This window comes from Ammospiza nelsoni, chromosome 3, assembly GCF_027579445.1.
Source record: "Ammospiza nelsoni isolate bAmmNel1 chromosome 3, bAmmNel1.pri, whole genome shotgun sequence".
NCBI lineage: Eukaryota > Metazoa > Chordata > Aves > Passeriformes > Passerellidae > Ammospiza > Ammospiza nelsoni.
The window spans coordinates 7908084-8044143 of record NC_080635.1 but is presented as its reverse complement, the minus strand read 5'-3'; the positions used below and the strand labels follow the sequence as shown (position 1 = coordinate 8044143).

Here is a 136060-nt window from a genome sequence, read left to right as displayed (position 1 = left end):
TGTCTATATATATAGTCATATATATATGCACATATATATATCTCACAGATTCAATTAGTTTGACAAAGACCTCTGAGATCATCGAGCCCAACCTTTGTCTAAACACTATTGTGTCAGCTAGACCCAGGCAGGTCCAATCTTTCCTTAAACACTTGCAGGGACAGTGATTCCCCTGTCTAATCACCCCTTCTGTGAAGAAACTTCCTGAAGCCCAACATGAGCCTCCCCTGGCGTGGCTCAAGACCCTAAAGGGGTCAGCCCTCAGCTGGCTACAATCTCTTGGGTTATATATGGAAACCACTTGGTTATATATGCACATATGCATATACATACACACATATATACATATATGTACATATATGCATATATATACAGCCCTCTGTATGTATATTTATATATATGTATATTTTTAATATATATGTATATTTATATATTTTTAAATTAATTTATATTTTTATATATATAACTCCCCATTATACACAGAGAGAATTTTTATATACAGTGTTATATATATAAATAAAATATATTTATATTTATATTTATATAAGTTGTATATTTTATATATTTATATCTATAAATATATAAATATGTAAAATATTTATATATTTATATAAATATTTTATTTATATATGAATATTTTTATTTATATATAAATTATTTATTTATATAGAAATAAAATATATAATTTTATGTTATATATATAACATAGAGAGCATACATATTATAATATATATTATATATTATATATTATATAATATATAATTTTTATATAATGTTATGTATATATGTACATAATGTTATATATATTTAATATAGAGAATATATATTATATAAATATATATATATATTATATGTACCTCTATCTATAGATGGGGAAGACAGCTGTATATTTCTATTTATCTCTGTATATATATATCTGTCATTTACATCTATATGTATCTATATGTTTCTGCATATATCATGGAATTACTAGGATTGGAAGGGACCTCTGAAGAACACCCAGTTCAAGGCTCACAGATTAACAACCTGACCTGGGAAAAGGAGGAGAGCAGGAAAGGGGAAGTGAGAGACAGAAAAACCCCATTCTTACAGTCCAGAGGTGTGCAGGAATGAACCAGGGTCAGAGAAACACAGCCAGGATGGAAGAAATTTAGAGGATGATTGACGGGTGGAGGTGGTCAGAGAGGAGGGGGTGGAAGGCTATCAAACACTGAATGACAGCTGAAAACCAGGACAAAGAGATGCCATGGGGCTGGAGAAAGGAGAGGATGAAGAAAGAAGGCATAACAGTGATGTCCCCAGTCCCCAGAAGTGCACACATCAACTGAGAGATGAGATCACATTTTAATAGAAAAGTCAAGTTCAAGGAGTGATTTCATAGCAAACCAGAAACTATTATATGTCCAATTTTCTCAAGAAACAGGAGGAATGAGAACAAGAAGCTGCAAGGAGTTAAAGTCTAACTGGTGCAGCAGCTTAGAAGAAGGAGGAAGAAATATAGGTCCGTACAGGAAAGACAGAGAAAGGAACAAAAAGTGAGAGAGGGAGAGAGTAGAGCACATTGCTGGAGATCCAGGAGCTTTCAACAGCCAGACAGGACCTCTGACCTGCAAGTCAGAGATTAAAAACTCTTATGAAGTTTTGGAGATGGAAAACAAAGTAATGAATTTGTAATGTGGATTTTTCCTGAGGTTTTCAGTGATATGAAAGGACAAACACAGGGTAAAGATGCAAGGTGGGAGACAGCTTGTGTTGCTGGGATAAACTCCAAGGGAAAGAGAGGCAAGTCAGGAGTTTTGGCAGCAGTGTGAGGGTATTGTGTACCAGAGATGACAGGAGGAAGGGATCAGCTCTGCCATGTCAGAGAGGTGTTACAGTGGGAGAGAAAGAACAGGGGTGTTGGGAAATCACAGTAGTAGCAATATTTGCTTCAAAATCAGCCAAGGACTGAGTCACCCTAGAGAGCTGACACACTGCAGCAGCCAAACATCCAGGCAGGGGAACCCCCACCAATGCACTGGGCAAACTGATTAAAACCTATTGAAAACTTCATAGAGGACTCTGGGAGATGTGCAGTAAGCTGACAAGGAATAGCAAAAACACATTAGAAAAATATAAAAATAAGTTTAAAAATGTATAAGAAAAAGATAGATGAATGTATAAAGCATGCATGTACATCAAGAAAAAGATGTACAACTGTAAAAAAGATGTACACACATGCTTAATAGATAAAAGTATAAAAGCAATGGTAAAAGCTACACATGGCTTCTAGGAAAGCCAACCAAAATGTAGCTTAAGCTCTAGAGCATCTAGTAACTCCTCTCAAACAGTTGTGCTTTCCCTATATCTGCCTAGCAAAGCTAATGAAGAAATACACCTTGTTCAGTAAATACATGTCCAGGTGCTGTGTTCTGAGACATCCAGCCATCAAGGGCACATGAGCTTCTCCCCACTCAGAGAAAACACTTTTCCACTTGCACAGTGAGTGTCCATTGGAGCTGGACCAGCTAAGGCACACACAACACACCTGGCATGGAGCACTAAAATATCCCCAGGCTTTCCATCTTCCTAAAATTTTCCGTGGTTTGCTACTTCAGAAAGTTCTTTCCTTCACCAGGCCAGGACATGAAGGCTGTGTGTAGTCCATGGAGAGTAAAACCCAACCTGGTTTGGTGCAGCAGTGTGGATGAAGCCTTGTCCATGGGATGTAGCCAGCAATGAGTGCTCCTCTTTCTCCTGCCCCTGGGCTCAACAATGACATTGCTTGAAGCTCTCACTGGTTCAATCTTCTCCACAAAATTATTACACACCATCTGCCATTTCAGTCAGGCCAAGTGAGTTTTACAAGAGGAGGACTCAAAGGAAGGCTGCTTTCCCAGGGTTAAGCTGTTTCCTGTGGTTAAGCTGCTCAGTGGATGTTCTAAGGATTGAGGCTGTAGGAAAGTCACTCTATTCTCAGCCTGGCTTCTACAAAACTTGTCAGAAAGGATTATTTTTGAGCCTTCTAGACATAGATCAGTCTCAGTTCAGGAGAAAATGCTCTGGAATGAGTGTTTTCTCTAAAGACAAGGGCTTCAGCAATCTCTTCCCACGGATCAGAAATGAGTGGTAGTGGATGAAAGTGAAAAAACCACAATCATTTATTGACAAATTGCCCACACAGCATGGGGGGGGAAAAAAGAATAAATGCTGAATAATGAATTGTCAGAACTTTACTCCACATCACAGCAAAAGGAAACCTAAACTGTCAGGGAAGAGAAAAATAAAGGCTGGCCACATGGCAGGGAAGAACAAAATGGCAGCGCCTTCTGTCACAGGGAAGGAAAAAAAGTTCATGCAGCGGCTCAGGAAAAACACAGATGGGAACCTGGTGAATCTCTGATGTTGGTCTCCTCTTCACAGCAGGTGAAGCTGCTGGATTTAGGGTCCTTTCTTGGGCTGGGTCAGCTTTTCTGGGGCCAGGCTGGGCCGAGCAGCTTCTTGGGTCTCCATTGGTCCATGGCCAACACTTCTTCCATCGATTCTGATCTCAAACCAAAACCAAACCAAACAGTTTAAGGAAAAAAAAAAAAACAGGGAAAAGGAAAAAAAATCTTCTTGCCTGAGCTAACAAAAAACCCAAGCTAGCTAAGCAACAAAGTACTGCTGGTCCCAACTGCACCCAGCACACTCAGGTGTGAGGCTTTCGTAAAATCCCCACCAGAGCCCCAAGGCTCAATGTCCATCCCCAGAGCCACCTCAAAGCTACCAAAACCATTTCTGGGCATGGAGCAGATGATTAGTGAATAGAGAACCATCATAAAATCAGTAGACAGCCCCCCCAAAAAAATAACATAAAGGTATGTAAATATACATACCCCACACAAAGGGCCTCAACCTCCTTTCCTTAAAAACTTGGTGAAAAATACAGCTGTCAGTTTCTAAATACTAAATGTTTTACACTCTGAAACACCTGGCAGAATTACAAACCCAAATCCTAACCAAACTCAAGACACATGCATTCCGAAATACTCCTCTGCTCCTTTGGTATGTCTTTAATAAACCTGTGATTCAGATAAAATTAATAAAGCATTTCAACTGGTTTTCCTTGCATTGTCACAAAAAAGTCTCTGCTACCCCTCACTAGGAGCTGAGAGAGCAAGTCCCACCTGCAGCAGAAATTATCTCCAGACTCAAAGGTGGGATCTGTAGAGCTGCTGTGGATCTCCAGCCTGATGACAAGAAGACAAGTGCTGCACTGGGCTGACTTCTGACCACCACCTCCTGCCTTTCCTTCTCACTCTTATCTGGGCCCTTGCAATGCACCTGCACGTTCAGAAACACCTTCAGGCACTCATCATCCTTTCCTGGGACTGCAAAACAGGTCCCAGGCACACAAGATGGATGAAAGGCTGGACCTCACTAATAATGGGTGATGCTGAGTCTTCCATTCAGGCCCTTCTGATGCACACTCCCCTTGACAATGACCACCAGCCTTTCCTTGCATCCATATGCAAATACCTGGAAGGACAGGAATTAATGACTTGCCATATGGTTACCTCCTACCTGCTATAATACTCCTGTCCTATCACAGTTTGAAATATGTTTCTAAGGAGGAGACATGGTGCAGGACCTTTGTCTGAGCTTGCTGAGATACCTTTCCAGGTGGCAGAGCAGGGAGGGGACAGAAGGATGGGCATCTCCCCACCAGTGGGACTCACCATTGGGCTGGAGCTTGTCATCAGCCCCACACCAGTTTGTAGATAAGCAAATTAGCATTTGGTAATTTGATGCAGAAAGATCAATGCTCACTGCTAGAATGATTAAGAGAGTCCTCCATGGAAGGTATTACCTTGTCATGGATCAGTTCATCAGGAAAGTTATTCATCTCTCCAGTCCTGGGAGTCCTTTGGAGAAAACACTTGCTCAGCGTCGTCCTCCAACTCTGCTGCTGCAGGGCTTTTTACACCTGAGGTGCCATGAAGACTCAGATGTCATTTCTGCTGTCTCTGCTGAAACAGATTGTAAACCCTTTTATCTCAGCCAGAAGAATCCTCCTTCTTCTTGTGTGGTGTTTGTGAGGTCCCCAGGACAAGGTGAGAGATGAGAATTTGACTCCATGTTCTCAGAAAGCTGAATATTATATTATATTATATTATATTATATTATATTATATTATATTATATTATATTATATTATATTATATTATATTATATTATATTATTAAACTATAGAGAAAGGATACATCAGAAGGCTTTACAAGAATGAATACTAAAAACCCGTGGCTGACTAAGCCCGACACAGCCTGACGGTGATTGGTCATTAATTAAAAACAATTCACATGGAACCAGTCAAACATTCACCTGTTGGTAAACAATGTCCAATTCCAAAGCAGCAAACACAGAAACAGCAATCAGATAATTATTGTTTTCACTCCTCTCTGAGGCTTCTCAGCTTTCCAGGAGAAAATCCTGGGCAAAGAGGATTTTTCAGAAAATGTCACGGTGCCATTCTTGGACTGTTCTGATTTTCCAATCTGTCAAAATTATGAGGAACAAACAGTATTGCTGATTTCCAGCAGCACACATACACAGTCCCTCTAGTCCATGCACACAGTCTGCTTTCCTGAGTTCATTCTCAAGCCAGATTTCAGCCTGTATCTGTACCCACTTTGCACAAATCCCTTTTGTAGGTTTTTGAACTCACACTTGTATTCCAGTAGAGGAGCTTGCCACAGATAACTTCTCAAGGAGATGAGTGGCCCTCTGCCAGTCCTAGTGAGGGCAGGGCTTCACTACAGCTTCCCAACTGAAGGCCCAAATGGAGCCATCTGATGGATGAAAAATAAAGGTTATCCTGGTATTACAAACTTAACAAAGTACTGTGCAAATTCACATTAAACAGGTAGAAATATCTCATTTCCCGGAGCTCTCAGCACTCAATTTCAAGTAAATAAGCATCAAGCCATCAGCTTGACATTCTCATTGGTAGCTGCATATTTTTAATGAACTGCCACTAGCGCTGGGATTTGGTATTTCCCACTTTGATGTTTCTTGCCCTTGTCTTTTTCTTTTTAATGAAATGTCATGGACATCATGCCAATCCACCTGCCAGGATGGTGCCAGAGGATGTGGGTAGGAGTGAGGACTTTGGGGCAGCCCAGGAAGGTCACTTGGAGCTGGCACTGCCAGCACCATCCTTGGGAGTATATAATAACTCAAATAACCTTTGAGTTGGATCAGGGTAATCAACCCAGCAAAGACTCAAGTCACTGAGTGTGCAATCATAATTTCTAAGCTGTGTTAGGCTTGATCCAGAACTGAACCAAAACAGCTTCAGCCAAAGCTTAGTTAGAACTGAACTGCACAGTCACCAGCCTGCCTCTGCTGCTTTGATCTCCTGATAATTGCTTTGTTCATTCTCCTACAAACTAATTTTCTTTTTCCTGTGCTTTCCTCTTCTGTTCAGTTTCAAAGCATTTTAAACATACTTCATGGGGAAATAAGCAAATAAAGGTATATATAACAGGGAACGAAATGTACTGCTCACATTTGGATATATATTCTGGAGGAGACAACTTACTCCTCTGACACACAACTGTCACCTTGAACTCCAGCTGTGGAAACACAGCCACTACATTTTTATTTCAAAATATTCACAGGAGATGGCCTTGCACAACAGAAGTTTGCCTTACACAGAAACTTTTCTCATTACAAAGAGCACTCTCTGAGTTTTGCAGAGTATGCTCTAACATTTTAAATGTGTTTCTGGCTTCTTAGAAGTGAGGTTGTTTTTTGTCCCCTCTCCTGCTTCACTTTAACATAAGGAGCCTGATAAGGGAAAGCATGATACAGAGAAGTGGAAATGAAGAATAAGTGGCTGTATCTGGCATTTAATTTCTGCACAGTTGGAAAGAGAAATGAGATTGTCTATTGTTCAACTCATTCATTTTCCCATCCAAGAACATCCAATCACCCAAGAACACAGCAGTATGTTGTTTCAATATTAAATATAATAGGGAGATGTTCTGATAATTTTTTTCTTATCAAGTTCTTATTATTTACAATTCATGGACAGTGTCACTCTCTGAGCTCTCTCTTTTGCTCTTTTCTGGTGCATCATTCAATTAACACCAAGGCAATCTGTTGTGCCCAAAAGAAAACATGACAAGGCCTGATAAGCAAGCTGCAGAAAGATCAAATAATGTTTAATGAATTACTGCAGTGCCATGTTCAGAGATGTTCTCCTGGCAGCACCCTGGATTTACACAATACATTAACATGTCACTACCAGGGATCAAGAACAGCTGTATTTTTTGAAGCTGTGTCAGGGACAAGCTCTTGGATTTCCAGTGCAGTTTTATCCATGAGGCCAAGGAAATGCCTTGTGCACAAACAGCACTGCCATTGACTCCTGGCTTTTTAAAACACAGGCAATGCATTCCCCCTTACTCCTCACTCAAGCACCCTTTGTATCACTTTTACTGTTGTTAAAGACAGAGAAAGTTGGAGGCTGCAAAGTCTCTTCCAGAAAAATCACTCACAGATTTTCCAGCCAGACATGAGACTGAGTACCTACATTGCCATCTTGAAGGCCCCAACAAGTCACAGTGCTGGAGGACCAGAGAATTTAGCACTGAGAGCCGTTTCTTCATTCTCCATCTGGAAAAGCAAAACAGATAATGCTCATGGTGACGTCCCCAACAAGAGATAAAGGCTGTGAAGGGCACCTGTCAGGCATGGTAAACCCAGGAACTCAGCTATGTTTGCTGTCAGGGTATCTAGATTTCAGGCAGGGAAATGTTCTTCAGTCCTCATAGACCTTGGAAGACATCAGGCTGCATGAGTGGCATAAACAGAAGCTTTCCTGGAGGCCAAAGAAGGTTTGGTTGATGGCACATGAGAAAAGAATAATAATTAACCTTTCTTCTGTATTTCCAATGTTGTGTCTTTCCCTTCTCATGGCAGAAATTTCTTTTTCCTTTGCCAGAGAGGTTCAGGGTAGGAATTTGTGAGTTATATTCACTGTGGGTTTAGTGGACCCAATAATGAATGTTTGAGGCTGGACACTGGAAATTCATGGGCACAAAATTATCTCTGCATGTATTTTACACCCAATTTGTTCCCTGGTATTTTTTTCCTCTTTTCATTTTTTATTCCTTTTTTTCCAATGGAAATGAAGGCAAGTGACATAAGCAAGCTTAGAATAAAATAAGAAGAAACTTAGGAAAATACAAATTCATGCAAAGCTGAAAGTATAACACTGGAAAGCACTGAGAAATATTAAACTGACAATTTGATCAATTTGATCAATATCCACAGGGAAAAACAGACAAATAACATTCTTGGAATAAAGTTCCCTGGATAAAGCAAATTTGGAGATAAATGAAGAGGTTATTCTGAGTGAGCATAGAGCACATTTATGTCCTAATACACTACTATATGAAATCTTGTTGTATTTAATGCTAACATTAGGTTCAGCAGAAAAACAGAGTGGAGTATGGGTCAGCTGCCTTGATGAGATAAGGCTTTATCTGTAATCCCTAGGAAGAAGGATGGTGGAAGACTGAGCTGCTCAATATGGTAATAGCCATAAGAAAACTATTTGAGGAGGTACTTGAAAGGCAGTCCACACATCTTCAAAAAATCTACAGATTCCTCTTGGCTGAAATGGGAGATTTAGGCAGTCTGGAAAGCCATTTTCCTGACACTGAAAATGAGCATAACTATCTTTCTATTTAAGGTAGCAAGCCAAGCCTAGCACCCAGCATGCCAGCCCAGGAGCTGGGAATTTCAGGGGGAAAAAGACACATGGAGATAAGAGACAGCAGAGGGTAAGAGATTGCTGTTGGGGATGGGGAGGGCAGGGGGCTCCTGATGGAGAGGGGAGCCCATGGGGAGCATGGGATGAAAGAGGAAAACTGACTGATGGACACAGGCTCTGTTTCTGCATGGGGTGGGCAAGGGAAGATTCAATGATGTTCCTATTGAGGGAACATCATAAAAACCTCACTGCTTCTATCCATCCTTGCTGTTCCTACCTGTTCCCTGGAGCTCTATTGAACTGACTCCACTTTTGTTGTCAAAAGATAAAATAAGCTTCATCACTGGCTTCAAAGGCCAGCTTTGCCTGAATAAGGACTCTCAGGATTTTGCCTCCTTTGAAAGGCAGCTGAGTGGGTAGAGTTTGTGTGCTCTCCAAAATTGCTATCAGTTTGCTTCAGCTCCTTTTCTACAGGTACCAAGGCAATGAAACCCCTTCCCAGACCTGGCCCTTGGAAACTTAGGTCACAGATGTCTCTTCATTCAGTGATGCAAAACATACTGTTCATGAGCTGGAAAGGGATGTTCAGGCAAAATCATTGAAGAGCCCACCCCGAAAAACCCCCCAGATTTGGGGACTGATGTATACATAGGGTTTGGGAGAAATTTAGCAAGAAACTAAACAACATCAGAAAGATTTTTTTTCTTTCAAGTTTACCAATGTTACCTAGTCCTGGTTCCTTTCAGAAGTAACCCTCACTGTCACTGTAATATTTTATGAAAAATCCTTTTGCTAGGATATCTTCTCCTGAGAAGATGAGAAGCCTCAGCTTCTCCATGTTCTGCTTCTCTGGAATTTAGCTTGCAGATTGTTTATCTAAACATGTGAATTGTTTTTAATTAATGGCCTAATCACAGCCAGCTGTGTCAGATTGAGTCTGCCACGAGTTTTTATTATTCATTCTTGTCTAGCCTTCTGATGTCTCTTTTCTCTTTCTTTAGTATAGTTTTAATATATAATTTCCTTTTAATATAATATCACAAAATAATAAATCAACCTTCTGAGAACTTAGAATCAACTTCTCATCTCTCACCTCGTCCTGGGGACCCTCACAACACCACAACACCTCACTAATAAGACAATATTCATTTATTACTTAGTAATCTCTAAACCTGCAACATGAGACAAGGTTTAGTGGTAGACTTGGAAGTGCTGGGTTAACAGTTGGACTCGATCCTAAAGGGCTTCTCCAACCTAAACTATTTAATGAATCTTTGATTTCTTTTTTAATAACATCTGCAAAAGGCATTACACAATGGTCCCTCAAATTTACATTCAAACCAAGCCAAGTGAAGCATTTTAATAAAACTACATCTTGTCAATCTCACTTCATTGCATTTCCTCAATGACATAAAATTAGATTAGGATCACACAAACCAGAAAAAGAAAAACAGGTTTTATATGTCAGTAACTTCATAGAGAAGAAGTATTTAACATGACCAAAAAGAATGCATGTCCCAAACTAATGGACATAGTATTATTTTAGTGCTCCTCCTTAAAAATAAAATCATGGCATGGAGATTAAATCATACCCCACTGGAAAAGAAAGAAGAGTGAAGAAGACCTGAAGCAGCTTTTAATTTCAAGTGTCCAGTTTCCTGCTTAGTGATGTTTCACTGACAGATCAAACACTGCTGGTCAGAGGCAGCACAGTGCAACCCTGCACATCCTCCTGCCTGAAGCAAGAGGGAGAATCAGCTGGTTTCAAACCAGAGATGAAATCATTTTGTTGGAGAGGCACCAGTTGCCTTTCAACTGCTGAATTACTGATCCAGAAATAAAAAAAAAAAAAAAAAAAAAAATTGCAAAATCATGCCTGCTATGTGGGGAATTACATTAAAAAGTCTCTGCTCTTCACTACAGTTCAAAATATTCCAAGGATACAAATGTAGTTTTGCTCAATATTTCAATTGATATAGTTTCCTATATTTGCTATTAAGTGTAACAACTATGACAGTTATTTCAATATCACTTTCTTATTGGCAAAAGTTGTGTGTATAAACACATAAAACACTAACACAGTGCTGCACTGATAGCTGACTGCATAAAAAACCCAATAGCATTTATGTGGGCTGTGAGAAGCACCATTGCTGCTATGACAATAATGGCATATTCACAAAATTTACATGGGATGTTGTTGTACACATACTTTAAGATGATGAGTATCACCAGAGAGAAACTATGGTTCCCCTCCTTGCCATGGAATAAGAATAGTAATATTATTGTTGGCAATAACAATTAATATTGCTAATAAAATGTCTGGAGTATCCACTCAGTTGTGGTGTTTGTGAGGTCCCCAGGATGAGGTGAAAGATGAGGAATCCGACTCCCTGTTCTCAGAAGGTTGATTTATTATTTTATGATATATATTATATTAAAGAATGCTATACCAAAACTATACTAAAGAAAGAGAAAGGTTACAGACAGAAGGTTACAAAGTATGATGATAAAAACTCATGACTGCTTCCAGAGTCCTGACACAGCTGGACTGTGACTGGTCATTAAGTAAAAACAATTCACAAGAACCCAATCAAACAAGCACCTGTTGGTAAACAATCTCCAGAACACATTCCAAAGCAGCCAAATACAGGAGAAGGGGATCACATAATTATTATTTACATTTTTCTCTGAGGCTTCTCAGCTTCCCAGGAGAAGAAATCCTGGCAAAGGGATTTTTCAGAAAATATCACGGTGACACTCGGTCAAGCCAGAAAGCCCATGGTGGCAGAGTAGCTCCTTCTGTGCAGAAAATCTACAGCCTGAATAGAGAAGATAGGTAACAGAACACAGGAGGAAAGAAGGGAGAGGAGATGCACAGAGTCACACAAGGAGTCAGTGGGAACAGGGGTTTTATGAACCATGAGCTTACAGCCCAACACCTGGATCACACAGACTTCAGGGAAAGAGCATGGCCAGAACTCAGTGTCTGTGATTTTGGAAAACCAGAGAACAGCTCCCAGCATCCCTCACCTAATCCTTCTGCTGCTTCAAAAGGAGCAAAAAGCCAACAATGGAATGTTCTGCTTGCATTTTATCTCATGTATCTGCCTGATATGGCATGTCACAGAGAAGGAAGCTCTGACTCCAAACAAAACTCAACCTGCTCATGTATGAAATCCAGTCTAGTAAACCAATGATGCCCTGAAATTTAAGTAGGTGCAATTTTAAGGTACATTTCCCATTCAAAGGCTGAAATGAAACACCTCATAACAGTGTTTAGTCAGAAAACATGCTGCTAATCCCACATGGAAAAGCAGCATTAATCAGTTTCTACATGCTGAAAACAAAGAAGCAGCAGAGAATATCTTGCAGGCTAAACACAGATCACAGTTTTCAGCCAGAATGTTTAGAATTTATCCCTAATCCTCCTGTCAACCAACAGAGTCCCCAAAGACATTGCTTTGAGGTAGTTTGCTTAGTAACTTCACCACAGACATTTTCCAGGTGCCCCACCACCACCAAGCCTCCATAAAGTCAGCATTCATCCACCAGGGAAAGGCATCTTGCACCTTCAGTGCAGGTGGCACTTGCCCTGGAGAGAAGCAGAGATCCATGACATCTCTCTTTTTGTTGTTCTGCTTTGTCCTCCTGCAGAAGAGCTCCTCCAAGGAATGAGCTCTGCCTCTTTAAGCTCCCCATTTTCGTGTCCCATCAGGAAAGGTGTATTGGGGCTGACCAAGGGGAAGTTCACAGCCCTCACACGTAGCCACATTTCTCTTCACAGAGAAAACAAGGCACAATTCTTCCCAAGAATATTTCTGAGTTTCACGTTCTCTGAACCTCAAGAGAAAGGAAAAATAATTCTTGTCTCATTTGCTGTGCCTGTGTTGTGCAAAAGTAAAATACAATATAAAAATTGTTTACCCAAAGTGATGGTGTTTTGTTTCCTTGGCCTATCAGGGCCAAGTGTGTGTGTGTCAGGACTATCAGCTGACAGTCACAAAATTCTGTGTAGTTGTGTGCAAAGTACTTAACAAATTCAATTTAAATGTAATATAATGTAGTATAAAATAATATAGTGATTAATAGATAATATTAATTACTATAATTAATATTATATATTACTTACTATTACTATTAATTACTACTAATTAATATATAATATTAATATATATATTTATAATAATTTAATAATTATGTAATTAATTAACCTTCTGATGGAGTCAGATGCATTATTATTTACCCCTCATCATGAGCAAAAATATCCACTGTACTCACAGTGCTGTGCCTTGCCCTGGTAGCTGGCAGAGCATTGATAACAGAGCAGAGTTTTGGCTGCTGCTGAGCAGCCCCATCCCCCTGGCATTCCTTCCCCCACCAAAGGGGATGGGAGTGGGCAAGATCCTGGGAAGGGACACCACCAGGCCAGCTGGCCCAACTTAGCCAAAGGGATATTCCATACTGTATGGTGTCAGCTCAGGTATAAAAGCTAAGGGAGAGAGGCAGAAGGGGGGGCATTTGTGAATTTTCAGGGTTTGCCTTCCAGAGGAACCATTATGTGTGCCGAAGCCCTGCTTCCCAGGAAGTGTCCAACCATCCCTGCTGACTGGGTGTAGAGACTGACTATTTTTTTCTCTTTGGCCCATGCACACACAGATCTCTGCTTATCTCTTTCTTTTACTGTAATAAAACTGCCTTATCTCACCCTGCTGCTTGTTCTCCATCTTATTCTGAAAGAGATACAGTATTGTACTTACTGGGAATGTCCTCACAAAGGCAGGAATGATGCATCTGACTCCATGTTCTCAGAAGGCTGATTTATCACTTTATGATACTATATTATATTAAAGAATACTATGCTAAAGTATGCTAAAGAATACAGAAAGGACACTTACAGAAGGCTAAAAAGATAATAATGAAAACTCCTGACTCTCTCCAGAGTCCTGACACAGCTTGGCCCCAATTGGCCAATGAGCCAAAACAATTAACATAAAACCAATGAAACAATCACCTGTGGGTAAACAATCTCCAAACACATTCCAAAGGAGCAAAACACAGGAGAAACAAATGAGATAAGAATTGTTTTCCTTTTCTCTGAGGCTTCTCAGCTTCCCAGGAGAAAAATCCTGGGCGAAGGGATTTTTCAGAGAATGTGGATGCCACAATAGAGCAGCTGAGTGGGCACCTGGCACCCAGCCAGGGTCAACCTGCTGCAGAAGGTCAAGCAAGCAGCACATTTACCAGGGCTCTTCCTTCAGAAGCTGGGTAATTCCTCCCACAAGATTGATTTTGTTTCTCTCAAAAGACATTTACCAGAAGTTAGTGCACTTTTTTCCCTTTGGAGATGATTGCTATCAGCAGTGGAGGAGCTCCTCAAGATTGCTAAAAGGAAATGCCATCTCACACTATCTAATTTCCAAAACAGCCTCTTGTGCATGCAAGCCCAGAGCAGTGCTCAGGAGTTCTGCAGCACTTTCTGTCATGCACATTATTACAAATTTAAATATTTCCCAAGAAGTGCTGTTTGAATAACTAAGAACAAGATCCATGTTTGCTGCTTTCAGGAGGAGGATTGCAATTAAAGACACATAAATGACAGCCCAAATATCAGAAAAACAGAGCCTTTTCCAGGGTGACAGGAGCTGGCAATGGCAAGGAGACATGCAGCTGATGTCAGTGTGCATGTTCTTATCCCCACTGCTGTTTCAGCTGAGCTGCACTTCCCACTAAGCATTTAAAAATTGCATATCGGGTCATTCTAGAAGAACCAAGTATACACAAGATTGTTTTTCTTGAAGATTAAGGAACAGAAGGGGTGAAAGCAGGTCTGTATTTACAGGATACTCAGCCCCCTGACTTGCAAGAAGTCTCCTGCGTGAGAGCCCAGCAGAACTCCAGTGTAATGAAATGTTTCATGGGGCTTTTCCATGCTTTGGAAATTTCAGCCAAATTACAAGTGATAAGTCAAAGTGAAAATTACCCATTGCTTAAAAAAAAAAAAAAAAACACACACAAAAAAAAAAAAAAACCAAAAAAAAAAACCCAACAAACTTTGATTTCCCTGAGGTCTTTGCTATAATTCACTGCATTCCTAATATACACATTTGAACAAATTATTCTGAAGGAGTGCTAAAAATCAAGGAAGCAGAATCATAAGACTTTTCAAGGTTCCATTACCCTTACTAGGGATTAATCTCTTGAAAGTCAGCAGGACAGCATAAAGTACCCTGTATGGAACAAACCATTAAAAATTCTATTATTTTATGAATGCATAATCAAACTTATGTCTTTGCCCCTGAGCAAACACTAGAAGATTCTGCACACAATAAAAAAAAATAAATAAAAAGTCCTCAAATTCACATAAAATCCTGACCACTGCATCCCCACCCTTGGGAATTATCAAAGGTGTCTTAATTCTGCTCCCAGGCAAGATTATCTAGAAAAGCCTCAACTTAATTTCTTTGCCTCTTGCAGTGAAAATATGAGCATCCCTTGGCTTAATAATTAATGACAACACTTGATGGACCCTGATCCTTGCAGATGCAAGTCACCTTAGCTGTTAGAAAACAAAGAGCACAAATATTTTATGCATGGGCACAATATACCACAAAGCCACATTCTACAGGGTAGAGGAGGGCTTTCAGAGACCTGAGATGATGCTGTGGTTGGCTTGAGCTCTTCTAGTATTCCACATTTCTATAAATCCATTAGCCAAACAACACTCAGAAAAAAATAACAGGCTGTCCAACATTCATGTTTGCAAATGATAGAGATCTCATGTCTGCAAAGCATGGGATTGATGCCACTGCCCTGTGTCCCTGTCATCAAACTGGCATCCCTACACTTTCACTGTTGTTTCCTGGCAACAAGGCATGGAGGTTCTTTTAGGAATGTAACAATCTGTATTCACCCTGCAGACAGACCTTTGTGAAGGGCCCTGCCAGAATGAATGAATGGATTAGTGCTCCTACAACATCAGACTTCAACACAAAATCTTTTCTTTTCCCTGCATGAGGAAAGTATAATTTATGTGATTATTTTATCTAAAAATGACTTCTATATTTTTTTCTGTGTAGGTTTTTTTGGGGCCATACCATGTGGGTGTCTCATCCCTGAAGTGTTCAAGGTCAGGCTGGATGAGCCTTTGGGCACCCTGTTCTAGTGAAAGGTGCCCCTGCCCATGGTAGGGAGGTTGGAACAAGATGACATTTAGGGCCCCTTCCAACACAAACCATTCTATAATTCAATGAGATTTTAATGATGAATTTCAGTTTTCATGTTTGGAAAGAGGCTGAGGACAACCCTTTCCTCTGGGAGAGGCTTGGACCAGGTGGCCACCCAGTGTGCCCACCACAACTATTTGATTCTAGTGATTTGTCCCAGCACTTCAAATCCATTTTCCAAGCTTGATTAGCAGCAGCATGATTTATTTTATGTAGAATGTGATACACAAGCACCATCTAGAGGATATAAAGGAGATGGGGATGGCTGTAGTTGACCACAGCAACAGCTGACTGCTGTATTATAGGAGGGAAAAGTTTTAAGGTTCCCCATGACTCAAATACTGCTGCTGAAGTGGCCTTAACCCCTAGGGTTAATAGTTATAACAATTATTCTGACTTTTGTTGCCTCTGGGATTTGCATATTTTTGCCTGGCTCTTCTTGCTTTCCTTTCCCTCTCCCAATTTCTTGATCATAGCAAGAGGGTGAGGGGAAATAAAGAAGAACCAATTAAACCAGAAAAATGCTTCACGTGAATTTCAAAGAAGAGACTGAAAATCCCATGCAGTCAGGACTGTTCTGTATATGGGGAAATCTTTAGAAGAAGATAACTGCCAATTACCCAGCAATTTCAGATACATTTCTGATATACTGAATCACAGAGAAATGAGAGGACTCTCCTGTGCTGCATTACTTGGCTGATGAGAATTAAATCTGCTCCCCTGTACTGTAGATCCTGCAGCATGAAAACAGATCAGTTTCATCCTGAGAGATTTTCTTCTCATATTCTAGATGTGTGAGTTCCTAGCCACCCTGTTACTGTGAAAATGGAGTGACTATCAATGGGAAGACCATTGGGAGCTATAAAAGTTCCTCAATGCTTGTCTCTAAGATTATTGTTTTAGAGGTTGCAATATTTCATCTGAGTGTTTGGGGAGGGAAGGGTTGCTACAAGCTGCAGCCTGGCAGTTCCCCTGTTGGGAAACACAACTAAAATGAGCTCTGATCCTGCTTGGTTGTTTTATAAAAGCCATGGAATTGCTGCTGTCTGAGGAGGAGGAGGATGATAGCAGCAGCAGCTGAAACCACTCACTTGCAAAATGTGAGTTGGTGACTTCTTTGGAGAGCTGCAGGTGTGCAGGGAGATTGAGAAGAAATCAAATTTCTTTTTCCTTCTGAAATTGCCTGGTTTTAGGGAGACAGGAGTGGGTAACTATTGGTGGAACTGCTTTCATTTAAGAGCATCACACTGGTCTCACAGTCAAATGGAAATCACCTTTTTCTTTAAAGAAAATGGGCATATTGTGTCAGTATGTAGAAAATGAAGGAATTGGCCGGTGTAGTGCTCAAAAGAACTTGCTTCCCTCATACTGTGAACTTCCATCCACATCTGCTGCTGGGCTGGAGGTGGCAGCAGTTGACTCACCAGGCTGCAGAGGGCTTTGTGGGCAGGGGCTGCTCAGAGGCTGCTGGGACAGCCAACTTCCCAGATAACAAGAGAAATTCTGTATTACCCCAATATATCCTTGTCCTGTCACCAAACCACATGGGACAGCAAGGTCCCTACACATTTGGGACCAGTCTAACAAGCCTGGCTGGCAAACCTTCCCTGCGTTGCCCAGGTACCTCTCCCCCTGCTTAACTGAATCCTTGCTGGCTCAGTTTCTTTCTGGCTTTGTTCCCTTCTGTTCCTCTGATTTTCTGTTTGGCTCAGTCTCAGCCCTCATTGCACCACAGAGACTGAGAAAGCTCTGGTGGCTCTGGCTGAGCAGAGCAGCCACACAAGCGTCCTGCACTTGGTCCTGATGTCCAGCAGAGGCTCTCAGCTGCCAGCAGATTCCAAAGGGGTCTGTGAGGATCAGCTATGGGGCACACAAGAGAGAGCTAGGAAAATAAAGTAATTATATAACAAATTTCCAACCCAGCTCAAACTTCTGCATCTGCTGGGTAATAGCTGGAGCAGAGGAGTTCACAAACCAAAACTGAGTGAAAACCGTTGCTTTGAACTGACTCTGGTTTCCTTTAACCCTGACTCCTGTAAAACCAGAGAAGTCTGACCTGTGGCAGCTGTACAGACTGGAGCCACTGCGTGGAGCCAAACAAACACTCTGAGCAGCTTTACAGCTCCCAGATCCCTCCTGTTAGGATGGAACACAGCCAGATCCAAACTCCCAGGTGGTGAGGTGCTGCTGTCTCCTGGTCCAAGAGATGGCCTTGCCTTTGGGATAACCCAGCAGTGCTTAACAAATCTAAACAGCTGAGCAAAACCCTCCTCCAATGCCACTCTGTGTCCTGCTCGAGCTTCAGCACAGCTATGCTGGAGACCTGGGCTAAAAACACACCCTCAGCTGAGTGCTGAGTAACGCAGCTGGATCTGCTTCCAGCTCTCCATTGTGCTGCTAAAAACACAATTATTCCCTTCATAAAGAGAGCTTTTCTGACCTGTGGGGGAGAGGAGGCACCTTCACAGCACAGCAAAGTTGGGCTGTGCCTCTCCAGGTTTGGATAACCAGGTGGTATCAGGACTGTTTTCTTGCTTGGCCATGATCTACACAGGTGCTTACTGCTCAGACCATTCATGTCTAACTTCCAAAATATTTTGGGAGCCCCCTCTGGTACACTGGGATGGGCAATGCTTAGTTCGTTTTCCTGTTTAATGGCAATGGCTTCCCATGAACTTTGCAAGCAGGACCTGTGCTGAGCCTAGGAAGAGGAGCAATAAATGATGAAAGTGCAAAACTAGCAAGCAAACAGGCAGTGGTACAAAAGGCTTTGGAGCACCATGTACCAGCAATGAAGGAAAACTTCCCACCACACCTCAGCAAACGGTACTGCCAGTAATTTTAGGTTCTTGAAGCATTTTTCAAGCAGTAATGTTCATTTTAGTCAGCTAGGATGACTCCAAACCACTGTTTCAAACATCCAGGACTTAGAAAACAATGTGCAAAAAGAGGTGCCTGCCCTTCCAGGGCAGCTGGACAGCCACTGTGGGAGCAGCACCAAGGGCTCCCAGCCTCTGCGTGCTGCCCAGGGAACACTGCCTGGCTCCAGCACGCCCTGACTCACACTGAAAATATGAAACAAATGGTTTGAATTCTCCCTCGGAGAGATGCTGCTCTACACGGGTGCCAGCAGCAGCATTTCAGCCGTTCTTGGCAGCAGCTCTCTGCCAAAAATGAGACACTCCCTCCCTCCACACCGTGTGTGTGCGTGTGTCTGTGTGTCTGTGACTGTGTGTGTGTCTGTGTGTGTTTTGGGGAGGATGGGGCGAATCTCGCTGTTTGTGGGTTTGTGGGAGTGCAGGTGGCTCCTGTGTGCTGTGGTGATCACCAGCAAATCGAGTTGTGAGTGCTTGGGATGTTCAAAGTTGTGACAAGGTGACAACGGGATGTACCATTGCGGGATTTGAGCCATATTAGGGTTTTCCTTCCTTTGAGTTTTTGTTTGTTTGTTTTTGTTTTGGGGTTTTTTAGGTTGTTTTTTGTTTTGTTTGGGTTTTTTGGGGGCGGAGGTTGTTTTGGGGTTTTTTGTTTGTCTGGGTTTTTTGGGTTTGGGTTTTTTTGGGGTTTTTGCTTGTTTGGTCGTGGTGGTGGTTTGCGGGGGGATTTTTGTTGTTTTTTGGTTTCTTTGTTTTTTTTTCTTTTTTTTCCTAAACTTAGAGAATTGATATGCATAGCTCTGGTTTTCACATGGAAAATACCAACCTTTTCGAATTGCTGCCTACATGCGGAACCAGGTGAGGCAGGGACAGCAGAGGTGCGAAGCTGCTGAGGCGCTCAGTGAGGCAGAGATGCTCCTGCACGGGGCAGCAGCTGGACAGAGACCGAGATGGGAAATTTCTCCGCCGGCGCGGAGCGACGGGAGGCACGGCGGGGGTGCGGCGTGGCACGGGCGGGGAGGGAGGGCTGGCAGGCGGGGCCGGGCCGAGCCGAGCCGGGCTGAGCCGTGCCGGGGCGGGGCGGGGCGGCGGCAGCGATGGCGGGGATGGCGGAGGCGCTGGCCAAGGAGCGGGCGGTGGCGCTGGGCGCCGGGCAGCACGACCGGGCTGTGCCCTACCTGGGGCAGCGCTTCGGGACCCTGCGGCAGCAGTGCCTGCAGGAGGGGCGGCTCTTCCAGGACCCCTCCTTCCCCGCCGGCCCCAGCGCTCTCGGCTACCGGGAGCTGGGGCCCCGCTCGCACAAGACACAGGGCGTCGTCTGGCGCAGACCCACGGTAGGGCGGCGGGGAAGGGGGGGATGCTCGGTAGCATCGTTCCACAGCATCCCCCGGCTTCCTGCTTCCCCCAACCCCTAAATTTGGGTGGGTTGAGCCGTGCGGGGCGGCGGTCGGGGCGCGGTGTGAGCTCTCCCCGCGGTGCGCTCGCTCCGTGCGGCTGCGGATGCTCCGGGCACCGCAGGGTCCCCCTTGCTCCGGGGACAGGCTGGCAGCGTGGCTTGCTCTGCCTGGAAAACAAACGAGTCACAAAAATCGTTTTGCTCTCCGTGCAGAACTCCCTGTGATGGACAGATGGCTTTGGGTAGCGCTTGGGGCTCTTCCTGCCGATAACTCTTTCCTTCAGCAGAGCCAGAGTTGACCACCGTGCGGTTTATTCCCTTCCAGCCATGGGAGCCATGGGGTCAGGTGGACTCCGGGGTGTCCCCAGGCATTTCTGAAAGACCTCAGTGTGGTCAGTGGTGGGGAGGTAATGGCAGATCAGTGTCTGCACTGTGCATGTGAAAATGCAGCACACACGTCCTGTGAAGTGAGCTGGCTGCACCCGAGCTTTGGTCACCAGTGTGGTTCTCACTGCGCTTGCTGTGTCTGGAGCCCGCGCCCATTCCTGCGCTGCTCCATCTCTGTGGTGCTCACTGCTGTGGTCAATGGTTTGGTTAATCTGCTGCAAGTGTGGTCTCGTTCCCTGCCTCACCTGCAGCCAGGTGTAATGCCTGTGCCCAGGTGTAATGCCGGGCTTGTTTTGTTGCCAGGAGCTGTGTGCCAGCCCCCAGTTCATAGCAGGAGGAGCCACTCGCACGGACATCTGCCAAGGGGCCTTAGGTAAGTTGGGGCACAGAGCTGAGTTTTCTGTGCAGGTGCTGCCCCAGGGCACCAGATATCTCCTTTTGCATCTTCCCACCTCCATTCATTTCAAATCAGACCTTTCTCACCTTTCCTTGGCATTTGCTGTGTGTGGTTAGTGAGCACAGCCTCTCTGCATGCACCAAGCAGGGGTGGCACACGCTGCTTTCCTGATGGCTTTTCTGATCATGGCCAGCTCCTTTCATGTTCTCATCCATATCCATGTGCCTGAGAGCAGCCTGGCTCATTTCTGCCTTAAACAGCCAGCTGTGTGCATAGCAGGACTTCCCTTTCCCTCTGCTGGGCAGGAGGAATCTCCTGAAACCTGGGGAGATGCTGTAGAGAGAAAAGAAGTTGTATGGGGGATTCCCAGCTCTTGAGGAAGACAAAACGGGGGTGTTTCAGGAGGGATGGGCCAGCCTGGGAGCCCTCTGCTCTTGCCAAGGCTTCTGCTGAGTTTGTGCAATGGCAGCCCCTTGGTGGGGCTCTCCAGGGAAACTCTGGGAGCTGCAGGGAAGTGCCCAGGGACAGTGGGGAGCAAATGGCTTGGCCTGGCTGTGAGGGCACAGCTGTCCCAGTGTGGAAGCATCTCTCCTGCCTTGCCTGACAGGAGGGGTTTTAGCTGGAGGATGTCTGCAGAGGTATGAGGAGAAGAATTAAAGTGAAGTGAAGGCAGCAGTAGGCTCCTACTCCATAGCTCTAGTGAGAGGAGTTTGGGTTAGACAGTGATGTGGTTGAGGGAAAGCTCTCCTGTAGGAAACATTACTAATATGAGCCGTGCTGTGCTGCTGCACTTGGCAAAGGAACCCCATTCTCTTTGTTTGCTTTCAAATATTCACCACACAGCCACTTCTTAGTTTCTGCTCCCACTGCTGCTATTTGTGGGTTCATATCCAAAAATGGAACAGGCAGAGAAGCTTATATTTTGTGCTTATAGTTTCATTCAGAAAAATATGGTTTTTATGTTAGTGCTTTGGCAACCAGATGCAATTTGTATGAAAAATCCATGACAGTAAAAATATTTAGAATATGAACTTGGTTCTGCTCATGCCCCAATGTCATTGTAGTTGTGGGTTTGGCTCTGCTGTGCCTTGAGGTGTTGCCATGTCACCAGCTTCCTTCCTTCCTGCGCTCTCTCCACCTTATACCATGTCTCCCACTGTGACTGCTTTGGCATGAAGCATGTCCCAGTGCTTAAACACACGTGCCAGACATCTGTTATCTCTTTTTATTATGAAACTTTCTGGGAAGAAGTTCTTCAAATTGAAATTAAAGTTTACTTAATGCCATTTCAACATCTGGCATTTCTGTAGAGATCTTAGTGGAGTCTCTTAGTTGCTTTCTGCCTTCTGCTTTTCCAGCTTTTCTCTGCAGATGCTGTGGCACCAAGGGCATGGGAATGAAAGATCTGAAGCTTCATTTTCAAGTTGTGAAACTGCTGTTGCTAATACCAAGCTCTGTTTTTAAATTGATGAAAGCATTTGCTGCCCTAGTGCTCTTTGGAGCAGTCAGATGTTCTCATGGGGTTTATGGTATCACCAGAGGATATGAAGTGACTCACAGCTGGTATTTTTGTTCTCCTGACTGAATCTGAATCAGAGCTTGTCAGTGCTCTTGTTTGTATCTCCTTCATTGTCACTAAGTACTGCAATGACTCTCCTGCCTTTCTTCTCATGAATCTGGGCAGGATTTTGGTCTTGTGTGACAATTGCTGATTAAAAGTTAGATGCTTTTGATCTTAACTCTGTGTAGCCACTGAGTTCCTAAGAGTCTGGATAGAATCTCTGCTCTTTCACACAATGGGGCTGGTAGATCTACTGTACAAATGTTTTCTTTTTTTCTTTTTCTTTTTTTCTTTTTCTTTTTTTCTTTTTCTTTTTTTTCTTTTTCTTTTTTTCTTTTTCTTTTTTTCTTTTTCTTTTTTCTTTTTCTTTTTTTCTTTTTCTTTTTTTCTTTTTCTTTTTTTCTTTTTCTTTTTTCTTTTTCTTTTTTTCTTTTTTTCTTTTTCTTTTCTTTTTTTCTTTTTTTCCACTGCCTTATCTGACACCAGCATTTGTTTTGAGAAATTTGCTTAAGCTTACATTTACTTGAGCTTTGTATTTACTTTGAATGTTCTTGTCCCATCACATTTCAGGATGTTCTAGAGAAGATTGCACTGGAAGATGCCAGGTGCTTTTGGAAACCTGTACTTTTTATTATCCTGCTTCTTTTCTATGGGAAGCTTTTGTAGTCTCATTTATCCCCCAAAAGGCTCGATCAAAAAGCAACAGACCTGTGCCCATGGGGAGTTCCAGTGCTGTTGCTGAGCCCTTCAGAACTTCTGGGAGTGCTGCAGGGACAGATGGGGCACCCAGAGCACATCTGCATGGCAGCTTCTTGGCAGGGAATGTGTCACAAACAGCTCAGCTAATGATCAGGGTTTCTTTCAGCTCAGGAGTCTTTGGCCAGGTGCATAAATCTGTTTAATTGCTTTGGACCTGGACTATAAGAAGCTGTGATCCGTGTTAGGCATAGCTGATCATCAGTGCAGAAAAGGTTCTCCAGACACCAAAGTTCTGCTGCCCCTTGGGATTTGGATTATCCTTTATTCTGGCCTTGTGAGTTTTTTATTTTGTTTTGGTGTGTTGCTGTTGGGTTTTGTTGCTGTTTTGGGGTTCTTTTCCTTAGGAAACCTTTTGAAGGAGAGGATTTGGAATTGGTTTTGCAGTATCAGACCTGCAAAGTCAGAGATGGTGTTTGGCTCCAGATGGCAGCACGTGGGATGTGGTGACTCATTACAGCTGAGGGGAGGCTCCAAAGCCAGGGAAGCCTGGTTCACCCCTAGCCACCTTTTTTTGGAGTGAATGTCACCATAGTATCACAACACTGGGGTGTAAACAGCACAGGATCTCCCAGCTGCTGTTTGCATGCAGGTGTCTCCTCCTCACGTAACAAAGGTGTGAAAAAATAACAAATTGAAGAGGTTGAATTTCCAAAATCAGACCCTTGGTTTTCTCATGCTGACAGCCACTCCACTGCCAGTGGGTTGCCACAGCCTCGTGTTTGTAACCAGAAAACATTCTGGAGTGCTGTGGTATTAATTTAATTAATAATTAAATTATTAATAATTATTTTATTAGCTATTACAATTAAATTAAAATTAAATATTTTAATTATTTAATACCACAATTAATATTAATTAATTAATATAAATACATTCTGTAGCTGTTAATCTAAGACTGCTTTAAAATAAAGATGAATCTGTGGTTGGCAGAAGGAACATTTTCCCTTTTACCCCATACTCTTACATGAGCTGTGCAGTGACCAGAGGAGCTGCCTTTTGCTTACAGCCCTTCAGGCATTTGATGGGTGTGTTTTGTTTGCCTTTTTTTTTCCCAGAATGGTTAATTTTAAGCCCTTAGGGATATTTATGCTTGCCTTGCAATTGCTTTTTTTTTTTTCTTCTTAATGTTCTTCTTAGAGCTGGAGATTAGGTAAATGCAGAGATGGGTATATGGAAATTACAAGTAAAACACTGAAAGCAGGAAAAAGTAAGGATGACAGGACAAAAAATAGCACTTCTTGTTGATGTGTTATAGATAAACTCACAGCCTGAGAATATTCCCTTTTCTGATAATCTTGTCCTGCCTACTGTTCATTTACAGACATTATTTATGATGAATGTAGCCTTGCTAACACTCCTTTCAGGCTCTAAGCAAGATTTCTGTCAGCCTCTCCTTGGACTTTCCTTCCCTATCAAAGGAAAATCCTTCCCTATCAAAGGAAAACCTTGCAGAAGCCCCAGTTCTGGAAGTTCAGGCTATTTGGTAAATACCCTGCTCAAGCTTGCCTGGTGGTAGAATCACAAGATCTGTTCTCACCCAGAGTTGGAATTATCAGGTGTGCATTTAGTGATGGCTGTTCACAAGGCAGAGATGAAATCCTGGCTGTTGGGCACTTTTAAGTGTGGAAACCAAAGGTTGTCTTCCACACATGCTGCAGCTGCCTTTAAACCTCAGGACCTTGCCCAGAGTTGTCAGAGTAAAGATTTGTGTCTGATTCCAAATTCTTGCTAGAAACCAGTATAAAGTTCAACAGAGATTTCTACACCAGGCTGTAATTTCAGTCTGCCTTGATGAGACAGCTGGAAAGCCAAGGAAGATCTTTATAAATTCTGCTTGTGGGCGTGGAGGTGCTCTGGAGGGTGTTTCCCCTGGAATTTCCTTGCTCCTTACCTCCAGGGGAAGCATGACTCAAGGATGTGTTACAGCACGGGAGTGTGTGTTCACCATCTGGAGGCCTGATCATCTTCTTGAGCCAGCCCTCCTGAGCTGCTGTGGCCATTGGAGTTGTGCATTTGCTCTCCCTGTGCTGCTCCCTGCCTGCCCTGGGTGTGGAATGGAAATACTAATATTTATTGGGAAGAATGGTGTGACAGCTGCCCTCTGAGCCAGACTCTTTCCTCCTGGCCCTGTCATTCCCAGCACACACCTTTGCAGTGGGCAGTGCTGCCTCTGGATGCAGCTGCCAGGGAGGTCTCAGCTCCTTGAAGGAGGCTGTGAGAGGAGTCCCCACTTTGCAGGGCCAGCTGGATGTCCTGTGACAGAGCAGGGAGGGGAATTTCATCACTGCTTCACGGTGTGTCACAGGAGAATAGCAAGGTGACTTTCCTGTTGGAAAACTTCTCTGACAGGCTGATTTTTCAATTCCAGTACAAGCAGCCAGAGGTGGGGCTGAAGGGGAAGTTTTATGTTCAGTTCTTCCCCTCCAGGTTGTGAAGCAGTATAAGCACCTTAGGTTTTGAGATTGTTCATTGTTATTATTATTATTATTATTATTTTGCAATTTCACCTCTTCCACCTTTCCTGAGGTGTGAAAAGAAGTGTGGGACAGATGTATTTCTCAGAGCTGCTCTGGGGGTCAGCTGTGCCAAGCCTGGAGGGAGCTGCAGGTTGTCCATGCTCCTGCTGGTGTTATCCGAGCAGTGATGGATTTGGGCTTGAGTGATGGATTTGAACCTCCAGAGCTGCTTTAGAGTTCATTCACCTGAGACTTTGTCCCATTTGGATCCCAGCTTCTCACCCATAAGCTTTTGAGCCTTTTCCCATGGCAGAGAGGTGGCTGTGTAGGGACTGCTGCTTGCTGACAGCTGTGGCAGGTTCACACATTGAAGCTGCAACCCTGCAGGACTCTCCTGTGGGATCTCATGTGCAATACTGACTGCCCTCTGTTCACAAAGCAAGGGAACAGCAGGTCTGGGGATGGTAACAAGGAGTTCTGTGTCGGGCTGTGGCAGTCAGGGCATCATCTTGTGGCATTCACATTCTCTGAACAGAGAGAGACATAATTCTCTCTCCCAGGGATTTTCCTGGAGAAGGCAGCACAAGAGGGAGAAGAGAAAACAATTCTTACCTCTACTTGTTGCTCCTGTTGTTTGGCACATGTGGAATGTGTTATGGAGATTGTTTACGCAAAGTGATTTATTAATTGGACTCTGGAGATGGTTGTTTGGCTTGATTGACCAATTGGGTCAAAGTTGTGTCATGACTGTCTTCAAACAGCCATGGGTTCTCTTTAATTTAGTAATATCATATCATATCATATCATATAATTGTTCAGCCTTCTGAAATCATGGAGTCAGAGCACATTGTACACCACGTTGGGGGTGCCCTGCATTGATATCATCTGGCTCTGTAAATCTCTGACCACCTCACCAATGGGCTGCAGGAGGCCCATGGCTGAGCAGAGAGGTGACTGGTCTGGGAAAGTAAAACTGGGCTCTGAAAAGAATTCCAGAAAGCAGAGGTGTAATGTTTATAGGGCTGAGGTCCCTTCCTCCCTCTGCATGGTGTGGAAAAACACTGTCCAGGCAGCCTGTGGTGTGCAGGGCTGGTGGGTGCTGGCTCCATCCCAGGCAGGATGAGGAGGTGTGTGGGCTGGGAACAGAGCCTGCCTTCAGGCCCTTCCTGGCTCTCTGGTGACTGTGCTGGACACCAGACATGGGACTAAACAGAGGGGCCTGGAGCAAGAGCCTCCAGAGATGTGTGAGGTGAAAGGAGCTCCTGTTTGCAGGGAGGCTGGCAAGAAACTTCAAAGGGAGCTTGCCCAAAGGACAGGTCTCTGGAGAGCAAGGAATATGTTTATTAAACTTACTTAAAAACTTGTTTATTAAACTTTTCCCTTGGAGAAGAAAAAAGAATGCAGCCTGTGTCTGAGAAAACACCTCTGAGGAGAAATTGCACCCCTAAGTACCAGTGTGTGCCCACAAGCTCTTTGCCTTTTCTCTGTGCTGCTTCCTATCATACAGGCACCCCATTGAATATTAAGTTTTCTTTCAAACAGTGCCAGAACGAGTGATCACTGTGGTGGTAGGTGAGAAAAGCCTGCTTTGACTTTCTTTTAATGACTTTGGTCTTGAGGAAACACTTGCCTGGATCTGGAGGATATTTGATCTGTGAGGGGAGGGACCATCCTATCCCAGCTGAGGGAATTATTGATTATATATATAATGCACATATAATGCACAATCCTGATGCAGTGCAGAAACTAAAGTTTGAATAATGAATGCTGTCTGGTTTTTTTTATTTTCCTCTTCTTTTTACAGGAGACTGTTGGCTCTTGGCAGCCATTGCTTCTCTCACCCTGAATGAAGAAATTCTGGCCCGTGTTGTTCCCAAGGACCAGAGCTTCCAGGATAAATATGCAGGAATTTTCCACTTCCAGGTCTGTGGAAAACAGCCTTTTCCTCTCAGTGCTATTGAGCAGGAGCCAATGTGGCTGGCTATGTACCCATGTGTGTTTCCTGGCATGGCTTTGTGGGATGTCAAAGAGCCAGACAGAAAAAAAGGAGACATCTAAAAAGGGTGGTGGAAGGAACAAGGCCATTAATCAAAGATCTGGGAGCAGGGGCTGCCCTTGTGGTCCTTCCTCCCTGAGGAAGGGTATGTGAGTATGTGCATCCCTGAACAGGGTGGGTGAAGCTGGCTGGGACACGGGGATTGTTTTTTCAGGGATTGCTTTTCTCCAGGGAAATCGATGTTCAAAGACAAATATTCTGGTGATGGGACGGTGATCATGCACCAGCATGGGGTGGTGATGGATGCTTGTGCTCTCTTCCCTCAGTTCTGGCAGTATGGGGAGTGGGTGGACGTGGTGGTGGACGACAGGCTGCCCACCAAGAACGGGGAGCTGCTCTTCGTGCACTCGGCCGAGGGTGCCGAGTTCTGGAGCGCGCTGCTGGAGAAGGCCTATGCCAAGTGAGTCAGGGCCAGGCTTCCCCCCTCACATCCCCCACAGCACCCCCAGCTGCATGGTGACTGTGCATTCAGAGTGTCAGTCTGCTTGTCAGCCTTTGCAGCTTCTGGGGTGTCCCACAAAATGGCTTTCTGCTGGGATATCCCACAATGGCTCCTTGGTATGGCTCTGTTGACAGATACCTAAGACAAGGAGCCAAAAGCATTGGGTTTGTTGCTAGCCAAGAAAAGCAGCTCTTGCATCTCATGGTGAGGCTGTTCTGGAGCAGCCTGCTGTCACCAGGGCCTGGGAAGCTCCATTTTGTGTGTGTGCTCTATGCACCTCTAAGGGCTTGGCAGCTGCCAGTGCTTCAGTGTGCAGAGCACATCAGTCTGTGTGCCCAGGGCTGTGTTCAGTGCTCATACCTGAATCTCCATTTTTGGGATGGCCAGAGAGGAATTCTATCCTCTAACTCTACTATTTTGAATTGATTTAAGAAATTTAGATCTGTTGAAGTTCAGACCCATAACTGTTAAAGGGGTTTTAAGACTGTGGAACTAGAGAGACAAATTGTTTGGTCTTGATATCTTTTTAATATATTCTTTTTTCTTCAGATAGTGTTCATGATTCCTGTTATTGATATGACTGAACCTGCAAGGTGTAGACATGATTGTTTAATATTTTGTGCTGAGTTTTCCAAGTACAGAGGTCTAAGAAGCAAAGCTGAGTGGAGGGGCACGTTTGTAGCTGCTCTAATGCTCCTGAAAGCAGCAATGCTGTGACAGCTGACACATTGTGCCTCCTGAAGAAAGGGGAGAGCAGGGAGCCTGATGGTTGTGTGTTAGTGACAAGAGAACAGGAAGCCTGATGGTTGTTCTGTCCCCCATTTTGTGCAGGCTGAATGGCTCCTATGAGTCCCTCTCTGGTGGCACCACCACCGAAGGCTTTGAGGACTTCACTGGTGGCATTGCAGAGTGGTATGAGCTGCAGAAGCCACCCCCCAACCTCTTCAAGATCATCCAGAAGGCACTCCAGAAAGGCTCTCTCCTTGGCTGCTCCATTGATGTGAGTTTGCAGGCTGATTTCTGGGTTCTTGCTGAGCACACAGGCTGGGGTGGAGCTGTGCTGCACCTGCAGGAGCTGCACACAGCATCATTCCAGCCCCCTCTGCCTGTGGCTCCTTGCTCTGCCTTGTGCCTGAATTTGACTCACAGATGTGACTCAGACATGTGCCCTCCATGGGGGCTAGGCTGAAACTAAACATCATTAGTTCATGTAAAAAAATCATTCCCTCTCTTGTGCTTCTTCCATGAGTCCTTCTGCTGTGTGGTAGGTTGAGGGTAGTGAATCACACAGGGAACTTGTCAGGGGTGCTGATGGGCATCTGTGTTCCTAAGAAAACCTGGCAGCAGGATGGCACAGGCTGAGAGAGCTGCTGCTAATGACTCCTGCTCAGAGGCGACAATGTCCATCCTTGCTGCAGCCTTTTTGTTGCACAAGTTGTACCTGAAATGTTCCCAAAAAATCTGGGCTCTGTTCTTGAAGCAGAGAAGATCAGACTGCTGCCAGACCTCTGAAAGGTTTTATAGGAAGACACATTGTCAGAAGCTGGACTCACATGGGACAGAAAAGAGGAGTTTTGGACCTGCCTTCAAGGACTCAGCATTGCTTTTAGCCTTACTGAAATGAGTCTAGGTATTGTTACTGTGGTAATCACCCTCCTCCCAAATGAGATTGCATCTTAGTTATGTCTAAAGGGAAGGTAAATTGTTTACAAAAACTCCATTCATAATATAAATGTAAATGTTTCCTCCCATTTTTCAAGTTGAATCAGAGTTCCAGGAGAGGGAAGCTTCACAGCAGGAAAAGTGCTTGGTTAATGTCAGTTTGACTTAATGGTATTTTCAAGGCCTGTTTTACTCGTTTGCATTTAGATAAGAATCTGACATCTGGAGTTTTGCCCCAGACTTCTACAAATCCATTGGGTGGGTGGGGGGGAGAGTAGATATATTATGTTGTTGACAAGTGCTGCCACTTTCTGTAGTGTAAATTAGCTGTTGCTGAGTTTATCCTTTGAAAAAAATAAAAAACTTATAAAATCTTTCTTTCTCTTCTGTAAGAGAAATAGAGACACAGAGATTAAGCATTAAATGGAGAGTGAGCTGTTGGGCAGTAATTGACAGCAGGAATCCTGCCTGCTCCATCCAATCCTCTCTGTTTGTTTAAGCTTCAAATATGCTTGTTTAGAGGTCCCACACTTCTGAAATGGTGGAAAGACAATGACAGCCACACATTTCGCTGTCTGGCAAGAAGTGTCTTTTCTCTGAAGTGTTTAAAGGCCAGACTGCCCAAGAAGTGGCTCTGAAAAATTGAGAGGGATGTGCCCTCAGGTAGGAATGGCATCCAAAGGTCAGCCTCTTCCCTTGCTGCCCTGCAGGGCAGATCCCAGGGCTGGGGAAAGGGAGAGGAGCCTCCCATCCTGCTTTGGAACTGCAGGGGGTGTCTTGACCCTGAAATTTGCTGGAGCTGGTGTGATCCCAGTGGAGCCTCAGGCCAGTCACTCCCTGTTATTCTGCTGGTCCCTTGAGAACTTGGAGTTTATGGTGTGCATCCCCTTTGGAGGTGCACAAGAGTGGCTGCACCACACTGAGTGTTCTGGAGCCAGGAGGGAACTTTGCTGCAGTGCCAGGCTTCTGGTGTGCACCCCATGCCACAAACATGGCAAAGTCCCTGGGGTCCCAGCACCACCCCACGTGCTGCTGTCCCCTCTCCCTGCTCTGTCACACTTGTGGCTTTTGTGCAGCAGCCAAACCACTCCTGCAGCCTCCCAGCGAGCTGACAGCTCTGTTGGGAGGAGAAGCTCTGTTCTGCTGGATCCCCTGCCAATGGGAAGCTGCAGTCACTGATGTGCTTTGCCCTGCAGATCACCAGTGCTGCAGAAACAGAAGCAGTCACCTCCCAGAAGCTGGTGAAGGGACACGCGTACTCGGTCACCGGGGCAGAGCAGGTAGGTGTGCCACCCCAAGGTGCAGCAGGGGCTGTGTGGGGCAGCCACAAACCCATCTTCTTCAAACACTGCAAATTCCTAAGTGTCAGCCATTTTGCTGGATTGGGTTTTGAGTGTCTTCTTTCTGAAGAAATGCTTGATTAGTTGGCATGTTTTGGATAAACACAGATTTGCCTTCTTGGGTGTTTGACCAAAACAAAACCCTCTTATTCCATGAGCATGGCTAATTCCCACTGAGCAGGGTGGTGAGCAGCTCTGTGCAGAAGGCATGCTGTCCTCTGATGGTGACCAGGCCCTTCAGTGCACTTCTGTACAGCAGGCCATACTCTTTTTACCTTAGAAGCACAGCAAGAAGTGTCCTGACCACAAAAAACCCCAAAAACCCCATGTATTATTGTCCCCAAAGTGCCTGCTGAGCAGCAAATTTCAGCTGGGCTTGATGTCCAAGCACAAGAGGCCTGCCCAAGAGTGGGTGACTGGTGAAGGCAAGACAAAACGAAGCAGATCATGGCATCCTTCCATGTGTGCAGTGGGTTTTTGCTTAGTTCACTGGTAATTGTTTCTGAAATACTTTTTGAAAGTTCAGGGTGAGGTGTAAAGAGCTGATGACATGCTGTGCTGGTTTGTGGGTGTGCATTTGGTCTTCTTCTCACAGCAAAAGCAGGAAAGAGGGAGTTTGTTCACCTTAATTCACAAGTGGGCATGGTTTATCCAGGCTGCTCCTTTGGAGATATGTGCACACTCTGTAAGGATATTTCAACTGGGGTGTCATCCCTGGACTGCAGAGACCTGCAGATGACAAGAGGAGGGGGCTGAGGCTGCTGCTCTGTGGGGCATTGCTATGGTCAGAGGGGTTGTGGCAGTCTCAGTGTCCTGGCTTCTCTAACATATAAACACAGGGGTAAAAAGGCATTTGAATGTGAAGAGACAAATATTACAGTGACCTGAAATGGTCTCCACGGTGAGAGAAGGATGAGAATCTTGTTTCTTGATCAGAAGGCTGGATTTATTGATATAAGATATATAATACATTATAACTATACTCAAAAGAATAAGGAGAGAAGTTGCAAAGGCGGCTAAGCTAAGAATAGAATAGAAAAGAATCTAAAAACAAGAGAATTCTCTGTCCCTGTGTTCCAGAGAGCTTGCCCTGTGATTGGCCCTTAATTGTACACACGGAACATGAACCAATCACAGGTGCATCCTATTGCATTTCACAGCAGCTGATAATCATTGTTTACATTCTCTTTCTGGGGCCTCTGCTTCCCAGAAGATGCACAAATCCCAAAGAAAGGATTTCTATGAAAAAATGTCTGCGACAGACAATTTATACCTTAGTGATGACTTTGAGAAATATCTCAGTACCTGGTTTTGGCTTTTGTGTAACAGTTTTACATTCCCTTTGCTTGTAAGCCTATCAAAGGTGATTTTTTTAAGCAGCGCAAATCAGACATTTTGGTTTTCATGGGCTTTGGTTTGTGCATGCTGTAAAACTTCTCTGGACAAGCCTGGCTGGCTGTGTGAAGCTCACTCAGAACCGGTTGGACTTTTGTCTTTTGGCCCAAATGTGTGCACGTTGTCATGCCCAGCACTGACATACTTGCTCTGTCATGTTTTTAATTACTGGAGAGGATGAGGGAGGGAGCATGGTGCTGAGTCCCTGGTGATTCTTCATCCACTTCTGATCCCACCAGGTGAACTTCCGAGGAACCGTGCAGAAGCTGATCAGAATCCGAAATCCCTGGGGAGAAGTGGAGTGGACTGGGAAGTGGAATGACAAGTGAGTCAATGGCTTCCTTGTTGCCAGTAGCCCTTTACTGCAGGGCTGCAGTTGTGGTTTTGTGCTTTTCTGTCTGTTCCCTGCCTGAAATTCCTCTGTAAGTCCTCTCTGGATGTGGTGTTCACGTGGAACTGTTTCAGAGAGAAGCATCCCCTTGCTGTCATCTCCCTGGCAGCCATCACAGTGTGTGGTGCCTTTCATGCAAATTCCAGCCTTTGTGTAAGATGCAGAGATTTGGTTGGTGCATCCTAGAAAACTCCCTGTAGTTTCTGCTTAATTAACAGCCTGGATTCAGTGGTGAACTTCTGAAAATTCACTTTGTAAAAGGGCTTTAAAAGTCCATTTCTGCTGTTAGCCATGAAAGCTGGAGTTTACTCACTTCTGTGGCTGGGCAGTTTTTATTCTGACTCTTTCTTTTTCTGTCTCAGTCTAGACATTGCACTTTCTAAAAATAATACTCTGTTTCTCATCCTTTACCTTGGATATTTGAGAATTGAGGTATTTTATGTGCCAGGTGCATCTATTTTTAATTCTGCAGTGATGTGAGAATTCTGGAACTGCTAAAAGTTAGATCTTGTGCCAGAACAGCCACATGAGAGTTTCACCTTTCCCATGGGCTGTGGTTGATGTGGGGTTCTCTTCCAGCTGCCCAAACTGGAGTGGTGTTGACCCTGAGGTGCGGGAGCGACTGACCAGGAGACACGAGGATGGGGAATTCTGGTGAGTGTCACATTCCAGCAGAAGGGAATTGTTGTATTTTTGGGGTGCCCTGTGGCATCTGACTCCATGTTCTTAGAAGGCTAATTTATTATTTTATGATACTAGAATATATTAAAGAATACTATACTAAAGAATACAGAAAGGACACTTACAGAAGGATAAAAAAGATAATAATGAAAACTCGTGACTCTTTCCAGAGTCTTGACGCAGCCTAGCACCGATTGGCCAAAGAGTCAAAACAATTCACAGCAGAAACCAATGAAACAATCACCTGTGAGTAAACAATCTCCAACCACATTCCAAAGCAGCAAAACACAGGAGAAGCAAATGAGATAATTATTGCTTTCATTTTTTTTCTCTGAGGTTTCTAAGCTTCCCAGGAGAAAAATCCTGGGTAAAGAGATTTTCCAGAAAATATGATGGTGACAGGGAATGTCAGCTGCTCTGTTTTTATTCATGCAAAACAACCTCTCCCAGTTTGCTCTCCAAGATGAGTGTGCAAATTCACCCCAAGCCCTGGTGGTGAATCCCAGTGGCAGGGAGGGAGGATGGACAAGGGGGTGGGATGGAAAACCCTGCTGAGGAGAGGTTGCCAGTGGCGTTTCTCCCACAGGATGGCGTTCAATGACTTCCTGAGGCATTACTCCCGCCTGGAGATCTGCAACCTGACCCCAGACACCCTGGCAAGTGACAGGTACAAAAAGTGGAGCCTGCAGAAGCTGGATGGCAACTGGAGGAGAGGAGCCACTGCAGGGGGCTGCAGGAACTACCCAAGTAAGAAAATCTGGAAACCTTTTAGTTGCCTGCTTGTACTTTCTTCCAGGAGATGGTTTGGGATGGCTTGTGGGATATCTAGGACTAACCTCCAAAAAGTCTGGGAAATTTGGCTCCCTCAAGAGGGTCTGTTGTGGTGGTAAAGGCTGGGGTAGGGGTGGGCAGGGCAGTACATTGGTTTCCTCTCCTCACAGCTAATTTTGGCAGTCAAAGCCACATCTGTCACACCTGACATGTTTAGATATCATCACTGTTGCTATCAAAGAAGCCTCTGAGTAGTTTGCTTAAATCCACTTCCCAGACACATTCTGGACAAATCCTCAGTATTTGATCAAGCTGGAAGAAGAAGATGAGGACCCTGATGATCCTGAGGGGGGCTGCACTTTCCTCATTGGGCTGATCCAGAAGCACCGTCGCAAGCAGAGGAAGATGGGCGAGGACATGCACACCATTGGCTTTGCCATTTATGAGGCAAGGAAGGCTGACAGGACTGGAGAGGAAAAGGGAAAACCTAATTTAATCTATCCCATAAATGGGATAATGCAGTTCCTGGGCTGAGCTTTCCATCAGAACTCAGATGGGCTGAGTTGGACAGCAGCTGCAGCAAGGAGGCTGTAAAGAAACAAAGAGCTGTGTCGTGCTTGCTTAGCCCCTGCCTCCTTTCCTGCTGATGGAAAGGTCAGAGGGCCAGGAGTGAATAGTAGAGTGGAGAGGAATAGTAGAGAAATTGAACCTCCTATAACAATCCTGGTGGGCTGCAGGGAGGAGATTCATCAGGAAGCCACAACCAGCCTGGCTGTGGCTGTGCCCACACTGCCCCAGGTGAGCCTCACCTGCCTCAGGGATGGAGCTGGGAGCTGAGCCAGCACTTGGCCTTGGGTGGTGTGGGCTCAACACCTACTTTCCTCTCAAGCCAAGTCTTTTTTTCTTTTGTTTTGTTTTGCCTTTTTTTTCCCCCAAGAATGTGGGTGTCCTTGCTAAGTAATGGTGATAAGCAGATGGAGATGCCATTCACCATTCAAGCAGCAAATAACTCTGTCCTTTTCTCCCTGCAGGTGCCCCCAGAGGTATGTGCCATGGGTTGGTGGTCGAGGTGCAGAGCTGGGGCTCAGTGACTGGTGGGAAAAAGAGGTTCAGAGGACCCCACTTCCCTGCAGGACAACATGACTGCACAGAGTCTACAGTTGGATGCCATTGATTCTGGAAGGGGCCTTGAGCCCACATTGCATTTTTAGAGTGTCCTCTATTGGGATAAGAGTGTTCAGTGCTGCAAAAACTCCCCAGAGCAACTCTTCTGTGGCTCTCCTCTCAGCCCAGCCCCACACTGGCTCCCCCAGAGCACAGCTGCTTTTTCCAGGTTTGCACAGAGTTCATGTTTGAGTCGTGAATAATATTCCAAGGAGGTGTTGATATTTGTTTCCCTAAGCACCACCTCTTTTGGTTTCTCTCCATTTCTACCTGCAGGCAGCTAATAGTGCACCCTGGGGGTCACAGAGGGTGGCAATGCAGCAATACCTCTGAGCTGTTGCTCCTCAGAGGAAGGACTGAAGCTCAGCAGAACCCCTGGGTAACCCCATGGTGGGTTTTGCTGTCCCTGTGAGGGTCTGTGTGAAGCAGCTGGGGCATCCTGTGCCTCCTGAGGCTGTGCCCAAACCAGTGGCTTTTATGTAAAGTATGGTTTCATCGGGAAAAGAAATGGTGCTGCTGGTTAATTAAATTTTTTTATGTACTTTTTAATGCCTTAGCGGTACTCTGTCACTCACCCTAGTTGTCCAAATATTTCATTTCCATAAGAAAACTGATTCTCACTCTTCTTGCCCCCAGAAGGTGGAGTTTTATCTCCCACTGTGCAGCAGGTCTAACAGGTTTTTCAAATTTTTTCTTCATTCTTAAAAATCTGGGAGGACAGGAAGGAGGAGGTTTCTGAAAGATGCACATTCCTGAAGCTGGTTTCTAGAGCTGAAGAAGCTCACCTGTAAGACTCTGCAAAAATAGTTCGTTCTGGAAGATCACAGAATGGTTTGGGTTGGAAGGGACTTTAAAGATCACCCAGTTCCAACCCCCTGTAATGAGCAGGGACACCTTTCACTAGATGTTTCACTCCAAATATAATTTTATATCATTATTTTGGGGTTTTTTTTTTTTATTCTCAGACCTGGGAGGCAGAGCTGAGCTGCAGGTGGCAGCAGCTCTGGGGACCAGAGGGACATGGCTCATGTGCCATCTCAATTTGAAGAAAAATGATTGGTGGAAGAATGTGCCCAATGTCTTCAGCCACCCATCATCATCTGCAAAACAAAAGCATGACCTGAATGATTTACTGCAATGATCTGCAAAATACATTTGCAGCCACATCTCAGGAGTCCCACTCACTTTCTCTTATTTTTCAGTTCTGTCAAGCTGACATCTTTTATATTTCCTTTTCCCCAGACATGTCTAAGCTATTTTAAATTTGTAAACGTGAACACATGCAGACTGCAGTGGGGTTTGGTTTTTTTCACCCTTTCTTTGCTTTTCCTAAGTTTTCTGGCCAGACAAATATTCATCTGAGCAAAAACTTCTTCCTGACCAACAAAGCCCGGGAAAAATCCAATACCTTCATCAACCTGCGGGAGGTGCTGAACCGCTTCAAGCTGCCTGCAGGGGAATACATCATCGTGCCCTCCACCTTTGAGCCCGACAAGAACGGAGACTTCTGCCTCAGGGTCTTCTCTGAAAAAAATGCAAACTCCACGTGGGTAGCTTGTGGTGACCATATTACAGCAGTGGGGACGTGGGGGAGAGTATTGTTATTATTATTGTTATTATTATTGTTATTATTATTGTTATTATTATTGTTATTATTATTGTTATTATTGTTGTTATTGTTATTATTGTTATTATTGTTATTATTATTTAAATTTTATTGCTTTTGTTATCCCAATTCCTATTTAATTAAAATGAAAAGGCTTAGGCATGTCACATCTTAAAGAGCAGCTGGGCTAAAGCCTGAGGAAGGGCTGTGGGCTCTTTTGGATTGAGTTACCCTGATTCTAACCAAGCAGAAACCTTCCTCTGTCCTGTAATATTTTGCTGCATATTCCTGCAGCAGTGGGAAACCCAGGGTGTTTGTTGGATTGAATAATTCATTATTCAGCTTTTGATGGGCCCTTAGGAGTTCTTGGGTACCATCTGTAGGTCTGCTGCTCCCTCAGCATGAGACACATCAGAATTGCTTTAGGGCTGTCACTTTTTTGCTGTTTTAAAGAAGAAATTACTAGACTAAAGTTTGATTTGTTCCCAAGAACCTGGTCCTGTGCTAAGTAGGCAAAAGAAGACCCAAAGAGCTGTGTGAGCCCCAAAATCCTGTCTGTGGCACTACAATTTGTAGTGTCTTTCCAAACTCTTGTTGCCACAGCTGGCAAAATACAACTTTCTCTGTGCTATGCTGTGTCCATAGCTAATTAATCCAGTAATTTTTTTGAATGCTCATTATTATTTCCATATTTTAAAAAACCTCTCTTTAACTGAAGCTTGAAGGAAAAGTGTCATGAACATGACTTGTTTTGATTTGAATATTGATTTCTTTCTCTTTCTAGGGTGATAGATGATGAAATTGAGGGCAATTTTGATGAGGTACATCAAATGAAATGTTTTCAATTGAGATAATTTTGTTGTAAGGGGTTGGAGTGCCTGTTCCCTGTGCAGGGTGATGTTTTCTATAGGCATTATCAAGAAATGTTGTCCCACTATGGGAGAATGGGAAAATATCTTTCAATATCCATATCTGGATGTCAAGCAAATGGAAATATCCTCAGGAATGTAATGGAAACAAGGGTTGTCCTTTATCTAGAACTTGGACTTCCCAGGCAGAGGTGCATCTCAAGAGTTAACTGGAGGCACAGGAAATTCTGTTTGTTCTCCAGGACTCCAGGAGTGCAGCTTTCAGCAGCAGGGCCCTTTCTGCATGTAATGCTGTTTCCAGCAGTAACTGGTGGCTCACCATATGTTTAGTCTTGCTGGAGCTGGGGATGCTTTGCCTACTAATGCAGCTACCCCATGTGTAGTGGGTGTTTTTCCCAGCATTTACAATTACCAGTATTTTGAGGTGTCCCTGAAAATAAAACTGAATAAAATCATAGTAAAAACTACTTTGTACCTTCAATCTTGCCAGTTGAATTTTTCACTAAGGGCAAGGAAATGCATTAAGTGTTTCTCAGGCAGACAGTTTCCCCCTTTTGACATTCTCTGTTTCTGTCTTTTAGACTGAGATCAGTGAAGATGACATCGAACCCAGCTTTAAAAAGCTTTTTGGGCAGCTAGCAGGAAATGTGAGTGTTTTTTCTGGTAATATCTTACTGGCATCCTGGTGAGTGGGTGTCACATTTTATGAAGAATTCCTTCACCCAGGATTTTTCTCCTGGGAAGCTGAGAAGCCTCAGAGAAAAGGAAAATAATTATTATCGCATTTGTTTCTCCTGTGTTTTGCTCCTTTGGAATGAGTTTGGAGATGGTTTCCCCACAGGTGATTGTTTCATTGGATTTCTGCTGTGAGTTGTTTTGACTCTTAGGCAGATTGGGGCCAAACTGTGTCAGGGCTCTGGAGAGAGTCACGAGTTTTCATTATTATCTTTTTAGCATTCTGTAAGTATTCTTTCTGTATCCTTTAGTATAATATAGCATAGTATTCTTCAATATAATATAGTATCATAAAATAATAAATTAGCCTTCTGAGAACATGGAGTCAGACTCATTGTTCCTTCCTGCCATGGGGGACCCTGCAAATACAGTAAGTGGGTAAGAGAGATGCCTTCCCCAGGACAGAGTTTAGTTCTTGTGCAGAGTCAGCTCTCAAGTGTGAGCGCAATTGCGCATCCCAGAACCTGTGCAGTCACCCACCTTCTCCCACAGAGGATTTCTGAGCGCTCCTGGTGAACAATCTCTCCTCCTTTTGAACTGTGGGCTTAGCTTTTATCTGCAGGGCCCAAATTCTGTCCTTGGGCAGAGCATATGGCTGGGCTGGGCTTCTCCCCAGGCTGCTCTTGCCTAGGGCACACCTTGCTGCTGGGTGTGCTAATCTCTATTGGATTTGCAGGGATCCCCGTGGCAGGGAGGAATGATGAATCTGACTCTATGTTCTCAGAAGATTAATTTATTGTTTTATGATACTATATTATATTAAAGAATATAAACTAAACTAAACTATATTAAAGAATACAGAAAGGATACTTACTAAACGCTAAAAAGATGATAATGAAAACTCATTACTCTCTCCAGAGTCCCAACACAGATGGCCCTGATTGGCCAAAGAGTCAAAACCACTCACACCAGAATCCAATTAAACAATCTCCAAACACATTCCACATGAGCACAACACAGGAGAAGCAAATGAAGTAAGAATTGTTTTCCTTTTTCTCTGAGGCTTCTCAGCTTCCCAGGAGAAAAATCCTGGGCAAAGGAATTCTTCAGAGAATGTGAATGCCACAAGTCTCTGGGAACTGGTAGTGCTCCTGGGAATGGGAGGTGGGGAGAGCTTCCCACTTGCTTCCATTCAAGGAAGCTGAACTCAAAGGAGTGTTAGAAATTGCCCAGCTTACCTAAAGGAGCTCAGGGTGAGAAATTTGTTTTCCTCTTTTCCACAGGATGCAGAGATCTCTGCCTTTGAACTGCGCAGCATCTTGAATAAAATCCTGGCTAAACGTGAGTGCTTCCTCCACCAGCAGTTTCAGATGCCACCAGCAGGTTTCCACAGTGGCCATGGGGGCACAGAGGGCACTGCTGACCTGGGCAGGGTCAGAGCTGGGCTCTGCCCCAGACGCTGCTGCTTGGTTCTCCATATGGCCACGGCCATGTGCTCTCTCTGCTGCTTCAGGGGGCTGCAGAAACACTGGGGCTGTGCCAGCCCAGGAGGTGTCTCACAAGCTGTGTGCTTTGGCAGGGTACAGATGGGTGTCTTTTATCCCAGCATCTGCCACTGGGAATTGGCTGCCAGGAAGAGGGATGGATTTGAATAATCCATGATAATAATCAAGAGAGCTATTGCTGCTGTTTTAATACTGAACCACCCAGGAGTAGCAGTAGCTCAGCCAATGGTCTGGGGTGTCCCTAAGGAGGAGGAGAAACTTTGAAACTCTGGGCTTCTGTTTCTGTGAAGAGATTCCTAGCTTGGCACTGCATTATCTTCCTTCCTACTAAACACTGCTCGAGGAACAAGTGCTTGGATAAATAAGTGTCTCTTTAGTGTCCAGAGTGAAATCTTATCAGGTGGTCAGGGCTGTGCTGTATGTCTGTGTGCAGCAGCCAGTAACCAGCAATGGGCTGTTGCTGGCTACCAAGCTTGGCTTCATCTTCAGCCTTTCATGAAGCCACCTCCTGCTGACCTTCCTAAGCTGCAGGTCCACGTTGCCCACAGAAGTCCACTTTGCAGGCAGACAGGAGGAGCAGGAAAGCTTTTGTGTCTGTCTCTTGCTCCTGCAGCACGCCTACAGACCAGACTACTCAGGCTCTTTGCCTGGGGACACATCCCAGCTCAAGGGATGGCACCACTGGAAGCAAATAAAAGCTGGTTTTTTTCATGAGCTATTTAGGAAGGTGCTGTGGTACAGCATGCAGTGGTAATCCTGTCTTTTGCTCTTTCTTTACAGGCCAAGATATTAAATCTGATGGCTTTAGTATTGAGACATGCAAAATAATGGTTGACCTGTTAGATGTATCCTTTAAAGCTCTTCCTAGATGACATTCCCCTGACTGTGCTGAAGCAGGCCAGCTGCCCCTGCTCCCTGGTGGGTCCATCCTGGTGTACTAATGGCTCCTGAGGTGGAGAAGCTGGCTTTACCCTCATTCCCCTGGGAAAGCCACTCCCTTGTCATTGTTGTTCAGAGGTGTGTTATCCCAGGCAGTGGGAAAATCCATTATCAAACAAAGTCTGCTTGGAAGCCTTCCCAGTTGTTGGGTGTTCTGGTTTAGCTGGGGACAAGGTGATGTCTGTGCTGGGAAGAGGCTCTCAGCATGGTGAGGATGGCCTGGGTTGTTTCACCTCTCTGTTATCTGGCTGGAGTTGGTAAGAGCATCACAAAGCCACAGGGACTTAGCAAATGGAAAATTAGGGACACAAATAACAGTGTTTTGTTTTGACATGCCACACAGGAAGCAGAGAGTATGCAGGATTTTGGGAGCTTTTACTCCAAAGATCCAGGCAGAAGTGTAGGATGAAGGATCAAGTCTAACAATAGCTGTGTTCAGCTTCTCTGTGCAGTAGGAGCTGAATTGCAGAGTTGGAAAAAGGGAAAATTACCCGCACAAGGTGATACTTTTCTATAATTTGGTGTAAAATACAGCAGTCCATAGGCACTCCATGGCAGGTGTTGGGAGCAATGCCATGCCCAGGTTCTTTTGTTAGCTGTTTGCTCAGAAGCTGAAGGTCTCCAAATAGCAGGCTTGGCTGTGGCTTTTCCTGTTTATAACCCAGACCCAGGACTTGTGCTCCAGTAACTGCAGGTGTTGAACCCACGGTTCAGAACAAAATGGAATCATCCTGCCTCGTTCATACCTGTAGTGGAAAGACACAGACCTGCAGCAGGGGTGCAGAAAGAGCTTGTGAGCTGATCATGATTTAAATTAATGATCTTAATGATTTAGAAAGATAGCTTGCACAACAATTGTGTATTCTTCAGGTTGTGTCCTGGATAGAGGATGAGTCCTTCAGAGAGGACTTGAATCCCTCTTCTGTTTGCAATTTTTTTAAAGCCATAACTGCCCATGCAGGTAAACCCAGCAGAGGGAGAGGAAACCCCTTTTTGTTCCCTCTGAACAAACTTCCTTAACTCAAAGAAGAATGATGGGAGTGGCAAACTGGGACTGAAGGAGTTCCACACCCTCTGGACAAAGATTCAGAAATACCAGGTAAAGCACAACCCCTTTGGGAGAACAATTACACCTAGAAGTGGCTGTAGACTGATTTGTGCCATACAATGTGCACAGTCACCTTTCCCAGAGCAGGGACTGTGTGTCTGTAGTCCCCCAGGTTTAGTCTTTATCTGCTCTGGCTACTGCATTAAAAAAACTTACATCCATTTCTTTTAAAAGTGGCTTTAAAAAGTAAGTACCAAGTCCTTCAGATCAATGTTGCAAAGGGCTTTAAGGCTGCATTTCAAGATGTTTCGCTTCTGCCAGAGGCCAAACCACGCTCTGCATTATTGTCAAGGTTTCCCTTTGGGTTTTGTGTTTTGCAGAAAATTTACAGAGAAATTGATGTGGATCGATCGGGTACCATGAACTCGTATGAGATGAGGAGGGCACTGGAAACAGCAGGTATTTATATTGATCTGTCTCCTCTTCTCTTATAGATTCCATCAGTTTCAAGCAGGGTTGAGAGATGCTCAGAGCCATATAGTCCCACCTTAAATTACTGAATTTTGGGCACTCTGGGGCCTTCCCCTCCTGCCACCACGCAGGATCGGGCATTTCATTTTGTGCCTATGTTTACTCTTTGGAAATAGTCTTTAATAGTCTTTAAGAGTCTTTGAAATCCTTGGCATTGTATTTCCAGGGTTCAAACTGAACTGCCAGTTACATCAGGTCATCGTGGCTCGTTTTGCTGATGAGGATCTCGTCATTGACTTTGACAACTTCGTGCGCTGTTTGATTCGGCTCGAAACCTTGTTCAGTGAGTGCACCCTCAGTAACCAGGCAGGCTCTGCTGCCTTGGGGTTCCAGCAGGAAAACTGTCCATGAAGCCCAGGATACGGTGCTCAGACAAATTCAAACCTGAGGTGCTAATCTGGCTTCTCTTAGATCCAGGAATCAGTCATTTAGGCCAGGCTGCTGAACCACAGATGGTCTTCCCTGCAAACAACTCTGATGCTGATTAAAAGATTAAAAAATACTAGACAGCACTTAAAAATGTTCAGTCTTGCTCCTGCACAATGACTTTGTCTGATTTGGGGTGTAGGCCATTGTCAAGTTTTAGATTCTGAGACTAAATTCCTTATTGATCCTGAAGTGTAAGGAAAGGGAAGACTTTCAAATTCCTGTATTTACTGTTGTCTGTCATCTCTCTCCAACCACAGAAATGTTTAGAAAACTGGATACTGAGAAAAGTGGGACAATAGAATTGAACCTTGTTAATGTAAGTTCATTTAGCTTTAAAACATTTGTTTTCTTTTTTTTTTTTGAGTCTGTCCTGCTCCATTCTGACTGAGGATGGCTGGTTATAAGTACTCATATTTGTGCTGGATTTATCTACATAAGCAGCCAGAGAGGTTACCTTTTAAAGATGTTCCTACATCACAACATATACTCTAACAGACACAGTTACTTGCACCAGAAGCCCTTTATCCCTTTGCTGGCAGTAATTTTGGCTTCTTCCCTGCTTTTTCTGTCCACAAACCAAAATATAGGTGCACTTGTGTAGGCAAGACTGACAGTCTTGCTCACATCTGCTTCACCTTTCATGTGTGCCCTGTAGAAAGGACTAAATTTGGAGAAAAGTACCCTCCTACGTGTGTCTGACTTGCTTATTACCTGAACATAACTTATTTCTGAACCTGAGAATCCCAAAACTCTGATTTAAGTGAAATATAAATTTAAATCACTCAGGAAAGATTCTAAAATTACTTCTGTAACAACAGGCTGACTGTATGCTAGAATTGCAACTATACATGCTTGCTACAGGTCTTTTTACTAAATTTAACCTTGTTTTCCTCTCTCTCTTGTTACAGTGGCTGTGCTTCACTGTCATTTGAGCCACAGGCAGCAGCCTGAGACCTCGACAAGAGCATGGTCAGGTGAAGATAATCAAGCTACATACAAGTAATATGCAAACATGAATGTGCCTTAACTTACACAAAGCAAGCAGATTCTGCCTGCAATTGCAAGAAGAAAAGCATTCTACTTCCACAGAAGAACCTGCAACCTCATTTTTATGGGTCTGACAGTCTGTGCCTACTACCATAGAGCCTCTGGACAAAGGCTTTTATTTAGTATCAATCCTCAGTGCGAGTTTTGAAAACACTGCTTTGCTAATATCTTTGTATTTAAGGCATTTTACAGGGCTGCTTCAGGAAGAAAAGCTCATTATAGCTCAACAATCTGGTTTTAAAAAGTGCCTTTTGAACAACATCCTGCATATCTGAACTTAGTAAAGAGATAGTAATGCATATCTAAACACCTGTACTCAGAGATAGGGCTTCCAAGCTCCAGCACTATCCTAGTTAAATATTCTTTAAAGAATTTGAGTAGCAAGTAGATCTTTGACCAAAGTGAGCATTGATGTGCCTGGAGCAGGAGGCTGTTGGCAACAAGATTTTTCCAAGAGAAAGCCCATGCTTTCAGGTGGAATCTTGAGTTCCTGTATCTTATTTATCTCCCTTTGCAATACAATGAAGTATTTAAATACTAAAAAAAAAAAAGTAGAAATAAAATTTGCCAGATTGTTATTTCTGCTGAAAAGAAGCACTTTTTGTTTGTTTTTTTTTTTCCTTAGAGATAGATCATCACAGTGCCCATGCAGAGCCTTTTGCTTTGAGGAACAGAAGCTGCTGCCCTTTAAAGGGGAAAACCAGCATGCTGGAGCTGATTGTGGATGCCTGGCAGTTACTGAAATGTTAGATAAGCTGATACTTTTAAAGATTAATGCTTGAACAGCCAAAGGTTTCTAAGATAGATAACTGATAGCACATACCCCACACTCAATGTTGCTGCCTTTAGCTTCCCCACCTGAGGAGCTGTGGGGAAATTTTTTCCTTAGAAACTGTTTCTTCCTTATGGGCACCTTCTCAGAAAGCAGTAGGACTTACCTAGTAGGGTAAGGCACTTTCTAAATACCCTTAAGGAATTATTTGCTCCTCTGTTAAATAATGTTCAGTATCAAGTTATTGCCAAAGAGAAAGGATAGCTCTATAGGAAAGGCTTTACTTGAAAAATACTTGTGCCAAATTGGATTTTTTCCTTAAGTATGTCCCTTAGCTTTGAAGTTTAACAATGTGTCGCTAACAGATTCAGCTCAATATTAAATGCAGAAAACCTACCTTGAATGGCTGGGGGAGGAAGGGTTCAGTTCACTACAGGAAGCAGCTCAAAGTTAGCGCAATGTTCAACAACAGTGTCTTGCTAGTAACATTTCTAATAAAAATCGCTATTAAAATACCCAGAGTTAAAGCTTAAGAGGAGACAAAGTTTAATGGTGAAGTAAACAAGTAGAGTAAAAACAAGTACATTGTCAAGGACTACAGAAAGTTTCTACACTTAGTCTTCAAGTACAAAATACAATAAATACATGAGGCTCTTCGTAAAAAGAGGAATCTAAAACTACATTTCTGTTACAGCACATGATATTTTGAATACATAAAATTTCTAAGATGCTACAGCTTTTTTAAAAGTTATTGCTTAATGGATTGGTCATGTGGTTGTCACTCTTCAGATGCACTTCAGTTTTTTTAGCTTCTTTTAACAAACATTCTGCTTCCAGCAATAAGCAGTTGGGTGCTATGCACATACTTCAATTTCTCCCATCTGGAAAAAGCCTCGGGATAAATTTGGACAAAGCCAAGTTGTCTGTTTCATGATGATTCCTTCAATGGCAATTTCAAAAGGTCCTGGTATTTAATGCAGAAAAGAAGTGAAATTCTCTTCTGCCATGTTTGAAGACAGCTGGGTGGGTACTTGAACATAATGGCTTGATTTGACCAAAGGCAGCAGAATTTCATTTGCTTGTAAGCATTATTTCATCTTGTACAATGCCCTCATCCATTTGCTAATGCATCAATCCTTCATTTGTTTTCAGAGCACATTTTTCATAGCTTTCAAATTACATTGTCATTGAAATAAGTCTCATGATATTGGAACCAACACAAACTGGACCTTTTTTTCTGTAAGTTATCCATGATTAGTACTTCAAGAATCTGGCTTCTGTACTATTTCATGCCAAGCTTCTTTGTCTAGGTTTAATCCTTGGATACAGCTGAGGGTAAAACAGAAATGAGGTTTAAAATTTTAGTACTTTAAAAGGTTACTCTTTTTAAAAGAAAAATAAAGGAACAAAAGCCCCCTCTCTTTGGTGCTACAATTCTAATGTAACCCATAGTAGCAAAAGCATGGTTATAAAAAACACCCAGGGCACTGATAAATATGAATTTAGCAGTCTTAGACAAGCTTAAAAAATACTAACTGTGTCAGTACAAAAGGAAGGTATTGAACAGCACATAATTGAGTACTTTCAGCTCTACCCACATGGGTGGGCCAGGAAAAACACATGGCTTTGTAAGTCAAGAGATTCCTGTGTTCAGTGAACTGTGGGATTGTTCCCCGTTTTTTAAATAGGACCAGAGAGGTGAAGTCTGGTTTGCTTTCTCTCACCTATCAGCTTTTATGGCAGTACAGCTTTGGGCAAGCTGGATACATCTGTCTGCAGAAGGATTATGGAAGTGGAGGGGTTTTAGAGAGTGGAGGGTGGGTGGCCAGTTCCATGAATGACCTGCCCAGCAGAAACTGGTCCCTGCCAGCCTGGGGCCCTTGGGCCATGTTCTGGTCACACACACAGGGGTGCAGAAGAAAACTGACAGGACACAGCTTAGGACAGCACACAGCAGGGACAAGTGTGGCATTCACATTCTCTGAAAAAATCCCTTCACCCAGGATTTTTCTCCTGGGAAGCTGAGAAGCCTCAGAGAAAAGGAAAACAATTCTTATCTCATTTGCTTCTCCTGTGTTGTGCTCACATGTGGAACGTGTTTGGAGATTGTTTACCCACAGGAGATTGTTTCATTGCATTCTGGTGTGAGTTGTTTTCACTCATTGACCAATCAGGGCCAAGTTGTGTCCAGACTGGAGAGAGTCACCAATTTTCATTATTATCTTTTTAGCATTCACTAAGTATCCTTTCTGTATTCTATCATATCATATCAGTCATAAATTATCCTTCTGAGAACATGGAGTCAGATTCATCATTCCTGCCTTCATGGGGACATTCCCAGCAAACACAATAGACAAGATGCCTGGGAAGCTGTTGGCTCCCACTTGGAAGGGCTTAGGGAGCTGTTCTGCACAGCATGGCCACTGGCATGTGAAAATAGGAGGAGACACTTCACCCAGTTAGGAGAGATGAATCCTCTGTGCTCTAACTGGCAATGCACGTCTCCATCACAGCCTAAAGCTCTCCTCAAAGCTGCCTCCTTCTCTCTTTAACCAGACTCTGACTTTATTCTTTTCTCAGGGACTAAGACCAAGGCCAATGACTTCTCCACAAGGTGTGGCTCAGCATGCTGTGATTTCACTACTCTTAGAGATGAAGTCAGCCAGTTACAGCACCTGACAGAATTATCTTATTAGCACAGGGAGCCAGGGAGTCTCTAAGAAGGGTAGAGCACTGATACAGATAATTTAATCCTTGTTTTTATTCAGTACACCTGGCTGCAAAAGGATAAAAGCAACTATGATAAAAGTAAGAATATATTAATCTACCAGATCTATTCTAATCATAGATTAGAATTCAGCTGCTATATTAAAAGGCCAGTAATTGCTTTGGAGAATCACCACAGGATATTTCAGTGGCAGGAGTGTCACAGTTAATAAATACTGTGAAGTTTTCCCCATAGATTCTGATTGGATCGTGTTGTGCTTACAAAGGTAAGTTTTGATCTCCAGTTTAAGCTCTGCTGCCTTGTGCCTTTTTTTTTTTTCCTAGAAACACAGATGTTCCTGGTGTTCTTCCACACCTGTGCTCAGGCTCAAAGCAAAAGCTTATGAACAAGCACTACATGCACTATTCACCCCAGGGCAGGCAAAAATCAAAAAGCTGCCATTTTAACCTTACTGTGCAGGGCTAATAGCTGCTCTCAATTTAGAAATGTTTACTCTGGAGAGGAAAAAACTGAGCAGGAGTACAATGTTAGGCAGGATTTTACAGCACATGGCGTGTAGGCCTGACCTGGAAATGGTACAGACATGAAAACTGATCTTGCATTAGACAGAGTTGCTCTGCAAAATCCAACCAGTTTAAGGATTATCTGCATGAGGAAGGAGGCTCAGCCTCTTTCAAGCATCACACATCAATCAGCTAAAATTCACAGTGGTTAATCTTGGAGAACCTCTTATCTCCAGCATCAGGGCAACTAGAATTGCAGAAAAAAGCTTAATGGAGTTTTTATATATGTGTCCATCTGCCATCATTTTCTAGCAATTCAGCTATGAGGAGAAATACAGGGACATAATTGAAAGTATCTTATTTGTACACTGTTGTTTTTTATAAAAGACAATACAAAAGGTGATAAGAGAAGGAGAGGCCATTCATGTAAGGCCTTAGACATGTAGTTAAATGTTATTTTAAAAGCATAGGAGAAAACAAAGATCTGCCTTTACTGAGCTATGTAATCTGTTTTCCAACACTAGAAAATAAAGATAACCTAGATTTTTGCAGTGCTTATCTCCTTGGATCAAAAGGTGCCCTGTGTACACAGGGAAGGACTCATGACTCACTCCTCATGCAGGTTTCAGTTCTGAAGGCCCTTTGTGCCAGTACATCACTCTTTTGAAACAGGGAAAATTCTCAAAAAGTCACAGAATATCCTGAGTTGGAAAGGATCCCCCTAAGGAATCACTGAGTTCAGCTCCTGGCCCTACACAGGACAGCCCTAAAATCACCCCATGTGCCTGAGGACATGTGTGGTATTTTCTGAGACCCCCATCATTAGAAAGAATGATGAATTTGACTTCATGTTCTCGAAGGCTAATTCAGTATTTTATGATTTATATTATATTAAAGAATACTATACTAAACTATACTAAAGGATACAGACAGAAGGCTAAAAGATACTAATGAAAACTTGTGACTCTCTTGTCAGAGTCCTACACAGCTTGGCTGTAATTGGCCAATAAGTAAAAACAATTCACATGTTGGATAAACAATCTCCAGCCACATTCCAAAGCAGCAAAACACAAGAGAAACAAATGAGATAATATTGTTTTCCTTTTTCTCTGAGGCTTCTCAGCTTCCCAGGAGAGAAATCCTGGGCAAAGAGATTTTTCAGAAAATATGACAGTCACAAACATGCTCAAGAAAGCCTTATTCACATGTCATGTTTGGGGTTTTGGTTTTTTTTCTCTAAGGTGGTGAGACAAGGTTGGTATTAGGGCCTGCTGTGTATAGCAGGGTGGTGATACATGTTGTTCTTATGGGCACCCTGATATATGGTCTCCTCAAGCCAGGTCTCATAAGCTCTTGGAGATTTATATCACACCCAAGATAGCTCAGCTACCTTAGAAGGCATAAAATCAGCAGGATGGCTTCTGTGGTGGTGGTGTTGGAAACAGAAAAGTTTTAATAAAAGCCAAAATAACAAAACTCTTTACAAAGAAAACCTGAGCCAGGTGCAAGAAGTTCTTGCTCCTGGTAAAACACCCCACAAAAGCCATTGGTTCCTTTGTTCTCTTTTTTCTAGTAAATTGCTTAGGTGGGATTTTTTGGTTCCTGTCTAATTGGCTTTCCTTAAGCTCGAGGTGGAGTCCCCAAGATCCTATGAGGGGCCTTTTTTGCTAATTGAGGAAAGAAATTCTGGGCTTTTTTCCTTTCCAAGGAGACAAAGGATAGTTTTGTCACTCCAGTCAATAGGGGGCACATTCCTACAGCACCCATTAATCTGGGTAAGTACCTTAAACAGAGGCTGTTAACCCCCTCTGCCAAGACGTTCAACTCGCTAAATAAAGATGGAGAATGTCACCCCCTTCCTCCCGACTCTAAAAGCTGCACCTCCATGCAAGAGACCCAAGGAGAACACAATGCTGTGCACACTCCACATGCAGGGATGGGGGGGTTTTGGCTCTGGAAGCAGCCAGGACTCACCCCTAGCAGGTTTCTGGGCACGTAGCCTTCCTTGTCGTTGAGCCGTGCCCACCACCACTCGATCTCCTCCTCATCCTCGCGGCGCAGGATTGTCATGCAGTCCCCTTCCTTCATGGACAGCTCGTCATCGTTCTGAGCCTCGTAATCCCACAGCCCATAAATCACTCCTTTGTTCATGATCCCCATCTTCTCCTGCACTCCTGCAACATTGCAAACAGAGCAGCTCAAGTGAGAAGGAAAGATATAAATAAAAAAGATGATGGGAGGGAAGACTCCTTTATTTTTACTGGAAGACAGTCCAGGAAAAAGAAAAACAACAAAATTCCTACCTACTTGGCACCATGCTGCCTACTCAGAGCTGGCCCTGGAAGAAGTGGCTTTGTGAAGTTACTTACAGCAGACAGATTCCTTCCTTACACATGCTCAAGAACTACAAGGCAAATGGGGAGAGCAGCACTGACTGATAAAAGGTTGTATTTTTGTGTCCACACCTTCTAGACCTAAGTGATAAGCAAGAACCACTTTCTATACTCTTAGTGCAACAGTAATCTCCTTCTGTCACAGACAGATAGCAACACCTGCTTGGGTTGACCACCACTGTCATTTTGATGCCTGTGGTGTCATTTGCCACCTGGGTCATTTTATTTCAGAACTTTAAAGCAAGTTGCATCTCAGCCCTGTACCTGAGAGATTTGCCTGCTACTCTGCAGCTGCTTTTGGTTATCTCAGTAGTTCTTAATTTCTAACACTGTTTTTTTTTTGTCGTTTTAAACACTGCCTTCAGAAACACAATTCTGATAAAGGATTTCTGGACCAAGGTGGTTTGGAGTACACACAAGCACCCTGCAGGGTTATTTAGAATTTCCTCATTTTACAGCTGTAGCCAGAGATGAGACTCTTCTTTCTGTACCCATTTCCTCAGCCTCTAGGCAGAAAACTGGAAAAGGTATCTTAGTTTGTACACCAGTTGACTTTCTCTTAGGTAATTATTTTAAAATACTGAATTCTACTCTGATTTTTTTGGTTGGTTTTGGTGTTTTCGGGAGCAGAGAGTATGCTGCACACTATTTCCCTTTTCATCAAGTATCTATTACCACCTACATCTGCTCAAATCAAATTCTTCACTTCTGCACACCAGCTCAGCACATAACTTACTTAAATTACTGCCAGTGCATGATAAGCTCTGCTCAGAGAAACTCTTCCCTTGCTTTGCATGGCCAAAACCATGCTCTGCATCCAGGGAAGATTGAGCACTGAGCATTCAAAGCAGATAAAGAAGATTCACACAATACATGTGGTGTCCTAAAGGGGTGTTTGTGATCACACCAGGGTAGTGGGGCAAACAGAGCCAGCACAGGCATTCCATTTAACAAAGTGAAAATTTCCATACTTCAGCAGCATCAAACCTGTAATTTAATCAATGCTAAAGGATGACTGGTTTTATTTAAATCTACCTGTACCTCTTACTTGATATTGGACATCATTTGCAACAAAAAAGATGAGGTGGAACAATGAATTACACCAGGGTTTATTAGCTTAACAATGAGTTTAGAGGGCCAGGTTTTAGTGCAGTTCTGGAAACAGATACACATTCCCAAACTTCTTTTACAGAAGCAGTTTTAGGCAGGGAATAATTTCTTACAGTAACTACAGGCAAGCAAAACCAGTCTTAGCAATAAGATTAATTTCTGGAACTTTGGTAGCTGAACAACCAATACCATCAAGATATAGTTTCAGTGGTTTCAATCTGGAAAAACTGGTCAAACTTCATAGGCCAAAGCCTTACAGTCCTTTCAGGACCCATCAAAAAGTATCTCATAACACAAGAAGATTCCTAACTCAACACAAAACAGAGTATCAAGTGAAATCATTGGATGGCAGGTCATAAAAAACCCCACAAACAAAAAGAAAGGATTTCTTCATGCTGTATATAATGAGACAATGGACCTCCTTTCATAGGATCTCATGGGCAATTTATCTGAATCTAAGAATTAGACAAATTCCTGAAGAGCTGTTCAAGACAAATATAACATCTCTTAATTAATGTCTGAGTTAAAACCAGTTTAAAATATTAGACAAGTTTTTTTTTTTTATAATCTAATCCTACAATCTTCCCTGGGTATTTGGTGTTGATGACCTCCCTCAGAGTCTGGATGCAAAACCAAATGGAATTTTGCTTAGCCTACAAATTTTGATGCCAGTTAAAAAGGCTTCCTCCCTTTACAGAGAAAACTGTATATTTGGCACCAAAGACACAGTTTTCAAGCTTAGTGAGGACAGCTGGACAGACTGTTTTGAAATCTCCTGGCTTAGGAGCAGCTTAGAGAAACTCAGCTCTCAGCTGTGCCACAAAAGCAGGAAGGCAGTTTTACAGCTTTTTCTGCTGTGTTACATTGCTGTTACTCTAACCTCTTGCAGAGAGATGACACACCAGCTGGTGTGTGCCTAGGGGACATGTGCTACATACAAAACAGAGAAAAGTAATTTAAAACCTCATTACACACAAAACATACAGTAAAGTAATGTAAAACCTCACTGCCTAATACTCATCACACCCTAGGGGGAATTCCTTTTCTCCATTCAAAGATAGTATCTCTGTAGCCTTTCTATTTGAATAAAATCTAAACTTAATATGGGATTTCTTTTTAAATGCAAGTGAAGAAAAAAGGAAGGTAAAGTCAAACTCAATACTTACTAACATCCATCAAGGCAGGAACTTGGCATTATCTTTTCTGCTTCTAAGGTGCACATTAGGAAATACCCATTTCAAGACACCAGCTAACAGCTACAAACTGCCCACTGATATATCCATACCACTTTTGTTTTCATGTAAAGAAGTTCTTATGTGGCAAGATTCACCTAAGTGGTGCATCTGTCAGTGCACATGCTTCAGTCAAAGCTTTTTATATAAAGAAACCTCCTGTTACTCACCTCTCCTCCACAGGGTATTACAAAGTTAATCTCAATGGAACTGAGGAAGCTGCTGAAGCTGGTGAAAACCCCTCTCTTTCCAAGAGGCACAGGCACCTAAGCTGAGTGTGCAACTCACCCCTCCTCATGCCCAAAGAGGTGTCAGAAACCAGGACACTGCTCTGGCTACCCTGGAGGACTCCAGACCCTGTCAGGGGGCTCAGAGACCTTGGCACAGAGTCAAAGACCTCTGTGCCTTCAATTTTTAGATGGAAAAAATTAACAACTTTCATTCAGTGAAGATTTACAAGCCACAAGGGTTTGAGTAGAATGATAGTGAATTTATCACAGGGTGAAAAAGTAGAATTTTGGGCATTTAGAATGGGCGTTCAAGAGGCAAGATGGAGGAATCTGGGTGTGTCCTGTCCTCCTTGTTCTTGCCCTCCATCTTCTGCTGTGATGGTGACACTTTTGGATTGTTTTAGGGCAGAGACAGACTGTCTAACATAGGTGATAGGTATTGGAAAATTATTGTAAATAAAGTACACATAGTTTTTAGTATTAAAAGATAACACCAGCCTGAAGGTGGTCAGTGTGCCTCAACCCAACCTGCTGGACAGAGCTCAGTGGGTCAGAAAAAGAATGTAATAGTTAAGAGAAAAAAAACAACCTCGAGAAGTTGAGGAATCTCAATTTCTTCCTCGATCACGGGGCTGGCAAAAAAGACTTTTTAATCCCTCAGGAGCCATTCCAGCAACACAAAACCCGAGAGCAGGGAGCCCCTGGGGTGCTGCAGGGCTCAGGCTGGCACTCACCATAGAGGAACTGGGAGCACTGTGTGTAGCCCTCCTCCATCTCCTCGCACTTGTCCGCGGCCGTCTGCATGTCGCTGTAGGTCATGGCAAACACGGCTGCCCCCGACTCCACCAGGAACTTGCACACCTGCACGTTATTGCAGGAGGCTGCACAGTGCAGAGGGGTCCTGCAAGCACACAAAGATGGCACCTCACTCCCACTGCTCACAGAGTGCTCACAGAGCCCTGGGAGCAAACAGCACCCAAGCCTGCAGGACCTGGGCAATCGGCCCAGCACAGCACCTAACTCAGCACATCAAAAGCAATCACTTTGCACAGGGAACAGGAGCTACTGAGAGCTGCTTGAGCCCTAAAGCTAAGTTTCCATACAGATTTCCAGTTATTCTACCTTTCTGTAATCCATTAACATTTTAGGAACATTCATTAAGGCACTAAAAATTCAACAATTAATCAATATTGAAAATCCACTCAGAAATCTTCCTGACATCATGCCTCTTACAATCTAGATAATTACTTTGAGATTTGACTTTGTGACAAGTGCATGCAATTGTGATAACCCCTCAGGTTGAGGGAGCACAAGCATCTTTACTCAGTTTCAGGCCTCAAGCACTTCTGTTATAGGCAGAAATAACAGTAAAATCACTACCCACTGCACTGGCCTTCCATAAATAATCTCCCTAGTTATTTGTAAAAAAGATTTGTAACACATTATCAGCTGCAAGGCTGTTTGAAGGTTATGGCTTTCCACTTTATTTTAGTTTCAAGATGGCTGATTATTGGACAAAGAACTGGGGAGATTTTGCAGGGCTAGATACTGCCCAGAGCATGAGTAAGTTATAGGTTATCTCACAGAGGATATTGGGAATTTCAGCATAAGGCTCATTATAAGCTATCTCCAGTACCTCAAAGAAACAGAGCAATTTCCTGACAACTGTGTCCACACCCCTACAATGGCTTTTTCATACAGGGAATATTGCTTTAATTTCCCTATTTTCCCATCTGCACAGTCCCATATGATACCCCACAAAGAACTGCTGTTGCTGTGCTTTGGAAAGAAACTCATTGCCAGCTCCACAGGAGAAAAGCAAGGGACATTGTGAGGGACCTGCAGCAGCTCCAAAGTCCTGACTCTAGTGGAGAACATCCATAAGGAGGCACTTAATGAAAGCCTCACCATCCATCACTGTCTGCAGCATTCACGTTCACCCCAAACTGCACCAGGAACTTCACGATTTCCGTGTGCCCGGCACACACAGCGTTGTGCAGAGCAGTAATTCCTTCATCATTTGGCATGCTAGGATCTTCCACCTGGCCAGCCAAAAAGGAACAATCACATTCAGGTGAAACTCTCTGGAATAAACATCTCTTCTCATACAAAAATCACTTGTTCTGAAATATGAATTTGTGATGTATTTATGGGAAGGACATGAGCACAAAGACTACGTTCACTACCAACTTTGCACCAAGATTCATATTTAAGCTTGCAGTCTTCCCTTTAACAGTATGGTTCAGAGCAACAGGATCTTGATAGCTTACTAAAAGCATTTTCAATAAATTTCTGAACTATGTTTATTTAACTGTGAGCAAAGTTCACAGGGATTTTGCCTACCAAATTATCTGATAACATGGCAGACGAGGAATGAAACACTACATAAAAAATGAGGAAAAGGTGCCCTGTAAATTTATAGTCTTGATGCTAAAAATCCACTGTGGATTTAACACACTTAAAATCAGCCACCAAGTATGATCACTAAGTATGGTTAGGTTAGAATCTAACCTAATGTGGGCAGAGCTACACCCAAATAAGGTCATGTGGGCGGGGGCTATGCCCAAAATTTGTCATGTGGGCATGGCCCAATTCCAAATATGGTCATGTGGGCTGGGCAGAATTCCAAATATGGTCATGTGGGTGTGGCTGTGCCCAAATAAGAAAATGGGCATTGTCAAAACCCAAATATGGTCATGTGGGTGGGGCAGAATTCCAAATATGGTCACATGGGAGGGGGCTATGCCCAAATAAGGAAATGGGGGCATGGCCAAACCCCAAATATGGTCGTGTGGGCGTGGCCAAACGCCAAATATGGTCGTGTGGGCGTGGCCAAATGCCAAATATGGTCGTGTGGGCGTGGCCAAACGCCAAATATGGTCGTGTGGGCGTGGCCAAACGCCAAATATGGTCGTGTGGGCGTGGCCAAACGCCAAATATGGTCGTGTGGGCGTGGCCAAACTCCAAATATGGTCGTGTGGGCGTGGCCAAACTCCAAACATGGTCGTGTGGGCGTGGCCAAACTCCAAACATGGTCATGTGGGCATGGTCCAGAAAAGCTATTACTTCCCAGTTTCAACCAGGATTGAAATTGTGTCTTAGAAATTAGCATTTGTACCTCATAAATTATTCTCTGCACAAGGTCAAACTCCCCCTCCAAAGATGAATCCAGAAGCAATGCCAAGGGATTGAATTTCACTCTCATTCCATGGCCAATCCTTTCGGAGCCAGTCTTACGCAAGTTCGTCCTCTTCCCCTGTGAAAAGGTGACACAAGTTACAAACACTTTTTTCCTGGAAAGATTCCCAAAAGTGCTTATTTGGGAATGACAGCAGAAACCGTCAACTAGAAAAGTGTTTATTAGGAAATTTATAGTATTATTTGCCAATCCCCAAACACATTGTGAAAATATTAGGTTAAGCATGTTATGTAAGATCTCTGCCTTTACCTTTGGACACGGTCATTATTCAACTCTCATACAGAAGTTATCAAACATCAACAAAGTAGCAAAACTATCAAAGACCAGGAAAAGATGCTTTTTTGCTTGTTTTTTGGACAATTTCACCATTAACTCTCATAGCTGTTAGACAAACCAAGCAGCACATTCCACAAAGTACACTAATGTAAGTGCTGATCTGAAGCTCCCAACATTTTTGCAAGTATACCAGAGGTTAGCAGGAGCAAACAATGATGGAAAATGGTTTGAGAAAAATACAGAACCAAGTGCAGAATTGCTGTAGATGCTGCCATTGATTCCCAAGTATTTCTATAGCTGAGTTCGTACCCACTGCTTTAGGGAACATGCTTGCATTAGCTCAGCACTCAGCCCAGCTGCCTGGGCAGCAGCAATAAGACCATTCACGAGGCTATGTAAATTTCTGACAGATGTCCAGGCAAAGATGAATAGAACTGACTCATACTCTGCAAGAGCAGGCATGTGGAGATAAGATATGTAAGTAGAGATTCCCATGAAAATGCTCTTCTGTTTGTAAGTTGTATGTAATATCAAAAGCAGAGGTTTTTCCAAGAGTGAGCCTGGCAGAACAACCCACAGATTTAAATATGAAATCAAGAAGCTGGGCTGGTTTCTTCTCAGCATTGCAGAATTACTACAAAACCAAGCAGAAGTGAGTTCTCACAATTCAGGAAATCCTACCACTCAAGTTTCCTTGTAAAAGGGAGCAAGAACAAAACCTTTAAAGCACGAAGACATGAAATGTCTACTCCATGCACAAATTACAAGGTTAAAAAGCACATTTAAATATTTTAACTCCTCTGCACTGAAGTGACAGAGGAAAAAAAACACTTTCATGTATCAGGTTATGAAAACTGTTATCAAAACTCTACTCTTGATAGGTTTTTAAAGAAAGTATTTGAGAAACCAAAAACATTAAGCATTTTTGTTCTGCAACAGTGAGATAACATCATACCTCACACAGATACAAACTTGCAAAATAAAATAGTAAAAATGCTGCCTCCTCCCAGCCCCAAGAGACTCCATTTTGATGCAACTTGAGAGTAGACTGATGGCAAGTCAGATTACAAAGCAGTTCAGGAAACATTCAGTAAAAGAAGTACAAACAGCTGATATCTACAAATGAGTTTTTTAGATAAAAACTAAAGAAGTCTGTTCCTACATATTTTTCAAGAAAGGCACTGTCAGATAAACAAATGCAATCCAGGATTAAGAAAATTCGTGCCCAGCTCCTACTAGCAATAGTGGGAAATGCTTGTGAAATCTGTATCTAAAGGGGAAAAAAATATCAGCTTTTTCTTAAAAAGGAAGTAAAATCTGGGTGTAGCCAGACTTCTAGAAGGAAGGATTCTTTACAGATCTGTAGTTTTACTATTTGTGTATTCCATTTGAAACTTTTCATTATGTCATTAATTCTCGGGACAAGAGAGATTTTTCATTACTGTCTGGAGATAAGAGCATCACACAACTAGAACAGATACAAACAGAGAGACTTCTAGACTGTGTGACTGTTCTCCCACATCTGCCTGAGCTCTACAACACAATGCACACGGTTTATGGCAGCACTTGAGATGATTTATTGACAGGGCACCCCCGTTGTAAGCTAATACTTACAGGAGGCAAGGAAAACTGTCCAGTAACTTCAGGAGGCCTCATATTGAATGAGTCCTCTCCCAAACTCTCTGGTTCCCCTGATGGATAGGGAGGTGGTGGGTATGGAGGATACTCTTCCATGTACACCTCCAGTGGCAGAGGAGCTTCTAGGTTTGGCTCTTCTGGCTTGGGCTGTGTGAGTTCATCACTGTCTGACACAGCTTCAGGGACAGGGTCCAAAGGCACAGGGGGAAGAGCAGCTTCACTCTGCTCTGCTGCTGTGCTTTCTGGCTCCTCAGCTATAGCTGCTTCTGGCACGGAAGCAGCCGTTTCCTTTTCTGTCTCCGTGCTTAGATAAGGATTTGGGATCTCCACTGGGCTTTCAGGACTGGCAGCCGATGCCGTCTGCTTGGAGGGATGCGAGGGAGCTGAGATAGTCTCCATTGCAGCCAGAGTGGTCCTCTGATAGAGCAGCTTCTGGATGTTGGGGCCATTGGGCCCCTCAGGCTCAGTGATGGAGCTGCGCTTCTTCAGCGGCCGGGGCGCGTTGGAGAGCTTCTTGCGCAGCGCCTCCAGGTCGGCGTCGCTCTGGTTGCGGTAGGGGTTGGACAGGAAGGGCAGCAGCTTGGTGGGGCTCAGGGGACGGGGGATCCTCTCTGGTTCATGGTTCTCATGAGCAGAGGCTGCTGTTTCCATCTCTGGCTCTGGGCTGCCTGGCTTGCCCTGGAGGTTGGAGTAGATGTTGTCTGTCTGTGGCGGCTGGTTCTGCACGCCAGCTCCTGCCATCACGGGCTTGCCGTACACTGTGGAGCAGGTCAGGGGAAACAAGGTTGGGGATTTGAAACAACAGCAAATACTCAAGAGAACAATACTCAATACTCAACAAATGTTCAAGAGTACAACAACAAAGAAAGGTGAATCAGGTTGTGTATTCTTTAGGTAGAGCAAAGAAGCAGAATACAAAAAACTGAACAGAACTGATCTGATAAGCAGATCTACCATTAGTTGTCTTGCAAACCCAAGACATACATTCTGCACATCTTGTTAACACTCTTACATAGCAAGGAAGATCCATCCAAGATTCTTACACTGCCCTTACCCTCTTACATTGCCCTCCCCCACTTAACTCCCCTGAAGAACAGCTTCATACTCAGAACCCAGGTGGAAAGAACAATTATCTGAGGTTTATCAGACAGAAGAGAGCGAGAGAGCCACATGCTTACCACTCGTGAAGTGTGGTCCTCTGGTCTGTGCCCTCGTCAAAGCACTCTGCACTGCCTGCTGGAAGTTCTTCCCAGGGGTCTGCTGTTGGGTGTACATGCTATAAATGGAACTGGTAGCCACAGTCTGAGGCTTTCGAAATGGTGGCAGCGAAGTCTCTTTGGATGGCTGGGGAGTAAAAGGTCTCACAGCTGCTGCTGGAGGACTCTCCTGTTTGGAGGAAGGAAGAATTTGATCCTGGCTAGAGGAAGAACCTGCAGGAGGTACTGAAATTCTTTGCTGTATCTGCTGAGAAGGATGAGAAGGCTGCTGTGCCAATGGTTTTTGCTTGTTCCCCACAGCTGCAATAGCCAAAGGCAGCTTCTGCAGGTTTCCATCCAATTTTGTATCAGCAGGTTGAAGGTGACTGGCTTGACCAAAGTAAGGCAAGTTTATCTGTTTTGGTTTAGTGGGGACAGGCGGTGGCACCTTGGTTACATTTTTATTGGTTGTCTGAAAGACAAAAACAATCAAGATAAAACAGTAAAACATGATTTAGGAGTTCTGCTATGAAGGACCAAAGAGCCTCAAAGTATTCACAGTATCTAATGTCTACTACTGTTGTAATAAGTTTTACAACATCACTGACACTAGGAAGAAACTGCTTTAAACTTTTTATCATCACTGATGTTTTTAAATACTTTGAACTTATTCTCTTTAATTCTTCTGTAACAGCTATGTCTAAAACAGGAGGAATGACAGGGCACAGTAATTTCTCTAGAGATATCAGACACTCAGCTGGCAAGAGGCTGCTCTCCAACAAAGCACCTGTCATCCCCAGTTGTAGGCTAGTGTACCTCTACCTGATCAAACTGTCCTCATGCCAAAATTGAGGTGGTAAGTTTTACTGCTGTCAAAGATCTGAAGGACACTGTTGCATTAAAGAGTGAAAAAAGTACCTAGATGATTTTGAAAAAAAAACCAAACAAACATGCAAATGCTTCCTTGTATCTTTGGGGGAAAAATACACACTTGTACAAGTAATTAAGAGAGATTGCCATCACAGTGACTGCAAAGAATCGCTTGGAGCTAAAAAGAAGCCTAAGGGTTTGTTTTTTTCTCAGAAGCAGTCTTTTAAAAGCTGACCTCACTACTTCTAATGTAGCTGACAGAAAGCTCTGAGAAGAGCTGTGGGTAAGGCCTGGCAGATGGGAAGCAGCAGCCAGGGCTCCCTGCATACCTGTGCCTCCCTCAGGAGATCCTCACTGCTCTGGTTCTTCCTCAGCGTGCCCAGCCCAGCAGACTGCTCCACAGAGTCAAACATGGAGAATGGACGCACCTTCTTCTCTCTGTCTCGTAACAGAGCTTCTCCTTCAGCTGCTGCTGAAGAGAGAGGAGACAACTTTCAAAAGGGATGGCACAATTGTAGGGTGAAGGTCCTGCTGTGTGGCTGCATTTCTCTTCACAGAGAAAAAAAACAAGGCACAACTTCCCAAAGATATTTCTGGGATTCACGTTCTCTGAACCTCAGAGAGAAAGAAAAATCCAATTCTTATCTCATTTACTCCTCCTGTGTTTTGGAACAAGTGGAATGCATTGAGGAAGGTTATTTACCTGAAGGAATTTGCTTGATTGGATTCTGGTGTGAGTGTTTTGATTCATTGACCAATTGAATCCAGGTGTGTGTGTCGGGACAGTTGGCTGACAGTCATAAGATTCTGTGTAGTTGAGTGTTTGGCAGATTCAGTGTAATACAGTGTAATATAATATAGAATAATATAATATAATATAATAAAGTAATTAATTAGCCTTCTGATAAGATGGAGTCCTCCTGATCATCAGGGTTGTTCTGCTTTCCTATACTGCTGTGTGCAATATTTACCAGAGTGCATGCAGGGGATGCTTTTTGCATCCTATCTCTGCACTAAGGGCCTCTGGGCCTGTCAAATGCTGTATTATGCAAATTCAACAGGGGCATGTAAGAAGGAACTAGGATCTTCTTCACCACCTGATGCAAGTTGTGAGTTTGGTTTCTTTTTTCTTAAAACCCTGCAACACCATAGCAAAGTGTGGGATTCACACTCTCTGAACCTGAGAGAAGCAGTGAAAAGAATGATCAAAACAATTCTCCTCTCATTCACTGCTCCTGTGCTGTGCCAAAGTAGAATGCAATATGGAGATTGTTTACCCAGAGTGATGGTGTTTTGTTTCCTTGGCCTGTCAGGGCCAAGTGTGTGTGCAGACTGTCAGTCAGCAGACAGTCATGAGATTCTGGGTAGTTGAGTTGAGTTGGGAGCTTGTGCAGATTCAGTTTAGATGTAATGTAATATAATATAGAATAATATAGTATAATTAAGTAATTAATTAGCCTTCTGATATCCATGGAGTCCTCCTCATCATTTCTCCCTGCCACAGGGGTCACCTTTTGATTCCAATAGCAAAGCAACGGCAACGTTCTTTGATATTTCTTTTGTGCTTTCAAATGAATTCTCAACTATTTACTGAAGCATTCAGAAGAGAGGTATCATCAACTAGATTCTCCAAATTTTAAGATTAGCCAAGCACACAAGAACATACCTTGTCCTTCATTTGTCACAATTCCTTTTCCTGAAGTCAAGGTTGATCCTTGATTAATATGATTGTCTGTACTTGAACTACTCCAGTCAGGAGCAGATGGGGAAGGTTTTGTATTGGGGACCACAGAACCTAGGAGAGATTAAGTGGAACAGATTAAGCTAGAATATTAGTTTTTATTGACTTACTACAATATTTTATTGACTGATTACAACATTACAATAGGTTTTTTTCTGTAAGATTCAAGTCTAGCCAATGTAAAAGTATCACATAGAGGTTAACAGTGATAAAACCTCTCATTAGAGACTTTCATTTGTTTCAAAAAGAGAATGCAAATGAAGTTCAAGAACAACTACCAAAAGCAGCACCAAAACTCTTTGTTATAGCACACATCTGCATTTAAAGCACTCAAAAAAGAAACTTCTCTAGATTAGCTTATTTCCAGTTAGTAGGAAATTTTCCTTGAGTATCTGTGCTAAAAGTGATACAATGTTAAGTATAAAAAAGATATATTGTGCAAAGAAAAACATCATGCTTTAAAGCACTGACAGACTCTGGCAGGGATAGCCAAAACAGGAGAAAATTCATCTCAGTGTTTATGTGCATATAGGGTCTGCATTAAAGATCTATGATCTTGACATTCACTGGAGTAGAGATCTGCAAAAACCACTAAGAAAATGCTTGCAGTCTCCATATTTCACCAAATTCTCTCTATTAAATTCTAAATAACCTAAGTTATGTTAAATTTAAACAGTAATAATAAGCAGCAGCAGAAAATTTCATTCTGACAAAGTACTAAAAACTGTCTTTAGGAAAGCAGTCCTTTTGTCTAAATGCTACAAAATAAGAGGTGATATTTTAGTTCAAATAGCTAACCACCATTCCTCTAGGAAAAAATCCAATTTTGTGTGGTCTGGAGCTTAAATTCCACTCTAGAAGTTTTAGGATGAGCAAACCAATTAAAAAGAAACAATCCTCCATTCTCCAATACAGCAAGAGACACTTGGAGCTACTTTTGTGCAACGTTCACTGCAGTATCTGCCAGAACTGGAGATGGAGGAAGGGAGATAGAAAATAAACAGAACTACTCAGCAAGCTCAGTCTGCATTTCTTGCTTCAGTGTTTCACTTCTCTCCCAGCTGAAAAGGGAATCTTCTCCCAGGACAGCACAGAAGAGATATTTACAACTCTCTAAAAGTTTCTTTAGACTTCTCTTACTGAACTGAACTGTCTCTCAGAGGAGAAAGCCACAGAGAGAAGCCAACAAATCTCCATTAACTCTCCACAAGGAGAGGCCAAATCTCACTCTCCAGCAGGTCAGTAACTTCATTGCTGTTTCTGTGTTACAAGCAATCACCTCCTTTGTGAAATCTGTCATTTACAGGTGTCATTTCCAAAATGCACAATCAGAAAACTTGGCACTGCCAGTTTTTAAATCCAGGCACCAGGTATGTACTAGAATTGCCTCTAGAAACTCAAACACGCTGTTTGATAGCTCTTAGGAGAACTTGAAAATAAATAATTATAGAAAATAATAGAAATTATAGAAAAGTCCTCCTCTAGTCCATGCTGCGTAACAACTCAAAGTGCTCACTGATAGATTTACTTCATTTTTAACTTTGATTAGTGCTTCTAAAATATATTCACTGGTGCAGAAAAAACAGCAAGCAGCAATACTGGCATCTCAAATAACACTTTGCTTTTAAAAAGACAAAGCATCAAAACAGAGCTGTGAGGTAAGGAAACAAAACATATCTGGACAAAAAAAAAATATTAATTGTAAGCTATTACCTGCAGGAGCTTTAGCTTGTGAACTGTTCCCAGCTCTCATATTGGGCAGTGTTTGTGTTTTCAGTGGCCCATCAGGTACCTGCAGAGCTTGTGTCCCATCTGAAAATGCTGGCTTCACCAAGAGCTCAGGTCTGGAAGCAATTCGTGGCATAGTAGAGGACTGGATATAAGGACCTACTGCTGCCACTCGGCTTGGAGCAGAAGCCACTGGCTGTGGTAAATTCCCATCTGAAGAAACCTTGGCGGGGGAAAAAAAAGAAGAAAATATAAAGAATTTTATTCTGCAGTATTGATTCACAGAGTTTCAAAAATAAGTAGAAAAGAATAGAACAAGTAGCAAATGATACTCCAGTATCAAGAGTATCAGAAAAAGAGCTTTTTTGAAACAGCTCTCAGGGTTATAAAGCTGAGGTAGTAATGGCAAAAAAAAAATCTAAAATAAAATTCCACAACAACATAAGACGCCTTGTCTGTAAAGAGTAACTAGGTTAACACTAATACACCACAAAAAGGACTTTAATAATACAAGACTTCCACTACATATGGATAAAGACAACAAGTCTAGCATCTCCACAGCCTTCCCCCCGAGCAAGTCTTTACTTCAGGCTGTAGAGACAAGACACAGAATTAATGTTTTAGTTATGAAATAGCCCCCACTTACTGGTACATTCTCTTTCTGTTGCAGAGCTGCCTTTTTCTTCCAGAGCCGCTCGCGCAGCTCATTAACACGCTTGTCCATGACTGCCACCTCCAAGTTGCGCTTGTTCAAACACTCCCTCTGTTGCTGCAGCTTGGCATTCTGCTCCTGGTTCAGTTTGTTCCTCAACTGAATAAATTCACAAAGCAGTGGGGGAGGAGGGGAAAACAACCAAAATAAAAACAAATTCACTTTCAGGATCGAGGACAGGAAACGGTTGGAAAGAGAAAAGCCTTCTAAAAAGTCAAGTCATGTTTTCCCTCCGGAGAAAACTTTGGTTAGACTCCAAATCTTGCAGAAAGGAAAGGTACAGACAGTGTGTGCTCCTTCCCCTCTTTACCTTAAACCCAGCACAACTATCCAGCATGCAAGGCTGTCACACAACACAGTCCTAGCAGGAACAGAAGCAATGGGATTTTTTTCCAACAAAGTAAGAAACAACCCAACCAACTTTGAGCCCAGGAGAGCTGAGGGTCCCAGGCTGGCCCCCATTACCTGCAGCTCCTTGTAGAGGCGGTCGAGCTCAGCTACAGCCGACTGGTTGTCATGGTAACCATCAATCCTGCCGTTCTTCAGCATCTCCAGTTGCCTGGTGAGCTCCTCCACTTTGGACACGGCCAGCACCAGCTCGCGCTGCTTTTGCTGGAACAGGCTGTTCATCTGTTCAATCTCCTCCACTGCAAAGAAGGGCAGAGCACAATAGCTGCCCTGAGAAACAGCCCAGGGTGGGCTGCTTCCAAGGCAGCACTTAAGGAGGCAGAGCAGGGCTGCTCAGCCAAAGCCACTGCCCTGTCACACCAGCTCTTCCTCTGAGCTCTGGCAAATGCAGGCTCACTAGAATGGTTATGGAAATGTGATCTACTTAGAGAGAGCACTGACAGGGAGGGAAAGAGAACTTCTCTTTTCTAAGACTTTCTGAAGTATTGAAATAAACAAAACCACAATGCCAGACTGAATTCATCTGGAGAAGCCGAAATTCACTGAATGCTGAATTCAGCAGGAAGATGCTCACTAAACCACAAGGCATATTTATGATACTTGGAACTCTGAATTTAGGTCATAAGAACTCAGTGACAAAACACCCAAGCTGTCACATTAAACAAAGACTTCAGAGAGCATTTTTGGGTCTATTACAAACATCTGTCATCAGCTGCTCCCACTGCTGAAACTGTTCTATTGCAGAATGAAGTTTAAGGAATCACTCAGAATTCAAGGAAGTACCAAAATCAGACCTGCTGCTGCAGGAAAACAGATTGACATGCTCCAAGATCTTGTATTATTCTACCATCCTTCCAAGCCTTAAAACATAAGTTTCTTTTGCTCCACAGAATCCAAGAAGGGATTCTCCGACAGAAAAGCACTTTTGCTTTATCTGTCAACCAAAATGCTTCCTACTAAAACAATGCATTCATGTTTTCAGTCGAGTCAGGCTGGAAATAACAAGTTCTGCACTATAGAGAGGATGAAAAGGTAGGCAGAAGAATATTTATTTCAGACTTAAGGTTGTATCCCACACACTGAACTGTAAGCACCCAACCAGTACTATAGCAAGCAAGACCCTGGTCAGATTCACATCACTAAAAAGCAAATATGCAGCTAATCTGGCCATTAGTTACCTCTTGCATAGAAGGTAACTTGAGTATCAAGCTAAGCTTTGTTAAAGCCAAGAAAATAACACTCTAAATGTGTAGGGTTATTGACATCAAGGATGGAAAAAGTTACTGTGGTGCACAAAGGTATTCAAGTATGGAAAAAAAGTACACTGTAATTAAAGAGCAGACATGCTAGGCTCAAAATACAGGGTGCTCTTACAGGATGTTTTAAAATATAGTAAGAAAATATATTTTGTTCTAGGTCAGCCATGAGTTTTCTTGGTAAATAAAAGATGTGAAATTGTTAAGATTACCATTTCCTGGAATGCTGTAAATAACTCTTCTGACTGAAATCACCAGAAATTTTTGACTTCTAAGACATTTTTCATTAAATTGCATTTCATGAAAAATCCCAGGCAACCTTTCCTAAGCAGCAACTCACCTAATTTCCCATTGCTGAGTCTTTTTTGCTCCACATGACCTTTCAATGCTCTCACTTTCTTAAGTTTGGCTTCTTGATTCTCAGCAATTTCCTTTAATCTCTTCAGTTTTTCCTGTTCAGCAGCTTGCTGTTGCTGTCGCTGATCTTGCTGCTTCAGGAATTTCAGGCGCTGCTCCTGCAGTCAAGGCAAAGATTTTGAAGTCTGAGAAAAATTTAAGCATTCATGTTCCAAGACATTTATAATTTGTTTTTATCATTACTCAGCTTTTGAGCTACATTTCTTCCTCTCCACCTTCTCCATGCTGTTTGTACTTTACATATCTCTATCATATTTCATTATATCACATCTATCATTATATCACATTAAATCACATTTTAAACAACTAAGTCATGCTGGAGAATATTAGACATTCTATATGTAAAAGGTATTCCATAAATTATTGCTATTTTCCATTTTACTCTTTTGTACCTTTTACTAGTTCTGCTAAAACCTCCTTGAGATGGAGGATGGCTGCACACCAAACCTCTGATAATGATCAGATATCAGATCATTATCTCCTGATAATGATCACCACATATCAAGACACTGGAAAACCTTTACAGTGAACTGGCCTTAATTTGAACAACAGATATCACCTTAGTGGAGAGGATCTTTTTGCACTTAGAGAGTAAAATGTGTTATCAGTTTCTACATATATATGTCTAGTTTAGACTTAGAAGAAACCATGAGAGCACTAGATCATCTACAAAAAATTCCTTTAAATCCCTGGCCATTATATATGGCTTCCAGCTCTGGAGATGACAGGTTCTCCAGGGGAGTAGAACTAGTGAGACTTTCCCAAGCACTCACCAAAATCCAAGACTACCACTGCTTACTAATATTAGAAATCCACACTTCCTCCAAAAAGCCAAACCCACAAAAGAAAGAAAAAAATCACCAGTCAGATTTAGAAAACAGAGATTCTTGTGCACTTGGAATAAAAAAGGCAGAGCAAAAAAGTGAGCCTGCCTTTTGGAGAAAACCAGGACCAGGCTCAGTGTATGCACTACTTTAGAGTCACTCCCACGCAGGAAAATGTCACAAAAAAAAAAAAAAAGGCGATTACAGCTCGTGTCTAAAAAGAAAGGGTATTTTTCCTCCCTCAGAATCTATTTTTAATATTGCATCTGATTTCAGAAGGCAGGAAAGAGGCAATGGAAAGTCACTCTGAAGAGATACCTAGGAAAGCAAGTTTGTTCCATGCAGGCACTGAAATGAAAAATCCTACCAGAGGGACACCCATAGGGCTACTCTTCTCCAAACACCTACCCAATGGGGAGCTATCCACACTCAAACTCATCCTTTTCTTTTTAAAATCATTTACAGTAAAAGTAGTGTTCCTATTTCTTGTGGCTACAGTGTTATTTATAAGACCAGGGTGTATTGCCATCACCTGGGAGTGAAACAGAAGCTGTGAAAGTTTAGGCTCCTCATACATAAACACATCCCAGCTGGAACTGAGGGCAAAATTCTTTGGCCAATTAAACAAGGCAGCTGCTCCCACTGCTAAAATGTGGATATTAATTGTGCTGCTACATTTCAGGTGTAACTTGAAGTTTCATTTCAGGTGAAACTTCTCATCATTTGGTTGACTGACCAATTTTGTGCATCACAGTTGCTCCTGTTCTTACCACAAGCAGAAAAAGTTTTATTGGTTATTTTGACAGGCCATATCACTCAGCAGGTGCTGCAGAACTATTAGAAAGCCATGGCTTGAAGCATTTCCCTGAGATACAATTATTGAGGGTCAAGGGAACTGAACGAGGTACTAAACATACAGACACAAAGAGCTGATCTCAAAGGGAGGGAGAGAGGGTGTGTGACACAGGAAAAGTACTCAGAGCAGATGTCCAGAGCAGCCTCCTTCCCCAGCAAAGCACATTCTGAAACCCATGGAACACTCACCCAGACATATGAGCCCTCTTCAAGACAGGCTCACATTTCACAATTCTCTGCCAAAAGCAGCATTTTCTGTTACATTTTCAAGAGTAATGTGTACCAACAACACTCAAACAAAACATGAGCTCTGTACCACCATTCTGCAGATACATTCAGAGTATTTTTCCCCCATACAGTTCAGGAGCACCCTGTGTGCTTCCATCAGCTTTTTGTTATTGTTCTGCAAGCATTTTATAAATCACAGTCCTAGGTTATTTTATCACATACAAGACATCTCTTCCAGCCAGCTGTCCCAGAAAACCAGGCACACTGAAATCTTATCAGGAGAAGGCAAGATAGCATGACAGGACAGCAGAGACAAAAGCATTGTTCAGTGATCAAACTGGTGAATTGCTGGTCACCACATGGAGCACAAACAGAGCTGACAGAGCCACCAGGATGAATGGCAATACATTAATGTTATGTGCCCTATCCTTTCAGTAAGCTAAATGGTCACTTCTATCACTGGCATTATTTGTATGTTTTACAACTGGATATTTGCATACATTGACTTTCAAATTTAAAAACAGGCAGCCAAAGAAAAGGAGCCCTCTGTTTAGAAGGGGTGAAAAAAACCCCAATCCTCCCTTCACATGACTCTTACTACCTTTGTTTCTGGCTGTAAACAATCTCATCCCAAACTCACCTTGTTAGCCAGCATTTGTTGTTGAGCCTCAATTTGCTGCTGTTGGCGTGATGCCATTTCCTGAAGTTCAGCCAGTGTCATATCCATCCTTGGGGCACTTACCTGTCAAAAAAATCCAAAGCATGCTAAGCCTAGAATTTGTAATTTGGCTAGCACTTAATAGAGCTACTGCAGAAAAGTATGATAAAAATCTTTCAAACAAAAAACCCAACTGAACAGCCAATAAAATAATTGGAGAGACACAGTATCTTTTAATGGTAACACAAATAATCATAAGCTCATACACATGTGTAGCCCAATCCAACAACTCACAGAAAATGACATCTTTTGGAACATTAATGTTTCTAGCAGCAAAATCCCAGCAGCATTTTCAAGAGGCATTTCAGAGCCCTTTATAATTCAGCTCAGCATGAATCAGCTTTGACTGACTGAGCCCAGAATGCTCAGCATGTGGCAGCATGGATCTGTGCTTGTAGGTGTATCACTACAATTTGAAGCACTTCCATGTAAGCTGAAGAAAATAGAAAGTTTAAATATAGCTGGGCAGGAGGGAAAACACCACTCTCAAAGACAGCATTATTCTTGGTTGTCTGTTCAGATATTTCCTGAGTCTAGATTCAATCTTACATCCATAATATTACGGTGCAAGAGTGGTAGACAATGGATTCAATGCTGAAACAGTAACTGGTGTCAACTGGAAGTCTGGAGCTAGGGATCTTTGACAAAACTGCAAAAAAAAAAAACCCCAAACTGAAGTAATATGAGAAAAGAATTTTGATGAAAGGAGAGAAGGGGAAGTATGGTGCATTTGTGGCTCTGAGATCACCTGTACAAGCACAGCTATGGCAGCCCACAGATCTGGTGACATCCTGGAAACTGAAATCCAGGATGGTAACTGCTAGAGGCTTTGTGTCTATTTTAGAATAGTCATTACCAGCCTCTCATTTCTTTCCCTGGCACTATTTGCACCTGTATCTCCAAAGAGGGAAAGCCTCCATTTTCACTATAATGGTAATTAATTCTTCCAGAGGCCTGTGGGTGCTAAGTGTCATGACATGTTCACCACCTTCCTCCACACAGCCACTGTGCAAGGGACATCCTCTGGATCTTTAGGGACATTGTCACTTTTTAGATCACTATAGATGACTTCCAGCACTGCTAATTCTCTCAGGTACTGGATACCTTCATGCATGGTTCACTTTCCTTGGAATTTACAGGATCTTCCTTAAGTGACACCTTGCCCTCACACTTGAGAGTAGCCATGTCCAGAAACTGCAAATTACTGTTTTCCAATACTTCTTTCAATTTCCTGATTTCTGGCAAGAGATCCCAGCTGTTGGGGCTTCATGACCATCCAAGTGCTGACAGTCAGCCCCACTAGCCCAGCACTGAAGCAGCCAGGCAGAAATCTGCTCACATGGCTGGCAGCTGTAATCTTTTCACAAGTCTTGAGGTCAAGGACTGAGTAACTTTGTCTCCTGTCTCACTCCTTGCAATTTCTTTTTTGAAGGGCTGGCTTCTTTATCTGAACCCTGCTCTCCCTTATTCTCCTTTTTCCTCCCTTTCCAACCAATGATAGATGACAGCTTACTTTGTCCATTTCCATTTTTTTTTCACCACTGGGGCAATTATGGTGGTGTGAGTGCCTGTCTCAGCCATAGTGTCCTCAAACACAGTTTGGGTTCCTGCCTCACCTACAGTGCTCTGAGCACTGGACTGTGGCTCACAGACCAGGCCCCAGAACAGGGTGAGACACTGCTGGTTTTCACTGGGCTGGGCAAGGCACCCTTCTCTCAGCTGACATATCAGTTTGGGTTCACTGATTACCTGTTCAGGTGTAAAGTCCCAGGCATTGGGAGGTGAAAACCACCCCAGGCACGTGCCCAAGTCCTTCCACACAACCCTGCCACCCAGGAACTGGGTACCTCAGAGCACATCTCAGTATCTCCTCACCTAAAGTTTGCTTTCTTTTACACCCACATGACACTGAATTCCACAAACCCCACAGGGTGCCAACAGTATTAGTTAATATTAACAGTATTAAACAGCTTATATGTGGATGAGCAAAGACCATGGGAGCCTGCATTTTAAAAGCATTCACATCAATCTCAGGCAGGGAGAGACAAGACAGCTCCCCCAGTGTAGCAAGGTCATCAGTGTGAGGGCAAAGCACAGAGTCATTGTTTATGTAAATATGTTCCCAAACTCAGAAAAAAAGATAAGCAGTGCAGCTGACAAACTCTGTGTCCCACACAGGAGCTTGATGTTGGTAACTAAAAAGTATTTATTTATATAAATATATATACATATATATATAAACTGCTTTTGTCTCACCCCAGTTCAGAGACCAGAAAGGACTATAGCTGGTTGACCTTGGCTGAATTCCAGGTGCCCACCAAGCTGCTCTACCACTCCCCTTCCCAGCAGGACAGGGCAGAGAGAATAAGCTGGAAAACAACTCCTAGGCTGAGAAAAGGCAGTTTAGTAAAGCAAAGGCAAAAAAAAGTTTGTTAAAGCAAGCAAAGACAAACCAGTTTATTCTCTACCTATCAGAGAGTGATGTCCAGCCACTTCCCAGGAGGCAGGGCTTCAGCACAGGAAGCAGTTGCTCCAGGAGGCAAATGTTGGAAAATAACAAATGTTCCCCTGTTCCTCCTCCTTCCCTTGGCTTTTGTATCTCAGCTGACGCCACACACCAGGGAATATCCCTTTGGTCACTTTGGGTCAGCTGGTGTGGCTGTGTCCCCTCCCAGGACCCTGCCCACTGCCAGCCCTTGATGTGGGGGGAATGTTGGGGCAGTGCTGATGCTGTGCCAGCCCTGCTCAGCAGTAGCCAAAACTCTGGAGTGTTATCAGCACCCTTGTGGCTGCCAATGCAAAGCACAGCACTGGGAGGGAGGGCTGCTGTGGGAAAATGAACTCCAGCTCAGTCACTGCATGCAGCACTCACCCCATTCTCTATCCTTCGATCACCAGGCACTTTCACACCATTTCTTTTGAAGGCTGGATCTTGAGATCTTTGTCCAGACCCTAGACAGAAACAGATGTAAGGTAATGTAAGATTTTTCTTATCCTTTTAGACATAGCTTTCAGTACAAAAGGAGAATCAGAATAATAATTTTGGAGTAGAATCTGAATACTTGTTCTTATATGTTTACTACCAAGATGAATTTAAGTGATGACACAACACATTTTCTAGAAAGATTTCTGTTCAGTGTCAACTTTTATTTGAAAGTATAGCTCTGTTCAAAAATACAGACAAACAAAACCAGCTTAACCAATACCAGCCTATTTCAGTTTTCATCCTGTGGCAAACAGGCAGTCAGCCCCTACTAAATGTGCATTATAGTTTAAAAGCACTTTTTTTTCTTCTTCCTGGCAGTCATTATGTCAGTAAAGATGCTGCTTAACTAGAACCCTACTTTATTCCCATCAAATCATGTGCAAATAGTGCTCAGATGCCCAATACCAATCTCATTGATTTCCCTGTGGAACATAAGTGTACTACTGGACAAAGCCACGCCTGATACTTCCTTGTCCATTTGATTCCTATTGAACTCAAAGTTGAAATTTATTGGCAATGCTGTGGCAAATAAAATGACAATCTTAATACTACAGGCACCCTGGACTTGAAAAAATACATTTTGACACCTAAACTGCTCTGCAAGATCTTTAGCAGGTAGAAATGGCACAGCTTTAGCTTTTCATGCACTCATTCTATCACCAGTATGCATTTCAAATATTGAGATACAGTCAGACATCTAAAATATGCAGGGTACTATGCCACTTAACAAATTCAGTATTTCCAACACTGAGGAATATTACCAAGGACGAAAACAGAAAAGGGGGAGGAAGAAGAATCTGGTAGATTGATTTAAAGGTAAAAGTGAAAGATTTTACTGAAGAGATGAATATGGGGATACACAGAAAACCCATGAAAAGCTGAAAGTAATTTCCTTTACAGGAAATTTCAATTTACAATGAGAATTATATTCTCAGAGAACTTCACCAGGCAGTTCATTTCATGCGAATCCTAAAACTAACACAAATGTGTAGGAGAAACTTTGAAGAGCTCTATCTTTGCCCAGCATGCCAAGTTTACCACCCTGGTAAAGTATTATCCAGGTGAATAATGACCCAAATGGGCAACAGTTCGATTTGAAGAGCAGCGCAAAATTTATATTTCTATATTTATTTAATTCCTATATTTAAAAGAAGAGATCATCACAGATTTCAAGATATTTTGCTGGAGAAAATATATTTAACACAGCATGCCCTTGGATGCTTTGGTGATAACCAGCTCTAGAAAACCTGCAGAAACTTCAATTGGGATTTACTATTCCCAGCTATAGAAAGGGAAGATGAAGCCTTTACAAAGACTAACCAACAGTCGGACAAAAAAAGCCTGCAACACCTACTGGCTATGAACATTAATAAATAACACACACAAGTTGTTTCCTTAACCTTGAAGGATGAAACAGAACTTGAAGAGATGAAGCACTGAGGTGAGCACCTACCAGCCTCGCGGCAGGGCGAGCGCTCGTGGCGCAGGAAGAACCGCACCTCGCTCCTCTGCATTCCAAACCTCTGCAGAACATCCAGCATCCGCTCGTTGTCGCCCACGGGGCGCTCTGGAAAGGTAAAAAACCTTTAAGTGTGGCACAGTCGTGTGTTCTGAAAAACCCCTTCACTCAGGATTTTCTCCTGAGAAGCCTCAGAGAACAAGGAAAATAATTCTTATCTCATTTGCTTCTCCTGTGTCGTGCTCAAGTGTGGAATGTGTTTGGAGATTGTTTCATTGGTTTCATTGTTTTGACTCAATGGCCAATCAGTGTCAAGCCAATTCCAAGAGTCAAAAGTTTTCATTATTATCTTTTTAGCCTTCTGTAAGTATCCTTTCTGTATTCTTTAGATTTAGTATTCTTTAATATAATATAGTATCATAAAATAATAAATTAGCCTTCTGAGAACATGGAGGCAGATTCATCATTCATTCCTTCCTAGGGGGCAACCCAAATACAATAACAGTTAACTGCTCCATCCCACCATAGCTTGGGCCCACACCACACCAAAAATGTCTGTCACCTGAACACTGTGAGTGCACAGATGTAGTGAGTGCACACAACACCTGCCCTCATCCAAGGGATTTCTACTTTTCTCTTAAGAAGCCACTGCATTGCTCCTTGCTTCTGAAACTAAATAAACATGTCTGAACAGCAGCCCTGGAAAAGTCCACTCCTGAAGGGAAAAGCTGAGGCACAGGCTGTGAGAAAAAAAAACAGGGAATTCAGGGCTTTCAGTTCTAGTGTCCTCCTTTTGCATGTGAAAATCACCTTACCCACCCACCAGCAGGAAATGTGCTGTTGTACCTTTCACTCCTCTTCTGTGGCACCTCAGACAAACTCATCCCTTAGTCACTCCCACCCTCTCCTCAAGGGCGCTGCTGCCACCATTCCTACAGGGACACTTCCACTTCCTAATTCCACGAGGACGAAGAGAGATGCAAAGATAGACTCTCAGGGAAGAGGAATCCTTTGTCGCAGACATTTTTTCACAGAAATCCTTTCTTTCAGATTTGTTTATCTTCTGGGAAGCAGAGGCCCCAGAAAGAGAATGTAAACAATGATTATCAGCTGCTGTGAAATGCAATAGGATGCACCTGTGATTGGTTCATGTTCCACGTGTACCATTAAGAGCCAATCACAGGGCAAGCTCTCTGGAACACAGGGACAGAGAACTCTCTTGTTTGTGGATTCTTTCTATTCTTAGCTTAGCAAGCCTCTGCAACTTCTCTCTTTATTCCTATTAGTATAGTAATAATGTATTATATAGCATATATCAATAAATCCAGCCTTCTGATCAAGAAACAAGATTCTCGTCCTTCTCTCTCACCCCCAGCGACCTCCTCAGGTCGCTGTAATAATCCTTCTGTAGAGAACCAAGAGAGATGCAAAGACACTCTCAGGGAAGAGGAATCCTTCTCTTGAGAAGGAAGAAAGCTGCAAAGACAGACTCTCAGGGAAGGGGAATCCTTCTGTAGAGAACCAAGAGAGATGCAAAGACACTCTCAGGGAAGAGGAATCCTTCTCCCAACGCTGGATGGCAGCCCTTGCATTCAAGCTCAGGCAGGAGCACTCACAGCCTGGAGAGGCTGCCTGGCAGCAGGGCTGATGCTCAGTGTGCCAGCACAGCTCCTGTCACTTCAAGTGTTCTCCCACAGCTCCTGTCAGACACAGATCCAGCTCATTGTTTTGGACAGCAGATTTCATGAACTTCATACGACATGCATTTTGAAAGGCCTGTTTCTGATAAACCTTGAAAAGCTGAACTACTTTGGATTCACAGCTCAAAGTAAAAAAAGGATCAGACAGTGAAAAGTGAGCCCAGTAAGAACTTGCCATTTCCTTTCAAATAACTGTGATGGAAAAGTTACATGCACAAATTCCACTGAATTTCTTTTCCTGCTTTTATCCCCAAGCTCAGGATTCAGTCATTTAAGTAATTTTTAAGCCTTACTTGCTGCCTTTTGATAATAGAAAAAACCCAGTGTGAATCTAAATCTACCACTACTCCTCCCTTTCTGTTATTACCATTCTTTAAAAATTTACATGTATCACAATCAGACACTCACAGCCAGAATATAAATAGAATTAATTATTGGTCTCCAAATCTTTACATCAAAGCAGTTTCTTTTGTTATTCTAGATGTTTTACCATCAATTTTTCTGCCTATTTTATATGTGATGGCAACAGTGTGGTCAATATATCACAGTAGTGAATTTATATAGCCAGGATGTATCTTCTAACAGCATTGGGGCTCATGGTCATGTTTGGACCCATTTGTGCTGGATGCCAGACAAGCAGAAGATATTGTTCCTGGCCTGAGAAATAAAGACAAGCAAACAAAGAATGAAATTAAATACCACCATTTTTGCACCAGTTTCATTTTTCCTGACATTGCTTTTGTTGGTGGTTTCCTTTCATTTTTTTTTTTTAAGCAAGGGGAGGGGAAAGAGAGAAAAAAGAAATCAGAGTAGTTCATTCATATTCAATAAAGTCTTTCAAAAAGTCACTGTCTTAATATGAAATCATCTTTTCAGCAGGAAAAATCGTTGGCACTAAGTATAAATGTTTTCAGTTCCATTAGAAAAGGAGCTGCTAACATGTTTGCAGTATGTGGAAAGCTCTTTTCAACATAAAAGTGTTTCTTTAAATGAAAATGCTGCAGCTGTGCTCAAGCAATCTAGGAAGGAGAATTTCTGGAGTGACTGTCAGAAGAGATTAGCTCTACAGAATAAGCAAGTAGGTCACTGTTACAGAAAAAGCTGTCTCTTGGCGGTTACTTGTCTAGACAGCAGAAAACATTCCTCATCTGCTAAACCTTAATTCAAGGGAAAAAAGGGAAAAAAACACAACAAAAAAAAAAAAAAAAAAAAAAATCAACAGCACCACTGGCAGATTTTTGTCTTAAAGGCTATACAGCAGGCTTATGAGGCAGATTTCTAGCAGCTCAGCAATACTTCAGCAGAAACTCTATAATCAAGGGAGATGCCCTTTACACAAGGATTCTGTCAATACCACTCACTGGCTTCAGAGGAAGGTCAAAGAGATTTTCAAATACCAAACAAATGTACATTTGGAAAGCTCAAGAAGAATGGACAATCAGTTTTGGTTTTTTTTTTTCCTGTCTGTCTCATAGAGAGAAAAAAAAGGAGATCTTTATACATGCACTCCTTTTGGCTGCTTTCCACAGTAGGCAAGGTAACTGTCTAACAGAATTCGGATAATAATAGGAAGGTTAAGAAATTTTGCCTTGATATTCACCAAATTTCAAGCAAAACTAGGAGGACAGGGAGAGTAGTAAACTTATCCCCTTCAGGGAGCAAAGTGCCTCCAGCACAGTTGCAGCAATCTTTCAAAGAAGACTTAATAAGGTCTGACAATAGAAGCTAAAATTCCTGAGCAAGTGTCAGAAGAAGAAAGAAACAAGTGATGTAAGAAGGATCCCAGTAATTGAAGTCTGAGAAGTCGTTTTCCAACACAAATCTCTTGTTTCTACCCCCAGAGGTTAGCTGTCCTGCACCATGTTTGTTTCAAAGCAGTTGAATTTGTTCAGTGTAATATGCAAACAAAACAGAAATCATGGTTAATCCTGGCAGAATAAGATGGAAAACTTTGCTGACATCGAAAATGAGATTAGCAAAAAGCTAAAAGTATTTCTCTCCCTCACTGCCTCCTCCCCTTGCCAAAAAAATTCCTAAATATACATGAAAACATCTTGCAAATGCTTGTTGCTGGATGCTACACAGATGCTCAAGACACATTTCATCCAAAGCAACATGCATGAATGCAGTACTCAAATCTTTTAATGCTATTGAGATAAATGCATTTTTGTTAACAGTACAACTGGGAACTGTATTTGGAACTCCAGCAACTGCTGAGCCCTGCCCTTGGGTCACAACAACCCCAAACAGAGCTCCTGGCTGGGGGCAGAGGGGCTGGAAAACTGCCCAGTGGAAAAGGACCTGGGGGTGCTGGTCAACAGCAGCTGAACATGAGCCAGGGTGTCCAAGCAGGCCACTGACCTGCTGGCCTGTGTCAGCAATGATGAGGGCAGCAGGAGCAGGGCAGGGATTGTCCTCCTGTGCTCAGCACTGCTGAGGCCACACCTCGAGAGCTGGGTCCAGTTCTGGGCCATCACTGCAAGAAGGACACGGAGGCGCTGGAGAGAGCAGGGCCATGGAGCTGGGGAAGGGGCTGGAGCATGAGTCTGATGAGGAGCAACTGAGGTTGTTCAGCCTGGAGAAAAGACTCAGGGGAGACCTTATCACACTCACAGTTCCCTGAAAGGAGCTTGCAGCCAGGTGGGGGTCGGCCTCTTCTCCCAGGTAACTGCACCAGGGGAGGGTAAGGTTGGACACCAGGAAGAATTTCTGCACTTGAAGGTTGGTTAACCATTTGAACAGGCTTCCCAGGGAGGTGGTGGAGTCACCATCCCTGGAAATGTTCAGGAGACAGATGGACACAGCACTTAGTGCCATGGTCTAGTTGGCATAGTGGTGTTTGGGCAAAGGCTGGCTCAATGATCTTGTAAAACTTTTCACTGTAAAAAGGGACAAAATATTTTTTGTCTTAGGTATCTGTTCTTGTGTGTCTCATGATGTCTCTGCAAGACTCATCTCAGGAAAAAATTATCTGCTTCACTTTATGTTTCTGTATCCAGATTATTTTCTTACACCTCCAGCCTCAGAAAGGCTGATAATTTGATGGTATAAATAAAACACCACATAATTTATTTAAAGTTCATTTTTCAGCTTAAGCAGAACATTTGGACCCTAAGTAGTGGCAGACTTCACTTGCCTCTTCCTGGAGGTGCTGTCCTTTGATTTCAGGACAATCTCACTGCCCTTTATAGCAAATGCTACACCACCATCTCAAAAGCCAAGCAAAAATCCAGATTCAGGAAACACAAGAGGAGCTGCCCACTCTGACACAGCCCCAGTTTCAGTACCAACAGGAGAACCCTGTCCCTCACCACAACCACTTGTGCTCTTTAACAGGGTGTGGGCATTAAGGTTAAGTATAAATTCAGTAGTTTTACCTAAACCTTTATTTTACTTCCCTTTCACTGTAGACTTCAGTATTGTGTTGATTCAGACAAAGATGAACAATTAAAATACATTCCTAGAAGATCTCTTTCCACGATGAATTGTTGATTTTATTTTATTATCATTGATGAAGTAAAGCTTCTTTATTTCTAAGGAGAAGAAAAAAATTCTGCTCCATTTTTTAAAGTTAGAAATATTAGAAACATCACATCTCTGTCAGAAGCAAGTAAATATCAAGAGACAACTCAGGTATCTCCTAGCATTAAACAAACATCCATCTCACCAAAGACTTCTTTTAACAGATGCGAGCCTTAGATAACAGCAGAGGAAGACAGAAATATAAGCCCTTATCATCTGACTCTTTTATAATCTTGTTGAAGCATCTCAAAAAGGTTGGCTTAGACATAATTATTTTTCATTACTCAAAATCCTGCCAGGGATTCATCTATCTTATGCCTCTGGATGGCTCCCAGTAGCCAGTGAGTACCATGGAGACAGGAGATAGTCCAGTGTCCTTTCCCATTTAAGCCATGAGACATAAGTAATATTTTAAGGGGTTTTTTTGTTCATATATTCTCCAGTTCCAATGGAGCACAGCAAGTTTGGGAGATCTGAACTCCCAAGATCAGAAGAACATAGAAAAAGAAAAAAGTGACAATGAGCCACATGCACAAACCCCTTTTCCACAGGCTTGAAAGGACAGCCAGAAGTAGCTTCTCCATCCTCCCTGTCACCCAGTTTCTTTAGAGCACTTCACACCAGGGAACTCCCACTACTTCTGCTAACACACTCAATGCAATTGGTAACACTGAAGGTGCCATCAGAAAAAGGAAGTTTTATTTTACTACTGCAAGTGAAAATGGCTGTGGGGTAAAGAAATTGCTTTGAACTAGTCACAGAATTACCAATACTTAGTACCTCAAAATCCCCATAAAGGCTGCTGGAATCCCACTGTGGGGAGGAGGAGGAAGAGAAAAATACTGTCTGACACCCCTCAGACTCATCTGAGTCACAGAAGGGCTGCACAGACACAGAAACATCTCCATGTTCAAGCTCCCTTTTGCTTTTCACTCAGTTTTGCACATGTGACCCTTCTTGCAGGTGGGTTATCACACAGCCAGTGTGATGAAGAAAGCAATGAAATGGCAACGAAGGAACTCTCTGGGACAGGATCACATCTTTCCACATCTGCCCATGTGCCACCTTGTCAGGAGCAGAGGATGCCCAGCAGCTCAGCAGCTGCCAGCCTGACCTACCTGAGCCACACCACACCTCAGCCAGGTGGCACTCGCTCTCCCCAGGCTCCTTGCACAGCTCCACCACATCCCTGCAGGTCGTCTCGGGGGTCACTGGCACCTCGGTGAAGTGCTGCTCGTTGTTACTGAGGTACACGGTCAGAAACATCTGCAGCACACAAAGAAACAGCACGTGGTTACTTTCCAACACAAAGGCAGGCTGCACCTTGGAGTCCCAGCCTGCTGTAAATGCATTCTTTCCCACACAGATAACATCTTATCAACTACAGTGGGTACAATTGTCTAAACAACCCCAAATTTCTTTAAGGTATAAGCAAAAGAGACGCTGCAAAAATAATCTCCTGCTCAACTAAATTACATTGCTGGAGGATTGTGGAGATTCTCAGTTCAATCAAAGAGAATTCTCCCAGGCTTCAGGCCTGGGAAACTTAAGAGAGGAAGAATGTGAAGCCCCAAAACAGATAGCCTTCAAGAAATGATGAGTTAAAACATAGAATGTGAGGCATTTGAAAAAGGCATAGTATTAGGAAACACATAGAGCAATTAATCAGCTAAAACATGGAACACAATGACAGGAAAGAGATAGGGATAGGAGAAGCGATGGGCTAAGCATGATCAGAGCCAACAATGTCAAACTGACCCTAAGAACTTTGCCAAGCCATACAGACCGAGCCAAGTACACCTGGGATTGACCAAATTAGGAAAGAAGTTCAAAAGTTTAAAGAGGAAGACTCATCAGGAGACCCCAGCCCATGATGAAGGCAACCGGAATGACCACCAAGAAGATCCTCAAAAGAAGTGTCCCCGCCCACACTCTGCCTACACCACGCCCCTTATGAATATTCATGCAAAGATATGATTATGTATATGATCTGATGTAATCTTATATCCAAAAATTGTATAAAAGGCCTGCCTTTGTTACGGGAAACTTGGAAATCCATTTTGTGATTTCCCCGACGCGTCGCAATAAAATACCTCCTGCTTATTAGACTTAAGCTGAGTCTCTTAGGCAGTTATTCTCGCCTTGTGGGGCAAAATTCGGCATCAAATGAAAAAAAAGATCTCTCTTTCTGTTCATAGGTATGTACCTTCAGAGTGGGCTATTCATGGTTCACCAAGAGTGTGAAAGGTTTTTACTTTGAGACCAATCAGGTTTCACCTTAGCAATCCTGGTTATAAAAGGATGCCATCTCTTAATAAAGTCTTGCTTTTTCACCTTCTGAATCATGGAGTCATTTCATCTGTCCCTGACTCAACAGTGTCAGAGAATTACTCAGTTTTAAATCTGGACCTGGTGCTCCTTCCTTCCCTCTTCAGGTGATGTTGTCAGAACTCCTCTCACTTTACTACATGTGTATGTACCCTGCAATCATTTGACAAAAGAGGAAGGAACAGTCAACTAGAGTTCACCAAGAGTGAAAAACAATGGTAATTACATCTGGTATAAAAAGCCACCAGAGTTTACCACATAGGTAGTGAAGTGGAAACACAATTTGCATTTTTGTAACACATTTCATAGAAAAGTTCCTAAAAACACAAGTGAACTTGCTGTGCTCTTAGTCTCAGCCCCCAAACCCCGTTCCCAAGAAACCAAGGATATTTTACTTGGCTTCCTCTTCACAACTGGAGAAGGCTCCTTATCTTTGGTTTTTCTGTTTATACACACCACACAGATGTTCTGGCTTGTGTCTTTCCTGCCACAACTACTAAACAAGCATTCTAAAAAGGCAGTGGCCATATCTGATAGAAAACATTGATGATTACTGCCTCTGAGCACCATCTCACTACATGCTATTAATATTAAACTGCTATCAAAGTTTAGCTGCTAGCTAAAAATTAATGTCAGTTCTCTTGAGACCAATTCTCAACTTCAGTCTCAACTGGCTGTTACTCACATGGCCCCCAGCAAGGCAAAAAATATCAAATATATCCAGAAAGCAATTGCTCCACTAAGCATTTGCAACAGCAGCCTATACAATTCAGGATTTTTCATACAGATGGAAAAGGTGCTTTCTCAAGAAAAGATACAAATCCTTGCCTGTCCTCATTTCTAAAGGGCGAATGGGATATACATCCTTAGGAGCAAGAGTTCAAAAGGTCAAAGAGGAGGAAAAGGAGGCAAAATCAAACAAGAGGGGAGAGGTATAAATATCCTTCTAAATGAATTTAAATAATCATTTTTTAAGAGTAACAAAGCCATTCCTACATGCACTATTTTTGTGATTTTGTGTAAATACTATGGAATTAGAGATTTTTAATGCCTTTGCAAAGAGAAATTCAGCTCCATCTGTTTCACAGCTTTAGGAATCTGCTGTTGGAGACTCTCAGGGAATACAACCGTGCACATGCACATTCCTGATGTCTCCAAAGCCTTTCCAGGGCTATTCTGAGTGCCAAGATCCCCTTCAACCCTATATGAGAGAGTGCCTTTACTCTTTTAAAAGCTTTGACAAAAGCACTCCAGACTCTGCACATCTTGTTACACAGACTGCAGGTATGTGACCCACTCCTGGCAGTGCAAACATTTGCAAACAGTGTTTTCTAAACCCTGGCACTACACCAAGAACACACAATTTCTGACCACTGGGTTTGCCCAGCTCCCCAAGACAAAGGTTTCTGATCAATTCCTGAAAACCTTCTACAGATATTCACCGAGAGGAAAAAGCTGAAAGCAAGCTCAACACTGCCTGATGGCTACATTACCCACCCATTTCCTTGGTACTTTATGGGAGGGGAAAAATACCCAAGAAATCAACAAGAAAACCAAACAAAAAGCCAAACTTGGAGCTTGTAAGGAGAGAAAGTAGGAGAGAGAATGTGGAGGTAGGTAAGATCAGTTTACCACACATTTACTATATAGTGAAGATGAGCACAATGGGACAATGGGTTCTGCTGTCGACAGCACAAGGAGGTGGTGACCTAAATTAAGGGACAAAGCTTTCCAAGCAGGAACTCTGACACTTGGCTTTAATCTTTTGTCACAGAACATGTTGCAGTGTTTCTGACTCCCCTAGAGGAGCCTGGCAGTGAAGGATGTCAGTGCAGCCAGGTAAGAGTATCTCTCAACCACAATTACTGGGGCAGAAAAGTATAAAATAAAAAAGAAGTTCCCAAATAGATTTACAGCAGTTTTATATAGGTGTGTAAAACATTTCAACTTTTCACATTTAATGCTGTACAACCTTGTATTCAGAACAGGAATGCCATTCAGAAATGGCACAGGCTGTGCGTCTGCAACAACATTTGTTAATTTAAAAGATGAGCTCACAGATGGGAATTAAGAGAAAATTATACAAACCATGGCATTATACACAAAGCAGACCTAATTTGACCCTAGCTGGGCTGTTCACTCTTCAGTGTGCCTGCCTATATCCAGTTGTTAATCCTTGGGATTTAGCAATACAGACACTACACAGGAAGGATCACGAGTTGCCATTTCCATCCACAATGCTCAGGATAATTACTAATACATTAAGCCAAGAGCACTCAGACCTGCTGTGTGGGGCCATTTCTGGGACTTGGGAGTGTCTGCATCACCTCTAGCCCATATACTCTAGAAACCAAGGAAAGGAAAAGCAACCAAACTGCAAATTCCCTAAAAAACATACCTTCAAGTCCTTGGAGTCTAAAGCAACTAAAATGTTATGATACTGATGTTCTCATCCTGCTTCCCTTCAGCCCCAGAGGCAATGCTGAGATGATCAAGTTCTGTAAGTAGTTGTTCTATTCTTGCACCAAATGGTGTCACATTTGTCACCACCACTGCCTGCTCACCTGCAAGGCCTCCTGGGGTACCCTGGAGCTTAGGGCAAGCTGACCAGAGAGCATCCATCACAGAGATGCCTCTTCCCAGAGAGGTGAAGAAGGGAAAGATGAAGAAGCTGATATGAACCAAACGCCTGCTGTGATTTCTCAGCGCTGCTCATCGCCCTTGGTGGCTCCTGTGCCTGGCACCACCCCAAACTGGGATCCCCAGGACTCACTCCTGCTTCCCTTGGGAATGGCTCAACCGTGCCATTCACTACCCACCCCAGCAGTTAGTTTGTATCACTGTTTTATTGCTAGGTGACAACAAGAAACAAAGGACATGAGCGCTCTCAGGACACTTTGTTCATAAACTGGAATCCTTACATTAAACAGTTTCTCACTCCTCCCTGAAACTGAAGGTGTTAGTTGTATACAAACATCCAGCAATTTCAGGGGGGAAAAAACCAACATACGAAAAATTCTGTTTCAAGCTAGAAACTAGGCATAAATTAAGCACTTGATACAAAAAAAAAAAAAAAAAAAAAACAAGGAAGACAAATTTCAATCAGATGTTGTATTTTTTTTAAAGACAGCATGAAAGCAACTACTGAAACATCTGATAATTCCATATAGCCTTGGATGAGGGTTTTTCTCTCCTTTACAAAAATTGAGTTTTATGAATTCCCAGCACACACACCAAGCATTTTTCGAACAGGACTCAGATCCCTAATTTAAGGTCTAAACTAAAAGATTGCCCTTCTTTTCCCAGCCCAAAACCATGCTCTCTACAGGTACTGAAAAGCTTTAAAACATAAAAGCACTGCAGTACTTTGGCATACTGGGGAGAAGCCAGGGGCGTTGGGAGAAACCAGGGGTGTTGTGCATCTACTGAAGCAGTTCTTTTTAAAATCACATCAGAAATTCCAGCTGACTCTGCTCCAGCTTAGCAAATAGAAGTTTGCAGTTATGGAGGCACCAAATGAGGCAGTTCGATCGGCTGCACCAAGGACACCAGAGGAAGCCCAAGGTCACACGAGCTGAAGCAAGGGAGAGTTTTTTAAGGAATGACTGCAGTGCTTGACTTCCAAACAGCTGGATGGAAAAGCAGAGTACTGAACATAAAGGACTTTGTGTCCCAAAAAAGCCTGACACCTCAGTCACAAATATTGTAAATCAAAAGCGACTCTGACAAACGGGAAAGAGAATGATGGATCTGACTTTATTATTAGAATTATATAGAAGAATAATTCTATATTATTAGAAGGTTAATGAATTACTTTATTATACTACACTATGTACATTTGATTTAAACTGAATTTGCTATGCACTTTTGTTTACAACTGCACAGAATTGCGTTTATTTCTGAATTTTTTTGTGACTGTCTCACTTATACACTTTCTCAGCCCTGATAGGCCAAGGGAATAAAACATCTTTACTTTGGGTAAACAATTTTTATATTGCATTTTACTTCAGCACAACATAGGCACAGCAAGCAAGATAAGAATTGTGTTTTCTTTCTTCTCTGCTTGTTTCATAGTTTTTCTTTGTTTAGAGGGCACGTGAATACCACAAGTCACAAATATTTCAAAAATTCACATTAGTGTGAAGTACAATTTGAGTACCCCCAGCACAAAATGTATCATTTTGCTTCAACTTTTTTATTAATGAAGTCCAACTACAGCCACTAAGTCAGGATTGTAGCACACCCAGGAACAGGAAGGGAGCTTAGTAAGGAAAGCAACCAAAAGAAGGACAGAAGAGGGCATCAATTAAAGAAAATCATGGGCTACTTTATAATCCTCCATCTCTCTCCTGCACATCAAGCAGCCTTACCTTTGCCTGAAAATCTGACCCATTCATTGCTGAGCTCATCAACTGGATCATTTCATATAATTATACAACATTTCATACAATTACAACTATATTAAATACAAAAGTCTCAACATCTGCAAATGCATTTTCAACTGAAAGTAAAATATTTAAGCCCAGCACTTTAACAGAGCTAGCCAATGACCACACTCTATTCTGGCTCCTGCTTTGTTGCCACACAAAACAAAAATTAAAAACAAAGTAATTTTTTTAAAAATCCAAATCCAGAAGAAACCATTTCCAAAAACTAACCTGAGCAAACACAACTCTTATAATTCCCATCCATCCAACAAGATATCATTTCACATCAAAGGCCTTGAACCACTCTTCTCCTTAGATCAGAAGGCCTCAATTATTGATTAAAGTGGGGGGAATAGAAATGCAATTTACTTTTCAGCTTTGATGGTGTTTCTGCAAGGATCAGACTTCTCTTATTCCTTAGTTATTATAAAGCTGATGTCACATCTTTGGAATTAAAAGAGTGCTAAATTGGATACTTTCTAATTCATACACTAATAGCATTCAAGTATTCAGGTTTCAAATATTCAGAAGAACACTCTTATATGGGCCATGATGTAAATTAAAATACACTTAATTAATTCCTGAAACTACCTGAGTTAAAAGGGACACATTTCCCCCCGCCCCACATTTCTAGGGAAAAATCTTAACTCTGATCATAAAATGTCAGCAATGGGCAACAATCAGCAAAACTCAGTCCCTTATAAAACATAATCAAGAAGAGAATATATTACAAAAATAACAACCCTATTTTTCACTATTGTCTGGACTCCTAACTTTATGGAGGCTTCCTGCACAGCATGCACTATACAACACAAACCATGGCATCTATTCACACACTGTTCTTCAGCTTCAAAGCACTTTATGAGCAGGAAGCCATGACACAAGCAAGCAGTTTCCTACTTTACAGGCAGGGAAACTGAGGCACACAAGGAGAAAACAGCAGAGCCAATCCCATTATTTGATAGCCAAAAAGGGAAAACTGCCTCTGGAAAATTTGATTCATTTTGTTACTTTGCATCAGAGCTAATAACATCATTCTGTAGCACATTCTTTATTAGCTGCATTTCAGACTGAAACTTAATCCCTTCAAGCACTCATTACCTGTGTTCAAGATTTTTTCATTTCCATAACACAGCTAAATAATGGTTTTAGCTTACATAACAAATTTTCTCAGCTATCATTTTTAAGGAGGAATTAGAAGTCATTCTCTTAGGTCTTTTCAATTAATTTACATCTTTTTCTAGGAACTTAAATCCTGAACTAAAATGTAATTTTAGAAGCTAGTTTTAGTTAACTGAAAAACTAGCAACATAGAAATTTTAGAATTAATAGATTAACTATCACATTTTAAGTACAGGTGAGAGAAATAACTGCTTTTACCCACAGTTTAAACTACTACTAAGCCTTCCCTGATAAATACAAAACCCCTCCATACAAAGAGTTTTAAATTTAAGTCTTGCATCTTACCTAGTGGGAGGAATGATGCTGCACCTTCCCAGATGGCTACAGAGAAATCAGTGGCTAAAACAGATATTTTTGCTGACTTGATGCAACTTTCTAAACAACAGAAGACAGCCTGCACAACAGCACATTTTCCTGTTGTGAGAAGCAGCAGTCAGAGCTGGTGCACAGTTACAGCTCTCCATTCAGTGCAAACCACACCACAACAACAGAGCAATTCAGTCATTCTTCTGCATGAACTTCCCCAGACCCTGAAAACCGTCCTTCCACAGGCAACATCCTCCCTAAAGATTAAGGTAAGCAAAAGATTAAGGTAAGCAAAGATAATAATAGACTTACTAGAACACAGGCACGTGGGATGCCTGCAATCCCTGATCCTTTTCAATGAGGGTTCAAGAGAAATGCAGAGTAAAGTTTAGTGCTTGCCTCCAGCCACACCCAAACACAGAGAGTTCAGCTCTTGCCATCTCCTCACACTCCACTCTGTTTATTCTGCACTGGCTTTGGGCCATAAATATGGGAAAGGAAGTTATGATGCAAGGTAGGTGGAGTACAGTAGGAAGCACCATGGGATTGTTCAGATTATTCCCAGTCTATACAAAGCACAGCCCTTTTCCCTTCTCATTGTATCACAGCAGAAAACAAGACTGAGCTTTTACTCTCAATGGCATGGTATTATTTAAATAACAAACTTACTTAAACAATAAGTTTGTTATGCATTTGTATTTTATCTTTAACAAAAATGTCAAATTTTTCCAGGACTTAAAATACAACGTACATCTATGTGCACTTTGCTGCTTTCAGCTCATTTTTCCATTCCTCAAAGAGAAAGCTTTCCCCTTCCTTTTTTTCCTCCTCCCTCTTTTCCTTAGTGTAGAGAGAACAGAATCAAAGCCATCTGCTTATGGTATATGCTAGTTCAAGTGGGCAAAGGCTACAGCACAAATGCCACATTACATTTCTATCTGAATAATCATGAATAATCTGAATAATCATGATGGGAATCTGAAGAGCTGCAAGGGAAACAGCTCCAAGTTGTGGCTAAGTATTGTTACTGTCTGAAATTAATGGATGGATGTTTGCTCTCATTCTACTTCATGGGCTGCAACCTCAACAACAGAACTCGGCACTGCAGTTCAGACTCACTAATGAGGAATATGCAATAACAATTTTCCTGCCAAATCTTGTAGAAAATCATTATCTTAGATTAGCAATTTTGATTTTGTGAAGTCTATCAGGACTGGTAAACACAGGATTTCTGACCTACATCCTCCCTTCTTTCAGCTGAGCATTATGCACCCAGTCTTTCAGAGCTTTCCAAACAAAGACTTTTACTTTGAACCCAAGCTACATTTTCCAGCTTGACATTTTTCTTCAGGCATTTTCATACACAAGAAAGCAAAAGTCCTCCCACAAGCCAGACACCAGAAAGGTCTATGCAAATAAAGCTCAGTATTTTGGATGAACACTCAGCACAGGAGCAACCTAACTCCCCACTCCTTGGCTGGGCTACCATGTAGGCACAAGGCAAGAAAATCTCAAAGGAGGCTTTTAAAGCCACCCATACTTTTACACTGCAAGGATCTACTGCAACATCAGCATTTAGTAGGAAAAAAAAAAATCTGAAAGTTTGTAGTGGGTTGACCCTGACTGGATGCCAGGCTCCCACCAAAGCCTGTCTATCACTCCCCTCTGCAAATGAATGAGGGAGACAAAGTATAATGAAGGACTCATACATTGAGATAAGGAGATCATCCCCCAAATGTCACAGGCAAAAGAGGTTGAAATTAGAGATGTTAAATGGATTTGTGATTAAAAAACTCAGAGCATGAAAATAAGAAGTACAATAAGACCTTTCCCCCACCTTTCCAGCTCTAGCTTGGAAAGAGCAGCAGTAAAGGGAGATGGGAATAGGGATTGTGGTCAGTTCATCACAGGCTGTTCCTGCTGCTGCTCAGGGAGAGGAGTCCTTCCCTGCCACAGTGAGGGTCCCCTCCCATGGGATAAAGATCTCCATGAACTTCTCCAGTGTGAGTCCACCACGCCAGGTAAGAGTTCTCCACAAACTGCTACAAGGTTGGTCACTCTTCCAGAGCTCAGTGCTTCAGAGGCACAGCCTGCCCCACAGGTCCTGCCAGGAAACCTGCCCCAGCATGGGCTCCTCTCTCCACAGGTCTGAAGGTCTCCTCCAGGAGCCTCTTCCACCATGGGCCTCCCGCAGGTTCAGAGCCCATTCAGAGCCTCTTCTTCATGCCCCTGCTCCAGTGGGAGTCTCCTCCATGGGCTGCAGGTGGATCTCTGCATCCCCACGGACCTCCAGGAGCTGCAGGGGCACAGGTGCCTCAGCACAGTCTTCACCACAGGCTGCCAGGGAATCTCACTCCCAGTGCCTGGAGCACCTTCTCCTCCTCCTGAGCTGACCTTGGTGTCTGCAGAGCTGTTCCTCTCACATATTCTCACTCGGCTCTTCTCCAGCCATAATTACATCTGCACAATATTTTTTTTTTTTGCTTCTTCCTAAATATGTTATCCCAGAGGTGCTGCCACTATTTCTGACTGGTCCAGCCTTGGCCAGCAGTGGGTCCATCTTGGAGGCTGGCTGGAATTGCCTCTGCTGGACATGGAGGAAGCTTCTGGAAGTTTCTCACAGAAGCCACCCATGTAGCCCTCCCCCACCAAAACCTGGCTATACAAACCCAATACAAGTATAAAAACCAAACAAATTGGCCTGTAAAATATATAAAATACATTGGTTTCAGTAACACATGTAGGAAACCACAGCCTTTTAGTGAGCACACATTTGCCAACACCAATAATCCACAGCTCGTTCTGCTCAGACCTGGATCCACTTGAATTTGCACCAATGTAGTTACACAGCTGCAGAAATCCAGGGTAAACAAACCCTGCATATATTCTTCACATTACACCACAGAGCAGCACGTTCACAGATCCCTGTCACTGCCATCTGTGCAGCTCCTCTCCTTCAACATATTCCCTTCCACCCCAAAATACTCTTTCCCTTTCTCCCCAAATCCTTCCTCATGGATCCCTGCAGACACCACTTGTGCACTGCTGGACATTTTACCATCAACTCCTGCAAGCTGGCTGTCAGAACAGCAAGCCCACACGTGGTGTTTGGGTTGTACTCTTGGTGTCCTACTTGCAGCTTGCTCCTCCTCCTCCTCCTGGAGCTGGCAAAGGAGAATTAGATCTTTGGAGGTTTGCCCCTTCAGGCAGACTCTGCCTCATCTTCTGCATTCAGCACTAAGTTATGAACATTTCATACACAAGCAGAATGAAATTAATGTTATTTTCAGGCAGATAAAAAATTATACCATGTAATTCTTACAATAGATATGTACTACAGCAAAGGGGAGCATTCCAACTCATCCAACATAATCACAGGGGGGTTCCAGTTGCTCCTCCTCCCATTCTTCAGCACCAAAACATGGGCTGTTCCCAATGATCCTAAAGCCAAAGCAACATCCAGGCATAATGAGTGGGGTTATGAACTCAAGCTCAAGCCTGAATCATCTCAATTTTCTGTACTTACGTCAAACCCAGAGGAAGTCTTTGTACAAAAGAAAAAAAAGGTAGTAATAATTTCATAAAGGAAAATAAAAAAGCAAGTAGGCTGCTCTTGCTGTAATAGAGCTTCCCCCCATTGGGAATAAGTGTTATGGTTCCTTCAGCCTCCTACATGGCCAGAGGCCAAAAAGGGGCCACAGTAAATGCTCCCTGTGGGGACTTGGGAGAATTGCAAATCTCAAGACAGTCCTTTAAAATGCAGGTACTTTCTCACAATGAAAAGAAAGCCCAGTTTTTTTTCCTGGTAACAAAAAAAGATTTTGTATAAGACAAGACTCTTCCTGGAGAAAAACAAGAATAGATATGCATCAGGGATAAAAGCATTTTTAACACCACCTACACCTAAACAACACAGGCTATCACAGGATCTGGCACCTTTCCCGCCCACACCACACCTCCCACTGCCTAAGACACCAACTCTTCCTGGCTTTAAAAACTCTCCTTTTCTGCTTTTTCTGCCAATTTGTAATAATCTACCAATAAAAAGACAATCAGCATTCACACCAGGAAGCAGCTCTACCTCAGCCCACCAGAAGACACAAGGCAAAGTCACATTTATCATACAGCAAGCGCCTACCCATATATCAAGCACATTTATAACTTAAATTCTATTTACTGATACCAGGGGGCTGTGCTGGTGGGAGCACCTATGGGGGAGGGCAGGGTATGGAAGCAGAAGAGAGGAATTTCTTTTTTTGTGAGTCAACGTATCTAAAATGGTATTAAAAAAAGAAAAGAACAAGAGAGCAGAAGATTTGTGATGTAACAGCAAGACAAAACAAATCATGCAGCAAGTCAGGGAAAAAAAAAAAGCACAGAACACTCATTTACTCCAAACCCAGCAACTTCACAGAGCTCTGTGCCAAACACTGCCGAAAACACATTGTATTAGTCACTCCTCCAGGAAAACAGCTGTCAAAACCTGTGTCCTACCTCCATAAAACACTCCAAACCAAAACACTCATGACACACACAGGTAGGTCAGAGGACACACCATTCCTGGCAGCTGAAACAATGACATATTTAACCACACAGATTAATCCCAGTGCAGGAAAAGTCACAGGACACACTGGGCTGTTCTGTGATGCAAGCTGACCAGTCTGGTACCCTAAAATGCATTACTACAGTGGTAAATTCAAAAGCATTTTAGCCCATCACAGCCTGGGCTGACATCTCCTTTGTGCTCCAATTCCAGAATGTGCTCTTCAGCCATCTACCTGCAGGACAAGCAAAAAACCAACCAAACCAACCCAAACTAGCAATTTCAGACCACACAGCACAACAGCGTACCTATTTATCACTTTCCAAATCTGCTCTGTCTTCCTACATATTTGCTATTACAATGTAGAGGCTTCCTTGCTCCATCTTCTAAATATCACCAGAGTAAATGCTATGTTTTTGTTAGTCCAATTTAATTCTTGAAATGAGTGACAACACACAAAGATGGTGCAGAAATTCCCCTGTATTACCAACTCTCAAGGGAGAGTGTGGCATTCACATTATCTGAAAAAATCCCTTCACTCAGGATTTTTCTCCTGGGAAGCTGAGAAGCCTCAGAGAAAAGGAAAACAATTCTTATCTCATTTGCTTCTCCTGTGTTGTGCTCACATGTGGAATGTGTTTGGAGATTGTTTACTCACAGGTGATTGTTTCATTGGATTCTGGTGTGAGTTGTTCTGACTCATTGGCCAAATGGGGCCAAGCTGTGTTGGGACTCTGGAAAGAGTCACGAGTTTTCATAATTATCTTTTTAGCATTCAGTAAGTATCCTTTCGTATAATTTAGTATAGTATTCTTTAATATAATGTAGTACTATAAAGTAATAAATTAGACTTCTGAGAACATGGAGTCAGATGTTTCATTCCTGCTTTGTTGGGGCATTCCTTGTAAATACCATAAGGGTAGGAAGAGGATAAGGTATCATCTGACTGCTCCCCAATGGAGAGCTGAGGCACACCAAAACCCTCCCAAATCCACATTATTTCTGATTGCACAGCCCCATGACAAATCACCTCCACCATGGAAGTTTTTAGCTCCTTTTTGCCTTTATTTGCTACAAACCATCACTCAGGTCCTTACTAAATTCAAGGGAAGCTACAAAAACCACGTGGCTTTGGGTGTGGATGAAAACCAAAGGAACAAGACCATCCATTTGAGCAGCATCCTACTATTAAATTTATTAGGTGTAATGTCACACCACACCTCTGCAGAAGGGCAGCCCTTCCCAGCTCACCACCAGCTCTGGGTGGGTACACACCCCTGCTGCATGGCAATGACCTTCACTTGTCACATCCAGGACACACAGCGCTGCAGACAACCAACACAGCCACCAGCCATGCCAAAGCTGGCCAGCAACAAATGCCTGTGCTTGGTGATCACACCTATGTGACAACAGCTGATTATTATTATTATTATTATTATTCAAAGCCATAAAGGAGGAGTTTTGTCCTACTTCTGGGCTGCAACACACAGAAGTCATGAGCAACTAAAGCAGCAGCCATTCGGTTGGCAGAGAGGACACACTGAGCATTTGCAACACAACAGATGGATCTTTGTTGTTATTTTGCAGGTTAAAAGGGATCAGTGGGGCTAGTCCAACAGCAGAAATGATGAATGGCCAGACAGTCTCAGCCAAGCACTTTACAGTAACAGGATATGTAAAACTCCAGCAGAACTGCAAAGGAGAAATCTTGTTCCCTTCAGTCAGCCCATGAGCCCAAGCAACCTGCTTGATCCAACCTTTCCTCCTGTGGAGCTCTACACATTTTAACTTGTATCCCAAACATTCAGGCACTCCACCAGACACTACAGAAGGGTGGCAGATTGTAGAGCTGATCACTGTCTGACAGGTTTTATTTAAGTGCTCTCACTCCCCACAGCTCTCTCCAGGCAATAGCAGCTCTGTGCAGACACAACTGAGAAGTGAAGGGACAACAGTTCAGCAGGGCAAGGCAGCAGAGCTTGCTGGGTGGCTTTTGGCTTTGCAGGTTGTCACCAAAGTCATGACAGTAAACAACACAGTGTTGTACAGAACGGTGGTTGCTTAGGTGATGTTACACCTATTTTAAATGAATTAAACAGAGCAGAGTTTAAACAAATAACATTCATATTATGCCAGGCTCCTCTCGCTTCAAGAGATTCAGAAGTTGTCCCTTTCAGCCTGGTACTACTTGGCTGCTCATTCAGCTTCCCTGGAGGTAGAAAACCTTCTCTTAGCCAACACTGCTAAATACTATTTGCAAGAGAAGTGCCCTAAATAACAATGTTTTTCTGCAACACTGGTAAATCACTCTGATAAGGGCCTTGTGGGCAAGACCTAAGGACAGCACAGAGGGACACGAGTGCAGAGGCAAGAAGCACAGAGTGCTGTGCCCATGGCTTCCCTGCACAGACCTTCCCTTGCAGCAGAATCTGCTCTCAAAAGGCTGGAAGATGCAGCATGGAGAAGGCACAGGGCAGCACGACAGGACAGCAACACTTCAGGAACACAGCCTGGACATGAGGCATGGCAGAGTCCCTCTGCCACCTTGGTATTTCACAGGAGAGCTCCCTGCCATTCTCCTGGGAGGTCTGGTCCATTTTGCCTGGTCCCTTGCACTCCCACTCCATCTTTCAGAATCAGTGACACCTCCCTCACTCCACTACAGCCAGAAATCAGTCATTCCCTGCTATGGAATGAGCTTCTCCTGAACACTTGATTACATTGAGAGACACACAGCTGTACTACAGCTGAGACCAGAGAAGCTCTAACAAATTCTAGGAATGCCATCCTTTGCAGGGTCTTCCCTGGCTTAGGATATCCAAAGATGGCAGGAAAAGGTTTCATGTGTCTGGAGAAATCAGGCAGGAGCTAACAATCACTGATGTCATCTTATTGCAAAAGCCCCATACCTTCTTGGTGAGTTCTCATGGGCAGCTCCTCACAGCACTGACTCCTTCACAGCCCAGCCAACAAACTCCAACTCTCTCCTCACCCAGCTAAGCCACTCTTTTGTAGCACTCATCATTATTGGACACAGCTGTGGCCTGTTCCTAATCTTTGGTGATTGGTACAGCTGCAACTCCTCAGGTGTGAAATTACCTTCTGCACTATTCTCTTACACTCTATCCCTCCACAAATCACTGCTCTGTGTGATTCAGATACTGACCTAGGTAAGATTCTGCATTCAGCACAGCAAATACTGAGAGAGCAGAGTCAAAAAGGTCTGTGCACACTCCTAAAAAAAGAAAAGGAGAAAGTGCACTAGACAAGCCACCACTCAGGCAGCAGGGAAATAAGCAAGTTATAACTGTGCACAGGTATGACAAACAGCTGAGTAAGAGACCCAGCTACAGGGAGTAAAATCCCTCCTCTAAATTCATATTATTTGCTAGCCCAGCCAAGTTGCACAACTTCAGCTTTGTTCAGCAAAACTAAGGAACAGGAGGGTGAGATTCCTGTGTCTTGCTGAAGAGGCCTGTGGCTACTGAAATTCAGGAAAGGGACAGTCACCTTGTAGAAGGTGAAGCCTTCAACACCTTGAGAATGCAAGAAGGATAAATTACAGCAGTGCTTATGTGGAGCCTTCCAGCTCCTTGTTCACTTACAGGCTGGTGCTGCACTGGAGCTACTGTGGTTTGGTGCAGAACACAGCTCAAATACATTAAAAAATATATATTTTTACTCTTTTAAATAACAGAAGGAAAATTAAATAAGAAAAATACACAATTCCAGAGACTCTTCCTTAGCTTTCAATTGAAACAAACAATGGGATTTAACACCCTAATGAAATAGAGGAAAATCAGTAATCTAAACTTAGATCTAAATTACTCCTTAAGTAGTTAAGTTTCATAATGTAGAAGTAGCAAATGACAAGGAAAATCTAACTTATTCAACAAAAAAACAACATGAAACCCACACACTGCTTCTTATCCAAGATACATCTTAAACAGTGAAACAAGAATATTTATTTTATGTATTTTAAAGGATTTGTGAAGAAGCATCTCTTTCAGGGCCCATTCTCAAGCATGGAACACAATGAATTACCACCAGAGTTCTCTCCCCACTTGTGATTAATCCTGCAAATCATTTAAATGCTGATGTTGGATATGACAGACCTGTATTCCAGCTGCACCACAATGCCCCAGTTAGTTTGACTCTACAAGTCCTCCACAACCCAGGCTGAGCTCACTGCATGACCTCTAACAAATGGCTCAACCTCCCTGAAGGTTCTGCTCACTTTATCCAAAGTTATGATCCACAGCAGTTTGCATTTTACAGATCAAATGTTTGATACAGAATAACTCAATAATGTCAGAACCTTTAAAGTCACCTTCTTGTCAATTCTGTGGGAACATGTCCATGTTTTTACATGAGTTTGGGTATTATCACCCAGGTACACTGCAGATAAAGGAATCAATTCTATTATCAAGAGAACACACTAAGTGATAACTGCAGTACAAGCTTGATTTTAAAATGGCTACGCTTTACTTTGCAGAAGCATGAAATAAACACATGAAAAAAGTTTTAAAACAATGTAAAACCCTAGACAAATGCACTAAGTTTTCCTCTAATCTTTCTTTTAAAAATAAACACCAGTAAAAGGTAGAGCACTGCACACAGCCATTTATCAAAGGTTCATATCAGATTAAGACCAGGAAGCATCACAGCAGTATAGAATCAATTTGTACAGAAACTACATCACCAGCTCAGCAAAAAAATTCTTGGTATTAACACCACAGAAACAAAACCCAAAGGGTTCATCCTTAAAACACCAGTGGGGTCAACATCCATGTAATCCCATCCCTCTGGTGAAACACCCAATGAGTACAAGTGCATGACTAACCCTAAACAGCAGCAGCAAGATCCTGAACATTAATGATTAACTAAATGCAAACAGCAACAGCAGAAGACAACTTTGTGCCCTTTAACACGTCAGCCACAGTTGCTGCTCTGTCCCAGCTCACTGTTCCCTCCCCATGAACATTTATCCCAAACGGCAGCAAGTTATCCAACACTGTTTTAAACAACACTTCAGGTCTTTCATGTTCCACAGACAAGTCTGAAACCTCTAAACCAGTGAAGCAGTAGTGACTAAGATAATTAAACACACTTCACGTGATGTCCAGGATTTCTGGTGACCTTTACTCACAGTATCATCCCTCTGTTTGGGAACTGAACATCAAAAAGACTTTGCCTGACTCACAAGTGACTAAGCTGACAGAAACCAGGCCTCAAGATAATAAAATAGAGCAAAGAGAAGATTTATCTGCTCGTTACCTCCTGAATAGGAGCATCCTCCAGTTCCCAGAGCACCGAGTACCTCTCACATTTCACAAGCCCAGACATTAAGAGGATCTTGGCTGTTCCTTTGAAGGGAAGGAAGGGCAAGGAGGCAAGAAGTCCTTGTTCAGCTGCGCCACCAAGCCACAGCAGGCAGCCTGAGCCCATCTTGCCAGGGTTAGCCACCAGGGAGGCTGTGTGGCAGCAAGGCAGGACTGTGCAGTAATTAAACCAGCTCCATAACACACACAGGAGGCAGAGAGCCGTCCCCAAGGCAGGCTGCTGACAGGGACAGGGCCAGGCAAACAGAGCACTCTCAAGAGTTTCTCCATCAATAATTTGAAAGGAATGCTAGGCACACTGCCATGCCACTAGTTTATTCTGTGGAAATAACCTTTATACCTGCCTTTTTAAAGTCCAACTGACTTGCATGTAAATTTGTCGCCGATCGACACGAAAGGACACAGGCACACACCGCTTTCAGGTGAAAGGAAAAGTTTTATTCTCTGACTCCACTATTTATAGTTTTACAAGGGTGACGGTGGATTGGAAGGTGACAGTACCACCTCTGCAATGCCACAGGTCAAACCAACAGTCCATCAAATCTCTCTTCCTCCAAAAGGAATGAAAAACAATGAGTTGTTTACAGAAAAAGTGTGTGGGAAAGTTCACTACAAGAATGTCAACATCAGAAGGCTTAGAAAATCCTAGAAAACCAGGGTGACATAAATTAATGCCACAAAGGAGATCTGCTCCCCAAAAAAGCAGAGATCCCTTCTGACAACACTAGGAAGGAGAAGACAAAACAAAATTCTGTGATTTATCCATCCATCCCAAACTTCATGACAGCATATTAGCCCTCAAAAGTGTAAATGCAAGAGCCCCACAAGGCACTCAGCCCCTGAACTGTTCAACAAATCAGAAGAGGCATCACTAACTATTCCCATGGTCACCACAGCTTGATCAGGTATGAATCTGTAATATTGCCCTTCCCCCATGTCTGATAAAAGCCACACAAAGAAACAAAGATATTAACACACTGCTGTGTAATAGAACACAAATTGCAGGTAGAGTGCTATGATATTAAAAACTACATAGGAGAAAATAAATGCATTTAAAACTACTCCAGGAACAATTATTCACTGAACAGGAGAAAAAAAGAAAAAGTAAAAAATATCTTGTTGTAACAGCATGAAGCAAAGGGAGGGGAAAAAGAAAAAGAGCACTCTGGGAACCTCAAGGCAGTGTTTTCTATTTTTTATAACAACAGGTCAGAGTCTGTAAGGGAGGTCCAAGAGGTTTGAGAAGTTTAGAGCTAAGACAGCCCAGCAAAACAATCACCTAAGCTTTATTTAGCATTCTAGACAGAATACTTAAACACTGAGTACCATATTAAAGTGTTTGAACATAGCATTAAAACTTTTAAATTATTAACATTAAGAGGATATTCAGTTAAAAGAACACTTAATAAACTAAATCCTCCAATTAGATGAAGATATACAGCATACTCTTTGAAGAGCTCAGTCTGAAACCCCATTCCTGCACTGAAATCCATGAAAGGGGCCAAGGAAAACAGTGTTAATGACTGATAAACACGATCAGAGATAAATAATTAAAAGACCACAGGAACAGCACTGAGATCCTACAGCTCACTTATTCCTCTCAAACTCTGCTGGGGGTCAGTTTGTTTATAAACTTACAGCTGCTTATATTACAAAGCACAAGAGATTCACTTCTGCTAAAAGTTCTTTAGTTAAACTACCAGAGAAGTGCCTCCTACAAAAATTCCCAGAGACAGACTACCTCACTAACTCAGAATCCATACAGCAGCTCCAATTAGCTGCAAAACAGCTTTAATTTTTAAATAAGGGTTTTTTTAAAGGTGAAATGTAGAGATATCCACAAACTAGTGAGCATTCTGCAGTGAAAATATGTACCTGAAGTGCTCACTGGATGTGGCAACTCCATGAAGATCTCTTGGACAAGATGTTAGACTTCAGAAGGAAAGCACTACTCCTTGGGGTATCAAAGTTGCAGCTTTCAAGTTACACTTGAAAGTTTAACTTGATTAGAAAAGAACATGTGGTTATCAAGAACTCGGGTGTCAGACATTTCAGTCATTTCTGATGATAGAAGGCAAAACTTACAAAGGAATTAAAGTGCTCTCCAGTTTGCCAAGTTGGTCCCTAACAATACAGCTCTGGGTCTGGATCCATTCCAGTTTCAAGAGGCCCCAGGAACCAATGCACATAATTCAAATTGAAAAATTAATAATTATCTAGACCAAAGGGGGTTGATCTAATAATTCTCTGGGTATTCAAGGGTAGCTCAATCTACCACATCCCACATTCTGACAGGAAAAAAAAAAAAAAACCCAAACATTTATCCAGCATGCATAATGACCCAAATTATTTCTCAATACATACTCCTTTTAGGGTAATAATGTAAAATAAAAGGAGAGATACCAATTATGCTGTGGAAAAATATGCTATTTTAGAAAGTGTTTCCAGCTCCTTTTCACTGCTTAACAGTACCAGTCACACTCCCACAAGCCTTCACAGATGAAAGGTGAGACAACCTCTCACAGCTTGCCAGCATTAACCCTGTTATTACCTTCATCAGTACAGCTACACACAAATTACTTCTTAGCACAGCCTCTTGCAGACTTTCAGTCCCACTGCCCTCACATATGGTTACAGCAGCAGTTCAGCTCCTATCTGTCATTACCACAAGGAAAACATTCCTATTTCAGGGTAGTCTCCCAAGAGCATGAGTAGTTGTGCTGCTACAGCAATTTCCCAGCTTTTCCCTGGCAGCTGCTCAGAGGTGAATTCCTGGCTGGGCTCACGTTGCCTGTACTTCCCACTTGGGGAACAAACTGTGTTGTTTAATCCTTTGCCCACACTCTCTTCTGGAGCACAGGAGATGGACCTGGAGCTGAGAGTTAAAAATCATATAGAGATTATTTTATTTGTAGGGTGGGGAAAAGAAGGAGACATCTTAAATTGTTAAGAAACAAAGCATTTTGTAGATGGTTTAGGGCCAGCCTACTACTTCTCATACAAACAATGAAGAAAAAGATACTGAAGTTATGAACACTGCACTACTGAACAAATAAAAAAGCCCTCATGTCCTGTTCCCTCTCTTTTTCCAACCCTCCCTCTCTGCCCATCTCAAACTTTTTTTATCTGAAAAAATGAGAGGTTTTTTTATTATTACCTAAAAGACAATGAGGAAATCTGGAGAAAAGCTTTTTAAGCTGAATTAAAAGTCCTAATACTCAAAATACTTACATTTTTATTCCTTAAGCCACTTATCAACCCTCACAATCCTTTCATTATTCGCAGTAAACACAATGTGAAAAGGCCGTATTCACCCCTTTATTTACGTGTGAAACACCAGAATCCCTAATGAGTTGAGTCATCAACCAAAGAGAAGTCGCAGCCACCGGGGCAATGCATACTCTGGAACTTGTCACCTGCGAACGCTGATGGGATAAGGCTGCGCCTGTTTGTTTTCTCCTTTATTTGAACTCAGTGACGAGGAACTCGCCAGCAACAGCATCTCTTGAAGATTTCACTGATATACGAGGGCGCTTACCTAGCTCAGTTTTGACATGGATTGAATCAACACCTTGTTATATTTACTGCTTGTTTTCCTAAGTTTTTACAGGCAGACAACACCACTGTTGACAGACAACACACTGACTATTTAATCTAGTTGGGCTCATATTGTGTCTGTTCCTCCCTCATTAGCCAGAGCAACCGTCACCCAGCCTTCTCTAGTGTTCTGCGAGATCAAATTATCGCTCATTATTTCCTCCTAATTGCAGAGGAAGAACCTCACACCTATAGCAAAACAAGCCTGCCTGAAACACCCACATCCTTCCAGCACGGATTCCCAGTTTCACCTTTCACTACAGCTCCTTTGATTGCTTCAGTCAGTTCCTTGAAGAGTTAAACTAGAAATAATCTTTAATACAAGAATGCTGTTGAAAGAACCACCTATGCGTGCAAAGCTACTCGGTAAGACAGGCCACACCGCCCGGGGGAGGATGGCAGAGAGCACACTTGAAAGCACCCTCAGCTAGGACTAAATAGGTATTAAGCTCGTCAGGATTTTCTGTACATACTCCAGTCTACCAGAACAATAGAATATGGATTTCACGGGGCATCCCTGCCACTAAACCCAGGGATTTAGTGGCAGGTGTACCTTCAAAGGAAACTATTTTACGTCACCGCTTTCGCATGTATTGCGCTGGAAACTAAGGAAAACTGCAACTGACAAAAACGGAGCAGTTTTAAAATTCATGGCAAAACTCCTCAGAGGAGGCGGTGCTCCGTGTGCCCTTTGAAAGTGTTATAACAGAGCCACCTTCCAGAGCCGGGCAGGTTTAGCACACACCGCCGCCAAGAGCTCCCGAAACTCTGTCGGGGAGGTGGGGAATACCTGCCCCGAGAGCTCCGCACCGCAAACAACGCGGGCTCCATCTTCCTCCTCCGGCAGCCGGGCACTGCACGGCAAAACCACACAAACCCCCAGAAACAGCACAGCTCAAACCAACTTTGAGAACTTCGTACCATTACAAAAAAAAAAAAAAAAAAAAAAAAAAAAAAAAACACCCAACCAAGCAAACAGAAAAAGAGAAGAAAGAGAAAGCAGGATCCAGGCGAAGTGCCCACCAGCCCGCGGGAGGGCGGGGAAGCCTCATCCCAGCCGTATCCCCCAGCAGCGGCCGAAGGAGAAGCCCCGGGCGCTGCGGGCCCCCCTCCACCCCGCGCCGCTGCCGAGGCCCCGCGGCCCCTCCGGCCTGGCCCGGCTCCAGCGGGCCCGTCTAACAAGTTGATCCCGGCGTGAAAGAGGAAGAAAAGGAAAACCTGGGAGGGGGAGGGGAAGCCCCTGCGCGGCCGCGGAGCCCGGACCGAGCGAGGGAAGGCGGGCAGGGAACGCCGGAGGGAAGGAGAGTCGCCTCCCGCCCCCCTCCACGGCCGCAGGATCCATTTTCCCTCCCGCTACCCCGCTCCAACTTTCCGCTCGCCGCGGCCCGGGACTCACCGGCATCATCTTGGAGCCGAACCGCATGGGGGCGGCCGGTGCCGGCCCCGCCACCCGGAGCGGGGAGCGGCGGCCCGGGGGGGCGGAGGGGCTGCGCTGCTGCTGCCGGGATGACCTGTTGCGGGAGGCACCCGGCTCAGCTCGGCCCAGCCTCCGCTTTGTTCCCACCGGGAGCCGCTCTCCCGCCGCCGCCGCCTCCACCCCCGGCTCCGCTCCGAAACTAACCACGGCCCGGCGAGGAGGAGCCGCCGCGCCCCGCCCGCCGCCCACCCCCGGGAGGGGCCGGCCCACCTCCTGCCCCCGCCGGGGCTGCCGGCCCGGAGCTCCATGAGGGAGGTCAGAGCGCCCCGGGCTCGGCACTCAGCGGGCCTGTGACATTACGAGGTCCGTGGTAGTCCCTGCGGGTCACCCGCTCCGGCACGGCGCTCGGAACGCGCGGGTTTCGGGGCCCCACGGAGGGCAGGGGCACACGGAGCGCGGTTCGTCCTGCATCGGCAGCGCGGTGGAAGCCACCGGCCAAGGTCACAGCAGAGCCTCCCCTAGCCTGACCTGCGAGCCCCTGCAGTCCCTGTGCCTCACACGGACCGTCCTACAGATGCCTTTTAGCTCCTCGCGTACACAGTCAATGGAGCATCCCTGCCGGAGGCACGTTTTATTTTTTTTTTGTTATTTTTGGTCAAACCTCACTAAGATGACAAAAACCATCCCCACGAATCTTTTGCACCCATTTAAGAGGTGGAGAGAACAAGTTCTCCCTTCTTTGGAGCAGTGTGCAGGACACCCATTTCAAACCCAGGCACTTTGCTAGCAGCACTTGAGAAGCTCACGCAAGGCTTGGGGGAAAAAGTATATTCATTCAATCGGCACCGTTACAGGGCTCTCTGGCCAGGAAAGCCAGCCCCATCTGTTTTACCTACTCGTATTAAAATCTTCGTAGTAATTAGGCAGGATGAAAGCGGAGGGGATTAGAAGTTCCCAGATGAAGGAAGAGCAAAACACGAACCTAATTTGTATACAAACAACTATTTTTCTAAAGCAATAAAGAAACTTTGAGAGTATTAAAGGAGCTTTGAGAGCCCCTTCCCGCAGGAACTGCAGGGCGGTAAGCAAGCACTGTTTAATATAATATTGCTGCAGGAGGGATAAAATCCGGGCCGGGCCGTGATGATCCCGGGCCGTTCCCGCATCCCCCCCACTCCCCGCGCTCCTCGCCCCCGCGCCACGGCCGGCCAAGGAGGAGGCACCGCCCCCGGCATGACGTCACCTACTCGGGTTCCCATTGGGCGCCTCACGAACACAGCGCGGTGTCTCCCGGCAACGCCGTGACGTCACGGCCCGCCCCGGCCGCGTCCCGGGCAGCGGCTCCGCCGTTGTCCCGGCGGCAAACGCGCCTGGCCCCGGGGCTGCTGCCTCGGACGGACCGAGCACGGAGCCGCACTGCTGGGGGACAGGGCTTCCCTCACCCCAAACCCCGCCGGTATCCCGCCGGATGAGCGGGATCTGGGAATCCCAGCTCTTTCCGGATTCGCGTCTCTGGTGCCCGCATGCATGGGTCAACCTACGCGCAGAAGGTTTACAAAGCCACTTATAAAGCCAAAGTCTTCATTTGCTGGATTTTTAACATCTCAGACTTTAGATTTATATCACAGGATAAAAATGTTACAGGTGAAAGCAAGTGGCAATGGAGAACTGAAATTCTTAGGATCGCAGAGTAATGAATCACTGAGTTAGGAAGATCATCGAGGTCAATCATTAACCCAGCAGTGCCACGTCTGCCACTAAACCGCGTCCCTGAGCACCACATCCCCGTGTCCCTGAACACGGCTAGGGAGGGTGACTCCCTCACTTCCCTGGGCACCCTTTGAGTTATTCGTTTCAATAAAGACATTTTTCCTAAAACCCAATCTAAACCTCTCCTGGTGCAACTTGAGGCCGTGTCCTCTTGCTCTGTCTCTTGTTACTCGAGAGAAAAGAACGACTCCCACCTGGCTACAACCTGCTTTCAGTAGAGCACATTGAGGTCCCTCTGATTATCCTTTTCTCCAGGCTAAACACCCCTAGTCCCACCTCAGAAGCCTCGATGCTCCAGACCCTTCACCAGCTTTGTTGTCCCTCTTTGGACACACTCCAGCCAAGGATTCTGCAAATTCCTGCTTGTCACATACATCTTTTATGAAAAATCCTTTCCTTAGGATTTTTCCTCCTGAGAAGCTGGGAGGCCTCAGGAACAAAATGTGAACATTGATTATCTGCTGCTGTGGAATGCAACAGGTGCATCTGTAATTGGCCCATGTTGGATGTTTGTAATTAATGGCCAATCACAGTCAGCTGGCTCGGACAGAGAGTCCGAGTCACAAGCCTTTGTTATCATTCTTTTTTATTCTATTCTTAGCTGGCCTTCTGAGGAAATCTTTTCTTCTATTCTTTTAGTATAGTTTTAATATAATATATACCATAATATAATAAATCAGCCTTCTGAAACATGGAGTCAGATCGTCATCTCTTCCCTCATCCTGAGACCTCTGTGAACACGGTCACACCTGCTGAATTTTTAGAAGCATGTAGTTGGTAAGGGGTAAAATCAGGAGTGTGATCTTTTCACGTACTCCCTAAATACAGACACAAATAACTCTAATAATTAGAATATTAAAATAACAATTTTAAGCTTGTAAAATAAACCTGGAAACGGTTAGGTAAAAATCAAGCAGAAAAGGTGTTTCAGATGAGTGTGTGTGTGAGGTAGCCACATTTTGCTAGCGCAAGCCTTTTGCAGGCCAATCCACAGAAGTCTCTTTTGGCTCAAGCTTTACTTTGACATCATCCACACAGAACCCCATCCCTGCTAAGGAAATGAAGCTCCAAGGGGTGCACAGGTCTTTATTTCCAGCTCTGTGCAGGCTCTGTGACTCACACACTGCAGTGAGGGCTCTCAGTGCCATCTGGCCTGGCATGAAGATCCCAGCTCCTCTCCAGCAGAGGGGACAGTGCTGGCCAGGTTTGCAGGTCACAGCCCTTGTGCCCATGCCTATCTCAGCAGCACTGCCCACCCTCCCTAGAGCACCTCTCATTCCTGCCTCATTCCTGCCTCTCACAGCTACTCAGACATGATTTCACCAGAGAAGCATGGCATGAATTTCTCACAACAGGTTATTAATTCCAGAACAGACTTCTTGGGTTATCAGCAGAGAGTTGACGGTTCCCCCAGAGAGGGCAGAAATATGGGAGGGTTTCTGAGCACAGCTTCACCCTCCAGAGTGTCGACAGTAGGAGATAACTGAGTCATGCACTGGAGCATTGGCAAGGGGCAGCAGTTCCCAGCCCTGCACACACAGAGCTGTCAGAAAATGGAAGAGGAGAGGAGATCCACAGGATCTGGAGCCAATGGCACAGACAGCTGAAGCTCTGCACCTTTTCCCTGGCTCCCACTACCTTTGGTGGCCTAAGCAGACCATGCTGCATTTGACTAAGGCCACATACAGTTCCCTAGAAGTGATCACAGCAAGGGCTCTGATGCCTCAGGTTTCAGCTTTTCTATTTTTCAGATTCTGTACTGCTTTAGTGTGTAGTTCTGAGCTTCATATTAGGGAACAGTAAGCTCTCTTCACAGAGTAGGTAGTCAAAACAATTCCTTCTCTAGCTGGCGACCAAAGACAACCAATCCAAATCTCAGGCCCAAGAGCATAAACAAGGGTGGAATGAAGAGAGAAAAACAAGAAGGATGGGACTTCATTGGCTGGAGCTGTAATTGGACAATTAACTCCAATATGCTAATGGGCCAATGTGGCATTCACATGGCCTCTGAACAGAGACATAATTCTCTCTCAGGTTTTTTCCTGGAGAAGCACTGAGGGAAAACAAATTTTATCTCTGCTTGCTGCTCCTGTTGTTTTGCACATGTGGAATGTGTTAGGAAGATTGTTTACCTGAAGTGATTTGTCAGTTGGATTCTGCTGAGGATTGTTTTGTTTCCTTGGCCAATCACTCAAAGCTGTGTCCTGGCTGTTGGGACACAGCCACAAGTTTTCTTTAGTATTCTTTGTAGTTATAGTATAGTATAATGTAATATAATATAGTTTTAATAAAGTGAGAATTCAGCATTCCAAAGCCTTGCAGTCCGATGACAATCATTTCTAGACATTGGGGTCACCTGATTTTGATAGACCAGAACTTATAAAAGTGAGAGACCTCATGACTGGTTCTCCATTTTGTGACCATTTTGGGTTCATCTTGGGTGTAGCCCTGGCTGGGCTCTTGTGCTGCCCAAGGTGGATCCATTGAGGCTTTTAATAAATCCCTGCTTTATTCTTTAACTCTGTTCTAGATCAGTCTTCACAAGGCATCAGTTCAAGGGAAGCTCATACTCCTGGAATGGCTTGAAAAGTATCCAAGGAAAGGAAAATAAGTCCACAAAACCACTAAACAGAAATGTAGCAGAATTATTATTATTTCCACAGGAGATCAACTTGATCTGAACCACAGCAGAGACATTACATACAGTATTGGTAATGATAATCAGTGGAAATAAACAGCATCATCTTTTCTTGTAATTAATCTTCCCATACAATGGGATCTGCAGGACAGGGCTGGAAAAACACTGCTGTATTTCATGCTCTCAGCACACTACTTAGAATTCCAAAACCCCTCATAATTCCTTCAGTGCTGTATCCAAGCAGCTTTAATAGCAACTTCACATCCTCTGCTCTACCAGACTGCCCAGAACTACTTCCAGACCAGACAAGTCCCCTTTTACACTCCTGACAAAAATTTGGAAGATTATCAGGTGACATTCCTTTTGCAAGATTTCATAAGAATTTAAAGGGGGAAAAAAAAAAAACAAACTCTACCTTTCGGTTGTTTTTAATAAACCCTTTAATTCTTCAGCAAAAAGCTGAATATGTTTCTCAGACTGCTTCTAAGGCAGTAATTTCAGAGGGTGTTTACATAAACCAAGAGAACAGCAGCAACAGAAGAGGTACAGGAGGGCAGCTGGGTTAGATTTGCTGTCCACTGCCACCTACTGTTAAAACTCCACCAAGTCAGACTTGTGAGCTCTAATTCCCCAAGGATATTATTTAAGAGCCCAGAAGGAAGGAAAAACTTTGGAATTGAGATTGCTGTGGAGAAAAGGAAAAAAAAAAAAGGGACATGCCAAGAGAATTGCTCACCTAAACTCATCGGGCTGTGGCACAGCAGCCTCATAAGTTTGGATTCTTTCCAGCAATGTTGAAATTCTGGCATCTAATTTAGACAGCTCAAGATAAGGCTTTTCCAGGCAGTGATTCAACACAAAGACCTCGATTAGTCCGTGTTGTCAAACTTTCTCACAAAGAGAAAATGCAGCTAAAGAAGAGAAAACAGATGGTTTAACACTTTCAGCACCTACATCCAGTTCTGCTAATCCACCAGCTGCCCTCTTGTTGTTAGATTCATTTCCACTATTTAATGCTGCATTCTTACAATTGAATTTGTTTTCAAAACATCAGATAACAGACCTTACAGCAGAAACAGCTGGGGGGAAAACACACAGAAATTACTGAGTCTATCTCCCAGCTGGAAAATAAAGTTCCCTAGTTCATAGAACCATAGAATCATTAAGGTTGGGAAAGACCTCTAAAGTCATTAAGTCCAACCATTAACCCAACATTGCCAGGTCCTTCACAACTAGAGTGCCATAAATATACATTTTTGAACACTTCTGGGGCAGTGATTCCATCACTTTCCTGGGCAGCCTGTTCCAGTGCTTGACCAAATACCAAAGTCTACAGGTAAGATTCATGAAATCTTTTAAGAAATTTGCTAATAACATCAGCTAGCATGATGTTGTAGCATGAATAACATGTTATTCCCATGTTATTCCCGGGGCTGCTTCCAAAGAAAAAGCTCTTGGTCCATGCTACATTCAAAGCAGCACATCAAGAAGCATTTAACATGTGTAAATTTTAAATTAAAACAACCTGGCTTGCCACAAGTTCTGTCAGCCCATTCTCTAAGTGTAAAGTTTTCTTGGACACTGAGGAGCTGTACAGCAGACATACCTTCCCCTTGGAGATAAGCCACTTCTCTAAACTTGTGTCTGGAAGCTGTAATGAGCCTCTTGAGGGAGTTTATCACACGAGGGCATGCTTAATGCAGAATATCAATATCATCAACATCATCATCATCATCATCAGGGCCCTCCTTGGATGGTGTGTGCTTTGTGCTCACACCAAGTCCATTTTGGTTGGGACATATGCTTCCTTATTCACACTCAGATTAAATCCATTTAAAATCTAAACAAATAACTGCATTCTGTCACATTCCTGTGTCACAGCTGAAACCAAATCTAGATTTTCCCAACAGGAGGAACAGCTGAGTTACATTTACCTCACTCAGAGCCATGAGAGAAGGTGCCTTGCTTTGAGATAGCACTTACTACTACACAAACTAAATATAAACAGCATTGGGCACTGTATGTAGGAGCTAGTCATGCATATAAGAAACTGCATTAAACCACCAAAGTTCAGACTTTGTAACTTTAAAGTTAGTTAAAAATTATTTCTTGCTTAACTTGCATCCTCTGTAAACTATAACCTCATTATCCAAGTTGTGACAGTCCCACATGCAACCACTGCACAAAGTACATTATCATGTTACTCAGTAAACTAATAATTGTACAGAGCCAGCAGCACTCAGAAAATACTTCAGAAATTTGCATCAATCTTGCTGCAACCTATTCAGGCCTTAAGCTGATCATTTAAATACAGTTTCAAAGAATGATTCTCTAAAAATAGAAAGTGCCATTGATATCACAAGCATCACTCACTTTAAAGAGAAGTCTTCAATTTATTCCAGATCAACAAGGAATTATTTAACTAAAGCTCCTCCAACTTCTCAAGTTACTTGCTGGAAGAAAATTCTAATTTCCTCACTCAAAAGTCTTTTCTATGTAATTTAAATTCTGTGTGGGGTTTTTTCCCCTCACAGGTAATTGAACAACCAGGCAGCTAAAGCAAGTCTGCAATGTCTTCAAAAGAGGAGAAAGAAACTTCCTCTTCCATTAGACCCCAGCATCTTTCAACAAAATGTAGGCTGGCAAAAATCAGTGTTTTGTATGCATCACACACAGCTGCCATTCTTCTCAATAACCAAATTACATTCACTACCCTCACTCTGGATCCCTGTCAATTGATCTGAGCACAGCTCCTGACAGCAGACCCTCTGTAACAAAAGGCTGTTTAGGGCCATTACAGTGATTTGGGAAAGCTTTACCTGCCTGCAGCCACTCACCCAGCCCCAAAAGGGAGCTGGCCAGGGAGGAAAAACAGGGAAGGAACTGAAACAAATGCTTGTTAAGCACAAATATATTCAGCTGTTGGACACAGAAATTCTGTGATCAAAATGCCATTCCTTCCCAGAAACTTTAAGACACTGATGAGCCACACAGTGACTCTGGAGCTTCATCCCAGCTGGATGTTTGGAGATGTGGAGGGTTAAATGAACACTGCCATTTCACTGTTGCCTCATCCCTATTGCTCAGCTGCCAAGAAGCCAGACTGAGCTCATGCTAGCAGCTCCTCTGGAGTCAAGAGAGAATTAAACCAGAAGGATTTCAGAAAATATAAAATTATTTCAAGATCAGGCCCTCAACAATATCTTTTTTATAAAGTGACTGCAGGACTGAGCAGACCATATCTTTGTAAACCTCTTCTCATGGTTAATTTATCTATCTTCTTTGCACTTTCTCACACAGAGCTATAGTCCTGTGCCTCAGAATATCAAACTCTGCTTGAGATAACCCTGGCAGACCTGGGGACATCAAAATTACTTGTGCAGTTTGTTGTGTCTATGGCATTTCACCAAACTGAACTGACATCTCTGAGACACAGAGACATTGCTGATGTCTTCCCTGAATTATCTTTATCATAGTGCAAATACATGCTAGTGTACTGAAATTAAAGGAATTCCTTGGAACTTACATCAAAACTGAGCCCTTCCTCATGGTGATAACTAATTCTGTGCCCTAGGGATGGCAAACATCCTGCAAGAGAATAATACAGAGAATTAGCAAAAGTCATGTTATCTAATGAAAGCCTTTTATTTTTTTATCTAAGTTTGTTGACCAAAGTTGCTTCTGAGTCCAAGTGTGAGGGAGGATGTGTAACCACCAGGAGCTGATTCTGCAGCCCTCCCTGGGGGAGGTATTCTGACTACAAGGAAATAGAAAGGGTATTTGTCTGAACCCTTGTCTTTTTTTATTCCCCAAGTACATCAGTTTACCTGATTTGGAATTAATTAGTAGTAGCATAGAATTAATACAGTATGTGTCTACAGATGCCATTTTCCCTGTGGATATGAAAACATTTTAAGTTTTTTCTTGAAATTTGAAACAGAAAAACATATTTGATGAAAGCTTGACTGTGCAACGTGCCTGGCTTACATAAACCACTCAAGATTGGTCTGGTCCCCACACTTTCAGTTCAGAAAAGAGAGACTGTAGAGAGACTGTATTTTATGTTTTCCTGTCTCCTATTTGTTTTCCTTTTGCTTCTACCTCTCATCTCCCATGGAGCATCATATTCTTCTGCCTCTCAACATCAATATATTATTACTTTTAGATACCTAATATACAGTATAAGAAGTAAATAAAAGGGCAGATGTAGATTTTAGAGTCAGTTTCTCAACCAGATTTTTATGCAACATGTAGCACTACTGGGTCCACAACTGATTAAACAGCAAAGGATCCAGTTAAATATTTATATTGATTTAATTAAACTGGGATTACATTCATATCTGAAGCTGACTCCATACCACAATATTTACTCATTTACCTATTAGAGAATTAAAAGTTTCAGCTGTGAAAGATTAATGTGTTCAAATTTACACTGTTGTGTTTATTAACAACACACTCAAGGGAAATTTAAATATTACTTTTTTTCCATTTTTAATGCCTTTCACAAAAAGACCTTTAAGCAAGAAAGACTTTACTCTGCCTTAGTGTCCAGCATGAATGAAAGCACTGCTGTGTGAATAGACCAGACTTCTTTCAAATTTTTAAATCTTTTTTAAAATATTCCTAATATCCATGAAGTGAGCAAACTGCTGCTGCCCCCGAGAAGGAAACACATCGTGTGGGAAAGGCTTTTCTATTTTTCTATTGATTACACTGACTTAATAAAACAAATCTGTTCTCCTCCCACCCAACTTCTGCTCCTGCCATCAGTTTCTGAGCACGTTACTCCTCTGTGCTCCAATATTCCTAATCAACATGACAGTTCTGACCTACTTACACACTTTCCTCCACCTCCAACCCCTGCTGCTAATTTTTTCCCACCACTCCCAACTTCCCAGATGTCTGCTTGTTAGCTCCTGCTTCTCTCTCTCTTTCTACCCTTTCTTTAATTTCTCCTCCTTTCTCAGATCTCACAGATACAACTTGACTTGTGTTTGAGCCAGGCTCCTTCCTCTTCATCACAGTTCTTGGTGTTGCTTGCTTCCATACAAAGCCCAACCAAAACATTCCACACAATTTCAGTAAAATTTCACAGCCTGAACACACCACACTCCAGTCAGTTGGGAGCACAATATGTAGTCCAGAGTATGGAGAAATCCAAATTTCATTCCCCCAAACATAAATCAAAATATTATGTGGATTTTTGCATGAAAGGAGTGAAAAAATTCATTTCTCCTAACACCTTCTTGTGAGTCATTGAGAAGTTAAAAAAAATCATCAATCCAACTATGCTCATAATTCTAACATGGTTAAATAAAAACGATGGCTATTTCAAGATTTACGGGTATTTCAAGATGATACATGCCATGTAATATGCAAACAGATTCTACATAACTTTATTTTATCCCTTTCAGAAAGTATTAGCAAGTTTTCTGGCTTCACAGTATCCCAAAATAACTGCAAAGTTCATCCACTGGAGAGTCTGTAATGGGGGTTTTGTGAAAGTGCATGAGAACTGTGTTTTTCCAAATTAATGCAAAGTGATGCATGCTCAGAAAAATGACACCAGATCCACTGGGGAAGGACATGAGTCAGAACCTGGAAGGCAGCAGAATTACCCAACTTACTAAAATAGACTTATTAACTGTTAAGCTATTTATATAGTTAGTAAAAAATATATATTGTTCATTGTATTTATTCTGTTTGGTGTTATGAAAAACATGTTATATTTATTAAACATAAAGCTGTATCTAAAAAACTGAAATTGTCTAAATTATATGACAAAAAAAAAGAAACACTCTCTTGAAGCAAAGTGAAATCTTATATGCTTAGGTAGAATGAAAAATCCCACTTCCTTTTAAAGCATCAGCAGAGGGCCAGCCCAAACTTCACGTGCCAAGTCACAAGTTCATAAAGAATTCTCCTGAGAGAGTTTTAAACTGCTGACGGTGCATGTGAAAGGAGATCAGGTCTGAAAACCACGCACAAGAATAAAACCCTTGCTACAAGATAGCAGCATTGATGAGTTGAGGGGAGGGAGCAAAACACTTCCAGATCCATACAAGGCACACAGTGTTCTGCTCCCAAAAAGGAAATATTAATTTCAGCACACATTTTTGGAGTGCCATTAGGATGACACACATAGAGCCTTACCCTTGCATTTGCCCTGCTCCCAAGTTAATTCTTTTCCATATGCCTCTTTTTGGTTTTGGGGGTTTTGTTTGTTTGTTGGTTGGTTTTGGTTTGTTTATTTGTTTTTAAGAAAGGTTGCAGATGAGTTTCTGAGGAGAGGGGAGAGTGAAAGAAATGGGTTAGGATAAAACTTCAAAGAGAGGAAGCATGGCTGGGAAAAAAAAAAATGCACAGAGGTGCTGCAGGCAGCTAATTCTGTAGTGCTGTAATATTTTAAGCTGCACTACCTTGGTGCTGGTACTGAAAGAAGAGGTCTCATTCTCCCCAAACATTTGATGCCTTTTTCCCACACACTTTGCTACCAGCACTCTTAGGATTTGTTTAGTGACTTCCTCTGGCAAGTCAGTCTTCAGCAGCACCAGTTCCCCAGTCAAGCACAGACACCCAACACTGCTGATGAGAAACAAAGCAGCAGCAGCTGCTGAAGGCGCTGAGGAGACTGGCACCATACTTTTCAAAGGCTGTGCCAACTCCTGTCAGGCTAAAATGCTTGTGAAACTGAGGAGTGGCGCTTCTCAGAAGCACCATGGAATGTTCTAGGAACAGCGCTTGGTCCCATCCCTTTGTAGTCCCAGCAATCTGATCCAGAAACCTCCTTAACATACAGGATAAAGAGCAAAAAGAGGAGCAGAGCTTGCTTTATTCTGGGTGTTCTGCCTGCTCAGTTATGGCTGGTTCCAGGCAGTGGTTTTCGGGCTGCCGAGGGTTTTGCCAGCTGGCTCTGATCCCAAAGGCTGGCAGCGGACCTGCAGCGCCCTGGCTGCTGTGGCTCCCCGTGCCACCAGAGCAGGGGCAGCTTGGACACCGACCCCAGAAGGGGTGCTCGCCCATCCATAGGTAAAATTCAGCAGGTTGGATCACTTTGTAACGAGGATGTGGTTTTGTCTCGCTTGGGGGCTACAGAGGCGTTTTCCACCACTGTAATCCAAGCCCATTCTCCCGGTAGGTCACTGTGCTGTGCGGACGGAGCGCAGCAGCACCCACGGAGGTTTGGGAGTTCTTCCCAAGGATGTTTGGAAGTCCCACCCAAGGAGGTTTGGGAGGTCCTTCCCACAGAATTTCCTCAGAGGGGCATGGAGAGAGGCGCTCATCCCTTCTCTCTGGCCTGCAGCCGTAGAACACGAGGGGATGCTCTAAAGCCACCTCGGGGTTAGTTCAGGTTGGGTATTAGGGAAATTCCTAAGGGAGAGAGTGGGAATCCTACATGGGAATCATTGGGAATCAGTGGGAATCCTACATGGGAATCATTGGGGTCAGAAGGGGCCTTTGGAGATGACCAGTCCAACCGTCTGCCAAGGCAGGGTCACCTGGAGCAGGTGACACAGGAACGTGTCCGGGCGGGGTCTGACTGTCTCCAGGGACGGAGATTCCACGGCCTCCCTGGGAGCTGTTCCAGCTGCTCTGCCACCCTCAACTTAAAAAATTCTCCCTCGTGTTGGCAAACTTCTCATGTTTCAGTCTACGGCCCTTGCTCCTCGTTCTGTCTCTGAGCACCACCGACAAGAGTCGGGCACCATGCCCCTGGCACCCGCCCACGAACGGCTCCCCGGGCAGGAGCAGCAACCCGAGCCCTCAGGTGCCGCAGCAGCGCTGGGGGTTCCATTTCCCTCACTCCCTGCGGGAATGCTGGGGCGGGCCCGCCGTGACGGCTGCGGAAGAGGCGTCACAGAGAGGCGGTGCCGTCCCCCCGCGGAGGAAGGACGGGCTGCAAGATGGCGGCGCCGGAGGAGCGGCTCGTGTCGGAGGGCGAAGGCGGCGCCCCGGGCTCGGCGCGGCTCTCCCCGGCCCCGCTGCCGGAGGCCGCCGAGCCGCTGGCGCCCATGGAGCCGCCCCCTCAGAGCAACACGCTCATGGGGCTGCCCATCGTGGCTATCGAGAGCATCCTCAGCTTCCTGTCCTACGATGAGACGAGCCAGCTGCGCTTGGTAGGGGCCGCGGAGGGGAGGCGGCGGGGCGGGGGCCGCGGGGCTGCGGCCGGGACCGGGCTCAGCCCGCCTGGCCCGGGGCAGGGCGGCGGTGGCGGCGGCCCCGGTGCCCCCGCCGGGCTGCTGCGCTCGCCGGGGAAAGGGCTGGATGAGGTGGGGTGGGTGGGATGGGGCTTTATCCCTTCTCCGCTCTCCGGGTGCGCTGCCATACGCGCATTCCTAAAGCTCTTTATTCCGTCTCTGACTTCTTTCATTCCTTTCACGCTCTGTGAGAAAGCACCGGGCTGCCGGCGGCTCGTTTCTCCCAGTGACTGGTTGGGGTGGGTAGTCTATTGTGTCTCATATATGTGTTTATTTTTGCTTATAGGGCTTAAGTCTACAAGTGTAGGAGGTGGTGAGCCTGCTGCTCCAAGAATCCTCCCTTATCTAGAAATGTGGGTCAAAAAAGATGTAAAAAAAAAAAAACCAGACCAAAAAAACCTGCCTGCTTCTTCCAGTCTTAGTGGATGTGTAATAAATAGCATCTAGTATCTGCACCTCTGAACTTGATAATGCCAAAAAAACCCCGCAGCTGTCAGCAAGGAGATCAATGTATATCAATATTTAACTGCCTACAGAAGGAGCCTGATGTAAACCATGTCATATTATGATAAGCTGTTGTCTTACTGAATCCCTTACAAGGTTGTAAATGGAATAATAGTGAGGGAATTAATGCACAGCTTATGTAACTCTCAGCAAATGTGCATGCACTGTACCATTCCTCTTTTAAGAACTCGATTAGTCTAAACTGGATAATATTACAAGTGTATTTCTGCAGGAAATTGGACTGCCTGTGTCCTGGATCAGCAACCTGAAGTATTGCATCCTGACTGTAACTATAAACCAAAAGCTCTTCAAGCAGAAAATCTGTTCTCATTTATACTGCTCCAAGCACACCAGTTCCTAAATATTTCTAGAGTGTGCTGTCAGTCCCCTCAAGGCTTCAGCTTCTTCTGTGAGAGCAGGTAGTGGATCTGTCAAAAAGAAGTGGTGTTTGAGAACCACAGAATAGGCTGAGTTAGAAGTGAGCCATGAGGATCACGAAAGCTCTGGGCCATGCACAGGACATCCCCAAGATCCCAGGTGTACCTGCAGTTTGACCAGGGGGAAGGGAAGTAAATCACATATGTTTGGATATGCCACGTTTCAGGCTCAGAATTGCAGGCACAGCCCGTGGCTGCAGCTTTCCCTTGCACCTTGTGAATGGCAGTGCCTGTGGGAGCTCTCACAAGTCCTCAGAAGGCTTTTTCTTTCTCCAGCTCTCAGTGTTTGTCATGCTCTGTTGGCAGTGAAGGTGAGGAGGTCAGGACTAAACCAGCTGTTTAACTCTCACTGGCACTTAGGAAGTAAAATGTGACACTTTTATGCTCCCTTGTATAGCACCTCCAAGTTCCCTTTTTTAGAAGAGGACTGCCCCTTTCAGAACTTTCAGAAACATGCAAAACCAGACTTGATAAATACCAACTTTGAAACACATGTAGAACAATACTGGGTGTAAAATGAAGGAAACTAACGATTCAGTTGGTCTTTCCCTACTTTGAGTTTTTGAGTCAGTGACAGCCAAGAAAATTAATCTCCATCAAATTCCTAGCTGTTCCCTTAAGCACATCAGAAGGCATTATGAGCATTCTTCTGAGAAGAAAGCAGCCTTTTGTTAACCAGCAGTAATGTAAAGAATCAAAGCCTTTCTGCTGTGAGCCCATAAGCTTGGTCAGCTGGGTCTCTCAGGTGGCTGCTCAGAGCTGGAGGTGTTCTTTTGGCAGACACTGCATGTTCTTCGTAGCTCCAGGTGCTTTGTCAGAGAATTCAGGTGGCCTTTAAAAACAGTAGTGCCCAGGCATAAATTCAGAATGAAATTTCATTACTTTGGGATTTTTTAAGGTGGTGAGTAGCCTTTGGAGAGACCTGTGTGTTCCTGCTCTAAGAGCTGCCTTGCACAAACAGTAAATTTTTGCTTTCTGTGAGGACTGACTTGAGCTGCTTATCAAAGATGAATGTGTCTTATAATAAGTAATATTGTGCTGAAGATACATTGCAGGAGCACATTAATTGAATGACAGATATGAAATTGCTCAGGTCTCATGCCTATTAGAAACATGCCCAAAAGCAACCTCATTACCCCTTAGAATGTGGGATTCCATGGGATAAAGCATCTTGAGGAAGGCAGGAACATCCAGGACATCAATCAGCCTAAAAAAAGTTTGATCATGTTTAGACAAAAAAATGTGGATTCCCTAAATCAGTAATTTTGTTGCATTTTCTGGATCCCAGCATGGAAGGAATGGATGTCTTAATGTGCTTTTTATTTTGGATCACCTTAGCTCAGTGATCCATAAAAAAATAAATCTCTGGATTGAACTGAGTTTGGATCTTCAGTGTATACAAAACACCAGACTGAGGAGTTGGCTGGGTGGGAGGACACAGAGCACCAGAATGTTTTCAGATTGAAATGGAGATAGGAATGTGCATTGTTTATGTAGAGCATAATGAGGAGCATAATCTCAGGCATGAGATCCAGAAGTCTTTTTCTGTCCTCAAAGGATGAGGTAAAGAACATTTCCTGCTTGTGATGATTGCCATCAGGCAGGGCAGGGCCTGGGCCCCTCATTGTGCACAAAGCTTTCCTGAGCATAATGCTGCTGTTCCTGGGGTCACTGTGTGAGAAAGCTGAAATGAAGCACCTACAGGTTAAGCACTGAAGTAGATCCAAAGAGTAGAGACTAAACAATAGGTATTCAGAGAGCAGTCTTGTCTGAAATGAGGGAAATCTTGAGCCCTCAGACTTTTGTTCAGACAAAGTGAATGAGAGGAAAAGCAGCAGCTTTTGCTTTCAGCCCTTTTGAGTATTTACTTCATCTGCTTCCTGTGATGATCCCCATGAGAGAAGCACAGAAAACCCCAAGGATGCCAATGTCTGAAGCTGTAAAGCTTTGGACAAGCCCACTGTGCATGCTGACAGGCAAGCTCACTATCTTCCAGCTTTTGAAGGCTCCTTTTACAGGGATATTTTTAGTGACTTGCAGAAACTTTGAAATTTTTACCTCAGTAGGATAATAATGAAATTCTTAGATTCCAGTTTCTTTTTCAGTCACATGTCTGAGCTTGGAAAGGCACTTCCATCAGGCTATTACCACAAAAAGCATGATTAAAATCTCACAGTCCACAACTTCCTTCCATGGACACTCTGAGAAGGTTATCTTGGATTCTGACACACATCAGGATTACTTCGATTCTGCAGCAAACTTGTGCCTGTTTCCTGCACAATTTGGACAGCATGGCTTTAACATTCCCAGTTTCAGTCAGTGTATATTTACAGGCATTTCTATTTTAAGGTTTCTTGATGAAGTTATAAGCATTTTTCCCTAAAAATAACTTACTTTACCCTAAAAAAGACATTTTACAGACCATGGTGTCAGTGTTCTGTCTAAGAAAAATAACATATTGAATCTAAATACTCTAGGATATTTTATATTTGTTTTGGAGTTGGTTAGTGAAGCTTGGAAGAAATAAAATATGCTTTTTAAGGAAGTTAGTAGATTGTGTCAGTGTGTTTACAAATGAAGTGGAAATTAGTTTATAGGATCATAGGAAGCTGCTTTCACATAAAAGTCAGCACAACCTCTCCTTCTGCTTTTTAGATGGATTTGAAATACCTTTCTAACCGTGAAACTTGAACACGGGGTCTGGTTCGACTTGACCTTTGAGGAAACACAGCCTCTTTCAGCTCTGTGACTAAAATAAGAAAATATTCACCAACATTGCAAATACAAGGATAAGAAAATTCAATTTATGATCTGTTGGATATGTAATATCCAACTGTCTTGGACTGCTATGGACACCTAAAAGTGTAATGAAGCTACTCTACATCTCTGTCCCTATAAATCCAGGTGCTCTATGGTTTAGGTGGTGAACTAGCTGAGAATTACCAGATGATTGGTAACATAAGTTGCAAACAAACACTTTTGTTTTCTGGTGGTCCCGGAGTTTGGGTTGCGGACCGATTATTGGCTAAATACGGGTAATGTCGAGAAATTGGAGCAAATAATCCTTCCTGCTGCGTAGGACAAGCAGAGGAGGAAGGCTCAAAGCCCGGTGCGGTTGGTGTGTCGGGCTGCGGCTCCCTGGGGTCTCTTTGCCGGCAGATGTCACTGTGAGCGAGGTGACAGCCGCTCTGCTCTGCCGCCTGCGAGCGCGGCCGGAGATGTTTCTTTCCTCTGGTGCCCGCAGCCCTGCGCGGGTTCCGGTGCCATTGGAGCTGCCACAAAGCTGCAAAGCCCTGACTCAAAAACGATTTAAATCCGTGCGCCCCTGGAGCTGCCAGCTCAGGGAGGAAAGAACCATTTCCTCCTTCCTGTAGGAAGGGCCGGCATTTTTCCTTATACACAGGAGATGATTTAACTGGATCGCTGAGTGTGGGGCAGTGTGCTGAGGCTCTCCCTCTGCCGTTTGCCTGGCTGATCCTTCTTTGTGAAGAATGTAATACCGAGGAGCACAGACAGATCCACAGCATGGACATACACACAGTCCATGTATGCCTAATGGGCTGTCCATACAGAGCTGTCTGAAAGTGCTCAGTTCTCACAGAACTCGCTCACAAAGCAGAACTTCTTTCTTTTTATGCAGAAGGCATTACACAAAGTAATTGCAGGTTTTACTCGGAGAGGTGAGAATCTTCTTCCTCAAGGTATAAACTTGCAAAGACTTTGAAGTTATGAAATGATGAGTGTATGGAGGAAAGGAGTGTTTATTTTTAAAAAAACCAACATATTTATTGGCAAGTGGAGTCACAGTGGGAGCTGTGGACCTAAGTACCTAAAAAATCCCAACAAACCCAAAACTGCTTCAAAGAACAGTTGGGTCACTAAGCTCTTGTATCTTCAGAATTGAATAGCAATTGCTTTAAACTTTTGTCTGAGTTGGCTTTGTCCTGTAAGTGGTAACTTTGTGAAGGTTTAACTTTAGCAATTTTTTGTATCTTCTGCAGCTCTTCGTGTCCCTTCTTCCTAAATCTGTGGGGCAAAAACCCCCAAGACTACTGGTGTCCAACAGCAAATAGAGGAATCCTTTAAACAGAGGAGACTTTCTTATACAAAAAGGAGAATCTTGTTCCATGTGCAATGTTTTCCATGTGTTTTTAAATTCAGTTGTGGTTGAGTTAAAAAACAAAAGCCTTAAACGCTGGAAGAAAACCACCATGATTTCTAGTCTTTAAAAGTTTCTGGTTTTGAGACTACAAAATACTAATTTCATCTACCAGAATCACTGTGGAGACCATGCTGAAAGCCAGGCATGGGCATCTGCAGCTTCCATTAAAATCAGAGGAAATTGTATTTGCTTCTAATAGGTGCCATTCAGCCCACTGTCTCTTGTTAGGCAAAATCAACAGATTTATTTGTGAACTGTGTGAAACATAGCTGCTCCTTTTTGGAGTGTTCTGATCTTTGGTGGAGATGGGAATGCCTTAATCTCAACTGCAGTTTTTGCTTGTTGAAATGGAGCAAAAACCAGTAAGAGAATCTTTTGCTAGCTGGCAGGTAGAGATAAGATAATAGTAAAAGTGAGTTGTGGCCTTAATTGAGCCTTAAGATTTCTTTTTACTTAAATACAGGTTTGTAAGCGCATGGACTTGGTTTGCCAGAGAATGTTAAATCAGGGATTTCTGAAAGTGGAGAGATACCACAACTTGTGTCAAAAGCAAGTTAAAGCTCAACTTCCAAGGTATGTACCAGTTAAAACTGGAATTAAATGTAATTGTGTTAGATTCATTTAAGCAGGTTCTTGAAAAGGAATTCCTTTCTGGCTAATTCTCTTATATATCTTGAAAATTTGAGTCACATTTGCCTTTATTTAATTTTTTTTTTTTTCTAAAAGCACCTTGAACCTAAGATTTAATTTCAGAATAGTGGTGTGAGAAGTGTGTCTGGTATTTCAAACAGAGAGGTCTGGGTTCTGTATTAATCAACTCTTCTGGCAAATCAAACGAAGATTCCTGGGAATGAATAAATGCCATTCCTTTTCAAGAATAACTGCCTTCACTGATGATTTATCAAATATTCTGCTTAAAAAAAGGCAAGGTTTTTCACTGGCAAGGATTAAATGGGAACAAGGAAGGAGGGGTTTGACATGTGAGCATTACTGGGAACTGGTTTCTCACTAAAGCCATATCTTTCTTCCTCTTTCCACTGAACAAGAGCAGCTGCTGCTGTGTACTATCAGATTTCCCAGTCAGAGTGAAGAAACTAAATGCTACTTGGCATAGAGATCCTTTCTCAAAAAGGGTTTCTAGCTCAACCTAAACTTCACAGTAGCTCTTTACTATGTAAACTTCACTACTAATATATTACATTTATTATTTCAATTGCATTGAAGTACTGACCATATGAGTGAGTGGGATAAATGTATTCACTCTGACTCAGTGTCTGCTGCTGTCAGTATTGTACCCTTGTTCTTAAATGTCCTCAATTACATAAAAAATTTACTATGCACGAGGTATAGTAATTACTTAGAGAACAAATTTTGTCTAAGGAAGTGTAGTGTGCTGTTACTAGCTGGGTCTCTATAGTATCTATTATCTCTGTGAAGACAAATGTTAATGGTTAGAGGGTTTTAAGGGTGAAATTAACTTGGCAAATGTTACAGTTGGATTTTTGACTCCTTGTTAAATGAGTGTCACCTTGTGGCGTGTTTTCCAGACGGGAGTCAGAGAGGAGAAACCATTCCTTAGCTCGCCATGCAGACATCCTCGCTGCTGTGGAAACGAGGCTCTCTCTCCTAAATATGACTTTCATGAAGTATGTGGATTCCAATCTCTGTTGCTTCATACCTGGAAAGGTAAAATGCTGACTGTATTATGTGAATATGTATCTGTGTTTAAAAAATAGGATTGTGTAACTTAACCTGGCACAGCTGGGGAAAATTGATATTGTGTGTGTGTATACATATGTATATATATATATTTGCAAATAAACCTACAAGCCAATACTCTGTTTTACCAGGCAGTCTGAAATGAATAAACCAGGCTGTATTTAAATATTAATTATTATAAATTAGATTTCTCTTTGCCCTTAGATTCTCTCTTGATTCTGATGTTTGGCTTGTGCTATACTCATCTTCTACAACCTTTTAGAAAAAAAACATGTGATCAGGCCATCTGAAGATGTAGTAATTTAGATTACACATAACACTAGGTACTCAGTCAATCATGATTTTATGCACCTTCTTAAGGGTTTGAGTACTTCAGGTTAATTGAATTAAGGTATTTAGTATGTCAAAACACTGTTCAGTATTACAGTGGATGGTATATTTTTGTAGAGTAGGTGGAATTAATTTTAAATGTAAAGTGTGTTAAATGGGAACATTACTGAACAGTTCTGGTGTTTTAGAATAGCAGCCCAGCATTAAATATAAATTATGCAGGCAAGATGTACATTTGAGATACTGATGTTTTATAAACTGTGAAATCACCAGTGCACAGGGGAATTGACAAAATCAGGCTCAGAGGAAGACTGGTACAGCTGAGGGATTAAATGAGATCAGTGAACATTATCCTAATGCTCTATTCATTGATCTTCCCATGTAAGGTGTGGATATGTTGATGTTACTTTTTGGCGGGCAGAGAACTGAATTGCAGTGAGATGAATGGAAAGGATTCTGGGGAAGCATGCAGGCATTTATGCATACAGTGGTAGGATAAACTGTGGGCATGGAATGTATTCTTTATCTTATTTCTGTTACTCTTGTTGACTTGATATTTAATTAATTTTTAATTATATCTTTGTATGACTTTACATTATACTGTTATATACCATGTATTTTTTAAAAATTAATATAATGAAGTCAAATGAACTTAAGTCCCTGATACTTACATGGTAAATGGGATTCTTAAAAAAAAAGTTGCTTTGCTGTTCTGAAGAGTAGAGGGAAGGGCAGTACTCACCCTGTCCCAGTAGAGGGAAGGGCAGCGTTTATCTTAGACCAGGGGTGTGTAGGAGTTGGGCAGGTGAATATGCTTTTCCTTGTGGGCACCAACTTGTAAGCACCTTGATTTTATTTTGATACAACTGCTAAAAAGTTGTTGGTGTTTTTTTTCTAAATTATTTACTTAGTGTGTGAGTTTGCTAGCACTGCTGCACTCCCAGCACAGTTACCAGTTCACCCATTAATTAATATTTTGGTCAATCAGATTCAAGGCTCAGTGTTCACTTACAGTCTGAGGTTTCTCTCCCACCTGCTTTGCTTCCCTCAGGAAATGTCACCATAGAACTGCCAGGAAGTGAATTTGTGTTAGAATATGCAAATCCTGGTTTGAGGTTCAGCATTCTGTGATAGCAGAGCACTGCTGCAAGGTTTTCTATTGAGGATGTTGTTGCTAACAGGATATAGAGTGGATGAAATTAGAGCAGTGTCATTTGTTGTTTGCTGATGAGAAACTTAGGTCTTGTGTAGCTTTTGGGACTTTTTAGCTGAGCTTCCTTTATCAGAACAGATGGTGCAACTGTATTACAAGGTCCTTACTATGTGTGTTCTTCAAACATTCTTAATCCTGTGCAAAATACCTGTACAGCTTTGGCTAAGACACCAGCACTCCTATCTTGACCTGCTTCAGATTTTAATTCATAAATTAGTAAGACTCCCTTCATCTCTCTGTATCTCTCCTAACTAAAGGGCTTTGCTTTCCAAACCTGTCAAGAGATTTTTATTCTCTGTCAATAGTGAATTGATGTTTTGTAAATGAATATATTTTCGATTTAATCTGAATTTGCACTATTTTGTTTGTATGGAAGTGGACTCAAGTAAATATTTACAGCTCTTCAGGCTGACATAATGCTAATTCTTGCTACTCCAAATCTGTTTCATGACTGGCAGGGGTAGTGACTGCTCTGCTTTAGGGCTTCTTGCTTCAGGGTCTCCTGCAGGAAATGATCATGCTTTGCTGAGTATAGATTATGTAACTTGCAAGCCAGCTATGCCTGTACTTCACATTTCACCTAATGAGTGTTATTTCATGACTTTGAAGAGAGCTGTTGTGATAGATTTAATGAATAGCTTCTCTGATATATCATGAGCAACACTTCAGAAAGCTGATCTGAAACTAAAACACACAGTGGTGTGCAACTGTTATGTGGTAAAAACCCCTAAATATGCCAGAATTCCTACAACAAACTGAAATAATCTTGCCTTTATCAGAAAATCCTAATTCTTCTTAAATGTTTTAGGTAATAGATGAAATTTATCGAGTGCTAAGATATGTAAACTCTACAAGAGCTCCTCAGAGAGCTCATGAAGTTCTTCAAGAACTAAGGGACATTTCCTCCATGGCTATGGAATATTTTGATGAGAAGATTGTTCCAATACTGAAAAGAAAGATGCCTGGGTCAGATGTATCGGGACGTCTAATAGGAACTGCCCCAGGTATTAATTCCAACGTATAGTTCACTTTTATTTAGTTGTTCTTTAAAACAATCACAGCACTGTATGTTTCCTAAGCTCCCTCCCTTCAATGGGAGCTTTATTACATAAATATTGATGATACTTGTTTTTAAGAATGCTAACTGAAATTCATTTGCTTTGAAAGTTAAGGAGCCTTTGTACTGCTAAAAGAACAGTCACTTGAATGTATGTTGGAGTTATGCACAGTGTGTATTCATGAAACAAATGCTTTTGTGCCACCAATGAACGAGACTTGATCGCTGCATTTGGTTGAAATTTGGCACATGAGATGACAACTCACTGCCTTTTATTTTTAGGACAAGCTGCAAATGAATTTGTCTAAGCTGTAATAGCACATAAGAGGGCTGGAATGGGCTTTTTTTACTTTGCTGGGGGTACTGTTTTATGCACTAACAAGCAAAGTAGTTACAGGTAATAGTGAAAAGGCAATTAAAATAACAGTCTATAAATAAGCCATTAAACTGGTCCTTGGAATACTCTGTCAGACTTTCCAGAACTTTTGTGAACTAAAGTCCAAGGTAGTTGCCTCTTGCTGAATTTATCCTAATGGTAAAAGGCAAAAGATTGGTCAAATTGTAGAATTTTCCCTATACAGGATGTGTTCCCATTTTAGGAAGTGTGAAATTTAACTTTCTAGAAGGATAACTTAGTAAAAATTAGGGGGGGAAAATACATCTTAAGTAAAACCAATAGGCCTAACTGCAGATGCTTTTGTTTCTTGTATGTGCTGTCCATCCTTTTAGCCATAAGTGTGTATGCCACCTTTAGTATATCCTGTTAGTTGTACTTTAATTTTTATAATTATATACATTTTAATTTTAAAATTATAGTCCTGCTAGTTGTACTTTAATTTTTAAAATTATATATGGATTTAAATTTTTTTAATTATATGTGTTAGTATATAGTGAGCCTCTCAGCTGAGGAAGTATTGCCCAAACCCACAGTTGATATCAATCAGCTTTTCAAGGCCAAGGCTTTGTGATGCATAAAATGCCTCTCTCTTGTTGAGGGAAGGGCAGCACCTCTCCAGCAGCAGCCCCTCAGTGTCCCATAATGGTAGCTGTGCTGCCATCCTGATGGAAAAAAAGGAGGAGAAGGAGGAAGACTGTTCCAGACTCTTCTGTCTGTAGAACACTTACAGTTGCACCTCAATTGCACAGCCTTGCTAGAAGAGTATAATGACAGAAAAAGTGATAGATACCTTTTATGGCAGAAAAAGTGAAAGAAATTATACAGTAGCTGTTAGTCTCCTTGATTTGCAGGAACTTTATTAGAATCAACAGTTCCAAGCTCAGATTCCAGTATGGTTTTAGTGCTTAGGAGGAGTGATTCTAAAGAAGCATGGAAAATAAATTCCTTTCTTCTAAAATGTAAGTTATACCAAAATACCTTGTTAAGTTCCAAACTACAATTTTTTAGAACTTTAGCTGCAGCTAAGACAGCAGAATTTTGCTGTTCTAATGAAAGATATTTATTCAGTCTTAACTATTCCATATTAAGTAATTTGGAGATGTTTTGTGGGATTTTGTCTTAATATGTGTGACATTAAGTCTAGATGACAACACAATAGTTGTACACAGTTTTTGATGCAGCAAAAGGAGGGGGGCTTATATACAGGAAATGAATTGTTAACTTTTTTCCTGACTACTGAAAAGCTGTAAGTATTTTAAATTAAACTGGTTGTGCTCTGAGATTACCACGTGTTCTTGGTAGACACTTAAGTGACTGTAAATTTGTTTGCCTGTTCATGTAACTTGCAGTGGGTGCTCAGATTCACGTGTGGGGAGTAGGGATAAGCAAAATACAAACACCGGGCTGCCGTTTGTGCCCGTAAGTTGCAGAGCATTAATCACAGCTGTCTCTGAAGTTCCAGGGCCTTCTGCAGCGCTGACAACCATGCAGCTGTTCTCCAAGCAGAGCCCTTCCAGGCAGGAAGTCACCAAGCTGCAGCAGCAGGTGAAAGCCAACGGCACGGGGCTGACGGCGCTGAAGCGGGAGATCTCGGAGCTGCGCCTCAAGGTGCAGGAGCAGCAGAAGCAGCTCCAGGATCAAGACCAGAAACTGCTTGAGCAGACCCAAATCATTGGGGAACAGAACGCGCGCTTGGCCGAGCTGGAGCGCAAGCTGCGCGAGGTGATGGAGAGCACGGTGGGGAATTCCTCGGGCTCCGGCTCAAACGAACAATCTCCCAGGAAAAGGAGGAAGGCGGTGGATGCCACAGACTGTCCCAGGAAATCCAAACGCCTTCGGAACAGAAAATAACCGGGGAGGAGACGGCGCCTTCAGGAGGATGCACTGCTCTGGTAGCCCAAGCAGGCCTGCTTGTTTGGATACTGTGACCAGCTCACGGTGTCACTTAGGCTGCTGGCTCTTCAAAACACCACTTAGACTTGAACAGTGATTTTCTTTCATTGACTTTTCCCCTGCTTTCTATATGGGTGGGCCTAATGCACAGAATCTTTAAGATTTGCAATAGCTACATACTAACCAGACCTGCTCTGTTATGTTTTGAAGGGTTAACCTTTTTTTCCGTGCAGATGTGTTTGAAAGTAAACTTATTTGTGTTTATGCATATGTTCACATGAAATCTTAAATAAATTGTCTTAACTGACTAAATGGTTAAGAGTAAAAACAGATGTCCTGTTCACTTGAAGGAAAGATCCGCTTTTAAAACCTTGTTTTTGAGAACTTGACCTTTTTTGTTACAAGTGACCTTGTCTGGAATGTCTGAAAAGTAGTTAATACTTTTTGGGGTTCTCTGTAACGAGTAAAACTGACTTCTTAAGCTGCAGTATTGGCTATATATTTTTGTAAACTTCCACAGAAGGGCCTTCTATCCAGTCTTCACATGCACACACCTTGGTTCTAGGTCTTGGGAGCCATATTCTACATTTGCATGGATAGATGCATGTACAGCTTAGTCAGCCTGCCAAAAGCACTTGCCTGAAACTGTTCCAAACTCTGGGAGAGAGCACAGAGACCTGTCAAGCAATTCCTTTGTTCCTCAGCCATAAGTCAGTCTCTGCTTTCGGGCTGTGTGGCTGCCCCTCACTGTTGTTAGCCAAAGCTGGAGAGTGGAGAGGCTGCCTGTGCATCACCTGGGTCATGGCCAACACCCAGCACCTGCCAACTGTCCCTGGAGTCACCAGGCTCTGGGGGCATCGTTGGAGTGAAATGCTGTATTATGGTAAAACTTCAGCTATTTTGTGTGTCTGTGTTGGGGTTGGGGTGGAAATTTCTCTGTAACACTGATGACAATATTCTAAGCTTTCCTTATCCTAAAAGGTAAATCACTTCAGACAGAGCTTTAATTTCTTTTGCACTTCTGTTTTGAGCTTGTAACTGGAAAAGCATGTCTTGCACTGTTCAGTCTCTCTGGTCACTTTAACCACCTCAGAGTTGTGTACAGTGATTATTCCCCCCCTGCCATCTGTATATTTTTGGAATCTTATACAAATACCATTGTCCTTGGTTTTGTTTTAATGTACTAAACTATGTAGCTTTATCATTTGACTTTTGTTTTCTTTTTTTAACCAGCTGCTGCTTTGTCTTTAGGTGGTTCTGAATTCAACTTGGTATGGCACTGAAAATGCAAACGCTGCATTTTGTAGCTGTTCACAGTCTTGATATTCCTGCTGTGGGTTAAAGTGCAAGTCCATTTGTATGGCTGTCAGCATAACCTAGTGGCTGTATTTAAAGCACCAAACAAATCAGAAGTTGTCTGGTCAGGTATTACATAATCGTGGCAAACTGACATTTTTCCTGAAACTTCAGCTACAATTTTTACTTCTAACACACAGTAGGTCATAGCAGCAGTAACATTACAAATGTAATATTTGACAGACATTCAGCTTTCAAATAAACTTCTCGAGAAGTTTGAGTCTTTTCCAAAAAAAAAAGGCATTTTTCTTAATAATCAAAGAAATGATAGAAGGCTGTCTGAGAGCAGACTTAAACTGTTGAAGGAGCATTTGCTTTTACTGGTTTATACAGCTCAGAATGTTTTTTACAGGTAACTCTGTCTTGGAGATAGATACCTGCTGTTCAGCTTAAAAATACTGGCGTATACCTTAACTTTTAAAATACAATTTTGAGTCAAAGGGTCAGCATGATAGCTAGAATTACTGTGTGATACCAATTCATTGAATGGTTATTTGTGATAAAAAAATCCTGTAATGGACTAATTGCCAGCTACTTGTGGTTAAATGCTTCCAAACAAGTATAAACTTGGGAATTTCATTTACTGAAGGGGTTTATTCATACATTTTGAATATTTTCACTTCAGATTCTTTATTAATTTCTAGAATATGCAGACAATTTCCCCCTCCCCACCATGCCAGTGTACAAATCATTTCAGCTTAGTCCAGAGCAGCATTTCTGGATGTGTTGGGGAATCTCTGGCTGTTGCTAAACTGAGCTGGAGAACAACAGCCAATTGTTCTGGAAGTGTTCTCTGGGAACTGTGCCAGCTTGGGCCCTTCAGCTCAAGGAAGTATCGTGTGCTCCAGGACTGCAGGTGCATCCTGCTCCTCCATGTGCTGACATTTATCATTCCAGTGAAATGGAATGAGGCCCATGAAACTTCAGGGGGAGAGGGGATGGTTACAAGAAATTCCACAATAAAGGTACACCAGTGTTTTGTGTTTCACATCCCAGAGAGGGAAACATCAGATGCCTCTTGGCTGGAATGTACACCAGAAAAATATACACATGGGAAATAAAACCAGAATGAAATAATTGTTTGGGCAAAATAGCTGGAGCTTTAATTTCTGACACCGTATTGTCCCTTGTTAAATAAAAAGGATAAATTTTGCAATATCTGAACAAGCTGATGAATCGCCTGAAGTAAAACTATATCTCTTTTCACTCTCCATGCCTGTGCACATTTCTGTGAGTTGGTGTATCAGCCTGGAAGTCGTGTTGGTGGTGATCAGTGATTGTATCATCTGTTCAAGGGAGAGCCTTAAAACACTGAGACTGAGATGCAGTTTGCAAAATTACCTGAGAAACTGATTTATTTGCATCCACTGTTCACTTTCAGTATTTGTGTCAAGGGCTGAAAGAGGTCAGAGCTGTCAGGGAAAGCAATATTAAGTGTCTTATATCTGGTTTCTTAAAATAACTTGAAAATACTGAGACCAGCTTTACTGCATTTTTGAAAATAGCACTTGCTTAGAAAAATAGCACTTGCTTAGAAAAATAGCACTTGCTTTTTGTTTCATAGTAAGGTTGGGGATTTTTAAAATGAATCTGTGTACCTAGTGAACATGGTGAAAATAAGATCAAAAGGTACCATAGTGATACTTTTTTGAGGGAAAAGCTGTTTGTGACAAGGTCTTGCTTCCCAAACTGAAGAGCTTCTGTGTAACTACAGTGTGTAAGGACTCTCCAGACCTGGGCCAATGGAAGTGCTGAAGGAAGGAAGAGCACCTGCACATTTCACAGATTAAATACCGATGGAAACAAATGGAACTTGGTCAGTTCCTGGTAGTCAGCATTGCATGTTAATGTTCATTAATACTACAAAGGATGCCTGTGTGTAACTTGTTAATGCAAAAGGTAAGACCAAATTGAACAGAAACTTGGTTGCTCTTACTCAGATCTTCTAACAGTGAATTGTGGGGAGCACTAGGGTTGCCAAAGGAATTTTGAACATCAAGAGCCTCTTGAAAATAGGATGATGTAGGATACAGTGCAATGTGTCTCAGCACAGGAGAGGATTCTCTGATTCCTTGGTGTTCCTGATGCTTTTAGGAGGGTAATTAGCAAATTTCAGTGATTGTTACTTCATGAATTAGTAAATTCAGTTTGGACTGTTTTACAGCAATATGTCAGCTAGTTGTGAACTATTCTGTTCAACTCAAGTTGCATTTCTGTGCTACTGTGCACTGTACCTGGGCCAGCTTGCTTGTCCATGTGCTCTCCACTCCTGCAGCTCTCCTGCCTGGATGTCACCTTGCCCATTCTAAGGATGCAGTCCTGGCTTTGGTTCACATGTAAATGAACATTCCAGGAGTTTTGTTCAAGCCTTGTGCCAGCTGAAGACACAGTAGGTCCTGGATCTCACTGTCTCTGGAATGGAAAACATCACACACAAACACTGTTGGCTTGCTGAACACCTAATCTTGGATATGTTACACAAAATGATCAAATGCAGTGATTAAATAGGGAAAACACTTTGCTCTCCAGTACACTTGGACAATTAAATTGCCCAAAGCTTTCCTATTTAATTTTCTTTTAGTTGTTTAAGCCTTGTTTAACTGCTCTGGAATGTTTAGTTCATAAACCTGGGGTATTGTGTTTAATTCATGACCATTTACAAACCTGTGTATGTTTGTGGTGCTGTAAACCTGCCTCTGTGTATCTAACTCCTGACACTCCTCCAGTGCTCCTGTCACCTGCTTGTTGCTTTTTGATGCAAGGCAAGGTGACTTGGTTCTGAGGAAATGGCACGGCCACTCAAACTCTCTAGGGTCACTCGGGTTAAGAACACACGCAGATACTAGCATGGTGGATGGTTTAAGACTTTTATTGTCTCGTTTTGTCGGGTTTTATACTCAAGAAAGTTTTGGTTTTTTTTACGTTAGGGGGTTTTACTTTACTGTAATTGGTTAGTAGGGAGTTGAAAGTTACTAATGTTAGGGGGGATTACATTCTTGGGTGATTTTTTATCATTAGGCGTTAGGGGGAGAGGAATCTTGCTGCTTTCTGTGACATGGCGAGATTTTCTGAGCGCCTGACCCTATCTACTACACCTGCTGCCACACTCCTTTTGGCAGGATCCTTCCCATGCCTGAGGAGCCCTTTAGCACAATGATGGGTAGCAGGGCTAATATTTGAACTCCAACCAGAAGGGAAGGCTGTCAGAAGTGTTACATGTGGTGTTTGCAGTGCAGCTGAGTGAAACAATTGTGACCCCGGCGATTCTGCAGTCAGCTGCTGCACTGGCAACCCCAAAGCTTCCTGGTTTATTGTGAAATGGTCACTGACCAAAAAGTAAACCTGGCAAGGTCACAGAGCCTCGATGCAATCTAGGCATCTGCTTTGCCTCTGATGCTGCACCAGTCTGCACAGTTCAGATTCTGCGACTGAGGAGGGAAAGGCTGAGCAAAACCTTTCCTGTGTCTCACCTCCTTGCTGCATTTTTCACTTCTAAGTCCCACCCTAATGTGCTCTAATTAAAATGCATGCAAACCAAACTATTCACAAAAGTGCTATGTTTTATAGATCTTGTGCTTTGCCCACTGCTTCACAGAATTGCAGACATTGAATTTCCCCTCCAATAGCCCTCTTGCATGTGGGACTTCCAGCAGCTTGTAGGCATGAGCCTTTTGAACTCGTTATTACTAATAAATTTAAAGTGATGAATCATAACCTTGAGGTACTAGTACTACCTAAAGAGATAAGGCATAATTTACTTTGTGATAATAGCCTCCATTGGTTTTATCACTAGTGCTGATTTAGATTAATTTGAGTGGATTTTTGATCTACTGGTGTAGATTATTATGAGCGGATAACTGAAATTCCAACAAGTGGTAGTTCAACAGGGCAATCTTTCTCACTGAACTGCCCACAATCAGTGTTTTGTGACAAATACACACAGTGACAGATTAAATAGAGGTAAGTTCTTACAGAGGAGTTTGCCAAAGAAGTTCTTAAAATATCTTACCACAAAAAGGGAAGGAAATGCAGACTTTGCTACAGGTGTTTGGAGTTGTAGTTCAGTACCTTTAGGCAGGGGCCTGGAAGCACGGGGTCAGGCCAGGAGAGCAGCTCACGGGAACGCGGGGTTAGGACGGCGAATGGCTGTTCCCTGTTCTGAGGGCTGCCCCTGCCCGCTCTGAGGGTTCCTCCTGTCCTCTGAGGGCTGTTCCTGTCCTCCCTGAGGGCTCCTCCTGTCCCGTCTGAGGGCTGCCCTTGCCCGCTCTGAGGGCTTCCCTTGCCCGCTCTGAGGGCTCCCTCCTCCTGTCCTCTTTGAGGGCTGTTCCTGTCCCCCGCTCTGAGGGCTGCTCCTGTTCGCCCTGAGGGCTCCTCCTGTCCCGTCTGAGGGCTGCTCCTGTCTTCTCTGAGGGCTGTTCCTGTCCCCCTCTCTGAGGGCGGCTCCTGTCACTTTCTGAGGGCTATTTCTCTCCGCTCTGAGGGCTCCCCCTGTCCGGTCTGAGGGCTGCTCTTGTCCCGCTCTGAGGGCTGCTCCTGTCCCGCTCCCCGAGCCCCTCAGCGCCCGCCCCGCCCCGCCGCCAGGGGGCGCAGCGGCGGCGGGAGCGCGCCCAGCAGCGGGCGGCGGCCAATGGGCGGCGAGGGCGGGTCGGGGGGGCGTGGCTCCACGCCGCCTCCGTCGCGCTATATAGCGCGGTCGCGGGGGCTCGGCGCAGCGGGCGCGCAGCCGGCGAGGGGATTGCTCGCTGCCGCGATGGGGAACACTGTGGCCAGGGAGGATTTCGAGTGGGTCTACACGGACCAGCCGCACGCCGACCGCCGCAAGGAGATCCTGGGTGAGGGAGCCGCCGGCTGCGTGGCGGAGCGGGGGGGACGCGCACGGGCACCCCACAAGATGGCCGCCCTTGTCGGGGGGCGCCGCGGGCTCCCGGAGCCTCCCGGCGGGGCGGCCGGAGCCGGGCCGCGGACGTGGGGGCGGGAGCCGGGAGCCGCCGCCTTGGCGGCGCTGGCGGGGGAGGGGAAGGGAAGGAGCGGGGAAAGGAGCGGGGGGGGGCGGCCGCCTGCGGGGGCCGAGCCCGAGGCGCGGGGCGGCGGCGGCGGGCCGGGCTGCCATCCCGGGCGGCGGAATAGCAGCCCCGGTTCCCCGGCGGCCTCGGGCCGCTCCCTGCCCGCGGGACGGCGGTGCCGGGGCCGCTGTGCGCAGAGGTCACCGCGGCAGCCGCGTCTCGGCCGGGGCTGGCGGATAGCGGCGGCGCTGACATCGGGGCTGGGGCTGAGCCTTCGAGAGCCCTTGTGAATTACCGGGGGGGTTGTGGGCTCAGAGGCGTTTCCTTCCTGAGGAGGCTGATGCGATGCTGCTGCTTGCCATGTACGTGTGTAGTTGCTGAGCAACGCAAAAGTGCTAAAATGACTTGATTGCAAATGATTCATTATAGCAGTAAGTATCACAAGTGGAAAGGTCACGCGTTTTCATTACCTTTGCAGACAATTCCTAACTGGGACAAAGGGAGGAATAAACTGTAATTAATTGGGATAGTTGGCTGTGAGGAGAGCTTTGAAATAACTTTCTTCATTGAATTTTTTCCCATCTAGCTAAACATCCGGAGATCAAAGCATTGATGAAGCCAGACTACAACCTGATCTGGGTGGTTGTGCTGATGGTTCTGGCGCAGCTGACTGCATTCTACCTGGTTAAAGACTTGGATTGGAAATGGGTTGTCTTCTGGGCTTACGTTTTTGGAAGCTGCATTAGTCACTCCATGACTCTGGCTATCCACGAGATCTCCCACAACAGTGCCTTTGGCAACTGCAAAGCCATGTGGAATCGATGGTTTGGAATATTTGCCAACCTCCCTCTGGGTCTCCCCTACTCCATCTCCTTCAAGAGGTACCACATGGATCACCATCGGTACCTGGGCGGTGACGGCATCGATGTGGACATTCCCACCAACTTCGAGGGCTGGTTTTTCTGCACCCGGTTTAGGAAGTTCATATGGATTGTTCTTCAGCCCTTTTTCTATGCCATTAGACCTCTCTGCATCAATCCTAAACCCATTAGTCGACTTGAAATAATCAATTTATTGGCTCAACTCGCCTTTGATGTGGTAATATATTATTTATGGGGAGTCAAATCCATTTTTTACATGCTTGCTGGTTCAGTACTTGGTCTTGGGTTGCACCCAATTTCGGGACACTTCATAGCTGAACATTACATGTTTCTAAAAGGACATGAGACCTACTCCTACTATGGGCCACTTAATTTGCTCACTTTTAATGTTGGCTATCACAATGAACATCATGACTTCCCCAATATTCCTGGCAAGAGCCTTCCACTGGTAAGTTAACTTCTAAGGTTATTACTTTTTCTTAAATTAAGGTAGAACACTAACAGAAGAATGGAAGTTGGGAGATTAAAACCAAAAAGAAACCCCACAATATAAGTTTAGTGATAAAGGAGGTGATTATTGAGCATTTTAGTGATAGCCTGAACAAGCTTCCAGTTTGCTGCTGCTCAGTCCTCTTCCATAAAAGGAGAGGGGAGGGAATGCATGTCTTATGCTTTGCACTAACTTTAGCTTTCTGTAATTACAGCCTGTCTTCTGAATTCTTGTTTCTAAGTATGCAAGAAACTAGTTAAGAGGTTGTAGTTAACTCTGGAGGTTTGTTATCTCTGCCATTGAAATGTTAAGGACAGTACTGTAATGTGTGCTTATCCTTCAGTCTCCTCTGTCAGGGACATCCTCTGGTGGAGGAACAGAGAGGGTTTGAGGTCCTGTTAATGTTTACTGTACTATTGACAAATGTTTAATAACTTCTCTAGTCTGCAGCACTTCAGTTTCCTCTGGCAAGAGCCTTTGACCCCTAAGTAAGGATCAGCTGTACGTTGGCAGTGTAGGACAGGCAGAATGAAGAGTTTGAAGCCAGGATTTAGACCTGTCATGCCTGCATGAGTAGCAGAGGTGAAGTTCTCCTGCTTGAACCTTTGCTTCTTACAGTCAGAAGCTTCCTTCTCACTGTATCGTGTTTCCCAATTGAAGAATGGGAACACAGGCTTCAGGGTTACACCTGAATCTTCAGTTTTTCATCAGACACTAAATTTGCAGTTTGACAGCAGCTGTGGTGTTGGTCTTACAGCTTTGGTATTGCATTTGGCAATAGTGAGACCTTGTAAGATCATCCCTCTGGTGAAGTCCAAACTTGATTGGTATTTCTGTTGTCAGTGGTGGAACTGCAGCTGAAGTAACTACACCAGCACTTTTAGCAGGGCAGGTAGATCGTGCAGTTGGTTTGCTGAGGCTTTGTGTGGTCTTTTGTAATTTTTTTTAAAGCTAGATGATTGCTGTTATTAATAGATTTTGATCTTTCAAATGCAGTGAAAGTTGCTTTAACTCACCTTTGATATGTGGGTCTGTGCTGTGAACCAGCATTTCACTTCTTGGGTAGGTACTTTAGCTATAAGAAGGCTATGAATTTTTCCAGGTTTTTAATTCTGGGGTTGGACACCCAGTTCTGCTGCAGGACTCATAATCCACAGCTCTGATAAGAAAACAAAGCCTTCTTTTGGAACAGTGCAGTTAATTTGATTGGATTGGGCTGCTGTGCTGTGTGCTAAAAATCCCTGAGTACTGAACACTTGATTCCTCAGCACTGGTGAGCTGAGAGTTATTAGTGTTGAGTAAAAGATCATTGCCTAGGTGCACTATTTTATAGGTGTGATGGGTCTAACAAGCTTTGCCTTCAAACCAGACATGTAAATATCTCAGGTTTGTTTGCTGCTTATACAGATTGATGTTATTTTTTGGACTAAAGCTATGGAATTTTGTGAAGAATCCTTTTTGTTCTGGTCATGTTTTTAAGGCTTTAAGTGGCTGGCCCTAAATAGCAGCGTGGGCACCTAACTGAACCTGCTGCTCTCAGTTTAAACAGTGCCCTAGTTAACATGTGGAACTGAGAACAGTCTTTGGAAGTAGTTTCTATTCATTCTTTGAAGTTTCTCTTCAGAAACAAAGTATTCCTCAGAAATAAAATGCCTTTTTTCTCCTGAGTACCGAGATTTGAAGCTACAAGTAAAAATAGCTGTGCTAAACAGCTCTTCCTAGAACATAAAACATCCTTTTACTGTTAGTTGTATATCTGTGAGTCAGCACTGAGCTGAGTCACACACTTTCAATAGCAACCAAACCACTTGCTTGGTGAGC

At 43.2% G+C, this 136060-nt stretch overlaps 4 protein-coding genes across 7 annotated transcripts in view; 3 read left to right on the top strand and 1 right to left on the bottom strand.

The window, feature by feature from the left end:
- The first annotated feature begins 19929 nt into the window (after positions 1 to 19929).
- CAPN2 (calpain 2) lies at positions 19930 to 44911 on the top strand. The gene is made up of 21 exons (XM_059467315.1): positions 19930 to 20175; positions 20928 to 20997; positions 27602 to 27720; positions 28120 to 28253; positions 29127 to 29295; positions 31154 to 31237; positions 32932 to 33017; positions 33663 to 33737; positions 34351 to 34511; positions 34813 to 34982; positions 35567 to 35578; positions 37034 to 37245; positions 38090 to 38126; positions 38756 to 38821; positions 40133 to 40190; positions 41135 to 41199; positions 42324 to 42392; positions 42722 to 42800; positions 43039 to 43155; positions 43559 to 43617; positions 44210 to 44911. Exons 1-21 carry the CDS (start codon positions 19939 to 19941, stop codon positions 44231 to 44233), a joined length of 2103 nt encoding a protein of 700 aa, XP_059323298.1. The 5' UTR covers positions 19930 to 19938; the 3' UTR covers positions 44234 to 44911.
- Positions 44912 to 45642: 731 nt separating this feature from the next.
- TP53BP2 (tumor protein p53 binding protein 2) lies at positions 45643 to 104260 on the bottom strand. Of its 4 annotated transcripts, none has more exons than XM_059467307.1 (18): positions 104238 to 104260; positions 80168 to 80315; positions 73822 to 73935; positions 72255 to 72334; positions 69305 to 69406; positions 66681 to 66855; positions 65142 to 65323; positions 64611 to 64775; positions 63950 to 64187; positions 62162 to 62290; positions 60825 to 60967; positions 59608 to 60097; positions 58406 to 59187; positions 56435 to 56572; positions 55225 to 55358; positions 54051 to 54217; positions 50326 to 50525; positions 45643 to 46449 (listed from the first exon to the last, which is right to left on the bottom strand). In XM_059467307.1, the coding sequence occupies exons 2-18, from the start codon at positions 80313 to 80315 to the stop codon at positions 46408 to 46410; spliced, it is 3429 nt and encodes a 1142-aa protein (XP_059323290.1). In that variant the 5' UTR covers positions 104238 to 104260; the 3' UTR covers positions 45643 to 46407. The 4 variants fall into 4 exon arrangements, with proteins under 4 accessions (XP_059323290.1, XP_059323288.1, XP_059323289.1 ...); XM_059467305.1 differs by lacking the exon at positions 104238 to 104260 and adding an exon at positions 102171 to 102372; XM_059467306.1 differs by lacking the exon at positions 104238 to 104260 and adding an exon at positions 102171 to 102372 and having other exon boundaries at positions 60825 to 60964.
- Positions 104261 to 114491: 10231 nt separating this feature from the next.
- FBXO28 (F-box protein 28) lies at positions 114492 to 129032 on the top strand. The gene is made up of 5 exons (XM_059469534.1): positions 114492 to 114716; positions 120364 to 120473; positions 121448 to 121586; positions 123971 to 124166; positions 126073 to 129032. The coding sequence occupies exons 1-5, from the start codon at positions 114504 to 114506 to the stop codon at positions 126465 to 126467; spliced, it is 1053 nt and encodes a 350-aa protein (XP_059325517.1). The 5' UTR covers positions 114492 to 114503; the 3' UTR covers positions 126468 to 129032.
- A 3483-nt stretch (positions 129033 to 132515) lies between these two features.
- The window catches only part of DEGS1 (delta 4-desaturase, sphingolipid 1), a 4831-nt gene continuing 1286 nt past the window's right edge, over positions 132516 to 136060 (top strand). The window contains exons 1-2 of the mRNA XM_059468430.1: positions 132516 to 132697; positions 133455 to 134197. Of these exons, the coding sequence (XP_059324413.1) occupies positions 132616 to 132697; positions 133455 to 134197 (825 nt within the window). The 5' untranslated portion in view covers positions 132516 to 132615. The remainder of the gene's footprint in view (positions 132698 to 133454; positions 134198 to 136060) is intronic.

Bases quoted from the DNA above. Each gene is read 5' to 3' on its own strand.
- CAPN2 (XM_059467315.1), top strand. From the start codon at position 19,939: ATGGCGGGGATGGCGGAGGCGCTGGCCAAGGAGCGGGCGGTGGCGCTG. The intron at 38,127-38,755 runs GTACATCAAATG...TCTGTCTTTTAG, and splicing joins TTGAGGGCAATTTTGATGAG to ACTGAGATCAGTGAAGATGA. The intron at 40,191-41,134 runs GTGAGTGCTTCC...CTTTCTTTACAG, and splicing joins GAATAAAATCCTGGCTAAAC to GCCAAGATATTAAATCTGAT.
- TP53BP2 (XM_059467305.1), bottom strand. From the start codon at position 102,197: ATGCGGTTCGGCTCCAAGATGATGCCG. The intron at 69,407-72,254 runs GTGAGTGCTGCA...TTTTTTTGACAG, and splicing joins ATCGAAGGATAGAGAATGGG to GTAAGTGCCCCAAGGATGGA. The intron at 55,359-56,434 runs GTACAAATGCTA...TTGGCTGGCCAG, and splicing joins TGCAGAGAATAATTTATGAG to GTGGAAGATCCTAGCATGCC.
- FBXO28 (XM_059469534.1), top strand. From the start codon at position 114,504: ATGGCGGCGCCGGAGGAGCGGCTCGTGTCGGAGGGCGAAGGCGGCGCC. The intron at 114,717-120,363 runs GTAGGGGCCGCG...ACTTAAATACAG, and splicing joins AGACGAGCCAGCTGCGCTTG to GTTTGTAAGCGCATGGACTT. The intron at 124,167-126,072 runs GTATTAATTCCA...CTGTCTCTGAAG, and splicing joins TCTAATAGGAACTGCCCCAG to TTCCAGGGCCTTCTGCAGCG.